Here is a 140,031-nt window from a genome sequence, read left to right as displayed (position 1 = left end):
CTAGGGGAATTTATAGGCGATCCCGGTATACAGTTGGCTGTTCTTCTGCCGTGGAAACGAACCACGAACATTCTTGGTAGCCTCCGCCCCATTGTCGCTCAAAGCTTAATTTTTTCTTTCCGTAATTACCTAAAGTACCCTTCCATCTTACCTTAAAACTCAGCGCGCGCGAACAAAGGCGCCTTTTTGCCCAGTTGGCCTTGGTCAAGGACTCAAACTCTCCTTTTCTTAGGTGATCGTTTCGTTGTCAAAAAGACCGTACAATTGTACGAATGTATAAGGATATGATGGTAATCTCGCCTCTTATGAATCACTTCAAGAAATAAAGATAAGATCAAGGCGTTCTAAAAAAGTATCCGATACGTATCTGACCTTTTATTTGTTTTCGTCTTTTTCCTTTTTTTTTATTTTAGTAAAATGAAATCTCCCTTCCTGATTTCCTTCTTTCTCGCAGCAATTTAAATGCCATAAACAAATCATACAGATACAGTCTGGAAACAATAGAGAGGGCTCCCTAATTGGGTTTTCCTTTTCTGGCACTCAAAGCTAGCTCAGACTCAGACGTGTTTCTCTGGACTCTGCACTCTGCAGGACTCATAGAATCTCTATTTTATACTTCTTGTCGACTTCTCAGAACTTACAGCACTCAGAAGCCAAAAGAGTAAAGACCCTTCTCCACACCTGTATGTCGGTGGAATGGGCTCGACCCCTGCAGGTGCTTACAATTACTGCATCGTTCTTGATATTCTTGGTCTACTCTTTTTCTGGGGAAGTGTACATTGTTTTTGGTTTAGATCTCAGAAGATGATGATTGAGGAGCTCATGCCATCAGAATATGCAGGGGAGAAGGATATGCGGTCAGACCAGGAAGTTGGGAACTTAAAAATAATTTGTTAATTAAGCATGGTAGTAGCTGGAACACACCAAGAAATGATAACAGCAACAGAATCGATCGACCTCTTCTTTTATTTAATGATGGAACTTCTGAACTTGCTGAGAGACCAGGTGTTTTATGCCTTTGTTGCCTGTACCTGTTGTATCCCCAACACTCAACAGTCCATGAGGGTTAATTTAATGGTGATGGCGCCATGACATGACATGACATTAGGGTTCCAACTACATCCATCAAGTCATCTCAACATATGTAAGAACCTAAAGCGGGTTGCATGGGCTTACACCCATCTATCTGATTGGGATCATCAGATCAATTAACACACACTTTTGCAGCTCCTTTGAAGTTTGAATTCCATCCGACCAGGTAGCTTGCTTTATCTTCCCTGTTTTACTCGTCTTTCACATATTTGAAATAGTGGTTGTTAGTTTGTTGCTTTGCACAATTTGACTAGAGAAGGGAAGGAGACCCTAGTTTATGACCAAGCCACCTTGTTTCAACGATTCAAACTTCAAAGTTCAAACTTCAAACTACTTGTCTTGAACCTAATGTATTGTCTCGCTAAAGAATACCAAAAGAATTAATTAAAAAATAATTTTGTTTGGTATCTTTGATTTCATTTTGGTAGAGTTGGTACAAGTTCAGCAGTTTGGAGATACCTTGGCAAGACCAGATTTTGTAACTGGTAATGTTTTCTCCATTTACTGGAATGGTCAAAAAATCATTGCATGTGCAATAGACACAGAAAAAAGTAGAAATCATTGTATCTGGGTCGGTGCAACTTTTTTAAAGTTGAAAAAGAAAACTGGATACTCATTCATTCTTAGTCAACATTAATCGCATTGCTTCAATTGGATCACCTGAGAAATGAAGGAAGAAGGATGAAGCAGTAGACCACGTAACACGAGGGGTGAGAGACTCCCATATTTAGCCATTCTAGATGCGCACGCGTTGATCGAAAAGTGTAGCTAACCTCTTGCATTATCAGATCAGCTACTAACCATCGTAGCCTCCAAGGTGGGATTGAAGATAACCCCGACGAGAGATGTATGGAAATCGTTGCCTCCAAGGTCGCTCAGTGCCGTGACATGCGCAATGATCTGCCCCAAATAAATTTGTCACGCATCACAATGCCTATACGTGACTGAGTTGGCCCGAGTTAGCATTTTACACTGCTTTTGCCTCGGGCCTTCCGGCTTGGTCCATTCTAATTTTGACTGAATTCTAAACTGAGTCCAACCAAGTTAGACCCTTATTTGGCAATCACTTTTGACTAGTTAATTGGCATTAGGATCAGAAACACATAGACAAGGAATTATTGTAATGCAAAATCCAGAAATATAGATTCGAATACCACTTAAAACTAAAAAAACAAACAGAAATAAAGAAAGTAAACAGAGATAATACAATTGTGAAGAGTGTAGAATTGTGCACAATACCTCACTAAACCCCAAATCGCTCGACTTCCATCTCAAGTTAAAAATGTCAAAAAAAGGAAAAGCTCCAAACTACATAATTGTTAGTATTCAGAGTATTCAGGTTGAATTTATAAGCTGAAAACGAACCAGGTCCATATTGCCGGCCCAAATCATGTACTTCTATCACACATCACTATAAAATTTTACTTTTACATTTTTCTCGACTTAATCCAAAGTGGGTCATGAAATATATCACAGTAGTAAATTCAAGCAATGTTTTTAAAATCAGACTGGACAAGGAACTTTTTGGGTCCAGTTCCCGAGTTGGTCTAACCATTCAATCCGAATGGATGACCTGTTTTAACAAAAAATAAAAAAATAAATGGATCAAAAACAATTGTTCGGGTCGACAATTCAATGGTTCGATTGTCCGAAACAACAATTCGTGACCAAATCAATAGTTTTTGGTAAAAAAAAAAAATGGTTTGTGATAAAACGAAAGGTGACCAGTTTTTGGTTTTTCTTATCCAATCATCCCGTTTTGAAAACACTGGATTCAAGGCACAAATATAATAATTATAGTATAGAAGCTGTTAGGGGGAAGAGAAAATAATTTGGGTTTGAGCTCCTAAAAAATATATATAGCTCCATTAACCATTTGGGGAAGGATTGTTGTTGCTTTCTTATCTTAGCCAGCTTTTCTCTTCAGTTTATCAGAAGACTGAATGAGTGGCTTGATTTGTTTATTGGGCAGTTTCGTGGAACGCGATACGCCTATACCATCTAAGTACTTTTGCTTTCCAACACAGTCTACCCTGAAGATCATTATGGGAATAAATCGGCCAGACTAGCGAAAAGTATTTTTTTTTTAATTATATGAGCCAATATTTTATATATTTCATGGGAGGCTGAGCCAATTGTTACCTTATTGTGGAAGAAAATGCCCAAGCCAAATTTTACATCTGATTGAGATACCCAAAAGAATGAATGGGCTGGCTATTGAGCCCTCCCTTTTCATTTTTTATCTATCCAAGTTTTTTATTATTTATTTAAAAGCTGGATGTTGGGTTGGATGATATCCTGTTGGCCTTTAAAATAATTGAGCCCAGTTTTGTGTCGAGTTGGGATTAGCCAGTCCAAGCATTTAATAGGTTGATGGGTCATGTTATGTAAAAGGCACAAGTATCATCACCCAGGGTACACCATAACCTTTCTTCTTCTTCTATATATTTATATTTGTAAAAGAAAATGATTGAAAGAGAGGTTGTATTTTCAAATCTGTTGTTGGATCTATTCGATTCATCTTCACAAACTCCTCTTACTTTCTAACACGTTGATGGAGGGGACCTTCCAGCCAACATGCACTAAGGAGGTAGGAAGGTCATAGGATGTGAATCCATTTTCATTTTTTTATGAAATTATAATGAGACAAGTAATTAATGGGGGAAGGAAGCTTATGGCCTACCCTGAAAAAGAAAAAAAATGTGGCCCACATTTTGACTGTAAATGGACCATATTTGGTCCATAGAAACACAGAGAATATGCATGCTCCAGCCCATTAGTTCTAGGCCGGAAGTAAGCCTGTTGGCTGTTGCTGCTTAGAGTAATCCCATTAAAATTCCTAGTTTTATTTCTTTCCTTCTTAAAAATAACAAATCATAAAATTTGGCAACTAAAGCAATAGCGGATGAAAACATTTCCAAGCAGTATAAATAAAACTATTGATCTTACAAATAAAGAAAGTAAAAATAAAGCAAAAATAGAAAAGCCAAAGCGCATCCCTCTTTTTCTTATCCTTGCTTATTTCATTATTCATAGGTTAAGTTAAATAATTAGTAGAAAGAATAAGAAGCTATGGAAGATGGACCATCATCGTGTTAGTGACAACCACTTGATTAAAAGTTCTGCTTTCCGGGTTTGGTGTTATAATTTTACTAGCGACTGAGCCCCTGCTACGCAGGGGGCTAACATAGAAGCAAGACACGTAAAGTGTACAAAATCAATAAGATAGAAACATAGAATTTAATATCATAGAAAGTAAATGCCATGGTGATTGATAGGGTGTGTTAATAGTGATTTATATACTCAAATAATGCGATTTCCGCATTCAAATTGTTCAATACGTTACTTAATATCGATATCTACTTTAAAAGTTGGCTCTAGACAATCCAACCAAACTAAATACCCCATGAAGACTCAGCTCAATTTTCGTGGCTTAAACCTACCAATTCCTAGCGAAATTTATGTTATTATAGTTGAAAATCATGAATACTTTCTACATTAATTTCATTAGAATATCGCAAGCATATATCCCTCCACACCACACCCCATTTGCCCAAGTGCACTATGATAATTCCATCCGTTGCATTGAAATGGGGTGTGATGTGGAGAGATATATGCTTATACCTTATATAGTCGGTGCAAATGAACTTGAAAAAGAGAAAGAAGTGGAGAAGATGCACAGTTAGGAGAAGGCAAGAGTATAGGAAAGGTCGATGAAGCCGACAGCTGGAGAAGAAACCCAACCAACGGAGAACAATATCCGACGACGAAAGACAGAGCGAGGTACACAGAGAGACAGGTGAGAAGAGAGAGAAAACGTCGATGAAGCCGACCAGCAAAGAGAGACGGAGAGAGCTAGAGAGACAAGTGAGAAGAGCGACGGAGAGAGACAGACAGAGAAGCCTGCGAAGGCGAACAACTGAGGGGATAGAAAGAAGTGAGAAGAGCGACGGCGATGAAGATGGTTTTCTTCGCTGCGATGATAGCGATGCTCAATGTCATCCACACCGCACAATAGCGATTCTCACGAACGGTCAGCGTTCGAACACTTGACACGGTCGGCACACCGCAGCGAGCAATCCTATTGCGCGTTCGAACACATCACACATTCGGGGTTGTTCCCATGTGGGGAATGGGGATACCGCGATGGCATTACCGTAATACTTCGAACACTTCACACGTTCGGGGGCTTTCCTACGTGGGATACCTTTTCTCGCAAGCAGGAGCGACGAAAAGATGCCGTTTTGGAGCCTCTGAGCGATGGTCGTATAGGCATTTTGTTGTTAGTATATAAGATATTTAGGCGTTTGCTTTGTGTTCTGCCCTTTATACAAAAAATTTTCGCTGTTTGGAAAAAACAGCCCAGACTGTTTGGATGCTTCGTGCGCATGACACATAACCACGGCCAATGGGTGCGGGGTGAAAGAATATTTTTAACCCAATATTCTTTTAGCCAAAAGTACAACTCAATAGGTAAGATGTCATGCAGACCCAAACAGCAGGTTATGTTTGGTTTGAAGGAAAATATAGGAAAAAATAGGAAAAAGTAAGAAAACCTTTACAAACTTTGTATAATTTTTTTTGTCTTTCCCTTTTTTTCCCTACTTTTTCCTTCTAACCAAGCACAACTCCAAAGTTTTCCCCCTTTATATGCAGGCATGCATATATTATTAGCAAGGATGTGTGTGTTGGATTCAGGAGTGGTCATGGCGGGGTAGAGGCGTAGGGCTTGGCTCCTTTCTATAAGATTCCCCTTTATATAAAGGTTGTAGCCCAAGCCAAATCAGACTAGAAATGATTACCCCTAATTTTTTTTCTTCTTTTCTTTTTTTAATGAGCAACACCGCTAGTTGAAATATCAGTATAAAAGAAATGTAATTAAAAATGACCGAGCCAATTAAGAGGTCATTCAGTTAGTACGGTAAATTCATTTAGGGGCATTCTTTTTTCGGATTTTAAGAGGGGGAAAGTTGGTCAATGGGATTTTGGTTCCCATTGACCAAGAATCCTATGTTCTTTTTTCATATTTATGTGGGGACTAGGGAAAGATTATTTTCTAGGGTACCACTTAACCCGGTAAGTGATACCCATCTCCTAGGTGGGTAAATAATTTTCATACCTATGGGGAAAGTTGCCAACACTTGAATGGGACAAAAATGTCATTTTTAATAATGAATTATTATAGCTAAAATAGTCATTGCCTCGTTTACATGAGAAATAAAAGAACATGGGTAAATGTACTTACCCGGATAAGTGCTTCCTAGGAAAAACTTACCCAGATAATTATATTTACCCGGGTAAGTAACTTACTGAAAAGCGAATGGGGACTTAAGGATAAGTGGACTGCAATCCACATCAGAAATTTGAATTGCAGCCCCCTCCTAGTCTATTAGTAGCCCCCCCCCCCCCCCCAATAAACCACATCCTGCCAATAAAATTCAATCCACCCCTAGAAATCTTAGCTCCACCCTAGGGGGTGGAATGAACTATAAAAACCCATTGATAATAAAGATGTGGATTCAATTCCTACAACCACCAACTTTGAAAAGAGAGGGCTATTAATGTGGTGTTGTGCTATATGACCCCACTGGGGATTTGGGCATATAACCAAGATGCCTATTAACAACCTTTAGACCTGTAAACAGAGTGAATTCGAATCAAATCAAGCCATGTTCAAATTTGATTCCGAATACATCATAAGTGATTTGAATTCGATTCGAAATCCGTCAAATATTCTAAAATCCCAACTGGATTCGATTTCATTTAAAGTGTTGAATATTCGATTTAACCGATTTTGCATAGAAAACTATAAATCTAAAAACCAAAGAGGAGAAACAACTATCACATGTTAACAATACAAAAAAAAATAAAAATAAAAACTCAAAAAATAAAAGCATCACTTGTTAATAATGCAAAAAAAAAAAAACCCTCACAAAATCTAAGACAATAATGAAATTAGACAAAAAAAAACATAATCCAGAAGAAAGAAGAAACGGGAGATAGAAAAGGAGAGAAAGAACAAAGGAAGAGCAAGAAATCTTGGATAATAACCCCAATTGACAAAAATTGAAGTTTAATGTTTAGAAGCCATTTTGTCTTTCGTCTTTGATAGAAGTTGGTTCTCTTTACTTTCTCTTAAACATTTTCATCCTGAGTGCCAAAAGGCAAAGTGTTGCAGAAAAAAAAAAAAAAAAAACTTTTAATTGAGTGTGAGAGCTGAAGAGACGGAGAGGGAGGAGAAAGAGGGGAGAAGAAGTTGAAAGGCTTTTAGTATCTCGGTAAATGAAAAAGTTTTTGAAAAACTTTTGGTATCTCGGTAAATGAATCATATTTGTCTTTTGTAATAAGAAATACAAATGACACTTTGGGTTGTGTGTATAAAAGGTGTACTATAACAGTCAAATTAAAATATATTATATATCTATTATCGAATCGAATCAGTATGTATTCGAATTCAATCTGATTAAATAATTGATACCAAAATTATATTCGAATTCAACCATTTATTCCATTCGAATTTGATTTGTTTAAATAGAATCTTGAATTCGAATTTGATTTGTTTAAATAGAATCTTGAATTCGAATTCAAATTTCCAGATACCGTTTATAGGCCTAACAACCTTAGTGTGGTGCTGCGCTATATGGCCCTATGGGGGATTTTCCTTCATCGCACCTTAGATGATGACCAAAAAATTAACCTATTCATTCAAGATGTTCTCTTGACATAAATCTTATCCAATATCTATATGAAACAGTTTGATTCTTTTTGTGATTAGCAATCTAAGAAGAAGAAAAAGAAAGAATCTCTTATGAGAAATTGATAAGATGGACGACGCTTACCTTTTGTTCAACGGACTCGGATCAATGATCGCATAATATAAATTGTAAATATAAAGTTCGTTGTAACTTGTAAGGGAGTCTAGCTAGCCAGGTACATGTCTTACGTTAAGAGGATCAGTAGCCATCATTGATCTGATACCATCAAAGCAGTTGTCTGCACGCAGTAGTGAGTTCGAACTTCGAACTGAATATCTCTAATCCGGAGCCTTTCTTCAACTTCAGTGCAACATTCCACCGTTGAGATGAATATGGTGAATTGAAAATGCATACTGTGATGATTGTTTTCAAGCCGAATTTTGCTTAGCCAACCATTTTTAGAGCGAACCATTCAATATTGGAAGGTTCTCCATTCTGGGCTGCATAATGCCAAATTGGACATATTACCTACAAAGCACCACTTGTTTCTGCCATGTAATGTAGACGAATGATTTGGCTAATCCAGCAAAGCATTCGTCAAGTCACAGTTGCCAAGATTTTTTTTATTAAAACAATCCCCTGATGGTTTAAACAGGTGGCAAAAGGTTATTTGCTGGAATTTGTCCCATGAATAAAGGATGACCAATTGGAGAATAGAGAAAATCGTTTAGGGTCCAGCAATGCTATGTAAGCTTCTGAGTTCTGATCAATTCCAAATGATTAAACGATGCATTACTCATGAGTACTAGAGAATACTCTTGGCAAAGTATTCGGCATGAGCTCACCAATCTTTTAAGAGAAGACTACTAGAAGCTTTCTGTGTGACATATAGATTGGTTTTCTTTTTTCTTGATGTATTGCATATATTCATTTTAGAGATGGGTGAGATGGTGAGGCTGTGTGTTTTTTATTTCAGTTTTGGTGCAAGCCAAAGTAACGTATTCCCCTGTATTAAGATTCTTCCCTTTTGATAATGGTTAATAAAATTTAAAATGATTGATTGCCCCTTCACATAAAAACAAACTTGGGAGTTTAATATATATATATATATATATTATATAATATAAGTACGTATAAAGATGTTTCTAATGTAAGGGATTGTGAGGACAGTGTCAAAACCGTTTTATGAAAACCAAATCCGAAATCAATCTGCCTACACTCAAGAATCGACTTTCTCCGGTTAACTGGGCATGTATGCAGTGGAGCAGCAAAATTCACTTGACGTTGCCTTGGCCATCAAGAATCAGATCCACGTAGACTACAATTCTATATATTAGCTCAATATTCCATGGTTTGGTTGATTCCATATATAATACATTATTCGGATGTTATTCGTGCTAAGTCTAGTCCCCATCAATGGCCATGATAACACAAGGCTTTAAATAAATTAACACTGAAGACCCCTGGCCCCAACCAATTAACGTACCTCTCTACTTGAAGGGCCAAATTAAGTTGTGGCAAATCTTAGCACTGACCAGATACATAGGCCTGTGGTGTGTAAAAGTTCATAAGAGGCTTTCTTTCATCAAGGCCATGTTTGATTTGAAGGAAAAGATAGAGAAAGGAAATAAATATGTTCCATATATAATACCAGGTTTGTAAAAGTTTCTTTAATTTTCTTTTCCTTTTCCTAATTTTTCCTTCAAGCCGAACACAACCTAATTGTACTCGATCGAAGTAAATAAATATGATTTGATTAAAGTGAAGTGGACAAATATGTATTAGTTTTAGTAAAGATGTTGGTCTAAATGTTGCCATTACGTTGTTCACATCATATTACCTTTTCTTTTCTTATATATCAGTTTTTCTTTCCACTACTGGATGCATGCATATTGAGCCAAAGGCGTTTGGACTTTGGATATTGCAACTTGCAAGAATAAATACTGCAGACCGCAAAGCAAGGCACTTAGTAAGCTATTTCCTGGTCATTATGCTGCTACTTTTGTTTTCATTTTTCAGCTAATGAAAAGCTTGTGTCAAGTGGCTCATATTGGCCTCTAATCAAATAAACTTGAAATGGCGTTTTAGGTTTTTCTTTTATGAAATCAGACAAAATATTCGACATGTTGAATTTAGTTAATTTTATAAACAATCAGGTGTGCGTTGAATGTGTCTCTTCTCTATTACATATAAACAATAAATCAGAATGTCATAACTTTTTTTTTTCCGAATGTCAGAACTATAAATGAGAATTCTTGCTTTTAGCAGTAAAAAAATGTGACCTAGGTTATGAAATAATAACAAAATCAAATATAAGAGCCTGCAACTAGGGGTGTAAATTGGAACAGATTTGGTCCGATCTGATGCGGCCCAATATGAGTCCAGACCATGCATTTTGGGCAGTCCAATCTGTTAAAACTGGTTTTAATTTAGATTTGTTCCAACCTAAATCATGTCCATTAACACCTGTATTCTTATCTTCTATCAATGAACTGGATACTGGTTCAATTCAACCTAATCCAATATAAATCCATTATGAATGGATTAGGTCCAATTCAATCAAAAAAAAAAAAAAGAAAGAAAATGCTTTGGGCAATTAAATTTGAACATGTCCAATTCAATATATCTTATTGGTTGGTCCAATCTATCCAAATTGATTTGGATTTGGATGGGTCCAACCCAAAACCAGTCCATTGACATTCCTACGTACCTGCAATGACAACAACAATAAAAGAGCCACTTGAACTGGAAATTAAGGCATATTTTGGTTTGAATTGAACCGGCTTTCTACTACGTAAATTAGATAACTACATGCACCTGATAAGGCTAAATGCATAAGTAATATGTATCACCTGACTCAGGCTTTGGTACTTCTTTTACTAGACAAACTTGTGGGATAGGAGATGAAGAGGGTGAATGGATCCCAAGGAAATAAGTGTTTGTTCAAATACATACTTATCCAATAAGTTCTTGTTTTTAAGTATTTATTAGTATTTGGGAAGTGTTTTCTCAAATCTCTTATATTTATTTTAATTACTTATTTGTGTTGCAATATTTGCTGAATTATTTATCCCATAAGTACTTATTTTTGTGAAATAACAATTATAACCCTAACTTAATATAGGCATATATTTGATATTTATGAATATTATATTGATACACGATAGAGAGAAAACAATAGACTTCGCCACCTAGGTTCCACAATAATTGCTACCGTTGCAAGTTAATGTTCAATTGAGAGAAAACGAATGGGTTCTATTGGCTTTTTGAAGATGGGGCAGTCCCTAGAAAATAAAGAAAATATTAAGGATAGTCTTGTCTAAAAAAACGAAATTAAAAAAAAAAAACCTAACTTTGACATATTTTTTAAGTGTTTATTTTTAAAATAAACACTCATTCTAAGCTTATTTATCAAACACGAATAAATACTTTTTTCCACTTATTGTATAATCCCAACATTTAAAATAAATACTTATTTAAGTGTTTCCAAATAGGGTTGCATCCACTGACTTTACCAATTGCATTAAACATAGAGCTAGAAAATTTCTTTTTATCGCCTCTAATTCTACTGTTTGCATAACCTTTTTTGGTAAAGCTAAAGTTTGATTAAAAATCCCCCCTCCAATGATCCAACAATATTTTGGACTCGTAGGGATATGCTACCCCCGACTTGTGTAGCATATTTCGATTTCCATAAAACAAATTGATTAAAAGAATATTTAATTAATTACTAAGAAATTGTTTGCCAATACTGTTTTTCTAAAACGAAAACAATCAACACATCAACAAAAATATATTGTTTTTAGTTTTGTTAACACCCCTAACTTTTGCAGCTTTTCCCAAGTATTCCAACTATTAATAAAGACAACTGAGTCCATATTAAAAACGTTTCGGGAATAATATACGTTATTTTTGTGAAAGCATAAGCGCTTCACATAAAAATGCAGTATTTTACTAGGATACTTTATTTTCATTAATGCATTAGTTATAAATCTCAAAGATTAGAATATGTCTCACTACATCACGATTTTAAATGGAAGCATCTCTTCTCTTTTTAATTATCCATTTTATACAAAAAGATTCAATCTTAGAATTATAGAAAAAGATGTTAAAGTAGTTGTCTCGATTAATTTTATTCTTTCTCATAAAAATATATTTGAGAGTTTCCTATTTTGGTCAAGCAAGGAAGCTTGATGGGTTATCCCACTTAATTTGGGCACGAGGGAGAAGTCGTGTAGCCAATCTAGGCGATATCAAGATCAACCATATCTATCGATTCCACCACCCTACTTCAGCCATATATATCTAGTGTCTTGCCCAGTCAATAACATACTTCGAATTTTCAAAATTTTAAGGTTAGAGATATCAATAAATAAATGTTTATTTAAGCATGTGGAAGAAGTGATCTGAGACCAAATTTATTCAATGACCAATTGAATGTAGTGCGAGGAGAGGAACATGGAGAAATCTTTTTTGGGGCCCTAACCAATTTCCACGTGAAAATTTCCTTAGGTTATTTAACTAATAATTAAGCTCAACTTGAAAATGTGATCATCTCCCAAAGAATGACTTCATCTATAAAACAATTGATTAATCTTTTCAAAATCATGGGTATGGCTTATGAGTATTCAATTCAGAGAGAGAGAGAGAGAAATGGGGGTGGGTTAAATGATATAAAAAAATACTACGTTAGTTCGTAGATCATTTTTCTAAAGTTCAAACTTCAAAGCATTGATACGTCTGTATTGAATATTGTATTTTGAATCTGCTGATGCGCACAAATCCAACATATATCTATAATATAAAGAGGAACAAGAGAAGGCAAGAGGGCTCTCACGAGGTTGTTCACACGATTACCTCTATTCTCTCCCTTCTCACATGTGTGTTTTATTATTTTGTTTAAATTATAAAAGTAACCCTTTATGTTAATATTGTCATGTGTAGAGCTATTAAATTCATTTTCATTATTCTCCATTTACAAAGAAATTTATAACTGACAAAACACACTATCGACATTCTCTCTTCAGGTGCAGACCTTCCCTGAATATTACATTATACTATTCTAGAATGTAGGCATCTTAATTCTAGCTTTGTGTCAACCAGATTTATTCATACATCTTGATCTTGTAATCGCTTAGCCCATGGGCTAGCAAATCATGTTGTCAAAAACAATCATGCTATGATTTCATCAAGTCTAAATTTCTGGATGAGATATAACCTGTTGTTTTGAAATAATATTTTTTTGCCTATGGCTTCAAAAAAAAAAAAAGACAAATGGAGACAATAATAATAGTCATTTATCATGCATGTTATTAATGTGCTTTCCTAGAGAGATTTTATTCCCCTTACTTAAACTATTTTCTTATACCCAATATTCCCTCTATTTTCTTCTCCTGCCCTCATCCTTTTCTTTAAATCCAAATTGATAAACCCCTATATTTCACTTTCTATTTAAATCATTCCTTAATGGCTGCCTACACACACACCATTGTAAATGAACCATTACAAGTTGACATGTTTAGCTCTCTTAAGGTTGTGTTTGGTTTGAAGGAAAAAGTAGGAAAAGGAAGGAAAATGTAGGGAAACCTTTACAACCAAACATAACCTAAATGTGTAGACTTTCTCAAATGAATACATTCTAGGGCTTTTTTTCAAAGCCAGGCTAATTTTTGTGAGCATTTAATTTAATTTATTTGTAAATTATTGATTAACCTCACAAGCGCTTCTCTCCAATTTCTCAATTATGTGCTCTATACACTAGGGGTTTAATTTTCAACTTTTCATGATAGAATATTCTTACATTTTTTCTAACCTAATTTTTGTACAGTTTACATATTCTCAACTTTTTCTCAGTAGTGTTTAAATCTCACTAATCCTCTTTCAGCCTTACGAGGAATGGTTGGTACAAGTATATTAAAGTTTAAACACTTTCTTAAATCTGGGTAATGGCTGCCTAAATCCTCTAATGACGATTTAACAACCTCCTCACCCTCCACTGCCGATTTAACTGCCAACAATGAGACCTAGCCTGTCACTTTATTACGGTTGATATTCACAATATTTTCTTACTTTTAAATTTTACCCCACATCCTCAAACCCTCTTACTCTATTGGGCTGAATAGTTTTATTCTTAATACTTTAATTATTTATTATCATATGTATTTTGATTTCACCCAAGTCAAGTATTATCAATTTCTACATGCTCCGGTGCATTGTACGGGTTTTTAGCTAGTATAATATATTAAAGGAATGGGGTTAAATTTTTAAGACACGTGGCATCCTAAATTTTTAATAATTAAATTGCTTAAATTGAAATATTAATACACAGACACGTGGCACATCTGCCTCCCACAGAATGTGCCCCAAAAACATCCCACATGCACATCTCACCGTGCATTGAGAACATTTCCTATACTTTCATCGGGAGATGTTCCCAATACGCAACTGCGATGATGTGATATAGGATGTTTTTGGGGTGCATTCTGTGGGGGGCAGATGTGACTTCCTTGGAACAGGTGTTGCACATTCTATTATTTCAAGAAAAGGGAAAATCTATGATGCTATAGATTTTTTACCAATCAAAACTTATTCATGAATTTTGATAAATAATACCTTATTTGCTACTGCATTTATGATTCCAGTTTATTGGTCAGTTGTGTTTCATATATCATATCTTTTCCATATCATAGTAGACCCTTCAAAAAATAGAATCTAGGAAGTTGGTAGTTTGACTCCTAAACATTTTCAAAGAAAAGTTTTATAGCTTTAACGACTATTTGTCCATATTCAATTAAATTCAAATGGTGGGACCCATTGAAGAATACCACAAACCCACTTTTAATGGTAAAGGTGGAGGGTTAAATCTATTCTTTTTTGTTTTTTTTTTTTTTGGTAGAAGGGTTAACTCTAAGCTATCTCTGGTTAACTAAACTTTCTTGAAAATTAACAATTTTAAATACGTGACTCTCAAAAATCAGTTACCGACTCTGAACCAGTTTTACTCAAATATAAACCCATTCTTATCTCTTTCCTCCTCCCTTCAATGAAGAATATTTTCTTTCTAAAACCCAGGTAAGCTATTGTTCTTTGTTATGTTTCTTCAATTCTATTAAAAATAATCTCTTTCTAATATTACGTTTATGGGTTCTCTTTATAAAAATTTAGCTTAAGTTTTTAATATAAATAATTTAAAAGAAATAAAATAGTTCATATTAATGGTCATGCCTAGTAATAAGAGATAGGTGGAAAGCCCATGTTCAGTCATTAATACCCTTCTAGGCTATCTCTGGTTTAAATCCTAAAACCTGGAAAATAAATATAACTATGAGTTTTGGCCCTTTGAATCACATGATATGCAATTTTTGTGTGTCACACATATTAATACTTTGAACCTTGGTTTTATCCATTGATATATTATTTCTTTTTTTTTTTTTTTCATTACAGTGAAAAACAATAGATGAATTACACCTAACGCTCTGCTAATTGCGGTACATATCTAAATCAAATACAAATTTTGCATCCAGATTAGTTTTACATCCATTCGAATTTAATTATAACTTACACTCTTATATGAAATCTCATTGATAGTGCAAATTTTACATTTCAAAAGCTGATATAAATGTAATTTATATCTCATTTGTACTTATTGGAAGTGTTTATTTTTACTTAGATTTTTTTATGGACAGTTCAACCAAAACAATAGGTGAAAATATATAGCCAAAATTATTATACTTTGATTAGGTATATTTTTGATGAATTCAAAAGAAAATAAAGAGATTTTTGGACTGCAATCCCTCTCAGAAATTAAATTTGCAACGCCTTCTTAATCTACTAGTAGCCTCCCCGCTTATAAACCACATTCTACCCATGAATTTGATATCAATTCACAGACAAGATTCAGTCCACCCCTAATCTAGCAGTAGCTCCACCTAGGGGTGGATCGAACGGTAAAAACCCCAAGAATAAATGCCTGAAGGTGTCAATAACTAATTAGTTGCTGGTAAGGTCCCTCACTTGTTATAGCAGCCAAAGACTTTGAGATATAAATCCATGCCACCTTAATTGTAGTTTGGGGTTTGGTGGAGGATTCTCCCAGGTTACTTGTGTAGCTAGTATACATTTGCCTGCAAGAAAAGGGGGATACGTATTCCTGTTGTTATATACATCGCTTAACTTTTCATTATGACTATTTATCGCCTGTTGCATATGTTAATAGAAGTTTAGGAAAACTGTTTTTCTGATGATCAAGAAATAAACATTTGTTTCAGTCTTCTTTTTAACAAGAGATAAGAAGAGGACCAACTTGTAACATGTATGACGTTAAAAGGATCAAATGATATAACCTGCTAGAAAATGTCAAAGAGTGTCATTTCCTGGTGCTAACAGTCTTGTCAGTTGTCTCTATCAAAATTTACGATTTGGTTCGTAATTTTAAGTGGAGTCAAAATTGACTATTTGAATAGAATGGATTATTTTCTAAAAGAGGGAGAGGATTGGCCAAACAGATCCTAATTTGTGTATATCAAGCTGAAACAATGGGGTTTTTTGGTTTGTATTTGATCATTTAGTGGTGCATGTATAAATATATATTTGCATAATGCATGCATACATATATACATACACATACATACATGCACTTACATGTACTTGTATATCAATTTTTGGTCTAGGCTGCCTAACCAACCCAAACCCAGCCCAATCGTGAACCCAACCCAATAATGCACCAATTTTTAGTGCAAGGCTGTGCTCAGGTTGGATAGTTTGGGCTTGACCTCAGGCTCAGGCCTTGGGTTGAGCTAAAATCCAGCCCAATCCGTTCAACTTGCACCCTAATCTCACCATTTTAGGGGTTTTTTTTTTCAATATGACTTGTTTTTTTTGTTGTCAGTTCCTAAAATTAAAAAATAATAAAAAAAAAAAAACTGTTGGTTTGAAAACAAACCGATTCTTAAAACGAAAAACACAGAAAAACATGTACATGTGTGCTTTTGTAAGCCTAAAACCAAAAATATGCTCTTAAGAAGGTGTTTGACAACATGGTTTCAATTTCCATATAAGCGAACTGGTATAAAGATCATTATCATCTAATTATTTAATATCATGTTTCATAAATCATATCATTTCTATACTATAAAACTTATTTTTATTTTAAAAACCATTACTCTCATGGTTCCAAAGACATGTATTATTTACAACTTGTTTTTTATCTTTTTTTTTTTTACTGATGTGATCACTTCAAATACAAATGAAAGCAAAAACATTAATGTTGGAAAATATCCCTCAAGCAATCTAGTGCCTTTTTGGTCCCCAAACTTTAAAATGTGACAATTCAGCACTTAAACTTTCAAAACATGATAATCCAATACCTACTGTTAATTAGGTGTTAATAAGCCGTTAAGTGACATTTGAAAAATACACAAGTGCTCTTCGAGTGTCATCTAATTTTCTTTATCAATCATTCAAACATTGACAAAAAAATTAATAGCCTCAAATCCTTGCCTCTTCTATTCAAGAAAGTTGGGGTCACTAGAATGTCCATTCAAACGTGACTCCAACTTTCTTGAATGTTGGAAAAGACAAGGATTTGGGAATGTTAATATTTTTTTTCAACGTTTAGATGGTTGATAAAGAAAATTAAATAACACTTGAAAGGCAACTGTGTCTTTTTCAAATACAACTTAACGATTGGTTAACAACTAATTAATGACAGATACTGGATTGTCACATTTTGAAAGTTTGGATATTGAATTGTTGCATTTTAAAGTTCGGGGACCAATGTGACACTAGGCCCAAAGTACAAGGTACTAATTGGGATTTTCCCAAACATTTATAAAATGCATGGACAGTGAACATGAAATTGAGACTTTGGAATAAAGAAAATTACTGCCTTAAATTTGAATTTTGGGAACTTTTCTCTGTTTTGATATATATGTATAACTTTGAAAACCAGTTTGACTGGTTGAACCACATCAAACTCGAATCAGACCTCGATCCAGTTCAAAGAAAAGTGTTCTGGGTTCAGGCGGTTCTGACTTGTGATGCTGATGCAGATACTGAATTACCTGCTAAAATGGGGAAAACTAGGAACCAGTTACCTTTCCGGCCGGTTCAATTTCTGTACTGTTTTTTAAAACTTTGTCTGTAACCTACAATTCTCGACTGATGTCAATTGATGAGTAGGGGTGTCAATTGGACCGCATTTGGTCCAATTTGATCAACGTCTAATCCAATTCAATGAATACTTCGGACCATTTGGATCAACCCAATTCAATGTTTGGACTGACTGATATGTTCAAATTATTTATAATTTAAATTGGTTCCAACATAACCCCGGTTCATTGACACCTGTATTCTTGTCTACTTTCAATGTATAAGATATTGGTTCAATCTAACCCAATCCAATATAAATATTTCATGAATGGACCAGGTCTAATCCAATATAATAAACATTTTGGACCATTAAGCCTAGATTGGTCCAATTCAATATATATTATTGGCCTGTCGAACCTGTCTGATTTTAATTCGGAGAGATCATCCAACCAAAACGGCCTATTGACACCCCTATTGGTGAATTACCTTTCTTTTATGCATTTACCGAATCACCTTATATTTTTTACACTGAACCCATTTGACCTTGAAAAAAGACACTCAAACTGATTCATTCAATCACAGACCAAATTAAGTAAACGACTAAAAGACCAAAGTTATGTGAGAAGATTGTAGAACCAATGATGACTCTACGCCAGTTTTAAAATACATGAGCCCTATAATCATTCAACCTGTGTGGGCTTCACATTATACTTGTTACTTAGGAGTATGTTCAAACATTCACCGAAGTTTCCCTTAACTTAGTCCACAAGTTTGAGTATGTTCAAACATTGACCCAAGTTTTCCTTAACTCGGTTCACAAGTTTTAGGCCCAAGAGTGCTTTGGGCCTAGTGCGGATCTGCTAGTCACACGGACCTCACAATATGTTTATGGCTGCACATTAAGGTTTAGAAGAGTTCACATATGCGCCTATAAGGAGGCACCCCACAACACATGCCCGTTATGTATTGAAAACATCTCGATGATAGTACCATGATGAGGGCGGATTTGATCCTCCAATGATATTGTAACACATGGCACCTCGGAACAAATAGGTGATGCCCAGAATCATTTTGGCAACAACTTGCCTTAGCCAAGTTGATGGTGTCACACCTAGTGGCCCAGGCGCGACCTGATGGCCTGGCCCTGGTGCAAATTGGCAACCTAGTACAGGCACGACCTGGCGCCCTGGCATAGGTCAGGCACCGACCTGGCAGCCTGGCCCAAGCGCAACCTGGTGACCTAGCACATGCACCGACTTGGTGACTTGCAATACGTGTTCGCCGATGAATTTGACATGCATATCCAAACACTTCCACGATCCTTGGAAGTTGGCCCATGTGCCGAATGATCTGGAGGGTGGTCTACGTGCATAGCAGTTACCTCTATGAATCTTGGACCAGTTAGACATGACCTCCCGGAGAGCTCAGGGGTGGTACATGAGCGAGGCCTATATAAAGGCACTAACCCCAATGACAAGAAGCAGGCAAATAAGCAAGTTCTAGCTCTCAGACTGTGATTTTTAGCTCGCAGTCTACTATGAGAGTATTGACTTAAGCATCAAAGTGACCTCGCCGAGTTAGCCACCCTGGGTCCTCTGACATTTGGTTCCTTGCAGGTCTCTAAAGAGTAGCGAAGCTCATCAATTCAGCTCGCCACCTGGTCAGCCCAACACTTCACAGGCAGTTCGGCACCTAGGCAGCTCTACTTCGGTCTCAGAGTCATCGGCCACTTGGAAGCAGACCAAATGACGGGGTACTTAGGCAGAAAATCGATACATTACCAAAAATTGATTCATGATACCGGGATCGATTTAGGAACATATATCCCTTACTTACATGTTATGTGGCTTTAAGGTCTAAGTGAGGGGAGAATATCCCAATTCCACCGGGCCGGGCTAAGGTGAAGCCTCCTATCCCAGGTGCTAAATCAGCTCGGCCCGGGCCATGATGAAGTTGTAGGCTTGTATAACGTAAACGGCGACAATTGATGGTTTTATAAACCACAGAGGTCAGAGGACTTGATTAGTGATTCGTTTCGGTTGAAGTATCTTTAGTAGGCGTACTGCGATTTGAAGCTTTCAAATCTCCCTCTCCTGCAGCAATCATGCTCTCTGGAGACATTCCTCCGAACCAAACCATTTACCTCAAGAACCTCAATGAGAAAGTCAAGAAAGAAGGTAAGGTTTAGAAAACCCTCTTTCTACTTGCTTCTTCTTATGGGAGATATTATGTTCAGAATTAGGTTTTACAGGGGGACCTTTCAGATATGAATTTCTATCTGGGCGCTCTTATACTACATGCAGCTTCATAAATGGCTTTTGTTCTACACTTCTACTCGCATTTGGTCTCGGTTTCTTAGAGACATATTTCTCTTCGTGTGCGCTGCACAGTTTTATAACATGGCTTTTTGTTTTTACCCAATTTCGTATCAGTTTCTTAGATTTACTCAAAGAAGCTCCTTTAACTTCCTATTGGTTCTCTCTCATATTCTTTTCATATTTCGTGCGTTTATTTTTAGTTATGAATGAAATATGGATGATTCGAGGCAGCAAAACAATCTGGTTGGGATCGACAACATAACATTTATTTTTTCGAACTTCGTAAAAGATTTAAGCGATATATTGAACGGTTTATACTTGATATCGCTATTAAAAACTTGCAACATCCTTTAGTGACGTGCTAATTATGCATTTACTTTCACATTTGATTTATTTAAGTTTGGCTAGTACGTTTCTGGAACAGGAGTAGTAAGTCCTTGAGAGATCAATTGAATTATTGAAACTATTAGTAACTTATCCAGGAAAATAGCTCCTTTTGTTAAAGATTTTGAGTTTAACTTCTTTTTTAAAGCTTAAAAGCTCGCTCTGCATGATAAACCTGTAAGTGGATTATTATTTTAGTGGGTATTTTCACACACTCTAGGTTTTCTAGGTGAATTTCTTGGTTGCTTTTGATTGTTCATTTAGTGTCTAGGTTCTGAATCATTCGTGCTGGATTTCAAGTATGTTACAGAGCAAAATGGTTAAAAGGACTAGACCTCAGATGCGTTTGGGATCTTGAGAGTGCAATGTTTTAAATTCACCCTATTGTTTCAAATTATGTCGGCTTTCTTGGATATAGGCATAGAAGGGAGATTTTGAAGCCCTCTTAAAAAGACTAAATTGTATCCAACTAGATCCAGAATGACTTTTATACAAGTATTGATGAGTACTTTTTTTGAAGAAGATACAACACGACTTTGTGTTTGGGGTATTCAGGCTTGTTACTCCAAACTTGATGATGGGCTTCCCTTTGTTTATTTTTGGAACCAAGAGATTTCTTTTTACGTTTTTTTTTTGGGATTGGAAACAAGGACAGAATGATGTGGTGCACAAAGTAACTAATACTTATAACCATGTCGCTTACTTGAATGTCAATCCTAAGCAGAAGGAAGGTTTTCTTAAATTCATCACTTGTGTCGCTTGTTTGCCTTTATTTTGACATTATTAGAAAGGTCTTGAATTGCTTATCCAAGCAAATTATAAAATACGAAATATGCATGGTACTGACAGAAATTGATATTTTGGGGTTATTTGCCTTTTTTCAGATTAATCCTATTATTGTAAACTTTATTTCTTAGGAATTAACCATGGATGCAGCTTACTTTTAGAAATTGGAGTAAAGTTGCAAAAGATAAAAAAGCCTATTTTTATATTTTCTTTTGTTCTTATTATTTGTGTTTATTTAGTTCATCTATAGAGTATAGATATCATATGGAGTATCTAGGTATTTTTACATTAGGGTAATAAATGTATATAACGTCCATTGATTGATATGTAAAAGGTCTCTTCTGTTTTCAGTGTTCATTGTTCACACATTCTGAAAGTGCTGATTCCTTTGGAATTCTATATTTTAATTCCTAAATCCTATTATATCTGAAATAGTGGTTCAGACTAATCCAGCACTGTAGAAATAGAAATACAATGTTAGGTTAAGAGAAGTAAGAAGAAGGAGAGAAAGAGAAGTCAGTTAGTGCAAAAGAAGTCAACTGTCTAGCCCAGCTGATCCATATTTATTCAATTTTAAAAGTATATACAAAGGCTATAGTGCCCCTATTTAAGTATGGGAGACACCTCTTAAAATAGGATAGAAAAGACGATACACTTCATAAAATAAGAAAGGTAAATGACTGAAACATCCTCCATAAGTCAGCTATAACAATATCCTTTAGGTTTAGGGGTTAACTAAGAAGCATAGGCTATCTATATTCTATAATTTTTTTTTATTTTATTTTGCTCTTGGTACCTTGGATTACTATCATAGTTCATCCTTTTCCTTTTACGTGCATTATAATCTCTTTTTTTTTTAAGTGATTCGTAAACCTTAAAAGGATCTAAAGATGCATGGTGAAGAGGTTTTAATTCAAGGGCTGGAAGCCTTGAACATTAACAGCAACAGAATAGATAAATAAATATAGAAAATAGGGATTTTGGCCAGGGCTATTCTGGTATTTTAGGAAAGTGTGAAAGTTCATTACCCAATATTGGTATGGGGTCTTGGGAAGGGTGGACTAGATATGGACATGACCTTTGGCATTTTTTGCACAAAGTGGCTTCTCTCAAACTTGAACCCACATTCTTGAACTAGTTAGCTTGAGGTTTTACCATTAAACCAAGCAATGGATCCTTTTAGGGGATTGTATAAATAAAGTTTAATAGAAGTTCCATTTCTTATCCAGGTTGGCCAGGTCTTACAGGGGGAGTTCTCAAGTCATGATGGAAATATCATTTGGGATTTTAGTGGCCCCATTTGTAGCAGATTGAAAACATCCATGATTTGATTTGCCTAAATATTTCCTAATTTTTCCAATTTTACATGGCATATTTCCATATCCATGGTTTTTTTTTTCTTTTGTTAGGAAACGGTAACTTTAATTAAATTAGAAAAAGGAAACATACAATGTCAACCACTCACTGCATGAGTGTTGACCCCATATTTACCCCAAGATTTATAATACAGCCAAAAGAGATTTTCCCTTTGAGTCCCCTGCTTTGCGAAAGTATCAGCCACACTATTGGCTGACCTCGTCCAAATGAAGATTTCTCCGGCTTCCCTTGCTAAGCAAAAAATCTCCTTGTCCAAATAAAGAATTTCCGTATCCATGGGAATCAACATGAAATATTATTGGAATATGTCTTGATGTATTCTACAGTGTGTCAAAGTCTTTTATATTATTCTCAACAAGTTTTACTTTGCAAGTGGTACTAATTTAGAGTTTCAATTTACATGTACAAGAGATATCATCCAAATAATTTGTTTTAATGTATTTTTTTTCTCTTGAGTCTGTTATTTTTTTGAGTATATCATTATGGATTACTTTTACCTTCTTATTTTTTGTTCATAAAATATTTTTAGTTATATAATTTAGTAAAATAAGCCAGTGTTTTAATATTTTAAATATTTTCATATTTAAAAAATATATATTTTTTGTATTAAATAAAGCACAATGAAATAATATCTACAACTAAAATATCAATATGTACTATTATAATAATATTTTAAACCCTTAAAATTTATCTAAATGGCGGAAGTGGTCATTGTGAAATGGTTTAATCACTCTAAAAGCATTTTAGTACTTTGTAATGATGTGATTATTTAAAAGAGTATGGCCTTTTATAATTGAATGTTATAAAATATTAACAAATGTTTTCGTGGATTAAAATTTCCAATGTTATAAAAGTTTCTACGACAAATCTACATGACATTTTTTATATTTTCAACATTTTTCTTATTCTTAAGTGGTTGACATTCCAGTAAAACCAGCATTTTAAATTTTGTTAAAGACCCTTTATATATGTTGAGCTTGGGTATGACAAGATGTGGCCCCCTATCTTGATGATGCTCCAATATTTATTTATTTATTTTTTATGTTTTATATAATGCGCCCTCCCTAAGAAAAAATGAAGAATCCTAGCTCCACTCCTGCCCATTGTAGACACTGGTTCAACTAAAGCAGAAGTAATGGCCCCTCCAAGGGTGGGCCTGGTGGCTTGCATCGTTTAGATTAGAGATTGTGAATCCCCTTGTTGCCGGTGGAGGAGCCTAGTTCAATGCCATTTCATGGTCCAAAACTGCTGATAGAGGCCCTTGAAGACTAGTCTACTATCTAAATGAAATCAATGCAATTTTGCAGTGTCCAAAGTTCTGTTCAGATGGATTCCTAGAGAGGTTGATTCTATTGCAAATAGATTACAAGAATTGGTGTCAGAAGGATCTTTGTTTTGTTATAGTGCACGCTGTTTTAAAAACTGATCTGGAAACAGAACTACTTTTCATCCAGGTGGTGGGTCAGTGGTTCAGCCATCCAGGTCAAATGGTTCAACTATGATGTAATAAATTAAATAATAAAATATAAAAATAGATAAATTACAGAAAACTTAAGAACATCTGCAGAAAAATTGGGCATGCCTCTAATATTCTATATTCATCATATTAAACACATGGCTAGAAGAAAATGAATTTTGATGGGAGCTGTTTGGGTAACCCAGGTCCCTCAAGTATTGGGAGAGTCATTAGGGATGAAGAGGGAAACATAATTGCTTTATACTCTGGCCCTGTGGAGCAGGGTGATGTGGCAAGATCAGAGTTTTTGGCTGCAGTTTTTGGGGTTGAGAAGGCAAAAGAACTGGGTATTAGTAGGCTGATTATTGAGGTAGATTCTAAAACTGGTTAAGTGGCTGGTTAACAGGGAGGGGGTGGCATGGCACTTGAGAAATGAATTCAGAAAATTCAAAAGGCTGTCACAGGACATGTTAATCCGAGTGAAAATGATCAGGAGGACTGCTAATAGCTTGGCAGATAGCTTAGCCAAGCAAGGGGTACATAGAACAATGTTTTGGGCTGAAATGTAGTACTGATTTGGGACAGCTTCTATAGCTGGTTCTTTTCACAACTTCTTGTTGTAATCATGTTTCTCTCATAATTAATGAAATTTTTTATGTGTTGCTTATCAGAAAAAAGAAGACCCCACCTTTGTGGAGAAAAGCAAGTCTTGGTGGCAGGAGGCTTGAAGAAAGGTGTTGGCTTCTTGAGAAGGCTAAAGAGACTAAAAGAGATGTCATAATGCTATTTCACACACCCAATCGTATGTATCCATGCTTTACACATGCCTATGCATCTATACATGTGACCTGCAGGCCAGGCCAAACGGTTTGGAGGTTCAATTGGAGGGGTCATCAGGTTATTGACCAAGTCAACAGTTTTTTTGCAAGTAAGCAGTTTGGGGGGTGAAACGGACTTGGAAATCTGTCTGGGTTATGGGTTGGCTGGTTCAACTGGTCAGTTTTGACTGTGGGTTGAAAACATTGATGGTGATAATCTTAGTACCAAATAATGGAATGGGATCTGAATCTGGAATAAGAGTAAGAACAGGAGTGCTAAATTATTGAAGTCCTCAATATCTGAAGCACATTAGGAGCACATATGCATGTCTCTACACATCATTTTTCAGAGTCTCAAAGATGTTGATAAGAGTTGTTGGTGTTTTTGATGGTAAAAGAAATGAAAATTTTATTGAATGTAAAACTGAAGAAGTAAAATAGATGGAAGAGGTGATGGGGTAGCACCCCAATCCTAGATCTTACAGAATATGACCAAAACAGTTAAAAAAATACATTTCATTGCAAGTGAGATACTGAGATTCTAATACCATTTGGGTTGAGGGTCTTTCACCCTCTTTGAAGGTGACTTCTGTTATTGCCAATACTAATAACGGGAGTGAGGTACCATTGGTTAGTTTCTCATGTTTGGAGATGGTGGGGTTGTTTTAGCTCCAAAAATCTTGAGGCTTTGCAGGTTAGAAGTGAAGGTTTTATAGATTTGAATGTGGATGTTGGAACTAAAATCCCTATTAGTTTTAACTTCTAAGGAGGTGTCTGGTTGCTCAGGTGGAGGCAATAGAGCTGATGCTAAGGGGGTTGATGATTATGTGTTGATGATAGATGGAAAGGAAGTGGAAGTGGAAGTGGATGTTGAGGAAGTGAAGAAGATCTAAGCAGAAGTTGTAGTGGCAAGGGAGGGTCAGTTAGATTTTAATCCTTATGAAATGGATTTGCTCAGGGTAGCTGTGAAAGGGACAGAGAGGTTGAATTTCTTGAAAAAGTGTGTAGAGGGAGGATAACTCAGAAGCAGATGGTGGTTCAACCAAAAAGGAAAATAGGAGAGAAGTTTCAATTGGACAGCTAGGAGTAGACTTGGGGCATGTAAAAGGGATATTTCAGGGTAATGGAGTTAATTATATTAGCAGCAAGATATTAAAAGTGAAGGGTAATGGCTTGGTGATGAGGGAGAATAATGTTAGCCTGGATAAATGATAGAAGGGATCTAAAGTAGTAAGCTGGTACAAGTCTCTGAACTTTTCCAGGCTAAGGGATGGGTCCATGCAAGAAGTTTAAAAAGGAAGGTCAAGTCTAATGTACAAAAATCAGGTTGTAACTGTGAATGGAAGTTTTTTTTTTTGGTATTGGCAAAACAAGGAGTGGGAAGGGAACAAATGTTTTGGGCTGTATTGTAATCCTCTTTTCTTTTTTCTCTCTCGGGAAAGTTAAGTCTCTTTACCTCTTCCCGGATTATTGTTATTTTATTGTCCATTAATAAATTGAATTCTGTTATTGATAAAAAATGGAAGTTTTTTGGTTGAAAATTTGTTTAACTAAGAGAGGAAGTTTTGGACTAATAGAGAGGTGGTGGATAAAATAGACATATGTTCGTGAAGAGCATGTCGAGAAAGTTTAGGCAAGGGTGTTTTTAATCTATTCTCTTCTCTTTGTATTTGGGCATCCAAGTAGGGGCCTCCTTGTAATTTCTTGCTTTAAAATATAAAGTGCCTTTTGAGGTTGTGAACAGTAATAGAAACACACCACTTGACACACTCTCTCTCTCTCTCTCTCTCTCATACAAATCCTATGTTTACAACACTAGTTTCACAACTTGGTATTAGAGCGGGTAAAGGCACTTGGGAATGCTTTTCTTGCTGATTCTGTTCCACGAGATGAACTGCTGACATCAAATCGCCGCTGGATGACGTCATCAATCCGTAAAGGTGTCGACGACAGTACATGAATTCTGCATGGATTGATTCACCCTAATTTTAGAAGATTTTTGGTATGACTCTTGCCTTTATTTGAAGCTTCTATGATTTTTAGTGGCCTTTTCAAGTATAAAATCACAGAAATTCCAGATATGATGTTGGGCTTGATACACTTCGTTTAATCAGTTTTTTTGCCACAAAACCTAGACCATTCAGGTCGTTTTTCATCATGGGAGCAACGGGAAGTGGTCCCGTGATTTTTTGAGCCTTGGACACTTTTTGGGAGATTTTCTTTTCCCTCTATTTTGGCGCTTGCCTAGTTTTTTGGCATTTTTTTGTCTCTTAACCGTGTGGTGACCTAGTTTCTTGGGTCCTTAGTTGTGGTTAAGTATTGGGGGTCCCTTTTGGTTGATGCAATAATGTTTTGATAGAATATGGAATCATCTAAGGATGTATAGATGGTTTCTGGTGTGCTCCCGGGAAGTGCAAACATTTCCAGTGGTATGATAACTACTATTAAACTTGATGTAACCAACTTTTTAGAGTGGTCCCAATCTGCTAAACTTACCATCACTGAGAGAGGTAGATTGAGATTCATCACAGGAAAGGTGGTTAAGCCAAACTTGGAAGATTCGAAATATGCAAAGTGGGAACATGATAACTCCCTTGTAACGTCATGGTGATTTGCTCAATGCAACCTCATATTGCCCGGAACAAGATGTTTCTTTCAACGGCCAAAGATACTTGGGATAGAGTTGTTGCCACCTATTCCCAAGTTAACAATACTGCTAGAGTGTACCGGCTTCAGAGGGAAGCTTGTAGTATGCGTCAAGGGGAGAGATCTGTTGCTATGTATTTCTCTTCTCTACAGTCTCTCTAGGTAGAAATGGATCACTTGAAGGCTCTTGTATGGAAGGACCCTAAAGATGGTGAGCAACATCGAAAGTACAAAGAGGAGAATATAGTCTTTTATTTCTTGGCTGGCTTGAATCTAGAGTTTGATTTTACCAAGCAACATATTCTTAGTGCCGACATTATCACTCTTGCCTCCACAAAGGCTCTTGTATGAAAGGACTTTGAAGATGGTGAGCAATGTCGAAAGTACATAGAGGAGAATAGAGTATTTGATTTTTTGGCTGGCTTGAACCTAGAGTTTGATTTTACTAGGCAACATATTCTTAGCGTAGGCATTGTCACTCTTGCCTCAGTGTACTTCTTTGTATAAGGGGAAGAGAGTAGATGGACACTCATGATGCAACCTCCTGTGATTGATCACTCTCCCTTTATGTCATCTCGATCTAAGCAAAATACTAGTATGTACCCTGTTATTGGGAAGGTTGAGGATGTAGTTTGTGATTTTTGCAAGAAGTCAAGACATACTAAGGATAGGTGTTGGAAGCTCAATCCTCACTTAAAACCGGGAAGATGGGAAATGCTCACTTGGCTACAGTTGGTAATGAGGCTCCACCTTTTCTTGACTCCTCTGATGTAATGGACAAATTCAGGAATATATTGTTGTAGTTGGAAAAGGGTGGTACATCATTCTCATTGGTTTTGGACCTAGTAATCTATCTAGTTCATATGCCAAGATAGGTATTGCACTTGCTTGTTCCACATCTTTTAGTCCATGGATTGTAGACTTCGGGGCCAATGCCCATATGAATGGTATGCTTTCACATTTTACCTCATATAAGTTAATCCTAGGGAAGGGCAATGTTACTGTTGCTGATGGATCTTAGACCCCTATTTCGGGTCAGGGTGAAGTCAAACTTACTCATAACCTTTCTCTTGAATTTGTTCTTCATGTGCCCCAGTTACATAAAAGTTTGTTGTCCGTTAATAACCTTTTTTCCTACCCATTGTGTTTTTTAGGGCCTGAGCACGGGGATGATTGGAAGTGGGTATGAAGTTGGAGTATACTTCTTTGATGGATCTTCAGAGCATGGATTATCGAGCCAGACTGAGTCTTGTTCAAATGAGAAAATGAGTCTTTTGAAATTATGGCATTGTTGTCTTGGTCATACGTCTTTCAATTTTGTAAAACTTTTTTCCCAAATTTATTTGACTCAATGTCAAAGTTGGACTTTGAATGTGAAGTTTGTCATCTATCAAAACAATGTAAACCACATATTTTGCGAGTCGTAAAGAAGTAATGTTACTTTTCATTTGATCCATATTGATGTTTGGGGCTCATATGCTATCCCTTGCATGAGTGGGTATAAATACTTCATATTCTTTATTGATGATTACAGCCGGTATACATGGCTCTACTTGATGAAAAGTCAAGATGAAGTTCCTATGATGGTTTAAAACTTCATGAATATGGTAGAGACAGTTTGAGAAAAGAGTTAAGATAATAAGATTTGACAATGCCAATGAATACTTTGAACATCATTTGCATAGATTTCTTGAAGATCGGGGCATTATTCACCAAAGTTCATGTAGTCATACTCGCAACAAAATGGGGTAGTCGAAAGGAAGAATAGGCATGTGGTTGAAATTGCTCGAGGTTTATTTTTCTAGACTCATGTTCCCACCTATTTCTGGGGTGATGTTATTGAGACAACTATGTAACTCATCAACATACTTCCTTGAAAGACCTTTAATCTTTAGTCTTTAGTCTTTAGTCTTTAGTCTCCTCATCAACTTCTCTTTCCTGATGAATCTCCTTTTAACCTCCCCCTCAAAATCTTTGGTTGTGTTTGTTTTGTTCATGATATAAGTCTTCCTGACGTAAGTTTGATCCCAAGTCAGTTAAATTTATCTTCCTCGGTTATTCTCCTATCCAGAAAGATTATAGATGCTTTGATACTCTCTCTAGAAAGAGATGTGCCTCTAAGGATGTTACCTTTTTGGAGTCATTTTTCTTTTTTCTAACCATCATGTCCTTTTCTTTAGGGGGGAATGGAAGTGAAGATTGGACTCCCTTCTGCCTTGCTGTCCCTGTCTCTTCCGTTCCTCCTCCTCCCTCTTTTCCTTGTAATGATGGTATTCCTCCACCTCCTCCTCCTCCTATTCCTGTGTATCGACCTTGGCCTTGGCATCAGTTTTTCATCAGGCACAGTAAGAGGGTGACTCTTAAAGCATAATGCCCATCACAATCTGATATCCCAAACTCAAGTAATCTTGAACTTCCTAATAATTCTATTACCGATCCTGATCTTGATCTTCTTATTGTCATTCGAAAAGGGAAAATGACATGTAGCAAGTATCCTACTACTAACTATGTGTCTTATGATGCTCTGTCACCTTCCTATTGTAACTATATTTCCGCCATCTCTTTGTTTCCATCCCTCGTAGTGTTACAGAGGCGATGCAGTCCCCTCACTGGAAGGAAGCTATGAACCAAGAGATGGAGGCCCTAATGAAGAATTAGACTTGGGAGGTTGTTCCTTGTCCTAAGAATAAGATTCTTATTGGGTGTAAGTGGGTCTACACCATTAAGCACAAGGCAGATGGCTCAATTGAGAGTTTCAAAGCTTGGCTTGTTGCTAAAGGATACACACAAACTTATGGCATTGATTATTTGGAAACCTTTGTTCCAGTTGCTAAAATGAACTCTATTCGTGTGATCATGTCTTTTGTTGCCCATTACCCTTGACCTTTATATCAAATGGATGTGAAGAATGCATTCCTTAATGGGGACTTACAAGAGGAAGTGTATATGGACTTACCACCTGGGGTAAGTTTTTCTAATAGTGAAGGAAAAGTTTGCCATTGAAGAAGTCCTTGTATAGGCTCAAGTAATCTCCTAGAGCCTAGTTTGACAAGTTCAAAAATACTATTATAAAAATTGGGTTTTCTCAATCTCAGGCATATCACACCTTATTCATTAGAAGAGTTGATGGAAGAGTAACAATGTTGATAGTATCTGTTAATGACATTTGATGACATTGTTGTGATAGGCGACGATATCCCAAGTATCTCCCAGTTAAAGTCCTTCCTTGCTTCCGAATTTGAGATTAAGGACCTTGGTGATCTCCGATATTTTCTTGGCATTGAAGTTGCAATATCTAAGAAGAGATTTTTTTTGTCACAAGGAAATACGTACTTGACTTGCTTCATGAAGTTGGGAAATTAGGGTGTAAACCTGTAGAAACTCCAATTGATCCCAACCACAAGTCGAGTACTACTGAAAGAGAAGCTCTCATATGTAGGTAGTTAATAGAATTTTATCCTATCTAAAAGAATGCCTTGGTAAAGGGATGTTGTATTCCAATCACAACTATCTAAAGATTGAGGCTTACACAGGTGTTGATTGGGCAGGGTCCATTGATAATAGATTGTGCATTAGTTGGAGGTAATGTGGTTTCATGGAGAAGTAAGAAACAATTTGTGGTTGTTCGTTCTAGTGCTGAGGCTGAATACAGGGCAATGGCTCATGGAGTGCTTGAACTACTCTGGTTGAAGATCTTATTGATTGAGATGGGCATCTAAGCCGATATCCCAATGATTAAGCAGCCATAAACATTGCCCACAATCTTGTTCAGCATGATCATACAAAGCATATTGGGGTGGACAAACACTTCATTAGAGAAAAAAATTGCTAGTGGAGAGATTTTCCTTCCTTTTGTAAGGTCGAAAGACCAACTAGCTGATTGCCTCATTAAAGGTGTTCACCACCCAAAGTTTGCTAAGAACCTTGCCAAGTTGGGCATGATTGACATATATGCTCAGCTTGAGGGGAAGTGTTGAGAAAGTTTAGGCAATGGTGTTTTTAATCTTTTCCTCTTCTCTTTGTAGTTTGTACTCTTTGTATTTGGGTGCCCAAGTAGGGGCCTCCTTGTAATTTCTTGCTTTAAAATATAAAGTGCCTTTTGAGGGTGTGAATAGTAACAGAAACACACCATTTGACACATTCTTTTCTTCTTCTTCTTCTTCTTCTTCCTCTTTCTTTCTTTCTTTCTTTCTCATACAGACCCTAGATTTACAACACTAGTTTCACAACTGTGCATATTAGCTTGAAATTGAATATGGGCATATAAACATTGTTGCATGTTCTGAGGGGTGTCATGGTCCCAGAACATGCAAGTTGAGGGCAAGTTTTTCAGAACAATAGCTTCAAAATAGAATCTTTGTGTGGTAAGCAATTGAATATTCTAGAAAATTATTTAGAATTGAGGGGGAGATGAATCAGGTCAAGAAATTTTGGATGGTTCCTGCCCATTGGACAACATGATTCAAATGGATAAAAAATGAGATTGAGAAGGTGATAGTCAGAATGGTTTAAGTGGGAAGGAGTTTGGCTATATTCTTCTTGGAGGGAAGAATGTGAAGGGAGAACAGTTTTAAAGTTAGAAGAATGAGAGGATGAAAGATTCAGAATCTGCATAGGTGGATTGATATGCAAAGTGGACAGGGATACTTGTAAAACAAATGATGGTATGTTTTTTTATGATCAGCAAAAATTTATATTGTTGTATTAATAGTGAGTAAGTACAAAATGTCTTCACACATAGGCTGATTTACAAAGAAGCACAGTACAAATGCTGTCTTACAGTCCCTTGTTTTGCTAGGGGGTCAGCTAGCCCATTTGCACTCCTAATCCGTTTGAATTCAGCATTTAGGTCCTTTGCTACCCTTTCCACTTCCCTGAAAACATGTTTGAGGGTCCATGGGATTTGTCTATTACATCTTGCCCATGAGATAGTGACTTTTGAGTCCTCTTCCACCTCCACTTGTCTGAAGCCCAATTGTTTTGCAAGCCTGAGCCCCTGTAGGTAGTGCCAATAGTTCAGCCTTCACCGGATTTGCAGTACCAATTGGCCCTGAATAATGCCAGTATCCTACTCTCCTAGTTTCTAATTGCACCACCTATTCCTGCCAACCCTGGGTTGCCCAATGAGCTCCCCAAAGTTCAGTTTTACTTTAGCACCTACTGGGGGTTTCCATTCCATTCTTATCTTTTCTTTTCCTTGGAGGAATTTGCTACTTCCCTCCAGATACATATAATGTCAGACACTAAGAAGTTGTGGAAACTGTCAATGGTTTTTACCCAAAAAGCTACCTTCACTTTAATACTATCTAGAACCTCCTTCAAAGACCTGTTCTTTGCAGAAAAAATTCTGTTATTCTTCTCTCCCACACTGTCCAAACAACTGCTGCCCTAATGGCTCTCCACAATTTTGTTTCCTCTCTTCTTTGGTTGCCTCAAGAAAGTTGGGTTGAAGGTATCCACCACCTCTTGTGGTGGTCCCACCTGCAACCAAAAAGAGAATAGAAAAAACTCTCAAATATGATGTACAAAGGAGCAGGAGATTATGGAGGTGTAGAGAGATGCTTATGATGTTTAGGATGTTGTAGTGTTCCTTCTGGACTGGAAAAAGCTTATGTTGTACATTCCTTATAGAGGAGAAGGCTATGTTCATTTTGCACAGTTTTTCTTGTTCTGGTGATTGTATTGTAAATGCGGGGGTTGATCATTGATTTTTTGGAGGGGTGGGGGTCGAAGCTTTATTTAGTAGGGTTTGGGAGGACTTGCCACTGTGGAGTTCAGAATGTATGAGTGTTTTTTAGGGTGGTGATTGCTAATTCAGTATACAAATCTTCTTGGTGATTTCTCATTGCTGTTCTGTATCTCTTTTTTCATTTTTATATATTTCATGTTTACTATAACAAATTATGTATCCATGCGAAGGTATTATTATTAATAATCTGCGTGGTCTTTCCTTCTGGAGATCCTTCAAGGAATTATGTCTTGGCTATTTTTTTTTTATTTATTTTATACCAAAGCAAGCATATATACTATCATTTTGCAGTTCCTTTTTTGTGTTTATTTTATTAAATTCCATAATATTTTTTTTTGTTTTTTTTGGTGTACTGAATCAATTTCAATATGAACCATAGTACAAGAGAGAATCTGCATGCATAAGAAAAGGTGAAAATAAAATAACTATGCTGTTATTCGAATTTTCTTACCTTTCAATTGTAATTCTACATATTCATATTTGCAGTTATGTTTAACTACTGTAATTATTAACATACACTTGCTATTATAAATTATATTATGCAATCTTCTGATGCCTTCTCTGTATACATTCTTCTTTGGCAGAATTGAAGAGGTCTCTCTATGCTTTATTCTCACAGTATGGAAGGATTTTGGATGTTGTTGCCTTGAAAACTTCCAAGCTTCGAGGCCAAGCATGGGTTGCATTTAGTGAAGTTACAGCTGCTAGTAATGCAGTGCGCCAAATGCAGAACTTTCCATTCTATGATAAACCTATGGTAGGTCTCATTAATTTATTAAAGTGGGTCTTTGTTATATGATTTCTATATGAATTTTAGATTTTTAGCTTCTGTGGGTTTTGTGGGGTATGGCTTGATAATGAATGTTGGTTTCTAAAGTAGGTAGTTGGTGGTTTTAATAATATCAGCCAATGTTCATACTGTCCCTTGATATTAGGTCCATTTCCAGTCTACTCATTCCAAGACCTTGAATAGCCAGGACTGGTATTTGGTGATGGCCTTTTTCTTGGAAGATATTTGCTTTACCTATTATCAAGAGAGAAATTTCTCAGTGGTATAGTTGTAACTTGGGTTGTAAGGGTATTTTTCTTATTTGTAATGTTAAAGATAAATAGTAACATGAATCATGATACCCTCATTTCCTCTTCTGATTTACACAACTGTGTTCTTCTCTTTCCTCCCTACTTGTTTTTTGATAAACAAATAGATTTTATTGACCAGAGATTAAAGCAGTTACAAGCTCCCCTTGGGGGGCACAAGATGCAGCCACACCCTTGAGCCCAAAAAACTGAAAGTCGAACTGAAAAAATTAAGTATTACAACTCAGCCACAAACAGTAATTCCCTAACAGCCTCTTGTTTAGCCATCAGCCATGGGCAGACTTTCTCACCCATTGTATTCTGATTGTCATATCCCTTGTTAGCCACTTGATGTTCCTTAATAACTCCCTGTATTTCCAAATAGCAGAGTCTGGATCTGTAACCACCCTACCACCACCTTAGAATTTCCTTCAATACATTATCTGTTGACACCTAGTTGGCTTGCAATCTGAATTCCTTGTACTGCAGCTAGTAGTTCAGCTCTAGTAGAGTCTCCTGATCTCACTGGGCCTGAGAAAAGAGATAATAAGTTGCCAGCCTCATTCCTCAAAACCCCACCCACAGGCCACACCTAGGTGCCCTGGATTTCCTTGACTGCTTCCATCAAAGTTCAATTTTATGAACCCATACACAGGTGAAGACCAATTTGAGATACTCTAGTGCTTCTAGTGGAGCTATTAGCCACTTCCAACCAGTTTCTCTATAGATCATCAAATATATAAGAGTGGAATGAGATAAGGGTTCTCAACCAATGTATTGCACTATTGCTCTTGTTAAAATGCACTCCTTTAGTTCTGAGAGACTTCTTTCTTTCTCATGGAAGATTCTGCTGCTCCTTTATTACCAAATTGTCCAAAGGTTGGCTGCTATAATACTCTTCCACATAATTTTTGCCCTCTTTGTGTGCTAAACAAATAGAGTCAGATCGAAAAATGAGCTTCTGTTGGTAGGTTCCACCTGCACCCAACAAAGAGAAAATCCTACTCCAAATAGCTGTAACCAAAGGACAATATAGAAACAAGTGAGTGCAAGTCTCCTCACTAGCTTTGCATAAAAAGCACCAGTTAGGTGACAAATACAAGAAAGGTCTTCTCTTTTGCAGGTTGTCCAAAGTGTTAAATCTTTCCACGAAACACTTGCCAACAAAAAAATAGAAATTTTGGGTGGCACCGGCTTAAACCAAAGTTCCTTAACTGGTAACACCCTAGAAATAGGGTGAGAACAAAGGGCCTTGAAAAAGGAAGCATAAGAAAAGGTACCTTTTGGGCTGGGTGACCAAAGCCTTATATCGGGCTTGGAAGGGTCCAGACAAACACTATCAAGAAGAAGCAAAAGTTCAGAAGCACAAGAGCTCATCACCCTCAACCCCTTCCTGAAGCCGAAATCCCAAGTCAAGTACAAAGGAAAAATAGGTGAGGAGAGTAAGTTGGAAACAACCTCTTTCCTAATCAAAGAAATGGAGTGAAGAGATGAGAAGAGATCCTCTAGAGACTGATTACCTACCCAAATGTCCTCCCAAAAGAGTACAAACGTCATACCTGACAAAGTTGAGAAAAAGAGGAAGGATACTGTGAATAGCTTTCCATGGTGTTGCCATAGTAGCCTGACGAGAGACGCCAGCATCCCAGCCATTTTCCAAGAATCCGTGAATACTCGCAATTACCTCATGCCACAACCTGTCTCTTTCTAAAGGCCATCTCCATAACCACTTCACCAACAACAAGAGTTCCTACTCTGTAAATTCTCTAAACCTAAACATCCTTCTTCCTTACTCTAACACACTATTTCCCAGGTGACTAGATGGTCCTTTTTTTCCTGGTTCCCACAGAAAATCCCTCATATTTCCAATAAAAAAAGTTTCTCTAGCTTCTTGGCCTCTCTAGAGGGAATTCCTTCCCCTAGTTCTCCTTCTCTTTCTTTTCCAATCCAAGATTTGAAGCTAAACATAACTCTTATTTAGTATTTGAGTAAAGGTATTTGTGTAGTCAATGCCATACATTTGTTTCTCTCCATTGGTTACATATCTTGTTCTTGCCTTGTCAACTGATTTTTCTACTTCGTGCTTCATAATGAACACCAACTTGCATCCAACATTTCTTTGCCTCTTGGAAGATTTTTTTTCTCTAAGTAACCGCCAAGTACTCATTATCACTATGTCAAAAATGTACAGTGTGCAGCAAGTAGCTATATACTAATATTGTATGTGTTGTGACTGATCAGTAATAATTATAAAAAATATTGTAATAAAAAATGGGAGTAAGGGACATCCCTGAAATCTGCCACTGTTGCCAGTCCCGAATAGGTTTTCCTAGTCATATGTCAAATGAGTTCCTCTTGTTGGAAATAGGCCTGTAAATGGTACTCGAAAATCTGAATTCAAATACAAGATTTGACATAATCTAGTCAAATTCAGATTGTTCGATTTGGATATTGATCGAATTCAAATATAGTTTTCTGACCAATTATTTAATCAGATAAAATTCAGATATGGCCTGATTTGATCGAATATATATATACAGGGGTAAAAGCATAAAACACTAAACTCTAAATGATTCCTCCTCCCCTCCCAAATTCGTTAGACCCCATTTTGATTTTCGAATCTACTTCAGTCTCTTGACTCTTCCCTACCTTTCTCTGTCTGAATGGACCCTGATCCTATTGCCTAACCGCCCACTGGCCACCAGCCCACCACTGCTGCTTGCTATCCCCTACTTGTCGCACCTATTGCTGTTGATCAATTGCCTGTCTCAGTCTGTTGTCAGCCATCATTGTCGCTACCATCTCCTTGCTTGAGAAGACCACTGCGTACTCATGCTGCTTGCCGCATTGTTATCCATACCCACTGGGCACTGGAGGTTATCTCATTCACCACAGACCACAGCGGTGGCCAAACTTGCTATTGCCATGATTTTACAGGTATTAGCATATTTTCATCTTCTTTTTAGTTTGCAGTTTCTTATGAAGATGGGGAAATCACTAAACCAGGAATAAATTATGCATAATCTAATTGAATTGGACATTAAGCTAAATTGAAATTGAAATTGAATTCTTGATATCTGTCGTATATTGAGTCGAATTTGAATATCAGTAATTTTAATCTAATTTAAATTCAAATGTTGATTCTATTTGAATTTGATCTGTTTAAAGGCCTAGTTGGGAAGAATTGTCCTAAAAAACCTGAGCATTTCTTTCCTTCCAAATTGTTCAAAAGATGACTGTGGAGCAGATTCTTCAAAGGACTTTTCCTTTTTGTTAAGGCCCTTTAAATACTAGCTAAAAAGGAACCTTTTTACTAGGGCCTTGTGGAAGGTTTATTAGATTCCAAGTGTTATTTTTTTTCCAAGGCACTTGTTTCCTCCAGCAAAGCAGCTGTATACTCAGGTTTTGAAAGAGACTTAGTAACATTGCAGGGAATTGACACAGTGGAAATAGATGAAATGAAGGCACAATATGAGGAAGATAATGAATTATAAGAGACAAAGAGATAAAGGATGTAAAATACATTGCCTAATTCCTTTTCTTTGAGTAGTGAAGGAATGGTGGGGTGAGGACGAGAGGCGGGGTAAGATGGAAAGGGATCAATTTTCATAAGAAATTAAAAAGGTTGAGAGCCAAAATAAAAGAGTGGAATAGAGATCATTTTGGTAGAATTGCGGAGCAAAAATTGTGCCTAATCTCTAGAATAGAGAACTTGGATGTAAAGGAATCCCAAAATGGGCTGACCGAGGAGGACAGAGTGTTAAGGAGACAATTGAAAAAGGATTTGGAAGAGGTGTTATTGAGGGAAGAAATCAGTTGGAGACAAAAATCTAGACACAAGTGGATTACGGAAGGCAATGGGAATACTAGATTCTTCCATGATTTGGCAAATGGGAGACAAAGAAAGAATCTTGTGACCAAGCTAGAGATAGGAGAGGAGGTGATTACCAACCAGGATGACATAGCCAGAAAATTTGTGAACCACTTCAAATCGATTTATAGAAGACCTTTGAGTGAGAGAGCAGTTGTGGAAGGGGTGGATTGGCCAAGAATTGATGGCGGAGTGGCAAGGTGGCTGGAAAGGGATTTCGAGGAAGAAGCGATTAAGAAAGCTGTCTTTCTAATGGATAGATCCAAGGCTCCAGGTTTAGATGGCTTTACAATGGGTTTTTATCAAGACTATTGGGAGGTGTTGAAAGAGGATTTAGTTGAAGTCTTTAAGGAATTTGCAGACAATCACACTATAAGCCCTGTAATTAATGCCACCTTTTTGGCCTTGATACCTAAGAAGAATGATGCCAACCACCCAAAAGATAATAGGCCTGTTAGTCTGGTGACAAGCATCTATAAAATTCTAGCTAAAGTGCTCTCGTTGAGGATCAAAACAGTCCTCTCTTCTATCATTAGTGAAACCTAGGGGGCTTTCATTCAAGGCGACAAATAACAGATCAAATCTTAATTGCGAATGAGTGTGTGGAGGAAATGAAAAGGTCTAGTAAGAGAGGTTTCATTTGGTGGACTGGAAGTTTCTATTAGAGGTTATGCAAAACTGTGGAATTGGGGACAAATGGTGTAGTTGGATTTTTGGGTGTATCAGTACTTGCCACTACTCTATTCTGGTAAATGGTATGGTGAGGGACTTTTTTCCAGCTTGTAGGGGTGTCAGGCAAGGGGATCCACTTTCACCCTTCCTTTTTACCTTAGTAGCTGATGTGATTAGTAGGATCATTACTAAGGCTGACAGTGAAGATGCCAATAGGGGTTGGAGAATAGGGAGACACCAAGTCCCCATCACCCACCTTCAGTTTGCATATGACCTAATGATCTTTTGTGAATGAGGTTTTAGCGAAAAGGTAGCAAACCTAAAGGAGCTAATCAAAGGATTTGAAATTATTTCTAATTTTGTATAGATTTGGAAAAGAGCTGCATAGCGGGTATAAATTTGGAGGTAGGGGAGGTCGAGGCTATTGTGGAGTGTCTTGAGTGTTCCACGTCTGCTTGGCCTATGTCAGATTTAGGGCTTCCTTTAGGGGCAAATCCTAGGGAGATTAGATTTTGGACCCCAATGATAGAAAAGTTTGAGAAGAGAGAGGAATTATATCTCTTTACGTGGGAGAATTACCCTAATAAGAGCTACCTTGGCTAACTTACCTACCTATTTTTTGTCTGTTTTTAGGATACCAGTTAGGGAAGCTAGGAAACTGGAGAAGTTGATGAGAGATTTCTTATGGGAGCCAGAACAAGAAAAAAATGATCACTTGGTTAATTGGGAAATTGTGTGTAGAAGTAAAGAAGATGGGGGTTTGGGACTTGGGAGGGTAACTAGAAAAAATCGAGCTCTGTTAGGGAAATGGTTGTGGTGATGGCCAATGGAAAGAGAGAGATTGTGGCATGAGGTGGTGGGAAGCATTGATGGGAGGTCAGAGAATGGATGGGATGATGGTGTATCAAGGCAAGCTAACCTAGCAGCACCTTGGAAGGCTATTCACAACACCCTTCCTCAATTCCTCAATTTTATCAGGTATGAAGTTTGTTCTGGCAACTCTGTCCATTTTCGGGAGGATATTTGGGTAGGAGACACACCTTTAAAGGATTTGTTCCCTTCGCCATTTTCTGTTTCTTTGTACAGAAAAGAGGTGGTCTCAAAATTTGTCTCACTTTTGGGAACACCCGTAGATCCTACTTGAGATTTTGGGTTTCGTAGAGGACTTAGGGATGATGAAATTGAATCTCTTTCTGTTTTGCTTGGTTGTCTTAATCAGGTTTGTTTGGATCCCTCCAAGCCAGATAAGAGGGTTTGGACTCCTAGACCCAATGGAACCTTCACTTTTGCTTCTTTCTTCAAGTCCATCTCTCAACCTTCTACTCACCAACCCTTTCCGTCAAAAGAAATTTGGTGTAGGCCAGTTCCCCCAAAAATTATGGCGTTTTGTTGGGAAGTATTCCATGGGAAAGTAAACACTCTGGATAACCTACAAAAGAGAAGACATTTCCTCTGTATTTCTCTTAATTGGTGTATCCTTTATAGAGCTCACGGTGAGGATTGTTACCACCTATTAATATCTTGTCCATTTTTTGCAGACCTTTGGGCTTGGCTACTTTCGTTGTTTGGGGGTAGTTGGAGTTTACCAACAGAAGTTCACATGCTCTTCAACCATTCTACCTTTTATTGGCCTACAACAATAGGGAGAATTATGTGGAGATGTGCTCGTGCTGCCTTGATTTGGACTCTTTGGGAAGAAAGGAATATTAGAAATTTTCAAGAAAAGGAAAGGAGCAGTCAGGATTTGAAAGACTGTGTGTTAAATAGGGCAATACCTTGGCTGAAGACCTTGGAAATCTTTCATCAATTCTCCTTTAATGACCTTTGGAGAAATTGGTCAGCAGTTCATCCCTAAAGGACAAATCAATTACAACCTGGTCTCCTCCATCCGAAGGCTCATTAAAGTTGAACTTTGATGGAAGTAGCATGGGTAATCTAGGATTATCCGGAATGGGGGGTGCTTTGAGAAATGAGAAGGGAGAGATTTTGTTGCTCTACTCAGGTCCCTTGGGAATTGGGGACTCCATCAGGGTAGAACTTTTAGCTGCTGTACAAGGGGTGCAATTTGCAAACCAGCTGGGGGTACAACACCTAATAATAGAGGGGGATTCTAAAGTGGTGGTGGGTTGGTTGAAAAATCCTGAAGAGGCTATGTGGCGTTACAAGAATGAAATGAAGAAATTTAGTTGGTTGACAAGGAATATGTTGGTCACTGTACAGTGGGTGGGGAGATCAGCAAATACTTTGTCAGATGTGTTAGCTAAGCAAGGGGTAAATAGGGAAGAATTATTTTGGGCTCAGTTGTGATTCTTGCTTTTCTTTCCTAGTTTACTTGTAAGATTCAAGGAAGGGCTGCAGCTCGCGCCTCTCGCTAGGATGTTGTATGAACTCACTCTAAATTTGCTTCTGAATTAATAAATTTATTATCATTCACCAAAAAAAAAAAAAAGAAACAACAGAGAGAGGTAGATTAATAGAAGATTACATACTTGAGCTTTGGATTAGGGGAATCTAATTTTTCTTGCGGAGGTTCAGTAGAGGTCTAAACATCTTTGCTCATCTTAGCCTATTGAGAATAAACTTAAATATCTTTCATAACACCAAGAATAGGGACACTTAGATGAGAAGAGACTTTGGTACTGGAAGAGGTAGTGGAAGCCTCTCTTCCCATGAACCCTCCTTATGAAGAGAACTAGGAATAGGAGATAGATATGGAGTAGACTCAAAAAAAGTAATATTCATAGTAATAAAGCATTTCCCAGATACGGGATCAATACAGTATTACCTTAATGCTCCAAAATATTCCACATATCTCCTTTAGAGGAATAGAAAAAGGGCTCTTACAGTCTAACCAGGAAGCAAAAGATCAAATGGACAATGAAAATTCAGGACTTGGGATGGCGCCCAATTTATAAGAAAAGTTGCAGTAAGCACTTCTTCAGTTCAAAATTTATGAGGAACATCCACGGTAAAAAACAGCCCTCTTGTTTATATCAATAGGTAAGAGAATCAAAGAGGTCCAAGATTTGGCTGTCATAATTGAAAAATAATGTTCTGATAATTAATCCATCCTTTTGGATGGACTGATGGAGTTAAGAGATGCTATGAGAGGGGTCAGTTGCAAGTGTCTCTAAGTGAGATCAGATGACATTGGCAATCAGAAGGTTGGTTCCTCAATTGGTTCTGAAGAGGAAGATGCTGGTGGGGTAGTTGGCGGTTTTGTGTAAGCAAGTCCAAAGACTGAAATTTCCGTTGGTAGGTTGGGGGTCAATTTCGACTAAAGGGGTTTATATGCCTTAGTACATCAAATCATAAAAAAATATGCTACTTCTCAAGAGGGAAAACTCTGTACCAAACTATAGAGTTTCTTTGACAGATTATAGTTTAACATCAATTCCTGGCCCTGGTACACCCCAATCTAGAGTTTTTTTTGTTACCCTCAGTATAGCTATACAATCAATCAGACCATTTGCTAATCTTGGAATCCACCTCAACGAGTGGTTCAGATTAGATGCTATGGCTATTGCTTCTCTTATCAGATGCCTAAATATCCAGGGCCCTTTTGCGTTTGCAAAAACAATAAGACTGCCACATGACAATAACCTTCTTACACAGTTTAAAAAATTTACACTAAAAATCAAAATATCTGACATGATATTGGCACCCCTGTACATGTGTCTGTGTGGGAACATGTCACCACACAGAATCTGAGTGAATGGCTGTGGATGGCTCAATGGAGCCTTTATGATATGAATCTGGTAGAAAATAATCCAGTTGAGGTCATCTTGATGCAACATATGCCCACAGATGGTGGAGTTTCACTAGGCATCGGGAGTTCATTCTTGATTAAGGCATCTCAATGAGAATTTCAGGATGTACAAGAAATGTGTTTTCTGAAGTTCTTGTAGGCAGACTTGGAATTTACTTAAGCCATAGGAATATTACTCTACTTGGGAAGTGGCTATGGTGCCTGCTGTTGGAAAGGGGAATATTGTGGCATAGAGTTATTGTGAGTATCCATGGTGCCGGTGCCGTGGGCAATGGTTGGGATGCCAAGGCAGCTTTTCATTCTGCAAATTTTCCCTGGAAATCTATCCACCAAGTGCTTTATCCTTTGCTAAGATTTATAAGGTATGATGTGGGCTGTAGGGACAATGCACTTTTTGAAGACTTTGGTTGGGAACTGCTATCCTTAAGGATTACTTCCCTTTGCTTTACACTCTGTCTAATTACAGGAAGGAACTCATTTCTAAATTTTGGTCTACTTTCAAGTCGGGGTCAAATTAGAACTATGGGTTTAAAAGAGGCCTTGGAGAAAATGAATGACTCTCTCTAGTTGACCTATTAGACAAACTAGGTAATGTTTTCTTGGATGGTCAATTTGTTGATACTGGTAACCTAACCTCTTCCACAAACCTTTTCTCTTGTGCTTCTTTTTTTTTTTTTCAGCTCTTCAATCTAAACAAACAGTTTGGGGGGAGAAAATTTTGGAGTAGACCTGTTCCACCTAAAATCCAAGCCTTCTGCTGGGAAGTGGCTCTTGGGAAGATTAATACCGATGGTGTGCTTCAGAGAAGGCATCTTTCTCATAGAGGGAGACTCAAAGCTGATCATTTCTTGGGCTGAGGTTAGCTAAGCAGTTGGGATTTTAGCAGTTAGTAGTGGGGGGAGACTCAAAACTTGTCATTCTTGGCTAAGCAGCAATGGTCCAAGAGCTTGGAGTTATAGGCACTAAGGGAGATTGTTACAATTGCGAAAGAAGTGGGACTTTTAGATGGGTTAGAAGAATGACAAATGGAATGACAGATTGTTTGGCAAAGCGAAGGGTTAATTGGGAATAACTTTTTTGCGTTGAATTGTTATTGGAATAAAATTGTAAAATCAAAAGGGGTGGCTGGGGATTTCCCTAGCTCTTTTATACTCCATCACATTTTGATTAATGAATGAAATTTCAGTTGCTAATGAAAGCAAATTCATTTCTCAAGACTTGTGTCTTGCCAAATTTAATTAAGTTTTTAACATGTGCAGATATTTTTTATTATAATTTGTCAAAACATACTGAATTACATATTCTAAAAGTGTTAATGCTAGAGAGTACATCTAAAAGTATCCATGCGGTATTTGGTATCATAACGAATAAACCAGTCCATGTAATTGAGGTTGTTCTCATCTGAAGAGTGGGCTATTTGGTCAGGGTTCATTTGACATTGTAATCAAGTACGATTAACACTCAGACAGTCGGCCTATTATCAGAAAGATCTTTGAAAGATAAAGAGGTGATGTTGTCCAGATTTAAAGTATTAAATGATTCAGGTGATGTTTCTTCCCCCTTTTATTGGAGGTGGTCAGGCCTGTTTGGTCCCCACCCCCTAGAGGTTTTATTAGACTCAATTTTGATGGTAGTAGTGAAGGCAATTTGGTCCTGTCTGGCATTGAAGGAGTGTTTAGGAATGAGGAGGGAAATGTCATTGCATTCTATTCAGGTCCAATTGGAACTGGGGACTCTTTAAGGGCCAAAACCATGGCTGTTATGGAAGGGATTCAAAAGGCTAAGGAGCTGAATATCAGGAAGTTGTTAATTAAAGGTGATTCGAAGCTTGTAATAAGCTGGCTCTGAAAAGAAGAGGAGGCTGGATGGTGGTGCTTTATATATGAGAAGAGGAAAGCCATCAAGTTGTTACAAGGGATAGATGTGACTTGCAGTTGGTCAGAAGAGATGCAAATGTCTTTGCTGAAACACTTGCTAAACAAGAGGTAGGAAGAAATAGTTTATTTTGGGCTGTGTTGTAACCATATTTTATGTTGGGGAGGGCTAAGAGAGTTTATCCCTTCCCTCTTCTTTCTTTTTTTATTGTACTAAATTTCTTCATAATTAATGAAATTGATTCTGTTATTGATAAAAAAATGATTCAGGTGATGTTAACTTATTGGAATTTTAAGATGATAATCCTATACAGGAAAACAGAGGAAGAAGAGTCCATAATAATGTTATTAGTGGTCATATATGAAGATGATTTGAAGAATATTGACAATGAAGGATCAGGGGAAGATAGCGAAGGAGATTTACAACATCAAAAGGAAGATGATGAGTTTTTATTTGACAGAGTTAGGCAGACAAAGAAGAAGATAGATTTGGAGAAGGCAATTGACAGAAAGTTTAGGTTAGTAAGAAATTGCTCTTGTTCTTCTTAGGTGGTGAAGAGTTTGCTAGAATGGTTCTTTTAGAGAGGGGATAAAGGGAGATGTGATTTTGGTAGCTGATAAAATGTACTTGGTTTATGGTGATCTGATAGGCCTAAGGCAGATGTGTTTTTGGTGTTTTAGGCATCTGAGAAGTGTTTCTTTGTTTGCATGGGGGAGGGATGCAAGTTATTAGTTTGATGGGAGATGGATTGAACAAAAAGTTGATGCGTGTAATTTGTACATGGATAATTGGGAGGTATTTTAGGTTTTGGGACTACAGTTGCTGAGTATTTATGATTGGGGAAGGGGTATGTAGTATGTACATTGGGGAATTTCCAAGGCACAGACTACCCACTAACATATGAAAAAATAGAGACTGCCTCTAAGGTCTACTACCTTACTATCACAATCAAGAACTTCCAAGGTATCCTAATATATATTGACGTTTCACATGGTCACAGTACTAAGGTCTACTACCTTACTATCACAATCAAGAATTTCCAAGGTATCCTAATATATATTGACGTTTCACATGGTCACAATACTTTCTTGTGACCTTCCGATAAAACCCTAACATGCTATCAATCCAAAGGAAAAACAATATCATCTAGTGAGTGCATGCTTAAGTGTTTTGATTTTGATGAGTACACGTGGTCACAACACTTTCTTGTGACCCTCCAATAAGCCACAAACATGCTAATAATCAAATTTAAAGCCAAATCACCTTGTGAGTGCATGGCTAGGTGATTGGGTTTCAATTAGTATAAAATATACATGGTCACAACACCTTTTTGCAACCTTCCAATCAGTGATTTAAAAGGCACGCCTAGGCACACAGGTGAGGCGAATTTTAGGGTAGGCGCCTTGCCCAGGTCCTAGGTGCAGCCCATTCAAAAGGCGCACGCCTGGTGCGCCTTGCGCCTTAGCCCAGGCGTGCGCCTTTTGAAAAATTGTCGCTTTTTCCTTTTTTTTGAGTCTAGCCGCTGGGCCGGGGGCTTCGCCCCTAGACCCCCGTGCCACGCCCCTCGAGGCCAGTCCAAACAAGTTCATGTTAGGGTCTTAAATTCTTAGTTTTGACACAAAAAATAATAATTTTATAGTTTCCGCTCACTCATCGAAGCTTCAAGAATCCCCTATTTGGTAATGTTGTCCATTCATTCATCCTAATAAAATATCTTCTTAAAAGCAATTAAAACTATAAAATTATTATTTTTTGTGTGAAAAATAAGAATTTAAGACCTTAACATGGACTTGTTTGGGCTTGCCTCGAGGGGCGTGGCACAAAGGCAACTCGTAGTATTAGGAATGTAATATGTTACATTAGCTACTTGATGCAATTGATATAAAAAAGAGATTGTGGGTTTTATATGCTTGAAAATGTTTTATATGTTTGATTTCATTTTTAAATTCTCAATTGAATATGCTTTACATATTATATTTATGTATTTTAATTTTAGATAAATAGGTTTTTTAAATCATTTATTTTAAAACTTAAGTTTATATTTTTATTAATATTATGTTTTATAATTTTTTGATTTTTTTGCATTTTTTTTGAATTTTTTGAATTTGTTTAAATTTTTAGCTTTTTTTTTTAATTGTGTGCCTTGCCTAAAAACGGCGAACGCCTTGCGCCTCAGGCGCAAAATGGCCCTTGTGCCTTGCACTTTTAAAACACTTCTTCTAATAAAACATAGACATTTTATCAATCAAATGAAAAGCAAAATTATCAGTGAGTGCTTGTTTGTTGTTGCCATCCCAAGTGATACATGAACTTCCCACTATCATATGATAGAGTGGAGACTGCCTCCAGGATCTAGTACCTTACTAGGAGCATTAAGAAATATGAAGGTAGCCATTTTGCGGATGGGGAGACTGGTTTTCACCTACTGGTGTCTTGCCATTTTGCGAGGTCAATTTGGGAATGGGCTTTGTCCCTATTTGGATGTAGTTGGAATACTCCATCAGACTTGCAAGGCCTTTTCTCCCCTTCTCTTTTTAGGTGGCGGATAAAAAGGAGAAGGACAATGTGGAAAGGACTAACAGCAGCAGTATGTTGGACACTTTGGGAAGAAAGAAACTCCAGGATATTCTCAGAAGCTCAGAGAGGAGCAGTAGATCTAAGGGCTATCATTCATATTAGGGCGGTACAGTGGCTGAAATCTTTGGAGCTTTTCACAGATTACACTGTGGATGACATGTTGAGGAAGTGGGGTGAAATTGCAAATTGCACACAGACTAAGTCAGTAATGAGTGTGGCTTGGACCCCTCCACTTAGTGGACTCGTGAAAATAAACTTCGATGGGTGTAGCAGGGGAAATCCGGGACAATTGGGGATTGGGGGTGTTTTTAGGGATGAAAATGGGGTAATTTCTGCTATGTTCTCAGGCCCAATTGGAGTGGGTGACTCCCTTAGAGCTGAGATCTTTGCAGTTATGGAAAGAGTACAAAAAGCTAAGGAGTTGAACATCAGGAAACTCTTAATTGAAGGGGATTCAGAGGTGGTGATAGGGTGACTGATTAAAGATCACAATGACTTATGGAAGTACAATAATGAGAGGAGGAAATTCAAGTGGCTGGTGAGGGAGATGGAAGTTAAGATACTTTGGGTTAAAAGATCGGCTAATTTCTTAGCTGACGGTTTAGCTAAACAAGGGGCAGAAAGGGATTCACTTTTTTGGGCTAAGCTGTAACTATAGTGTGTTTTCTTTCTTTTTTTCTTTTCTTGATGTTCTTTGTTGCTCTTGGAAGAAAAGCGTGTTTGTCTTCCTATTGTAAATCTTCTTTTGATGAGTTAATGAAAGTGTTATTGATAAAAAAAAAAGGTAGCCTAACATGTGGAGCGATGATTTCACATATTCATAACACTTTCTTATGGCCTCTAATAAAACCTAGACATGATACAAGCCAAAGGATAAACTTGATCATCCAGTGAGATGATTTCACATATTCTTGTCGCCTCTAATAAAACCTAGGAGATTTGGTTTCATGAGTTCACATGGCCACAATTATTTCTTGTGACCATCCAATAAAACACAAACATGCTTCTATCAATCAAATGAAAAACCAAATAACCTAGTGAAGGAATGTTTTCTATTGCTACACAAATGATACAAGAACAACCCACTATTATATAAAATAGTGACTACCTCTAGGATATACCATGTAACTATAACAATCAGATAATACCAAGGTAGCTTAGCATGTAGAGTGATGCCTAGGCAATAAGGTGCTCATACTAGGGGGTCACCCCACTTAATCACCAAGATATTTTTTACACGGTGCTCTAGAATATTCTTAACTTTCTGAGGTTATAATAATAAAGTACACATTATTAAACCAAGTTATTGAGTTTGAGTTAAAATATTAGTTTCTTTTTATTACTTTTCTTATTTGTTAGGGTCCAATCAAGATGTATACTGTTTTGAACCCTCGAAGACTTAAAAATCTGAACTAATATAAGCATGGAAGAACTCAAAATTTTGTCCAATGAACATATATTGATTTTCCTAGGACAAAAATAGAGGCTCAACCCTTCTATGTCTGAAATTTATTTTCTTCCATTTTTTACATGAATACGTTGATTTTCTATGTTTAAAATGAAGTTTATACATTTTTTATGAATACTATAGACAACTAATAGTGAAAGATGGTTGTTGCTTTCCATGGAATCCAGGGTATTATACCAGGATTCATGTTTTTAAAAAAAAAAAAAAATCCCATTGCCACCTTGCCTCAGCACCTTGTAAACTATGCTTGTACCTCGGTATGAATACCTCTTTAAATGTACTGCATTTTTTTACTTCTATTCCATGGTGTTCGGTGAGTATTCATTACTGTGTCTTTATGTTTGAAATCACTGTTGATGGTAACATGGTTTACTTGGTTCAGCGGATACAATATGCAAAAACAAAATCTGATTGTGTAGCAAAAGCAGATGGAACCTACATTCCAAGAGAGAAGAAAAAGAAGCAAGAAGAGAAAGGTAACCGTGTTTCTATGAAAATTTTTGTTTGTGTCTAGTAGACATCATCATTCATTAAAAAGTAGGTCAGGAAGTAGACACTACATTGGTATCAATAAATGGATTCCAATGGAGACAAGGAAAACCATTCTAATGGTTAACCGAAATTGTAGTACTTTTTAAATGTTTCCAGTACTTCCTACCATGGCTGCTTGGTAATAGAATGCAGTTAAAATATCAGTCTGATATGTTGAATACAAAGCTGCCAAAAGTTCCTATTCAAAGCAACTAGGGGAAGTTCTTGGATGAACTAATTGTTTTAACCTCCATTTTTTAATGCTTGGTCTGGAACTCTTTGAGTTTCTGTAGTTGGGTATATGGGGCCCAGAATAGCTTCTTTGCTGATTGCCTTTGCAATTGTAAGACATTGTCATAAAAACTTGGAAAGAAACCTATTTCATATTTGCATTATTGGATCCAAATCCTAACAAATCTAAAATTTCATTTTTTTTAATATGGGTAAAAACGGTTAATAATGGTACCAGTATTGATGTCTTTTGGTTGAAGGGTGACAAGACAGGGGCATGGAGATTCAGATATGTTTTTAGAGAGATAAAGTTCCTAGTGTCTGAAATGAATTGCTCAATTACTTGAGCACCCAGATCTGCAAATGGCTGATGGACTAGCCAAGATGGGGGTTGATAGGAATGACCTGTACTGGGGGCTGGTTAATCCATTGTAAACTGAACAATATAGCTATATTATATTTGATGGATAGGCTAGCCTATGAAGGGCTCTTACGATTGAATATTCTCTTTTCATTAATTAAATATTTTTTCAGTTGCTGATAAAAAAAAAGAAGAGAAAACCGTCTTTTGGATACCATTTGTTTGACTTTGAACTGAATGTCATTGCAGCCGAAAGAAAACGGAAAGCTGAGGCTCCAAATTCTGCAGCAGCAGCTGCTAATGGTAGAGCTGACCATAGTAATGGGGGGCCTGCTGTAAGTTTACTTCCATCCTGTAGTTTTATTCTTGAATTACACTAATGTTAATATTTCAGTTACCACGTCTGCTTCTCAATCAGCTAAAACCAGGGATTGCAATGACTTAGGGTTTGCTTTGGTCATATCTGATTTTGACCTGTTGAACCAAGCCAACCCTAACCCACTCTGCTGGGGTGAGTCAGGGATGGATGGGAAATCAGGTTTTTCATTTTTTTCATGGTGAGAAAAAATTATCAGAAGGAAGTGTTTGTTTGGAAAATAGGGCTATTGAGTGTTGAGCAGTAAGATTAGTGATTTTAGAACTAGTTTGTATATTTATGTTGGCAGCTGCACCAGTTCATGAATATGGTCTAGTTTGAGAGGTAGATCTGGACAATGTGGCTGTCTGGGGGGGGGACTTGGGACTTGGAAGTGCCACACCACAGTGGCCATTTTCTCTCCCAGTTGAAGGAGATTCCTGAAATACCATAAGATTGGGACAATGTGGCTGTCTGGGTGGGGGGGGGGACTTGGGACTTGTGCATCCTGTAGTCTATTGTATGCCTTGTGATTAGGGATTTGATTTTTTTTTTCTGGCAGGCAAGTAACTCCAGGGGCAAGGTTGGAAAAAGGACACGAGTCATATATGAATGGGTCCTTGTTGTGATAGATTACATGAGTTGTTTGGATAATTTGTCTTTTTTTTTTATGAGCAATCAAAAAAAATTATTAGAAGTATAATTCTTTATGCATATATGTTCAAAATGACGAGTTAAAAAACACTTAGAGTAACTGCACATTGGACCTATTATAGACAAAAAATCCCGAGATCTAGGGACCCTTTTAACTAATTGAGAACTGGAGTCAAATCCATTAAGGGGGCGTTCTTTTTTCGGATTTTGGTTCCCATTGACCAAGAATCCCATGTTCTTTTTTTCAGATTTATGTGGGGACCAAGGAAAGTTTATTTTCCTGGGTATCACTGACTTGGAAGTGCCACACCACAGTGGCCATTTTCTCTCCCAGTTGAAGGAGATTCCTGAAATACCATAAGATTGGGACAATGTGGTTGTCTGGGTGGGGGGGGGGACTTGGGACTTGTGCATCCTGTAGTCTATTGTATGCCTTGTGATTAGGGATTTGATTTTTTTTTTTCTGGCAGGCAAGTAACTCCAGGGGCAAGGTTGGAAAAAGGACACGAGTCATATATGAATGGGTCCTTGTTGTGATAGATTACATGAGTTGTTTGGATATTTGTCTTTTTTTTTTATGAGCAATCAAAAAAAATTATTAGAAGTATAATTCTTTATGCATATATGTTCAAAATGACGAGTTAAAAAACACTTAGAGTAACTGCACATTGGACCTATTATAGACAAAAAATCCCGAGATCTAGGGACCCTTTTAACTAATTGAGAACTGGAGTCAAATCCATTAAGGGGGCGTTCTTTTTTCGGATTTTGGTTCCCATTGACCAAGAATCCCATGTTCTTTTTTTCAGATTTATGTGGGGACCAAGGAAAGTTTATTTTCCTGGGTATCACTGACTTGGAAGTGCCACACCACAGTGGCCATTTTCTCTCCCAGTTGAAGGAGATTCCTGAAATACCATAAGATTGGGACAATGTGGTTGTCTGGGTGGGGGGGGGGGACTTGGGACTTGTGCATCCTGTAGTCTATTGTATGCCTTGTGATTAGGGATTTGATTTTTTTTTTTCTGGCAGGCAAGTAACTCCAGGGGCAAGGTTGGAAAAAGGACACGAGTCATATTGAATGGGTCCTTGTTGTGATAGATTACATGAGTTGTTTGGATATTTGTCTTTTTTTTTTATGAGCAATCAAAAAAAATTATTAGAAGTATAATTCTTTATGCATATATGTTCAAAATGACGAGTTAAAAAACACTTAGAGTAACTGCACATTGGACCTATTATAGACAAAAAATCCCGAGATCTAGGGACCCTTTTAACTAATTGAGAACTGGAGTCAAATCCATTAAGGGGGCGTTCTTTTTTCGGATTTTGGTTCCCATTGACCAAGAATCCCATGTTCTTTTTTTCAGATTTATGTGGGGACCAAGGAAAGTTTATTTTCCTGGGTATCACTTACCCTGGTAAGTGATACTAAGTGATACCCATCTCCTAGGTGGGAATAGGGGGAAAGTTGCCAACACTTTAATGTGACAAAAATGCCCTTTTTAATAATGGATTTTTTTGGCCAAAATGGCCATTGCCTTATTTACATGAGAAATAAAAGAACATGGGTAAATGCACTTACCTGGATAAGTGTTTCCCAGGAAAAACTTACCCAGGTAACTGCATTTACCTGGGCAAATAACTTACCGAAAAGCGAACGGGGCCTAAAAGTCACTAACATCTGCATAAAGATGCATCAAGGGTCTTTCAAAATCGAAACTGAGGGCCAAGAGAGTTGCTATCTTGATTGAATGGAGACAAGACTAGGACATCTGAAACAAGGGAGCAAGAGAATTCCCAGAGGAAGGACTTGGCAGACTAAAAGAGAAACAAGCAGATTGATGACTACGACAATTTGCACATGGCACAAAAATTTGGATCTGCATCCCTCTTTTATTAAGATCGTTAATAATGCACACCTTGTCAAGAAATACCAACTACATGAAAAGCCTGAAGCTAAAGGACACACTTCCTCCAGATATAATCACAATGAACTGATGTTACCATCCCTATAGGAGTGCTGTATAGAAGATCTAGCAGAAACTGGAAAGCTTTCTAGAAGATTCCTCCTTCCGGTTAACTTTCATTTCTTGAATCTGGAATACTGAACACATCCCCAGTTTTTGGGAAAATGAGAATGCATGTTTTGATCTCCCTATTCAAGAGAGGCCTACACAAGTTTGAATGCCAAAACACTATATTGCCCTGCAAGAAGTAAAATTTTGAAATGTTCCTTCTCACTTGTATTAAGATCCTATAGAGCCTAGCCTTGGACATGATGCACTGATTGTAATAGCATGCGATGGGCTCTTGGTTTTCTTGTCTCTGCTGTTATCATGTAAATCATCCCTTTTTTAATCTTCTCTTTTCTTTTAGTATAATCTATGCATTCCAACCTTGGTATTGAGAAAGTACTTTAAACTAAAGCTAAGAGGGCAGATAATCAGACCAATATGGGTTTGGTAAACTGTACCAACACGCTATCATGAATGATCTAAACATGAGAGCTAAACATGACTCCCATCATGTCTACCCCATATTGGACCTATTCCAGTAAGAACATGGTGTACTAGATTGCCCCATTATCCTGTGCAAATGCTGCTATCTCTAATTAATACAATTCATTGCTGAGAGTACGAAAAATGGTCATGAGGTTGAACATATGCCATGTACACTAAGATGTATCAGCAAACCATCTTTTACTCAGCTGCCAGATGATAACTAATATAATATTTATGCTGATAGTCAAGGAACCAAAATTCCAATGGAACATTGTAGTGAACTTTCCTGTTTATTTGCTTGCTTTTTATGACTCTTTAGGGCCTTTTCTTCTGTCATGCAGGCTCCCTTCCAGCAAGGAAAACCTGGTGCACAGGAGGCAGCTGCAGCTCCTAACAATATACTCTTCATTCAGAATTTACCACATGAGACCACTAGTATGATGCTGCAAATGCTCTTCCAACAGTATCCAGGATTCAGGGAAGTCCGGATGATAGAAGCAAAGCCAGGCATTGCCTTTGTGGAGTTTGGAGATGAAGTGCAGTCATCAATTGCCATGCAAGCCCTTCAAGGGTTCAAGATTACTCCCCAAAACCCCATGATCATCACTTATGCAAAAAAATAAGACCAATCTTTTCATGGTATGTGTTTTCTACTTCATCTTTTGTAATTTCACTAAGACGTGAGAGCTAAGGGAGCATTACATTACCATAATCATATGTATTTTTTTTTAAGATAGTTAAACTGTTTAAAATGCTTTTCCTTGCACCAATAAAAAAAAAGTTTTTGCTTGCATTCAGATCCAAATAGAGAGACGGGTCATTTTTTAACAGAGACAGCTTGACAAGTCACGCATTGACATTAGTGAAATACTCAATTCAAGGAAATACATGCCCAAAAGAAATCTTGGTGCTGACCAACTAGTTCAAGCATGTGACTTGAACTTGGTTGAGTAGATATTATAAGAATAGAACTCGTGCTTTTCAAATTCTTGCTATTTTCAAATAAATAATATAGCAATGAAAGAAAATGAAATGGTAAATAAACTTGACATCAGTGTGATAATGAAAGAATACATTATATATTCCATGTAATGAAACCATTGTAGTTTGTTTTTTCATAGAGTATTTATCATGAAGAGTTAAAAGAGATTGTTAATAAACATGAGATAACTTTTGTGTGTGTGTGTTTATCTTCAAAAAATGAGGTAACTTGGGGTTTTGACTTTTGGGGAATGAATTCATTTGAATCTTTGTGATGCCATTCACATATTTTGGATGATTAACATACTAAAATGTTACAAGGGACCATAAATGAAATGATTTCATCAAATGTTATTTCCAAATATCTGTTAAGAAAATTAGATTTCAAATTATTGAAATATTGATATGTTTAGCAATCACATGAAAGTTAGAAAAACTGTTCTTTTGGGGTATATAGTGCAAGTATAATTTTGGCAGTATCTTTATGAAAACAAATTATAAAGAAATAAGCAGTAAGCACTACTTTTTGTTTCAATTTTTAATGCAATATTGTCAGTAGTTAGTAGGTGATTATATGAACGTTTGAGGACAGTAATTCAAATCGACCTAGGGAGTCGTAGGTACAAAGCCATTTGAATGATAGATTTGCATCAGATATTTATCTAACGCTCAACTTTATTTGATTGGGTAGTGGGAAAATGAAATTTTAGTTGCTCGTGTGAATGCGGCCACTTTGGTAAAGCATTTTGATGGGTTTCTTTTTTGGGTAGTACAATGAATGAGTTCTCTAGATCATTGATGGATCCGTCAGTTCTATCTTCGCATGAAAATCATTTAGGATATAAAGTATTTTTTAGTTTTGTTTTTTCTTAAAAAAATAAAGAAATATTCAATTTTGACAAATTATTGCTAGATCAATGAGTTTAATAAGAAATATTCATTCATAGATCCATATTCATTTGTTTTTTTCTTAAAAAAATAAAGAAATATTCATTTTTTGGGAGAAATCTATAGATCTAACAAGTTGACTGCCAGTGTAATTGGATATATATTGGTCCAAACTCCAAACCGTCAAGGCAGCGTATAAAATTTGTCAAAAAGTTTAGATGAATATTGGATAGCAAAAGCATTTTGTTGACACCAATATTTTTGTAATTTTTAGCAGTCGTCTTCAGCATCATTGTACTATTCTACCTACACCTCATGCCTATGCCTTGAAATACCAATATGATACCTCTTTGGGCGTATTGTATTTGTATCGATGTTCTGTATATAAACGGTATTGACAAAATAAGAAAAAAAAATTGTAGAGAAACGGAACTCGGGAACTGCAAGCTGCGATGCATGGGGTGTGCTTTGCCAGGAGATCATCTGTTCCATGGCAGTTCAGAGGGATTCACCAATTTAGTGGCCCCACTATTGGTAGTGGCCATATATATATATAGTAAATGTGTATGTGCGTTTCATGTGGCAGTATCTCTAAGACAACTATTTATAATTCATGAGCAGTTTTTCAAGTGAGAGTAACATATATATCCTCTTTATACCCATTGTATGCTGTCCAATGAAAATTCCAGAGAGAGAGAGAGGTAGGTTGTATGGTGTGCACGAAACAGGGATTCACCATATGACCGGTCCTCCACCTGATGGGCATGTTTTGAAAGAGAAGGGTTGTATGAAGGAACATTATCCATTTATTTGATTGGCCTGGCCTCACTAAAGAATAAGGTGAGGCCTGGGGGGAAATCTTTCATTTGTACAATATTATCCAATCAATCTGTCGATTGTGACTAGATAGTCTTCAACGTTCTTTTGGGTGTCAACACAACAGTGCAAGGAGAATGGCCCAAGCGAATACAAAGTGGGGTTCGGAGAACTTGTATCATGTTATTTGTAAGAAGGTGGTGGAAGTTGGAGTTTTGGGGCCTTTGGGCTCCTCTTGGTGTGCCCAGTAGCATGTTATGTCTTAGATCAGTCCTTTTATCTTTTGGATTTGACAAATGTTTTGGTTGGGTGGGCGTGGACCCGGTGCCACATGGCATGCTAGTATGGGCCTCAATCCTCATGTTTTCTCTACCATTTTCAGATCAGTGATTGAGCATTGGTGCGCAGCTGGGTGGCTCCCCCTGGCCTGCATCTAATGTCTCCTTCCCCTTGTCAACTTAGGAAGGAATAAGCACACAAGTAGAGGAGACGGTGCACCCAAAAGGGCCCACGATCGTCAGGGCCAGCACTGGGTATGGATGAAGGTAATTGCTATTATTTGCCAACCTCGCTTTATTTCTTATGGAATCATGACAAAAACAAGAAGTACAGGGAAAGAGAAAAAGGTAAAAGACCATTCGATGTTCATGTCTCAGTCAATTTAATGGCCGTCATCGTCGCTAAGAAAGCTTATTTGGGGAAATGCGTTGCATTCATTTATTGTGGGGATCGTCAGTGGTTTGGTTGCTGGGGTCCCCAGCTGTTTGTAAGAATGTTTGATTAGGCTTACTTGCCTTCCCTGCAAGGGCACGTTTCTTGGTGCGGTTTAATAATTCAAGTGCTTTCCATTCCATCCCATAATAAGAAACAAACTAGAAGGCTTTACGGCAGAGATTTTATTTCATTAAATTCTTATCCCCATCTCTTCCTCTGTTCTTCAAAGGTAATTAGGTTTTGGAGCCAATAATTGCAATTTTCGTTTTCCCGTATGTGAAGTGATGAACTGATTGGAAGGTGTTATTAATGATTTCCTTTCCTTTCCTTTCCTTTTTATTCCTCATGAATCATATTCATTATCACAACCATGTGTGAGCTCTTCTATCTGATCACGAAATGGTGATATCGCGGGTCTTCACATGACTACATGAGATATATTTATATAAACTTTTAGTGTTGGGAGTGTGGGACCAATTGTCAAAATTCAACAATTATGTAACTACCAACTAATGTAAGGTTGGAAACTAACCAACCATCAATCGACCTATACTCCCATTCAATGAAGAATCAAATGACAAAGGAATAGTATCACGGAAAAGAGATGTCAGCTCCAAAAGGATTCTAGGACTCTCTCTCTCTAATTGAATTGGCTCAAACTTAGAAGATCGATAATATCCCTTTTGTGCCAAAAATCAACATGATCATATTAACTTTTGTGATAAGACCATACTAGCTTTGAAACATCTTATCTTTCTTTTCCTTTAATCTTTGCTTCTGTTTTTATTTTTCCTTTCTTCTAACCTTAAACGAACCCTTTCTTTTTTCACAGCCCAAATGACAACAGTAAAAGTGATATGGAATCATTTGATTTTGCGTATGTGTTATTGGTTGGATTGTTGGATACCTACCAAAAATTCAATTTGGTTTGACCCCAGTACACTACGTTCGCTTGGATTGGATTGGACCTCTCTTCCCATTTTTAACTAAACTACAAATTGTTGTATTTTGCTTCAGAATTTCTTCCACTCAGTAATTTCATGTTACGTATTGTTACATAAAAGGGGGTATTTGCAAAGACAAATGTCTCAGTTTGGTAAGAATCCAAACATAAATACAAAGTTTAGAAATATCATATGCAAGGTAAGGTTTTGCATTGAACATATTTATATATTTAAAGAGAATATAAATACAAATATGTAGAATACAAAACCTTGTATTTTATATGTATTATTTTGTATATATATATTTGTATGTATGTGTGTATGTATTTGTACTTTTTTCAAACGAAGATTTAAACTCAACCTAAAAGAATGTAAATATAAATATGTTCAGCACAAAAACCTGTATATTATTTATAAGCCTTGTATTTGCATTCTTCCTTATTACCTAAAAAATCTTCCCATTGAGATTATTGGAACTTAAATCGTTTTACACTTATGACTATTATATACCATCAAGCTTCCACGGTTTTGAATTTGCATGGATAGCCTACGGTGTATTTGAAAACATCTCCCCAATGACAAATACGATTTAACTTAATAAGATGGGAGTGGGATAATTATCACCAAATGTCTTATAATATATACATGATCTACGTGTATATATATAACACAACCCAGGAATCTCCTCCCCCAGTTTATGGGTCCCGAGACCAGGAATAAGAGACACAGACCACCGGACATTCCAACTTGGCACATGTGCAATCTCAGTACGGAGTCAATCGTTGCAGTTATAAATCTATCAACCCCACAACACAGCAGTCACTGCTCTGCCTTTAATTAACTAAAACCTAAGTACACTGCTTTAGTTCATTAGCCTCGTGATGCCCAGGCCCCAGTCTAGCGAGTAGACACCAGAGACCAGATGGATTATGGTGGATCCTGGTCCATCAAAATCTTCAGTTTTAGATGTAGTTTGATCGCACAATAACAACGTTTTTAGAGTGCGTCCAGACCCTCATCTATCATTTTATAATAGAACTGGAAGCAAGGTAGAGAGACATTTAGTGGGTGGGCCCGTGGATTAGACACCGTGTTTCCTCCACTACACACAGCTCAACTTTAGATTTTTCTTTCTTTTCCGATCAGAAAAAAAAATTATATAATAAAATGAAAAGAAAAAGTTTAGATCTTGTTTTCCTATTTTGTTGCCGTAATTATTGCTTAATTTGGATTTTCGCTAAAGTCTCTTACAGAAGAAGCTCACTAGAGCCTAGGAAAGAAAAAAGAAGGGAAGGGAAAATTACAAGGGAACAATTGCATCATCTAACGCGGCAGTATGCTTGTTCTAGAGGTCGGAGAAGGAGGATTCTGGATTCACGGTTCACCAATCAACAACGCAATTATCAATTTGTTGCTGAGTTAAATTTTTATTATTGAATAAGAAAATAAACTCTCACTACCGCTACCTGTCAGACCAGACTGCCACTGTATATTCATTCAAATTCCCGGAACCGACTAAAAATATTCTCCCCCTCCTCTCTCTCTTCCTAATGAAAATTTGTTGGGGGCTTTTAATGGCGGAAATGTAACGGTGAAATTAGAGTGGAGACTCAGTTTCAGAAACTAGGGTTTGTGATACTTGGACGAAATGCCCATTACAAGGTACCAGATAAGAAACGAGTACAGCTTAGCCGATCCGGAGCTGTACAGAGCTGCCGATAAAGATGATCCCGAAGCGCTGCTTGAAGGCGTCGCCATGGCCGGACTCGTCGGCGTCTTGCGTCAGCTTGGAGACCTCGCCGAGTAAGTCAATCTCTCCTCAACTCCGTGCGACTTTCCTTTTTTTTTGTTGTTGTTGCTCTTCCTCTTTCACCCTTGAAGTGGTTATATTTAAGACTATCGAAAGCTTTTTTGTTTGAATTTGGGGGCTGTTTCTTATGTATTTCTTTTTTTCAGTTTGAGTGATCGAAATGCCTGCCGAAATTAAATACTTTTTGGAATCTTACATTCGTTGACTTGACTTGGTTCCAAATCTTAGATCTGTGAGAATTCGAACCATAGGTAGATGGTCAATTTGTCTTCATTTTCTGCCGTTATCTATCTATAGTTTGCATTTTGGTTTGTGGAAGAATCTAAGAAGCTTAGGGTTCCACTTGGCACTTCTATTCAAAGTTCGTGGTGTAATCCTTAATACTTGGACAATTGAGATGCATTATCAATTTGATCGGCTTCTCTTTTGGTTTAATAACAATTTGAATCTGGATTGTTTGTGAAATGCATGTTCTTGTAAGCTTAGACTACCCTTTACGTAGAACCCAACGAATTGGATGATTTCTATCTTTAAACTGTCTTCTACCAGGGATTGGGACCTTTTGGTCTAGTTGATAGGTTCTCTTGGATTATGGATTCGCACTAGTTTGTACCTTTCTGTTTAAGTCTATGCTGCAATGACTAGTCTCACTGATGATGGATGCCAAATAGAGAATTCTGTAGGTCCTTTAATTTCTATATTCTAACCATTTCAGGTAAATTTGGATGGGTCTCTGGAGAATATCGATTGGTAGGTTCTGGGCTCTGGATGAGTGTCACCTACATGGTAGATGCAGAGAGGAAGGTTTCTTCCAAGATTTTACTGACAAAATATTTTTACTCTGCAATTAGATATAACATTTCAAAAATTCCTTCTAATCTTATGGAATGACTTCAAATTCACAGACCTATTGATGTACTGTATTGATATGGTAGGAAAATCTTATTGAATGCTGTTCATCTTTAGATATTAATATTTTTTTCTATAGGTATGGAAAATTCATTAAAATAAAAAGGAGAGTACATGATTAAGTAATAAGAAATCACCAAGATAAGAAGTAAAATAAAAACTCATTAGCCCCTTGCCATCAAAATCAGCACTTGAAGAAAGCACTAAAATCATCTGCTAATATTTCTTCACAAAAGAAATCTTCTCTGATTTTCCATCTTCCCACTTCTATCCATAGTTTTCAAGGCGCCAAGGCGAAGCTAGGCGACTGGGGGGCGCCTAGGCAATGAATTTTTTTATGTTAAAAAATAGATCCTAGGGTAGTTCCCTAGGTACCATAACCATATTTCTTTAATAATTATTCATGGTTTTCATAAGAAAAGTATAAATTTCATATTAAAGTATAGAAAATCAACATATTCATGAGAAGAAAAGGAAGAAGGAAAATAAAATTCAAAAAATATAGGGGCTGAACCCTTATTTTTGTTATAGGAAAAGAAGAAAATAAAAAGTATTGATAGTAGTAGTAGTAGTAGAAAAGAAGAAGATTTTTAGTTCTTCCTTACTTATTGGTTCAGGTTTTTAAGTCTTTGAGGGTTCAATACAGCATTTAGCAATGTTTGTGTTGATTAAACCCTAATAAATAAGAAAATAATAAAATGAAATTAGTATATAAACACACAAAATGATTATTTTAGTTTAATAATGTCTATTTTATAATTATAATCTCAAAAAAGAATGAATAAAAACGTATTTTATAGTAGGAAGTAGAAAACTGTTAGGCGATTGGGCGAGGCGAGCCTCAAAGGGCACCTTGTCGCCTAGGCGTCGCCTTGACAACTATTCTTCTATCTAATAAATCTCATCCTTTTTGATTGCCATCCTTTCTCCGATTAAATTAGAAATCATTCTCTAGCAGCAACCTGCAACTACGCCTCTTGAGACTAACTCTAAACCCCTGAACTTAATAATACTTACACCCGACACAAACAACTTTAATTGAAGAATTTTTACCCTTCTCTCTCTTCTAAATCCATAAAAGCCTTACTTGCAAATTCTTTACCACCTAAAACTAAAAAGAACAGCCTCAACTTTTTGCCAATTACTATGTCTTTTCCCAACCGCCACTTCTATGTCCATTTTTCACCATAAAATGTTACTAATATTATTAGGAACAATAATAAAATACCAAGTACAGTATAATAATATAAATTTACCAATATAACCATCTATTCTTAAAAGCAATGACTTAATTTGGTTACGAAGGCATATATAAAACTGCTTATACAATGTAATAGGTCCAAGCAACCAAGAAACTTGAGCTGGGTCTTACATCTGTCAATAAATCTAATATTTTAATTAGTTCTATGTAGAAACACAATGCTTATTTTATACATATAAAACCACTCTCCCTATTTATTTTTATTCTCATTGGTTTTTCATGTAGAAACATAAACAGAAGATGATATTCATGGTGCTCAATCCCAACCATATGGGATTGGCTACATGAACCCTGTTCCTCATTCCACTCTCTTCAGTGCCATATTCACTGTTAGCTTATGGGTCTTCAAATCATTTCTTACTATTTCATGGACTGACAACAGAGGAGATGCACTAGAGCTGCTATAATTTGGAGTTTGCATGAAAAGAGAAGCATTAGGGTGTTTATTCACAAGATATAGGAATCCAACATCATAGATGACCATGTGAATGTTAGAGTAGTCAATAGGGTCTAATATTAGAGGAACTTACAGGAGTGTCAGTGGATACAATCATTAGAGGGTGACTATGCGTAGCTAGTTTTTCTTCCACAGATGCCCCTCCCCTTGTAAGTAGGAGCAATGTAATGGTAAACATTGATGGCTGTTCTTGTATGATTGGTAACCTAGTCTCTTCACATGTGGAGGGTCCATAAAGAGGAAACTGTGATGAGCTCATCCTGACTTTTTCAGGGCCAATAGGAGAAAAAAATTCCATATGGGCAGAGTTGCTTTCTACTTTCAAGATCCAAAGCTTGACTTTGATTTGGCCTTAGATCCTATGTCTGCAGTGGTGAAAGAATCACAATTAATGGTTGGATCCATTCTTTCACCAAAAGATATCCCTCAGATTTCTAGGCATGTCATTACAGAAGTTGAGTTGTAGGCATTCGTAATACCTGGATACCTGTGCAAGGGTGTCTGCCGTGTACTGTCTGATGCTTCAATTTTTAGTGTAAATTTCATATATGATGCCATATGCATCTGTATCCTTGCTATACCCAGGTAACAAGGTAGGCATCCAAAGTGAAGAGTTTGTTCCGGTGGAACTCAAGATCAGCCAACTCTTGCTATACCCTGTGGTTTGAAGGTAGATGATGTTCCTAACCCTTTGCTTCCCACATCATAAATTCTCTTTATTCTGCTGCTGGTAATAAACAGTGTTTATTATGATTAAAACCCAAAAACCAAAAAAAAAGCCATATGAATATGACAAATAACCAAACAAGTGCTTACAATACATATTTTAGTAATTATCTGAGATTTATTTTGTTTCCCCTTTATTTGGGCATACTCTCTAATAGAATATTAAATTACTAATTTTTATCATACATCAGGAATTTGATAGGTACTTCGTTAACATATTATCATACCACTTACCGACTTCACCCAAAATAGCACGAAGCAGTCTAGCACTTTTCTATTGCACTCCCCTCTTCACAGGAAACACGGGAAACAATTGATACTTTGTAATTTCCATAGATTGATAAACAGAAATAGTTCTTGTATACTTTGTATTGATCCTTTGAGTTTACGGATAGATATCCATTTGTTCTGAAGGATGCATGTTGATATTTAAAACTATAATAACTCGATTAGATTCTCTCTTTTTATGCTATAGGTTTGCCGCAGAGATATTCCATGACTTACACGAAGAAGTATTGGCTACTGCTGCTAGAGGCCATGGGCTGATGGTTCGTGTTCAACAGCTTGAGGCAGAAGTTCCATCAATTGAGAAAGCATTTCTTTCCCGAACTAGTCATTCACAATTCATCTACAATAGAGGTTATAATAGTCACTTAAGCTTCTTTTCCTTGAATTGAGTATTTGAGATACTGTTTTATTGTCTTTGGAAAAAGAACTACATGAAAGGTGCCAGCTTGCCCAATGGATAGTGCCTAGAGGACAAACTTAAAACCTTTCATCGCCTACTTATCCTTTAACCAGCCCACCTGCACAACCCTACCCCCAAATAAATAGTTTTAACATATCTCTATTACCACAAAGATGCATATGTAAAATTCAACTAATATTTGCATTTTTTTAATTATTTTTGGACTACACAACCGGGGGGGGGGGTAGCCCATCCCCCAACCCAGGTGCAGGCGGGATTTGATCCCAAGTCTCTGCTACAACCAGCAGGAGACCTTACCAACCAGCTAGTTGGCACCTTGCTCAACTAATATTTACATTCAATATACCTTATTCTTACACATTCTTTTGGTTTTCTAGGTTCATTATGTCTTGAGAGCTGAGGTCTCAAGTGTATATACCACATTGAACACAAATTTGTGTCTGAGTCATGCAACATAATACATGAACACTAAGGCACATACATACCATAATTTTCAAGGCACCAAGGCGAGGCTAGGCAACAGGAGGGTGCCTTGCTGCCTAGTCTCTCCTAGGCGATGGATTCTAAGTAAAACATATATCCTAGGGTACTTCCCTAGGTTCCATAACCATATTTCCTTAATAATTATCCATAATTTTCATAGGAAAAAGTATAAACTTCATGTTAAAGTATAGAAAATCAACATATTCACGAGAAGAAAAAGAAGAAGGAAAAGAAAATCCAAAAAAAATAGGGGCTGAACCCTATTGTTGTTATAGGAAAAGAAGAAAAGAAAAGGTGCTGATTAGACAAAACTTTAAGTTCTTACTTACTTATTGGTTCAGGTTTTGAAGTCTTTGAGGGTTCAATATAGCATTTAGCAATGTTCGTGTTGATTAAAACCTAACAAATAAGAAAACAATAAAAAGAAATTAGTATATAATCACACAAAATGGATATTTTAGTTTAATAATGTCTATTTTATAATTATAATCTAAAAAATTAAGAATATAAAAATATTTTATAACACAATGTTATAAAATACATGTGCACAGATATGTAATCTAGACCATGCAACAGGGATGAGGAAATAAAACATATGCTCATTTGACTTTCCCTTTAATCCAGTAGACCCAAATGCACATTTATGGAAAGCATTACAGTGGTGTAAGTAGAACTTTCCCTCTGTTTACTAATATTGTTCACCAGATAATCATACATTTATTGATTAAATGCAACCACACCAACCAAAAGTCCTGGGATCCTTACTGTTACATTATTGAGATATTTAGCTCTCAAAAAAATATTTAGCCCTCAAAGGATGCTTGATAAATTTAATAATGCGGAGCTGTATGGTTTTCTTCACAAACAAATAAATAGAACAAAAGGTCATAATGTATGCAAATGCTGAATAGCTCATTCAGTGATTCAGATGGGTCTGTTGGTCTGCAATTGCTGTGGTCGATTATCTTGCTAAATCAGGAGTCAATTATTTGGGGAGACAAACTGGGCCAGGGGCTCTATTTGTAAATTCTATGAGAAATATTTTGTTTCCCCTGTTTTCTACTTTGATGCTTTGAATCTTCATCTTTCTCTCTACCCATTTCTTGGGTAGTTTCTTTGGTTGTTTGAATGAAATGCTGTTATTTGTCCCCCCCCCCCCCAAAAAAAAAAAAAAAAAAAAAAAAAATTGAACCCTTGGACTAGTTGATAAAAAAAGTCTTGGTTATGTTCCTTACAGAAGTCTTTACTGCATGTGCACTTAATTTTCTTGCAGGTGTTGATTGGCATCCTAATCTTCGAATGGACCAAAATCTGGTTAGTAGGGGAGATTTACCTCGATTTGTAATGGACTCCTACGAAGAATGCCGGGGTCCACCTCGGTTATTCTTGCTGGACAAGTAAGATTATTTGACTAGTGTTTCTCTCAAGGGTTATGCTATATCTTCTTTGTAAATTTTATTACGATTATCTATCATTCTACAGGTTCGATATTGCTGGTGCTGGAGCATGTTTAAAGCGATTCTCTGATCCATCATTCTTCAAAGCAGAATTAACCTCTTCTGAGTCCCAAAAAGCAGAAATTCAAAGGGATAAGAGAGCTCGAAAGGTCAAGGTACATTGAAAGGAATAGCATTACATAAGGAATAGTTAGGAGATTGGTTTTTTTTAGCATGAGAGATCTAGTTTGTACTTGATAAATGGTGGTGGATCCTAAGCATGTGCATTTATGAGTTTCATGTTTACAATTCATGATACAATTTGTATCCTCACCTTATTCTCCTAAAAGGCTAACATAACCAGGTATATGATTATTTGTTTTTTCCTTAGGAATGAACTTAAATGTATAATTTGAGAATAGGCTCCTCCTACAGTTTACAGAAAACTTGTCTTATGATACTGTCATTTAATAAGGGCTTTGCATTTGCTTTTAACTGCTAATGGTGTGGTACAAGAGTACAGGGGCAACAAGATGTGCATGCCCACATGTTCATGTGCATGCGGTTTTGTTAATATCATTGATTGCTCATTGCTTAATTATTGTTGTTTATATTGCTACTATGATAGAATTATCTAAATCATATATTATTATTGTTATTATATTATGTTTTCTATTATTATTTATTGATCTCATTTAAATAATTCATTTTGTTATATTTTTCCAATGAAAATATTCTTATTTGGCAGGTCTTTACCATCTAGATTTGCTGAGCAGTAAAAAAACCTATATGCCAATGTTAATCTGTATTTGTTTTGCCTCTAATTCCTTACCCATGTAATATTTACCACAAAATTGCCCAAGAAAAATGTTCTAAAAGGGTTTCTAAAAATGCTCTCTGGCATTGGAAATTGGCAATCTACCGTCTTATAGTGCACTTTGTACATATATCTTTTCATATTTTCTCATAAAATGCTTTGGCAGTTACTGTTTAAAAAATAAAGAAAGATATTGTTTCTTATTATTTTTGAGAAAAAAGGTAAGGTAATATTGTATTACCAGTATGCTGCAAAATCAGATTACAGCGTGAGACATGTATGCAATATGTGCAGCCAGAAACTATACATCAAGTCTCAATGGAATTATATAAATCTTCAACAAAAACTTCCAAGGACTAAAGGCTAAATTTGAAAGCCAGGAATTTCTGACAACTTATCTGGCTAGCCATAAAAGGTTGCCGTGATAAAAATCTGATTATGTGGGATTCTGCTGAAAAGATCTTGGGCTGATAACCAGGAATATATAAATGTCATTGCCTGCTGAATCAAACTATCTTTATCCCCACTCTTTTCTTCAAAGATCCTCCTATTTCTTTCCTTAAACACCACCCAACAAACTGATTGGGGAATTGTATTCCACAAATAATTTCCTTTCTGATTTAACCCTGGCAACTTCCAGGACTGCAATAGCTCCCACAAACTCCTCAGATGACACCAGCTAACATTCAACAGCCCACAAAAATTATTAAATAAGCAACTGGTTACTTTGCAATGTACAAGAAGATGATCAATTGATTCTTCTTCCTGTCCACACATAACACAAACCAGAGAATCCAGCAACAACCCCCTCCTCTCAACTGAATCTTCAAAAGGCAAATTACCTTTTACAGCTGACCACATGAAGACGGTGATCTTAGACGGGGTGTGTGAAAGGGAAACCCCGAGAGAGGGAAGGAGCTGAGATATCATAAAGTGATATTATTTCTTATTGTTGATAGTAACATTTGAAATTTTCTTAAAAAAAAATTACTGATTTCTTCCCTCAATGACAGAAAAGAGGATCACGCTGGAGGAATGGAGAGACCCCAGAGGCTCTCCCAGTACCCCACACCAAGTAGGACCTCTGTTTCTTTTTTAGTCAAAGTATTAGATTAAAATTGGTAAGTTTTGAAATGTAAATTGGTGATTAATGGCATTGTATTGGTGCAGATTGCATCAATTACTTTTGGAGGAGCGTAGACAGACTGAAAAAAATGCTCCTGGACATCGTGCAAAGTTGAAGAAGAGGCAGTCAAACCAATTTCCTCTTGGTTCAACAACCGGGAAAAGTTACATGGAGAAATTTGTGGAGATGCATTCACCTGAGCGCAAAATTGTCTGTGAAAGTTCTTTAACTTACACTAACCTGCAGATGGTATCAAAAGAGACTAGTGAGTTGGTTCCTGAAATACATGAAATTGGTACTGCAGATCCTCCTTACAAATTATTGCAAGGAAAGAGAAGCTTGGTTATGTCTCATATTAAACAAGAAAAAGAGCTAGAACCATCCATGAAGGAGTTGCATGAGGATGCTGTTGAGAGAGGAATCTTGAAGCTGCCTGAATCAATTCCCTACACTGAGATAGAGAAAATTCCGTACACCTTTTATAAACCTCAAGATCAAAAGGAATCATCAGAGAATGAAAAAGAACCTGTGGTTGGTATGGAAAGAAAATTAGAAGCCATTGGTGATGGATATCGATCTGATGACATTCTGTACACCTTTTATAAACCTCAAGATCATAAGGAATCATCAGAGAATGAAAAGGAACATGTGGTTGATATGGGAGGAAAATTAGAAGCGAATGGTGATGGATATCGATCTGATGACATCACCAGTGAGGTGGATAATTATATGGATGCCCTTGCTACCATGGAATCAGAAATGGAAACTGATACTGAGAGTAAAACTAAGAAGGAGAGAGGCATTTTCAGCATTGAAAGGCAGGGAATAGATTCTGATACTAATGAGGAACAACTAGAGCTCCAAAATCAGTTTCTGGACTCCCATTCTGTTGGAGAATCCAGTTCTTCAGATAATGGGAAAACTTCATTCAGAAAGGGAAGATCAAGCTTTTCCAATTTAGATACTTTAAGCACTTCTGCTAACAATGCTCCATCAGATGGCGATGTGGCAGCCAAAGTGTATCCATCTATTGGTACCTGCCTGGGTGAACGTGCAGATGTGTCTTCCAAAATGTTCTCTGTTGATGGGGATAGTTTAGCAATTGAATCCTCAGAAAATGTGATCCGCAATGGTTCTTGCAATGAAGTATCTGAGGTCCCAAGTTACAAATCTGCGTTCAGTCAAAGATCTAGTTCCTCTGTCACAGATCAGTCCCAATTAAGCATCAATTTGGGTGGACTTCATTTGCAGCTGCCAGAATTGGATGAGATCTCCTATGACTGTCTAAAAGCTGGTACTAAGGGCTCATCTATTGATACATTCCTGGCTGGACTTGCAGATGTATCTTCTAAAAAGCATGGGAATGATTTAGAAATTAAATCCTCAGAAAACATCATCCTTAATGGTTCTTGCAATGAATTATCGGATGTCCCAAGTTGCAAACCTGAGTTCGGTCAAGCATCTAGTTCCTCTGTCACAGATTCAGCTTCTATTTCATCCCATTTAAGCATCAATTTGACTGAGCTTCATTTGCAGGGACCAGAATCAGACGAGATCTCCTCCGATTGTCTGAAAGCTGGTACCAAGGGTTCATCTTCAACTATTGAAGATGACAGGAAAAATTCAATTATGGATTTATCTTGTCCAACAAATGTCTCAGATCTCTCTTCCGAGGTGAGAGATGGTTTTCTTCATTTGGGGTCTGCCAAAGGCGAGCCTGTGGAGGAACTTGATGGTGTGAAAAATGATTTTCTCCATTCAGTGTCTGACAAAAACCAACTTATGGAAGAATTGGATGGTGGGGCCCTTGGTAGATCTCCGGCTGCTTCACTGAATCCGTCTTACATTTCCAACCTGGCTCCTGAAAGGGAAGACAATGGCACTTCTTTTGAAGAAGTGCATCCTACAGGGTATCCTGAAGATGGTTCCACTGAGAACCGTGATTCACAAAATTCTGTTATTTTGCCTACAGAAGAACAGGTCCACGACTTGGTAGGACATGACTTGGAAGCTAATATAGATACTGTACAACCTGAATATTTACCTTGTACCACCTGTGATGATCTAGAAGACGTTAATCCTGAAAGTAAGGTTGTGAAAACAGATACTGTTGTTCTGTTAACAGGAAAAAACTCAAGATATTGTGAAGACTGTTCTGCTAGAAGCTCAGATTCACCACATGCAGTTTTGCCTACAGAAGAACATTTTGAAGGCTTGTCGGGAGGAGATGTAGAAGCTTCTGCATGTTCAGCACCACTTGAGCATGCTTGTACTACACTTGAACATTTACCTGCTTCTATTGCTGCAGGTTCTGTGGAAATTGCAGAGTCTGATGTGGATAGAGTTACCTTGTCAACAGCAGTGAACTCAGAATACTTGAAACCAGAATTGTATATTCCGAGTGATGCAGAGTCTGATATTCCAAGAATTGGTCATTTTGTTGAAGATGATGTTCTAGAAAGGAAAATTAAGGTTCCACCACTGGAATTGGTTCAGGAAGCTGATGGCAAAGACCATTCTGAAGTGAAAATGAATTCCAACAATCTTGAAGAACAGCCTAGTACATGTGATATCATGTTGAAAGATGAAGGTAGACTTGATGTTCCAGGAAGTACAGATTGGGTTCCATCAGTTGAATCAGATCAGGAAAAATATGACAATGAGCATTCTTATGTGAAAACATCTTCCAACAATCCGGAATTACTATCCGATGCATCTGATATTAGGATAAAAGATGAACCAAGAAGTGGTATGGTCCATTTGAGTCCCTGTGATTCAATGGGAATCTCTGCTCTTTGTCTTGGAATTCCATCCATATGTGAGGTGCCTGGTTCTCCAAAGCCAGCATTGAATGAAACTCATTTAGATGATTTAACAACTGAAACATTTCATGCGGAAACTGATGGTTATGATGATGCTGATAAAGATGATGCAGTAAGTGAAGCTGTTCATGCAGGCATTAATGATTACGATGATGATGATGTGCACCCAAATCTGATAGGTTCTCCTTCCAGTAACCAGATAAAGTTGCAAGAAGAATATATTTGCAATGGGAATTCAGAACAATCCGAATTGGAAGTAACTGAGGCCTGTGGTACAAAACATAATTTAGAACCAGATGATCAAAAGGAAGTGAATCAACTAGAAATTATCACTGAGGATTTGAAGTTTGAACACTGTAGAATGGAGTTTCATGATACTTACAGTTCTGAATTAACTGCCAGTGCTCATGATTCATTGAAGTCGAATAATCTTTCTTCCACTTCGGAATCACTTGATGTTCATGATCATGCACTGCTGGTTGAACATGCCACAAGCAATTTGTATCTCAATGATGGCCTCTGTGCTCCCACACCTTCCAACAAAACCAATCAAGAATGTGAACCAAAACCAACCAACCAGAGACTTTCTGAAAGTGCAGAAGATGTTATCCCTTCATCTACTAGTTTGCTTCCAGAGGGGGGAATTCCTTCAGAACAAGTATTGGAATTACAAGTTGATAAACCCAGTGTAGACTCTTCGCATGATGGAGAGAATTCCAGATCATCTTATCTTCAGTGTGAACAAACACAATCTCCAAATCATATTGATTACAATGGCTGCTTTACTGTTCCATCTGAGTCCTCTTCTGTGGACTCTTTCAATCAATATACTGAGCCGGTACTCTCACCGCAACCTACTACTCAAAATTTTAATGTGTCTAAGCCAGCATTGGACCCATTGGATTCAATACTTCCTAGCTTTGGCATGTTTGTTGAAGCAACCCATCAAAAATTGTTGCAACAACATCCAAGTGGACCAGCAATGGATCTTCCAGTTCCAGATCCGAATGCACTACAATCCAAGTTGGAGATGCCACCATTACCACCTCTTCCTCCTATACAGTGGAGGATGGGTAAATATCGAAATAGCCCCCTAACTTTGGAGGGAGCAATGACACAATCTAGTTTCAACCCATTCTTGACACCTATAGCAGCCACATCTGAAGAGCCGGCTAATGAGGGTTTCCCAACACTTAGGGAGGGGTTCACACTGCCTTCCAACCCTTTCTTATCATCTCCAGTGAATGAAGATGAGAAACCTCAACATGGTGATGAAATGTCTGGAGGAGAAATAGTACAGTCTAGTCTGAATCCATTTTCATCACAACTAGTGACTGTAGATGATGAAAATAGTAAACATGGTTTCCAAACCTTTGAACAGAAAATGTCAAATCTTAACCCATTCTTACCATTACCATCCCCAGATGATGAGAAGCCACAACATAATCTTGCTTTAGGGGGAGAACTTGGGCAGCCTAGTTTGAACCCATTCACCTCACCATCACCTATCGAAGATGTGAATTCTGGACATGCTTGTATCTCTTTACAGGGGGAACCAACGGAGCCCCTGAAGCTGCTGGTAGCAAAACAAAATATGGAAGATGAGATGCCCCAACAAAGTTCTCTGTCTCCAGGGAGAGCATCACAGCATCTAGATTCATCTGTACTGCCAGTGACCATACCAGATGAGGAGCCTCAGCATGGTTCATTTAGTTTGGAGGGAGAAATGACATGGCCAGTGAGCACATCCACACAGCTCCCGAAAGTAGGGGATGGGAAGGTAAATGGAAAACTAATGGAGCCCCTGAACTTATCAGCAGCAAAACCAAATATAGAAGATGAGATGCTTCAACAAAATTCCCCGTCTCCAGGGAGAGGAGCATCACAAAATCTGGATTCATCTGTACTGCCAATGGCTTCAGATGTGGAGAAGCTCCATAATGGTTCATTTACTTCAGAGGGAGAGATGATGTGGCCAATGAGCACATCTGCACAACTCCCTAATTTAGAAGATTGGAGGATAAATGGAAAGCCTTGGAGACAAGCTCGGCCTAGAAACCCTCTCATTGAAGCTGTTGCCTCTCATGACAAAAGCATGGTAATAATGGTTATAGATGGTGTATCCTTTCTGAGTCCTATCCACATGACATTGAAACTTAAACTTCTGTTGGTTTTGCAGTTAAGAAAGGTGACAGAACGGGTTCGGCCTCTGATTGAACCAAAGAAGGATGAAAGAGATTCATTACTAGAACAGATAAGGACTAAGGTTGGATGTTTGTAACCGTTTCTTTTTCTTTTGCATTTTTCACCGATTTCATGTTTGTCTTCTATGAAACTGTCTTCAGCTTTTATCATGAGAATGCTATTTTGTTTCAGTCATTTAACCTAAAGCCTGCAATCACAACAAAACCCAGCATTCAGGGTCCCAAAACCAATTTGAACGTTGCTGCCATTTTGGAGAAAGCAAATGCAATTCGCCAGGTTGGTTTCTGTTTAGTGGATGTTAGCCCCTTCAAATTTCTTCTGTTGTTTTCACTTTTAAGATTGTAGATGGTGTTGAGACCATTGTTGGTTGACACAGGCATTAGCCGGGAGTGATGAAGATGATGATGATTGGAGTGATTCTTGAAAACCATTCGTTTTCTGGGAACATTGAAACTGCCATGGTACTTACCCATAGGCCATCATCAAGCTCTCCCTCCGAATTAGAGGATGGAAGGGACCAGGTGTATCCATGTGTAATATAATTTTTTTTTTCTCGTCTTTGAAAATGTATTCAATAGTTGAGGTTGTATTTTACCCACAAAAAGATCTGTGGGATCAAATGATGTATTCGTATGAACTCCGAGTCTCAGCGTGTAAGCGCTATTTCAACGTCCATACATAGTACATAGCTATCCAAAGCTTGTTAATTGTTATCAGTGGCATTCTTTTGCATCCAAGCATTGGAGTCGGACTCTCTCTTTGGCGTTTTGTTTATGGTTTATACAAATATACCAATATACCACCATTATTAACCAGACATGTTGCGTTAGCTGAAACCTGAAGCTGCGCGTTCTTGCCCTAGTTATTCTTATTTTTCTTGTTTGGATATTTTTGATGTTTCTTTTGGTTTAGGCGTATTCTCTATTCTTGACATCCCAGGCTGCTGTGCTTGGTTCAAACGAAGGATCAAAATTTCGTTACATATCGGTCCATATTGGCTGATATGTATTGTATCGGAGCCTTTCTGATATGCCTTTACAGGGAGTGTTTCGGGTTGGCAAATGGTTTAGAGGGTAGACCGGCCTTAAAATGGCCCTTTTGAACCAGTTTTGAAAAAAAATAAAAAAACACTTAAAAATAGTACCAATACACGCCAATATGCCGGTGTATCACCCTGAATCGATATTTTGAACCTTGGTTCAAATTGGTTTTGATGAAATGTATTTGAACAGAAAAAAGATGATAGTCCTCGTTGGATAGAATGCTTTTAAGTGCATTATTATTCTGTAAATGTTACCCTCTGGGCCATGGTTTTTGAACCTTAGTTGACCTGGATGGTTGGATGGTTGGACCGTTTGGTTCAGAAACCGGTCAGGCAACTGGTTTTGTTTTACCCCTGAACCTTCTTTTTTTTTTGTCCAAAAACCGCTGACTTGGTAAATGATCCACTGATCCGGGCAGTGGAGCTGTTGATCTAGACAATGGTTTTTGGTTTTTGTTTTTTTTTAATTGCAACTGACTGATTATTTGGACCAGACAATTGAACTGCTGAATTGGAAACTGGTGGCCAATGGGTTTTAAAACATTGCTCTGGACTTGGAGTACTGTTTGTATGATTTATCAGGCAATGCTAACCTTTGAGAGAAGCTATTTATCTATTTTCTCTATTTTTTGCATTTTTTATCTTTTTTTTTATTTTAAAATATATAAAACAGTAATAATTGCTTATCTTGATTAGATTAATAAAGTTACACACTATTAGAAAGCTGTGTTTTCCAATGCCTCTTATTTTAATGCATGTTATTATTACATTTAAAAGAGGGAGAGAGAGAGAGAGAGAGAGAGAGAGAGAGAGAGAGAGAGAGAGAGAGAGAGGAAATAGTAATAGTATAAATCAAGGTTTTTAAAATTGAACCGGACAATGAATCGGCCAGAGGTCCGGTTTCCGGGTCAAATGGTCCAACTATTTGAACCAAACGGATAACCCGTTTTGATAACAAAATAAAAAAATGGCCAAAATTGTTGGACTGTTCAGACAGTTTGACTGTCTAGGTCAGCGGTTTGCTGATCAAATCAACAGTTTTTGGCAAAATAACGGTTTTGGGGCAAAACGGAATTGGTCACCTAACCGGCTCCCGATTTTTCCGGTCTGGTCCAGTTTTGAAAACCATGATATAAATCAAATAATATAAATAGATTGAGGTTAAACAATCAAAAAATTATTAATTTAAAAATACACTAAACTTTCACTACAAAAATAAATATTAACAAAACTTAGTAAATGTTAAAAATGTGTTTCAATTCCACTTAAAAATCCAACTTAATAAACAATAATAAAAATAAGAAATTTAAATAGATAACTTAATTGATAGTTTTAATACTACTATTAAATAACTTATGAGTTGAGACTTTAATAAACACTAATAAAAATATTAATTGATAGTTTTAAAATACCAACAATTAATTAAAAATCCGAAAAAGTTTGAAAAACCTAAACATAATTAAAATACTAAAAATAATTAAAAATATAAAAAATTAACAATATTTTATATTAATAAGGATATTTACTAAAAATAATAAAAAAGTACAATTAATAGTACTTTGTTATTAAAAATACCAAAAATTATTAAAAAAATACCCAAACCAGAAATTATTGAAAAATAGTAAATCAACATGAAATAAAAATAACTTTGAATGCTTTTAATTAATTAATGACAAATTGTGATTATTAATTTAATATTAATTAATAGTAGTATAAGGATAAAAACCCAACTACACTTCGGACAAACCTACAACCTCCCAACCCCAATGATAGCAGGATTTGATAGAGGAAATCCTATTTGGTTCCCAAGACTGTGTTCACACCTTTCTCACAGTCCTCGCAGCCTTTCTGAGAATTGGAGATATTACCTTGCTAATTTACAAACTAAGTCCAGATCTGCTCTCTTCACACCGACCTCACAGGCACATTTCATCATGTATGGGAACAACATCTCTCATGCTTATTATTATTCATGGAAGGGAAATTGTCAAAAACTCATCATGAGTTTTCAGCATTTCTCTTAAACTCACCACAACTTTTTAAAATGTCTAAAACTCACTATATCACTAACTTGACATTAAAGATACTAACATCTCCTAATATATTACCATTTTAACCTTCATAGAAGAAAAATATAAAATATATACATATATTTAATACTTAGACATGAAAAAAGGAAAAACTTCAAAAAATATTTTCAAATATAAAATACATAAAAACATAGAAATTGGAAAAAATATAAAAGATTATAAAAATTGCACACAAAATAAACGATTCTTTTCAAATTATAGAAACTATAGAAATTGAAAAACAAAATTAGAAAATAAAAATTATAGAAAAAACACTAAAAGTTATAGAAAAACATAGAAATCACAAATAAATAAAAAAGTACAGGAAATTTTATAGATTGTAGATAATAGAAAATGTAAAAAAAATTAAAATTATAAAAAATATTAGAAATTATAACAAAACACTATAACGTAAAAAGAAAAGAAAAGTGAAAAGTGAAAAGACCATTTTCCTCTAACTCACCATTCAAGGGTGATTTGGTTATAAAAATTGTTATTTATGCTTATATAGACACCTGTTAAGAAACATCAACAGTATAGTGGAAGGTGAGTTTTGGAAAATAAAAGTTTATTGAGTTGGTGAGATTTAAACATTTTGAAAAGTGGTGATGAATTTAAGAGAAATGCTCAAAATTCTTGGTGAATTTTAGACAATTTCATTTCATGAAAATGCTTCCGGATGTGTATGTGAGATGAGTGTAAGGTGCGCTTTGGGAGGAGCAGGTCGTAAACTGTCATTCGCCTAGTAAGAAGGAAAGCTCAGTATAGTAGATGGTTCCTTCTTTCTCGTATGATCCATCTTTCTCGTATGATCCATCTTTCTCGTATTCATTTTTGAAATATTTGGCGGGAGAAGGGTATGACCTTCCTCACCAATCCAACTACATCATCATTTTCGAAGGCTTTAGAGATCAAAAGACGCCTGCTCCAAGGATGCAACAACTTCAAAGAGCTCAAGCATGTCCATGCTCGGCTTCTTCGATTCGGCCTCGATCAGGACAATTATCTTGTCAACATGATCTTGAAATCGTGCTTAGAATCTGGAGAGACGGAGCACGCCCGACTCGTTTTCTCTCAAACCAGAGAACCAAATATCTTCTTGTGGAATACAATGATCCGTGGCTTCGTATCCAATGATTGTCTTTACGACGCAATCAAATTTTACGGCCTTATGCGAAGAGAAGGCTTGTTCCCCAATAATTTCACTTTCCCTTTTGTTCTCAAGGCGTGTGCCAGGCTCTCCGGTCTTGAATTGGGGATCAAGATCCACACACACGTACTGAAAGCGGGATTTGACTACGATGTGTATGTCAAGACTAGCTTAGTATGTTTGTATGCGAAATGTGGGTGCGTGGGAAATGCCCATAAAGTATTTGATGAGATGCCAGACAAAAATGTTGTTTCTTGGACTGCAATCATTAGTGGGTATATAGATTTTGGAAATTTTGGGGAAGCAGTTGTAATGTTTCAGAAGCTTTTGGAGATGGGACTTAAGCCGGATAGCTTTACCCTTGTTAGGGTCCTGTCTGCATGTTCTCAACTAGGGGATATAAAAAATGGAGAATGGATACACAGATACATAAGAGAGATGGGGATGGATCGTAATGTCTTTGTGGCTACGTCTTTGGTGGATATGTATACAAAGTGTGGAAGCATGGAGAAAGCCCGCAGTGTCTTTGATGGAATGCATGAGAAAGATACGGTTTCTTGGAGTGCCATGATTGCAGGGTATGCAATGAATGGAGTCCCTAAAGAGGCTGTGGAGCTTTTCTTCCAGATGCAGAGAGAAAATGTAAAACCTGATTGTTTTACCATGGTTGGGATTCTTTCTGCTTGTGCACAATTAGGAGCTTTCGAATTAGGGGACTGGGTGAGTGGTTTGATTGGTAAAAATGAGTATCTCAATAATTTTGTCCTAGGTACTGCATTGATTGACATGTATGCAAAATGTGGGAGAATGAGTAGGGCATGGTGGATCTTTGAAGAAATGAAGGAAAGAGATGTAGTGGTTTGGAATGCAATTATCTCTGGGCTCTCCATGAATGGGCATGTGAAAGCTGCATTCGGGCTTTTTGGTCAGATGGAAAAATTGGGAATTCAACCCGATGGGAACACTTTCATTGGTCTTCTTTGTGGTTGCACTCATGCTGGTCTAGTTGAAGACGGTCGCCAATATTTTGTTAGCATGAGTCGCATCTACTCCTTAACTCCTAGGATTGAGCATTATGGATGTATTGTTGACCTTCTTGGTCGTGCCGGGTTTTTAGATGAGGCTCACCAATTGATTAAAGACATGCCAGTTCAGGCCAATGCTGTTGTTTGGGGGGCCTTGTTGGGTGGATGCAGGATACATCGGGACACACAGTTGGCTGAACATGTATTAAAACGCCTCATCGAGTTAGAACCATGTAATTCAGGAAACTACGTCCTTTTATCAAATATCTATTCCACAAGTGGTAGGTGGAATGATGCGGCAAACCTCAGGTTTCTGATGAATGAGAAGGGTATTCAAAAGACACCAGGATGTAGTTGGATTGAGATCAGTGGGGTTGTTCATGAGTTTCGTGTAGGAGACCGATCCCATGCCTTGTCAGAGAAGATATATTTGAAGCTTGATGAATTAGCTAAGAAATTGAAGGAAGTGGGCTACATGCCTACCACTGAGTTTGTGTTATTTGATATAGAAGAAGAGGAGAAGGAGCACTCCCTTGGCTGTCACAGTGAGAAATTGGCTATTGGATTTGGTTTGATCAGTACAGAGTCAAGAGATGTGATTCGAGTTGTGAAAAATCTCCGAGTCTGTGGTGATTGTCATACGGCCATAAAACTAATATCTAAGATAACAGATCGAGAGATAATTGTTAGAGATAATAATCGATTCCATTATTTCCAAAAAGGATCATGCTCATGTAGAGACTATTGGTGAATCTATACTAGTAAAAGTATGAAACCATCAGGTTCTCTCTCTCTCTCTCTATAATTTTACTATTTGCATTTTTCTTTGGGGAGGGGGGGGGTCCTTATGAATTATGATACATAGACTTTTTCTTTCCAATTCTACACTGTTAGCTTTTGGATATTTTAAGTAAATCAAATGATTAATAGGGATATAATGGTCTATACAAGCCATTCTTTTTAATTTCATATTGATGTAACCGTTTCTGGTCACGTACCAATGTTTTGTGATGTAAAAAGTTTTTGGCTAAATACCTCGTTATTTGACCTGGTGGTGACGTGCCTTGGTGATGAGCTACTTGGTGGTGAACTGCCTAGTGGCGAACTGCCTGGTGGTGAGCTCCCTAGTGGCGAACAGCCTGGTGGTGAGCTCCCTGGTGGCGAACTGCCTGGCGGAGAGTTACTTGGTGGCGAACTCCCTACTAGGCGGCCTGTGGCTTAGAGAATGGTGGAACTCCCTGGTGCAGTGCAACCTAACTGCCCTCTGCATGAAGTGATCTTCTTTCCTTTGTAGGCAATGAGAGCTGAGGGACCTGCGAGAACTCAATCTTTTCCTCCTCTTTGTAGGCGGCGGGAGCCGAGGGACCTGCGAGAATTGAATCAGAGGACCCAGGGGTATTTTCTCGGTGGGGGCTCTCTGACGCTTAAGTTAGCACTCTGATTGTAGAGAGCTTTGAAGATAATATTGGAGAAACGAGAGAGCTAGAGAGCAGGGATTACCTCCACATTTTTTCCATCCCCTTCCCCGGAGTCTTCGCGGGTTAGGTGGGTGAAAAGCCTCCAAACGGTAAGACTCGTCACATCCCGTCAAAACCAGGGTACGGTGGTGAACTCCTCGAGGTCATCAGGCTGGCGCTTGTGTCAGGCGGCCAGGTTGGCGTCTGGGCCTGGTTGTCAGGGCGGCACCTGCGTCAGTCGGCGGGTCGGTATCTGGGCCAGGTTGTCAGGTTGACACCTGTGTCAGTTGGCGGGTCAGTGTCTGGGCCAGGTCGTCAGGTCGGTGCCCGTGTCAGTCGGCGGGTCGATGTCTAGGCCAGGTCGTCAGGCAGGAGATCTTCCTGCGATACATCAAACTACTCCTGTACCGAGCTGCCCTACAAGTGGCGAGCTGCTTAGTGGCGAGCTGCCTAGTGGCGGGCTGCCTATGCAATGCCAAGTTGTCTAAGTTGCCAGGCTGAGGGTGAATTGCCTATGGCGAGTTGCCTGTGGCAAGCTGTTATGGTGGGCTGCCTGTGGTGAACTGCCTATGGCAAGCTGCCTGTCTATGGCAAGTTGCTTATGGCGAGCTGCTTATGGTGAGCTGCCTATGGCAAGCTGCCTATGGCGAGCTGCCTGTGGCAAGCTGCTTATGGCGAGATGCCTATGGCAAGTTGCTTATGGCGAGCTGCCTATGGCGAGTTGCCTGTGGCAAGCTGCTTATGGCGAGCTGCCTGTGGCGAGCTATCAAGAGGCCACACTTAGTTGGCATGAGGTGCCATGTGTTACAATTCCACTGGAGGGCCAAATCTGCCCTCATCACATATATTTAACCTGTTCAATTTTGTAGACTTTTTATGACTAAAATAGCTCTATAGTCCTGCAGTCTGATTTTTTTTTATTCTAATGATCTGCAGTCTGGTTTTCTTATATTTCAGGGCATTCTTCTTTTAATAGTAAACAAAAAGAAAAGGATTTATAGTGAAACTAGAATAAGGATCCTGAGAAACACATAAAAACTTATCTACTGTAATCCTTCAGGAATTCAAATTACTAGTTTTAGTGGAACCCTACCTAAAGATTCAGTTTGAAATCTATTCTACCTACAAGAAGCCGAGGAAGAACTAGAAGGAACTAGGAAGACAATGAAGAACAATCCCAAGAAGTCGTGATTTTCTGTTGGGACTTCAGGTCAGTTTTTCCTTTATTTTTCTTTTAAAAATAGAAGAACAATAATTACTAGAAATGTTCTGATTATTTTGTGATGTCCCCAAGATTTATCTTTAGAATTTGTTTGTTTGTCTCTATTACACTCTTCTGTTAATTCTTGCGGTAATTACTAGATCTAGAGAGTGTTGGCCCCTGAGGATATTATAAGTGAAGTATATCAACTGTTCTTGTATGGCTCATGACACTTTATGAGTACTGGCCCCAACTCTCTCTCTCTCTCTCTCATGTAGTGCACACTCACTCTTCACATGCCTAGAATCTCTCTCTTAAGTGCATTTAGAATATATCAATTTCTACGTTGTTTTCTATGTCTACCTATCAGACTAGGAAAGATGTTACACTACACTGAACTTCTCAAGACCATTAAATGTTCACATCTTAGGGTTCTTAGGGTATACTCTACCTTCACAATTGATAAGGTGGTTGAAGTGACAAAGTTGAAGGCAATTATGGAATGCCATTTTGAACTGTTTATTATGGCACAATATGCGTTTGTTTAAGCACATGACATGTCTGTTCAACACTAAGATACCATTTCTTTAACTATATTTTTATGAATAGCTCTATCCTAACAACTACATGCATGCATGCAAGTTAAATCAATTATATTTGAAGGCAAGCCCTGAAGGAAATCTTGGACTATCAGGTATTGTGGTTGAAGTGACAAGGTTGAAGGCAATTATGGAATGCCATTTTGAACTGTTTATTATGGCACAATATGCGTTCGTTTAAGCACACGATATGTCTGTTCAACACTAAGATACCATTTCTTTTAACTATATTTTTATGAATAGCTCTATCCTAACAACTACACGCATGCATGCAAGTTAAATCAATTATATTTGAAGGCAAGCTCTAAAGGAAGTCTTGGACTATCAGGTATTAGAAGTATTTTATAAAATTCTAATGGGATCATACTTTGGGTGGCCTTTTGGCAATGTAGATTTTCCAAAAGCTCAAGTTTTTGCCCTTCTTTTGCAGTCCCAAATCACTAAACAGGCAAATGTTTCATCTCTTGTCATGATAAAATTCACAGCCTTTGCAGATGGGAAGTAATTGGGCAAAATTGTTGTGCAAATGTATTGGAGTGTTTTGATTTGATGGGTGTAAAAGAATTTGAATTTTTTGTGGTTTGGTTTTCTGAGGGTGGGGTGGTTAGGTGGCAGGTCTGGGAATTTAGGGGTTGAACATTAATCCTATTTGTTTTTAGTTCAGTTATGCTATGGTCAGGTTTGGGGTTTTATATGATTAGGCTTTTGAATTATGGTATTTGGAGGGTGAAAGGCGAGGATGGGTTTGTTGTTCTGTTCTTTGTAATTCTCTCTTCTCTTGCTTAATAAATTTTCTTTTTTATTTACTACCCAAACAATAAAATAAAATTCACAGTGTTTTCATTTCTTTTCCCCCACCCCTACCCTTGAACTGTACTCCTAAAATGTTATTGGCATCGTGAAAGTCATTAAGCCTTTAGATGAAGTTCTCTGAAGTGCCTATACCTTAGAACCAGTTGTATTTCTGGTAAACATTCTTATTACAAAATTTTACATGATATCGATTCCTTTTGGTGGTAACTCAGTAAAGTAGTGAGGAGTTTTTCCATTCTTAGTCTAACATGTCGTGTCAATACTGGATTCAAACATGTAAGGGAGCGATTGAGGTGATGTTTGGTACCATTGCTGATTCCTCTAATGAGATTTTTCATAAGTCACTAATTTATGAGATCATTGATTTCTTAGAAACCAGAGAAATTGTTCGTTTGGTATTTGTTAAGTCTTTAAGTTTGTTGGACTAGGAGCAGGTTATTAAGATACTTCCAAACACAACTTAAAAAAATAATAATAAAAAAGAAAAATGGTTTTCTTATAAGCCCAGTTAGTCCTATTGGTGGGCTGAAACATTTTAGTAAAAAAAGAGGTTTGCAGTCTAGTTTAATGAATAACAGACTCCAAGTTAATTGGACTTGTTTGTAATGCAATAAACATTTAATGGGCCTATAGTAGAATCTATTTAATTGAACAACATGCCCTAAAAAAATAAATTTATATTAATTGATTTCTTATGAAGTATCCCACTTATTTATAAGGGGATGCCACTTGTTCTATTCTAACAAGAGGGTTATTTTCTCTCCTTTAACCACTTGAAGTGGGGGGGGGGGGCACATGTCACTTTAGGGGAGAGAGTTATTTTCCCTCCTCTAACCACTTTAGGGGGGGGGGGGGACACATATCACCCTAGGGGAGAGAGTTATTTTCCCTCCTTTAACCACTAAGTGGGGGGACACACGTCATCCTAGGAAGAGAGTTTTCTTCTCCCTCCTTAACCCATTTTAAGTGGGGGGAAATTTGTCATCTTAGGAAGGAAAGAATTTTCTTTTCCCTCCTTAACCCATTTTAAATGGGGTGACACTTGGCACTCTAAGAAGAAAGGAGTGGGGAGTTATTTAACTACCTAAACCCCTTTCCTACAAGGAGAATGGGGCTAATGTCATTTTGTTGATTAATACTAAATTATCTATAAGATTTCTAGCGCTAAGAAACAAGTGGGAAGAGAAAAGAGAAGAATATTGATGTGGAGAGCATAAAAAAAGGGAAGAGGAATGTAGGGAATTTTGTTTTCTTCCTACACCCCTTCAATATGATACTCCTTGTGCTTCCCACATGAGATGGAAGACCATGTTCTTTTTATTCCTCTCACTCATTTTTTCTTTATTTTTTTCTTTTCTTCCTTGTTTCATATTGAAATACATGTAAGGAGATAACCATCTATAGCCTTGTCTATGCAATTTGGATAATTATGGTTCCTTATTTCATTTTGACCCTAAAAATCAATACTTTATGTGAGGGAGACAACTATCTACAGCCTTGTTCATGAAACTTGGTTGATTATGCTTCCTCACAGTATGATAATGCACATAACTACAATTTAAAAACCATTTGTAGCTTTATTGATGAAATATGACTATTTATGAGATCTTATTTACTTGTTATGTATAAAAAGTTGTTTATTTATTTGCTGGTTTTCTCTCAAACAAAGAGGGTATATATACTAGAAATTTCAAAGAAAAATTCTATAGAAAAATGATACTTAGTTTAGTCTATTCATTTGTACTTTTGAATCAGAATCAAAATGTTTACTCTACCCCTAGGGGAGATGTAATTAAGGGAATATCTATGTAATTTCTTGAATGAGACTTACCCAAATAACAAAAGAAACCCAGTTATTAGTCTAATTGGGTGAATTATGTTATGTGAGAAATTATACTAAAATTTTTCCACTAACAGTATAGTTGATGCCATGTCAACCAATTTCTGAGAAATTGACAAAGTTTGTTTTATAGTGATTACCACTAGTGATTTTTATTTTATGGGTACTATCTCCCTTATCCACATCAGATGCCACGCCATCCAAGAAATTGGAATCGACCTGATTTTAATAATCATTTTTTTAGTGATTTTCTTATTTCTCAAAAAGCAACCAACCAAAATTCAAAAATCGCTAATGTGGTTTTGATATGGCATTGATTTCTAAGAAATTAGCAATAGTACCAAACATCACCTTAGCTTTTTTTTTTTTTTTTTTTCAAAAGCATGCTTTCACAATTTTCCTATGTTTAATAGGTTTAGCTTTAAAATTCCAAATGCATTAGGAAGAACAAAACCAAGTAGAAGGGGAAGACCAAAGAAAATGTTGTTTGAAGTGGTAAAAATGTTTTAAGGACATGTAATTTGATAGAAAAACGGCTATAACACTATTTATTTATCTATATTGAAACAAGTAAAATAAGCATAAATACAGGTATCATGTTTAAGTAATTTGTTATCTCTCTCTCTCTAATTCAAACTAGTATTGCCACTTTTCCAGACTATGGTGAAAGACAAAACCACTTTGGCCAATGGGTCATATGGTTCAACTGTTCAACTCATTTAAAGAAAATGTCAAAAAGAGAGAAAATAAGAAAAATAACGAACAACTCCACATTATCTTTTAAAGTTATATTATCTATACTATTATTAAAATTGTGAATGAGAGTGAAAATTTTTGTTTGACTAAAATGCCCCAAATATTTTAATTTAGCCTCTCTCATAGTGAGGACAAAAATGTAATTTTAATAACCTGTTTTTCCTCGTTCAAATCCTCTTCATTAAGTCTTATATATTTAAGGTATGTAATAACTCACAATAACATTCATTGAATTCTATTCTTGACTAGAATATTCCTATTCTTGAATTTGGTCTTTCTAATTATGAGGGCATAAAATGTAACTTGAATTACTACATTTCTCCTCATTCAAATCCCTTTCATTAAGTCTTATATTTAGGGCATTAACTCCCATTTTTATTATCTCTTTTATTAATTGACCATATTAAAAAATATGTACCAAGAATAATTGTTTTATTGATGATAAAAATAAAATACAAATTTAAAATCAACCCAAAATAGAGTTGTTTTCCTATTTGATAACAAGTCAACAATTCAACATTTTAGGTTAAATGTGTAAATCCTTGAATTTACACGGACCCTAGACAAAGACCCAGCCGTTAAAGTTAGATAACATAATGCATTAAATTACTAAAATACTCATCAGAACTTTCTGTATTTTCTTTTTATTGCCCTTTTCTCTTAAAAATCCCTTTTCTTCCTTGTGTTATACTACGCCTTTAGCTATCTACGAGTAACCTTTGGTATGGATATGATCATGCATAGTGAAACTCTTACGTTGCATTTTCTCATCTTTTCAATTTCTTTTACTTCAAAGGCTCAAAGCCATGGCCAACTCAGAGCTGATAGCTCCCAACGCCACCTTCTTCTTGGAAAAAGAAATGTTTTAATGGTGAAGAGATGAGATGGGTCAACTAAAATACTCCATTTTTGTCTCAAGTCTCGACCTCGATTTCTTGATCCTATATAACCAGTAGTGGCCTCTACAAGGTCCTCGACTAATCTCTATTTGAAACTATAAGCGAAGACATCCTTTTCCCTTTGGACATCGATCTTAACTTCAACTTCACCAGCTACACTTCCAATACCTACCTCCACGGACCGCACCTTCACCTCTTCTAGCACTTGCAACAGTCTTAGCGTCAGCTCTAATGCTCTTGACTTTCTTCCTCCATTGGAGTAGGACGGCTGCATTGGAAATCCGATCCCCAATGGGTGGCAATAGGAATGGTAATGGGTAGGGTACTCGTGCAAATTGCCTTACCCATTTCCGAACCAACCTATCTATCCCTGATTCCAAACCAACCTATTTATCCCTGATTTCAAACCCGTCTAACTTTTCTTCTTAATTTTCGAAACCCATCCCAATTCGTCCCACCCATTAAATCCATTGACCAAATGTTTTCTATTAAAATAAAGTTTCTTAATGCTTATAGTGTGACTTGAACCGGGATCAATTAATGATAGTGCCAAATCTCTTAACACTACTTTAAGCCACTAAGTCATATCGCCTTTTGTGTTATTTAATGAAATAAAATAGATTTTATTAACTTTTGTGTTCATTAAAACAATCAATACAAGTATATGATTAACAATTTCAACTAAAAATTAAAAGATATAATATTTAAAATTAACATTTTATAACTAAACAAAATAAACAATCTATCAAATCCAAATTTACATCAAATGATAATTTTAATCCCAAGAAATTTATACAAATAAAATATTAATAATAGAATAATTATCTTAGTACTTAAAATTTATAAATCTATGCATGATATATAATATAATAGGTTCATATTTATGCATCCCAAGTATCATGTATCAAATACCCTAAAGTCAAAACCCAAACCCATCCCAGATCATATAGGGTTTTGATAAACGGGTTCTATTAGGGTTGGAATGGGTCAGATACCCGAAAATTCCTACAAAATTTCCATCTTTAGGCGTCAATCAAAACCGCCACTAAACTCTCCTCCAACGAGTCCTTGCACCTCAGCCAACTCAAGCTCGTTCAACCACCCTTTCCTATCAACGCTCTACATTTATGCCCATCTAGAGAAGTCACATTACTCTTGTCTATTAATCGATTATTGCCTCGGTGGTGACCTCCATTCGCGCTCTTCCACAAGCAACTGAGACACTGCTTTCGGGTCGACTCGGTTCGGTTTTTTTGCGATGGAGGTGTTGGTGGCTTTGGAATTACTACACGTGCTTGGGGTGGTGTACTGGGATCTATTGATCAAGGCCGATGTCCATATAATGTTGTCAAACTTTGACTTGTGTTTTAGAGTCGATGTGCTTCCTGCCCCGACAAACGCCACTTTCATCCATGGTGGAGTCAACCAAAAAATAGCCTACCAAATTTGGAATGGTTTCCCGATGACATAAAATGACAAAGGTGGCAAAGTTGGTGGCGGAGTCGAAGACGGTGTTCTCGAAATCTTGCATTGGCACGCACGAGTATCTTGTGTTGAGTTGTTTAGTGGCAACAAACATGGTAATTAGACCTGTTCATGGGCCGGGCTGCGTCAGGTTTGGGCCAGGTTTCATTTATCATTAAGGAAAATATGCTAGGCTCGAGCCCGAGTCCGGTCCGACTAATGGACCTATAATTTGAGCTTGAGCCCGACCTTGATAAAAAGCCCAAAGCCCGACCTAATAAAAAAAAACAATTTTCCCTATTTAAATTAGAATAAAAAATTCAGATAGTTTTTTTTCCTATTTAAATGAACAATGGGCCTACAAGATGGTTTTTTTCCCTTTCTTTTATATTTTAAAACACAGTTTTACATTCTTAAATCAAAAAAAATTATTCAAATGGACATAATCACATTACTCACTTTAAGTCTAATATTAGGTTGGGCCGGACTATTTTGACAAAACCCGAACCCAGCTCGAATTTATTGCGGGCTGTGCTTTTTGGCCCAAATTTAAGTCTACGATCTGCAGACCTATAACCATATTCAAACTCGTCCAAGGGTCGGACTGGGCCGGACTGGCCCATGAACATATCTAATGGTAACAGAGTGAATCGGTGGGAATTTGGGCCGGTGATCTAATTGATCTCCAGGAATACATCATGGACGGTGGCCAAGATTTATATGCAAGGGTGGCAGCTCCAGATGCTTTAGCACGGTGGAGAAGTAAGAAGGAAAAATTGTCCATAAAATTATTATAAGGGCAATTTAGGGATTATAAAATTTGGTATCTGTGAAAATGAAATATTTTTTGAATATACAGGAGGGAACATTGACGGACGGGGTCTTTGACTAATGGGCAAAGTATGGGGGTAGTTATCACAAAATAAGAAAAAAAAAGTACCGGGGGTCTTTGTCACAAACCGCATAGTATGGGGGGCCGTGTAATTTACCCTAAAAATTAAAAAGAACGAAAATAAATAAAAGTAAAGAAATTAAAAAATTATATAACGAAAATAAATAAAAGTAAAGAAATTAAAAAATTATATATAAAAGATATTTAGATACATCTCTAATATCATATACTTATTATATTAAAATAAGTTTGATAAATAAAAATAAAATTATATTATTTACTATTATCCATTTAGAGAGTAGTCATGTATCAGTATTGCCTTCAAAGCCTTTAGGCTTTATCCTTTTAGAGAGTAGTAGTCATGTATCAGTATTGCCTTCAAAGAGTGCTCGGCTGTATTTGAGTAGTTGTGTTATGTCGTGCACATCACTTGAGCCCTTTGATTGGATCATCCACCGATCAAAAATGCCAATTGGGTGATCGTAAATTCGTAACACAGGTGGGGATTTGTCTTTGTTTTCTTCAAGGATGAAAATATCTTTCTCAATCCAATCCGATTAGGAAATATCGGATTTATGAATGCCTTGCAAGTTGCAGCAAACGCTTATCAGAACATTGTCCCATTTGGCCAGTTGCAAATCCTAACTCTTCGGTGTGATCGGACATTCTTAAATCTTTAGTCCTGATTTCCGAGGAGAAATGTTCATGGCTGGACTGTGAAAGTGTGGATTTCAGATATAGCTCTCGGACATTTAAGCCCATACAGAATTACAGATCAGCCTCACCCTCACGTTCTCATCTAATCCGTCTGATTCTATGTCGACTTGATGATCGGGAAAATGCGGGATATGCGGTACAGATGCATGGCATGAGGACACAATAACAAATCTGACGGCTATGATTATGTTATCACTGATCAGATATAAATCTTCCTCAAAAAAGTCACACCACGAGATGGTCCCAGTGCTAATTTTCAATCCAACGACCAAGATATCCTTTCGGGTGTTGGAACCAAGGAACCTTCGTCCTCCGCAACGCGCTCTGGAAATCTGCATTCCAGTTCGACGCGTATGTATGGTTTATTTCTGGGTTTCTCGCTCGTCTCTCTCGTTGGTAAGATGGGTTTAAGCTTCACTCCTTGAGAACCCTACAACTCTGTTCTCGAAGGTTTCAAGATTTAGACAGGCCTGGGCTATCGACCTTGCCAAATGATTATCACTTTCAGTTATTCTTTATGAAAGTTGTTTTTCTTCTCATCCTATTTATATATAAAAGGTAAAATAAAAGCCTTGTGTTTTATGGGAAAATCACTTCCTTCTACGACCAGGCTACAAGAATTCGCTAAAGTTACATCAGAGAAGTTTAAGGGCCCGAAACACACGAAATCCATACAGAAAAGCAGTACATTTTCGCCGGAAATAGCAAAATCAGGCTGTGGCGGCGGAGCATCTAAGCATTTGAAGTTGACAATGGAGAACCCAGAGAGACAGACCCGTGTGCCGTTGTCGGAGGTGGTCTCTGATTGCGTTAAGCGGTGGTTTCAGGACACGCTCAAGGAGGCCAAGGCCGGTGATAGCGCCATGCAAATCCTGGTGGGTCAGATGTATTACAGCGGTTATGGAGTTCCCAGAGATGCCCAGAAGGTGAGCTCTTGGTCTTTTCGTGCTTTTCTGTTTGTTCCCTTGTTTTTTATCCACTTTTCACGGTTGTGTTTTTGTTGATAGGGAAGTACTGTTCAAGATAGTTAGGGTTCTTTTAGTTTCTAATCCTTCTCTTTGTTTCTCTTTTTGTTTCTACGGCAGAGTTCATGAAGAAATTCGACTGTTTCTTTTTCGGATTATAATCAGTTTCTTTTTAAAAACTTGATTTTATGTTGGAATTGTAGGGAAGAGCTTGGATTACAAGAGCTTCCAAGAGCCGATCTTCTGCATGGAAGGTTAGCGATAAACATCCAGGTGACTCTCTAGCTTTATGTATGTGTGTGAGAGAGAGATTGACTGTGTTTATCTTACAAATCTTTATTTGGTTCTCCTTAGGTTATAATGCAAGTGATTCAGATTCAGAAGAGGAAGTGAAAGGTGGTGCAAAATAAAGATTATTTGGGCTTTGAGGATGAAAGCAAAAGTTTAAAAGTGAGTTGACATTTTTCTATAATTCCTCATCTTTCTGGACTAGGTCATTAGCATGTTTGTGGTTGCATCTGTTTCATTTATGGAGAGAATCCAGCTGGTTCCATCTTTTTCTTTTCAATAAATATTTATGTTCTTTAACTGGTGACTCGAAAAAATAAATATTTATGTTCTTATTCTGATGCAATTGCTCAACATCAACACTGTAAAGGATAATCATGTGCAGCATTAATTATATAAGTTTTTGGTGAAACACAGTCTAATTTCTGTTTATGAAAGTGACATTAAAAGCTTCAAGCTAATTTCTATTCAAGTTAACATCTTGCACCTACCACTGCTAGTCTATGTTTTGTAATGTTCTGTAATGAAATTCAGTAGCTGTTATGAATCTTGTTGGCTATTGATATTACTATCCTTACTTCCCAAATCCCTACAAGTCATTTCTATTAACGAGTCTCCTTGATCACATTATTGATGGTCAAGCATAATATAAACTCAAGAGAACTTTTTATTTTCTATGTAGAGGAGAGCAAGATTTGAATTATAAATGTTTCTTCAACTGGCAGTAATCAAGACAACTTTTGTGACTTCCTAGTCCTTTTTTCTGCAGTGCTTTACAAATTGATTAGTGCCTACCAGCTCTTGTAACTCTTTATAGTGTTTTATGTTCAATGGATTTTACATTAAACATTGGCATGATCACATTCTAAACTACAGCCAATTATTTAGAATTGCCCATAAGGGTATTTAGCACTGGCTTCTTGTTTTGAACAGATATCTGCCACTGTTTTCCATCTCTGCCTTCTTGTTTCCAAATGTTCGCCTATTCCCTCTCTTTCTAGAATAGAATCTTCAACCTCTTTTTTTTTATGAATAGAATCTTCAACCACTTGCTTCTTGCTTGTCTCCAAATGTTCGCCTATTCCCTCTCTTTCTAGAATAGAATCTTCAACCACTTTTTTTTATGAATAGAATCTTCAACCACTTGCTTCTTGCTTGTCTCCAAATGTTCGCCTATTCCCTCTCTTTCTAGAATGGAATCTTCAACCACCTTTTTTTTTTGATGAATAGAATCTTCAACCACTTGCTGCCTCTGGTTTTGGGCCAGAGAGCAAATATCTCATTGAGCTGACTTGGGCTGATCTCTGACTCTTAAATATCCTGCAAAACATCTCTAAAGTGAAGTCCTCAAAGCTACATCTACAAAACATGCCCCTCCTCCCTACACATGGTAGACCTCTTAGCAAGATGCCATCCCCTGCTCTTTATGTTTTCAAGTATCATTATGTTGCCCATTATTGTGCTTTGGATATAATTGCCACAATGGTCATGAATGCAATTAGAATATGTATTAAAAATCCATCCATATGATGCAACCAAACAAAAAATAAAGACATGGATATGCTAGCAAGCTTTTCTTAACTTCTGAACCTTGACCAGCATCAAAAGAAAATGTTACTAAATTTAGTAAGAGATGACAACACTATGGATTAATATTAGAGATTTCTAATGTAATAGCTATTGGACATTTTTGTATGCCCTTAGCTTCAATCAAAATGATGTACTTTATGAGTTTATTGTAAATGAATAAAAGTGCATATTTGATTCATGTTCCCTTGGTATGTTTCTGTGTAATACTCTTAAATTGGACACTTAATGAGACTCGTGTTAGTTTAGAATGTTCACAGCTAGTGGGTCTGTCTGAGGAAACTTATCCCGATAAGGCTGACACTGTTGTGCCACCAAGTCGGTTGGGGTAGCCTGTCTCAACTGCTAGGGTGAAACCCTAGGCACATATAGTATAGGATAAATTGAATTTTTGAACTGGATCAGATTTCCAGTACTGCCCTGGACCTTGGAGATTAACGGGCAAAACTGAAAAGTTACACCCGACCCTTAGACTCGATTATGATACTACACTGGGTGTCGGATTGGGCTGTCTTTGATGTACTAATCAGTGAGATCCTTAGCGGGGGTCAAAACCTGGGTATGTTGGGACAGTCTGAGAATTCATCTGAGTGGGTGATCATAGTGATGGGATCAGCTCCTTTGTTGGACAAAGGTAATGATCGGGGATGTACTCTCACTGATGGAAACCAAGACTACCGACAGTCGATTTCAATCGTTGAGATTTGTTTTGCAAAGTATATTTTATATGAGATATAAAAGTATATATACATTATGGTTTCTCAAATGTTTGCAAAAGGTTTTAATTTTCGGGATCCATGTAAGTAAAAAGTGCAACACTGTTCCTTGTAGCCGAGGGAGAGGTCTTCTCTTGTCGGGCAGTGTATGATCATTATGGGTTGAGAGGTTAAGTGTATGACCATTGAGGATAATACCTGATGGGCTAATCTTGCATCTGCCCACAGTCCCTGCGTGTTACAAGGTGGCTTGGCCCAGGGACCACTTAAGGTAAGTATTGGGCCCATAGAGCCCATTTGATGGGTTTCAGGGGGTGCACTGTCCATAACAGTGTATTCGGCCAGGCCTTGTAACAAAGGCTGGGCCGAACTCATGTGGCTGATGTGTAGATCAATGCTTGGGTCCCACGCCATACAAGGAAGTCCAACTGGGCAGCAGTTATGAAGGTTAAGTGAGCACATAAGCTTAATGGGCCTAAAACCCATTTCGAACTGGACTTATTTAATAAGTTAAATATGGGCGAATTCTGAGATGGATCAGTAGATAGGATATGGTCTTAACCCTATACACTCAGAGAGTCTATATCTGAATATGATTCAGATCTAGAAACCTCCTAATGAGATTAGGAGAAGGCCGATCTAATCTACAGATATGATAAGGGTTTATCCTTATCACCTAAAGAGAGGTCTGATCCAAATATGATTTGGATAAGTAGTTCCTAATTGGATTAGGAGCTGATCCTTTGGGTTTACAAAAGAAAGGAGGGGGTGGCAGCCTTTAGAAGCATCATATAATCAGATCCTCTAGTGCTGAAATCATAGAAGAAAGATTTCTGCAACCCCTGCAAAGATCTTTCTTGCCGCCTCCTTCCTGCAGTCGTCAGACATCCAATTCGATCTCCAGTTGTGGGAGAAGTCAAGATTCGATCTTGACATCAGTTCTTTGAGAAAGAATTGATAGGAAGCTGTGCTCACGTGCCATCCTGCTGTTGCGAATGACAGAATTCTTGGAAAAGAATACTGTTGATTCTGCTCCATCCTGCACTGCGCCATCTTCAGTGGGAGCAGTCTTTGGATTCTTCCTTGGGCGTGAATACCTTCGTTGTGAGATACTTTTTCTCTGTATTAGGTGTAATCTTCTTCTACTCCTTTTGATTCAGATCTGGTTTAGTTTATGGTTCAAGATTGATCATTGAAAATATGATTTTCTAAATAGGGAATGTGATTTCTAGTTGAAAGGGAGAGAAAAATTTTTGAAATTCGCCCCTTTATTCCGCAAGATTTGGGCGTCTATATAATGGATCTCTCATCCCTTCAATAGCAACTCAATGGTGAGTTAGTCGGTCAATCCAAATCCTAGGCTGGCACCTTCAAGTGATTCACTAAATGTGCTGTTTGATGGTAGATATGGGAAGTAAACAGCTAAGACCCAACTGTCTTTAAAAATAATATCCTTGGGAAGAAATTCATTACTAATTTTGGTGGCTTAGTTGGTAAGTTCTCTGGCTGGTTGCAGCATAGATTTGGGACCAAATCTTGTTGCCACCGGGAGGGGGGGGGGTAGCCAGGTTGTATGGGACTACGGGGAATGGACTACCCCCATGTGTAGCCCCTTGCTACTACTGTTTAGATGGGAAGAAAATCATTTGTCGTTGAAAATAGGGATGCTTGAGATTTTTTTTTCTTTTAATTTTTTGGTTAGTTATTTTGTTGCTTTCAAAAATATAAGATAACAATGTTGAGTGCCATGCACCACAACTTGGTCTTGGCTAAACTTATCCCTTACATGTTTCTTACAGAGGTATAGTTCCCCAAAACATTTTCTCTCTGATTGCCCCAGATTTTGTCAGCCCATCAAAAAGGTAGCTGTCTGATCTAGGAATCCATCTATATTGGGCTCCAATCTCCAATGACAGATTAAATTAGTTATCTCCCTCATCATATGTCTATATTTCCATGAATCCATTCTGTTTTTGGCCCATGATGCAATTGCCTTTTAATCTTCTTCGATTTGTCACCAGAAATGTACTTTCTAGTGAATGAAAATCAGGAATCCCACTAGGCCAGGACTGAAGATCTTTTTTTTTTCCCTTTATTTTTTGATTGATAACTGAAATTTCTTTATTAATTGGTGTGAAAGAATGTGTGATTTAGACAATAGAAATATCAAGCATCCCAATGTTGTGGGATTGCCGTGCTATCTATCTATCTATCTGATCCCTCATTATAATTGTGTTTGTTGACTCGTTGTTTAGCCAAAACATCTGCCATACAATTACATGAATTCTAAATCCAAGTGAATCTAGCTTCTAAATTTCTAGATAGATGTCTGACTTCTCTCAGAATATGTCTATATTGCGAAGGCCCCCGGCTATTGCTTTTTAGTAACCCTATTATAACCTCGGAGTCCCCCTCTATTTGTAGCTGGTTATGGTTGAGGTATCACCCTATTCTTAGACCTTGGAATACAGCCAGTAATTCTTCTCTTATTGAGTTCCCATACCCTATAGGTTCAGTATAATGCAGCAATTGTTCCATCATGGTGTCTAAATACATGCACCAGCTAGGTCTCCTCTTTTGTATAACCTCGCAAGTGTTAATCTTTCGATGGAAAATCCCCCAACAGGGCACTGGTCTTGGGTGGTGTTGGCCTACACCAAATAGTTTTCATGGAGAAAGGCCTATTGGGAAGGGTAGAAGATGAATGGGCAGAAAAGGTGGATGCATAAGTAAATGGCCAGAAGTTCACAATAGCTCAACTCTTTGGCTATCCAACAAACATCAAGATGCAATAACAAATCCAGAGCCACAGGATGTGGGTTCTCAGAAATTGGCCAACAGGCTCAGAGAAATTTGAGAAATTTCTACTCGTCTTTTTTGTTCTTTCAGATGGGTTTCTAGGGAGCTGAATGTTGTAGCTGATTCCTTAGAAAAATCAGGGGTAGATAGGGCTTCATTGTATAGTGATAATACTTTGCCGTTGTAATTTCCCCGCCTTTTTTGATTTTTAATGGAAGTTGCCTCTTCTCAATAAAATGAAAAACAAAATGGCAAATTCCAATTGCAACTTCCAAAGCCACTTGCCAATGAGAGAAAAGTTTCTCTTTGCCAAACAAACTAAAACTAATCCCCCTCAAGCAAATAGTCTTCCAGTTTAAGAGGCTGTTCCTTTTATAATCCCTTTGGTCCCAAATAAACTCCATAGTTTGGACTTTGAAAACAAAAAAGAAAATACACGACCAGTAAATTTGATAGTTTGGACTCGATCAAAGTGATAATTCCACCCAAAGATCACTTACATCTGTAGAGAGAAAATATGTTTCACTGTACATGACATTATTACGGTATGAGGAACAGTGACAGTGACATCAGCTCTTTATGGGAAAAGAAAAAATCATTAAAATAAAATAGAGAGCTGCTTGTAAGACATGACTGGAAGAGAAAAAACAAAAGGTTATAACTTAAAATCACACCCACCCTAATGAAAACTCCTCAGCCTCCTAACCAATCCAGCACCCAAAGAACAAAATTAGAAAAATATCACCAAAACCAGCCTTCCTCCATTAAATCATTCCGGGCCTTACCCTGACCTCTTTTAAATGCTTACACCGCTACCCTTCAAATTCTCATGGTTCACTCAATTCCAAGATCTGCACCTCTCATCCATACAAAAAACTGGATTTCCAATCCCAATTTGGGAGGGGTATTTTTTTTTATCAATCAATTTGGGAGGGGTATTCAAATTTGTTCTTTTGTTCTAATTTCATAAAAAAACTTCCTTTCATTTTCTTGTCCCCCTAAAAGAAGACTCTCAATCTCTTCTCTGCTTGAACTTTTCTTTCAACTGCTTTCAGAATCTCTCTCTGATCAGTGCCTTCAGAGTCTCTACCTTTTTTACAGCTTTGGACCACTTCATCTATTAATGCATCCTCAATCCCGAGGTACCACCAACAGGACAAAAATAAACTTTGATGCTTGCAGCATTGAGAATCCCAAAGAATCAGATATAGGTAGAGCTTTCTGTGGACACAAGAAATTATATTGGCGTTTTCAGAGCCAATGGGGGCCTGAAATTCTGTAACAGCAGAATAAGCTGCAATTCAAGGTCTGAAATTAGCTAATATAGGGTGGGCTACATGAATCCTGTTTCACCATTCTGCTCTATTCAATGCCATATTCATTTATAATTTGTGGGCACCTAAATCATTTCTTGTTATTTTGACACATGCTCTTTTTAGTCTCTTCTCTCTCCCTAGCCTTCTAGCCCATTCAACTTGTAACATATTATTTCTTCTTATGGGTGCTGTACGTGATCATCTATGCACGTAACTACTACACATTCTTGGTCTACTATCTTTCATTTTATCATCTATTGGAGCTACTCCTAGGTTCCTTAGAATGATTAATGATTTCATTTTTAACCCTATCCTATCCTTCTAGTTTTTTCACTCACCCTCCTTAGCATATGCATTTCTGCCACTCATTTTTTGGACAGGTTGTTTATTGACTGCCCAACACTTGCGTAGCTGGTGTTACAATTACTCTTTACCTTTTTTAATCACTTATTAGTTTGTAGGAGATGATCCTGCCTTTTTTATGGTGTTATTTTTCATTGCATTTTATGTTTGTTTTCATTGATGGTTTGGTCTTATTGGGACCAGAATTTGATCAATCAAATATTATAAAACATCTATAGTTCAGGATTTGATCAATCAAATATTATAAAACATCTATAGTTCAGGATTTGATCAATCAAATATTATAAAACCTTGGTATTTATTACCATCCAGAATAGGACCATGACGGACTTTCAGTCTATATATAGCACCATAATATTTGATTTGGGCGGAAGATCAGAAATTCAGAATTAGAAATTAGAAAAGCAAGGATATAGGCTTCTGTGAGTAGGAAACAAAAAATATCTATTCTAGTTCCATTATCAATTATCCATGAGAGCTTGTAGATGTGATTGCATGAATGTGCATTGTCATTAACATTTCATGATGCATTGGGATTAGTCATGTTTCTCATGCAGTGCGTACTCAAAGATAAGACATTTTTTTAAGAGAAAATCTAGCATGTGCAAAGTGGCATTGACTACTGAGTATTTTTTTTTTTGTATGGATAGTATATGGCTTATTGAATATGACAGTGAGTTTACTAGTTAAGAACACGGACTAAAATGGATTCAATATTTCTGGCACATCTTTCTTGTATGGATATTATATGATTCATTAAGGCTATGTTTGGTTTGAAGGAAAAGGTAGGGAAAGGTTCCCTACTTTTTCCTTCAAACCAAACACAGCCTAAAGAAATAGAGGCAGGTAAGCCATTACCTAATGTTGGTCCCGGCTATCCAGAGGGGTGAAGTGGTGAACTGGATACTGATCTCACCTTAACTCTTATATGGATACTTTTGTTTTCATGCTTGTTGGCCTGGGATTTTACCATTTACATCAAGCAATGGCCCCTTACGGTCATCACACTAAAAGAAGCCACTAGAATCTGGAGACGTTTTCTTTCCTGAAAATTGTAATTTCTCCAGCTACAGGGTATTCATAGTTTCATACTTTATTTAATAGAGTTAATATACAATGTGAAGTCTGAAATTTTATATCGATTCATTATTCAGACTGACGGTTGGTTATGTCCTCATATATGTTGAATTCAAACATCTACTGTAGAGCGTTATTACAGTTGGGGTACCCTAGGAAGTGGAAGAAATGTGCTTGCTCTGAAACTGAAGAGAATTTGGACATGCGAACGGAAAAACTTTAGGGAGAATGACGATTCAGCCCAGGATAAGGGGAAAAGGTTTTCCTTATTGGGTCAATAACGGAGTACTGCAATTATATGATTGCAATAATGTTTTCTTGGCAAGTAAAAAACTAACGTGTTTATCAGGTGCTTTCCATGCCCTAATTTTGTGCTGGTTATCTTTTTGCAGGCTTACGAGTTAGAGCTGTGCCAAATCACCATTTTCAATAATTTCCTTTGGCTTTTCCCCCCGTTTCCAGATATTCCATCTGTTAAAAGACGAGCACATTGTTTGCAAGTGTGTAATCAATCATACCTTTCTTTGATGATTTAGAATTCTGATCCTTCAAATTCTATCCTTGTTTTGCATTGTTTGTTAAACAATAACCATTCTTTTGAGTTTTTGATCCATCTAACTAAAATTGCAACGATTGGTGAACAAATTCCCTTAATGAGGGGTCAGTTAGATGGTTTACTGGTCTCTGAAACGAGGGCAATGGATATTTTACTAGTCGGCGAGGGGTCAATTATGAAGGTAATCTTTGCCAAGATATATATTGGATATTATTGTAAGCTTGTAATTACAAGCTATAACCAATTTTTCATTCGAGGGTCTAATTCAAAATAGATAGATACACACAACATGATTATGTTAATGAAAATTTTGAATAATAAAAGACCACCCAAAAAATGAAGCTTAAATAAATCAAAGGATAGAAAAAGGTCTTGAACATAGACAATAGATAAGATGCAAATCGAAAAGGGTTGGGTTGGGCCACGGGCCACCTATTCTTTGCTTGCAGTTGCAGGAAAGGCCGAAGGGGACATCATCTTTCTTTCGGAGCTATCTGCCCTCGCGTCTGACTTTTCTCCATTCCCAAGGCATTTCAGGGTTCCTTGCCGCCCACAATCCAATCCGAGCAGCTCGAGCCTCCATCTCCCACTGGTACCCAACATTAATTTAGAGGCAGAAATTTTTATAGTTAGATTGAAGGTAGTACCGAAATACATGAGAGCTTCATTAATGGGCAATCTTCCTATTCCTACCAATGCTAATTCTGGACGTTTGTCATAAGCCACGTAGTGCCATGTACACCCCCTTTTGAGTAATGATTCCTGTAGGTGTAGTGGTTGTAGGGGCAGGAAGAACAACAACCAAGTGAGAGGTGAGTTGACTAAGAATGACACTCCACTGTAACTCCATTTTGGAATGATGAGACCAACAAACACTCAACTCACTCAGCCTTACCTGTACGAAGAGACCATCGCAGTAGATATCCCCCACACATCTGCCGTAGCGGTCCTGGTTGTAAACATAGATTGTCAAGCGCTTCCCCTGTACCAACTTAACCAGCTCTTCCTTTGCCTCCTTTCCAAAGGGCATCTGACTCTCTGGTGCGTCTACGCCTCTGCTTTCTTCAAAATTCATGTTAACAGTTGATCTCTATGCTCATTATTAATTTAAAACCTTGTCAATGACATTCAGAAATATGCTTACCTTAGTCTAATCCTATACTTTCGGGCAAGAACCTCCTCATTGTTGGGACCGCTCAAAATGCTGCCAAGTAATGGATTGAAGAAGAATAGTTGAAATTCAGAACAAACAAAACAACAACAATCGTGTATGGTTTACGGTTTACCAACCGATACCCAGCATCAACAATGCTCTTGTGGAGTGCGTCTGCCTTTGCATAATTCTTGGCTGCACGCGCCTTTGATCTTTGAGCCACTGCCGATTGCACATCTTTGGGAACGGTAGTGGATTCCCTGGGGTCCGTGGTATCCACATAAACTGTTACCGTATCCCCATCGGCAACAGCTTTCGCGTCCACCTAGGGTTCAGTTGTATTATTTCCAGTGTCTAATTGGAGTAAGGAAAAAAAAACGAGTGAGACAATTCTGGGAGGAGTTGGGGAAGGAGAAACATGGCCTCACTGGAAGTGTCTGCAGTTGGAATTGGACCCCTTCGGGCCATGATGTCGGGGGCAGTGTAGGGGTTTCGACCAGAGTGTGTGGAAGAGGGAGACCATAGAAGGCCAATAAACCCTGCAAACGCAAAGCAAGCCCCTCCTCGTCAGAAAAGCCCTAAGATGCGTGAAATCCTAAACTACATCTCTCCTCTCTATCTTTTCTTACATAGAAAAACAAGTTCAATGCAGTTAATGAAATGCTCTTTTCCCTTCTCATCCTCCTCCTCTCCCTAGCACCTATGTACCTCAACATCTGCCTTTTGGTGTCTCTTCAAGGTGAGAATGACGAGCCTTGCTGCTTCTTCAGGTGTTCTTGGAGGTGGCTTTGCTTCATTCCATGCCGCTAAAAGTTTCGTGTACCTACATTCATACATGATCCCACCCAATCAACCAAGGGTTTAAACGAAAAGCAGAACAATTGTAGCTAATTCGGAAATCTTAGTTCAACTAGAGTGATAAAGGTGTTGTGTTAATACCAGTTAGCCTGTGCTTTCTTCGAGGAGACCACATATCGACTGAGTCCTTCCGGAACCTTGAATCAAGAAAAGAACTAGAGAAATGTTTATGAGCTGCTGATATTAGAGTTATACATTCTGAGAGCAAGCCCCCCTCCACTCTTCTTAAAAAAAAAGATTAAAATAAACAACTCAACAGCCTCGATGAGCTATGATTATATATTTTATATGTTTCATATTTGAAAAGCTAACTCGATCCTTTACCAAAGATGAAAAAGAGAAGAGAAAAACTAACTAGATCAGAAGGCAGATCACTTAATAGAAATGACAATTAAGCTTAAACTCAATGATAATTGATGATTGATTGCCGACCTGAGATGTGCTCTGGAAGTTGAGGAGATCCTGACAAAGAGCCGAAATTCCGACGGTGGCGGTGGTGACGCCATGGGGACCAAGTGATTCAGATTCCTGGGTTGTGGGCTTACAGCACTGGCCACACAGAAACCTTAGAACGTTCCCCATTCCCTACTCCCAAGCACGCTCATACACAACGGCCCAGCGAAAAGGAAAGAAGAAGACTCGATCGAAATTCGAAAATAATTGAAATGTGGAGAAAGGAAAGAAGCTTTTGAATGAAAGAGGAAAGGAGAGGAAATGGAATGGGGAAGACGGGGAGTCGCCCTCCCTGCCTCCAATTCAGATACGGGTTTTTTGGCATCTTAGTTTATTAATTTTTTTTTTCATTTCCACTCAAAAGATAAACCGACACTTGTGCTGATTCTATTTGCGTAAATCACATTTAATGTCAGGTAACATTGTTCATTTCCTGAGGAAGGAAATATCTAGCGTCTAAAAGGATTAGTGATTTAAAAAAAATAAAAAGAAAAAAAAAAACTCTTATTTTTCTTTTTTTATTTTTTCTGGTCAATGGATTGTGGGCTTCTAGTTTCTGATGGAAGAAAGGTGTGATGGTTGCTTGATTTATTGGATTGATGAATGAAACAGTGGTTTCATTGATTATTCAAATCTACGACTACTAGAAGCTGGTAAGCCCGGTACGCCCGAAGCCCAAAGATGCTTCTGGTGCAAGAAATTTACTGCAATTCCAATTACCAGATGAAATTCAGTCGTAGCTGCGTCGTCCTTTAGTCTAGAACGCGTTTCTCCGGTTCCTGAAAATATGAGGATACAGTAGTGGTGATAGAGACTCAAAATATCGAATCAGAAGCCAAACTATCAATCAGATGGCAGTCTTGCGGACAACGCATTTTACCGATAAAACAATAAGATAGTTCATGATCGGTAAGCACGAGATTCAATGGAATTCTGCTACAGATAAGATCGTCCAACGGGCAGTGAGCTGTGAAACCCAGTATTGACCAAACTCGTTACTTATACTTACTGCCTTACTGGTTTTGTAGCCCATTGCAATCTGTTTACAACAGATGCAGCAGATCCCGATTTTTTGTACTACGAAAAGTATCTTCACAAGAGCAAAGTATTGACGAAGATTTGACCTGACCTCTCGGCCATGCAACACGTGGAAGCAACCGAGAGTGACTTGGCAGAAACGCCAGTTCGGCATGGCATCGGGCACATAACCCGAGCTCCGAACTAAAGAGCCGAGTTCCCTTGAAGGAACCTACAACCCGAACTCTGATCTAAAGAGTCCCGAGCTCTTCCTTCGAGGTCCTGAACCTTACAAAGAGCACCAAAGGTCGAAAACCCGAACTACCCACCTAGGGGCAGTTCGGGCCATACTCCTATCTGAACTCGAGGCTTCACATTAAAAGACCACTTCGGCTCCAAATCGCCTAACTGAGCAATCGTATCTGACGCCCAGGAGACCGTACACGGAGGCAGCGTACCTAACCAATCAGAGGACTAACACATGACAGGCGCCATCCAATGGCCACTTGCCACCGCCATCCCAGACGGATAGAGGCGGCCCTGGCAACTGGCAGTGGAGGTTATGACACCCGAACTGGCAGTTGACAGAAGGAAGTGACCTGATCTGGTAGAGGCAATGATGCCCGAACTGGCAGAGGCATGGAAGTGAGTACATTGGGTGATTATAAAAGGCCCCCATCTCACAAAGAAAAGGGTATGTGATTCTTGTGTTTTCTGGTCTTAGAATTCCTCATTTCCCTTGCCTTCTGAAAGAGCACTAACTTGAGCTTCGGAGTGTTCTAATCGGGTTTTTCCCCGGAAGTCTCCATTTTCTTTCTTGTTTCAAGCACCTCCGATCTCGTCAAAAGCGAGGTAACCGGCAGCTAGGACCGACTGGATTGCGCATCATCAATTGGCACCGTTTGTGGGAAGACTTCAAAAAGCCTCCCCTAACCTTTAACTCTCTCTCTCTCTCTCTCTCTCTCTCTCTCTCTCTCTCTCAAAGAAACCTTAGCTCCCATGGCTTCTCCCAGCAACAACAGGCACAACCTGAATACTATAGGGGAACACTCCCAGCCCACCATTGTGTGCATAGGACAGTTCATCGTCTCCCTATCGACGGACGGAATCCCTAGCCTCAACGCACCAAACATGGCGCTTGTGAATGTTCCCCTTCCTCTCCCTGTCAAGACAACCTTTGCCGAACCAACTGATGTCTCTCTGGCGACTAGTCAAAACCAGTTTGATGACTTGATGCAGTGCATGTGGGCAATGCAAGCCCAAATGCAACAGTTCCAGCAGCATCAGCTCCACCAGCACCAAGTACTGCACCACATCTCTCAGTATCACTATCAACATCAGTTCCCCCAACTGCCTCTGAACCAACCACAACTTCCACCTCGGCACCCCGCTCCGAAGCCGGTCAAGCCCTCCCCTCAGGGCAGATGCCTCCATCGAGGAGAAGCCTCCCAACTTCAGACCCCTCCAAGAGCCAGGCCTCATCCTCGGGCAGAAGGGAAAGACCAATCACCCCCGCCTTGCAGCTCACCGGTAGATCGGGAACCTCCTTGCCAGCCAAGTTAGCACCTCGACACTCCAAGTTTGAGCTCCCGCTCATAGAGAACCGGTTCGGCGTCCTAACGGCGGACTACCAACATTCCAGGCCCGTCGAGCTTGGCAACATCGAGGCCAGCAGCGCCAATATCAGGCCCTCTAAGCAGCAACGAAGACGTTGACGAAGTCGCCGAGCTACCACCCACATCTTGCCCGAACTCCGAGGTAAAGAAGAGGCAAGCACGGACGAGGTAAAAGCTGCCCCTATTCTTTCAGTCCCTTCCCCCCTCTCATCAGAACTCCTTTCAGTCCTCATGCCTAGAGATTTCAAACTCCCCTCTCTAGACAAGTATGATGGGTTCTTCGACCCCAACGACCACGTCGACGCTTTCCAGTCCCAAATGCACCTAGCAAGGGTCAGTGAATCTTGCATATGTGTGGCCTTCACTACCACCTTCAAGGGGGTAGCCCGCACCTGGTACAGGGACCTGGCCCCCGGGTCAATAAGAAGCTGGACCTAGGTCTTCACCGCGCACTTTGTTACCAGCAAACGGTGCCCCTGAACCGAGGAAAGCATCTTCGGAGTAGTCCAGAGGGAAGGAGAGTCCATCTGGGGCTACATCAAGCGGTTTAATGACGCATGCTTGCAGATATTGTGCCTGGACCCCGCGGTGCAACTCGCGACAGGCAAGAGAGGAGTGACACACAAGGAGTTCAAGTGGCACATGGTAGTTAGCCAGCCCGCGACCGTGGCTGAATTCCTCAAGCTCGCGGACAAATTCATGAGAACAGAGGAGGAGATCAACCAAAGGACCGAAAGAGGGATCGAGAAAAGGAAGAGGGAAGGTGAGCCCTGTTAGACAGTTTTTGTATGCCCTTAGCTTCAATCTGATTTGATGTACTTTTGTTATTTAGTGGAAATAAATAAAGTGCATGTTTGATTCATGTTGTTTGGTTTAATTCTGTGTAAAACCCTAAAACTGGACATTTATAGAGACTCGTGTTAGTTTTAAATGTTCATAGCCGTTGGATAAGTCTGGGGAGATTTATCCTATCAAGGCTGATACTGGTGTGCCACCAAGTGTTGGGATGGCCTGTCTCAGCCACCAGGGTAAGACCCGAGGCACATGCAGTATGGGATTACTTGAATCATTGAACTGGACCAGATTTCCAGTATTGCCCTGGACCTTGGAGATAGATGGGCAAAACTAGAAAGTTACACCTGACCCCTAGACTCGATTATGACACTTCACTAGGTGTTGGATCAGGCTGCCTTTGATATGCCAATCAGTGAGATCCTTAGCGGGGATCAAAACCTAGGTATGTTGGGGCAGTTTGAGAATTCATCTGAGTGGGTGATCATAGTGATAGAATCAACCACTTTGTTGGGCAAAGGGTAATGGTCGGGAATGCACTATCTCTGATGGAAACCAAACTGTCGGCAGTTGATTTCAATCGTTGGAACTTTGTTTTGCAAAATTAATATATTTATATATATATGTACGGTTTCAAATTGTTTGCAAATGGTTTTAATTCCCAGGATCCATGTGAGAGGAGAGTGCGGTACTGTTCCTTGCAGCCGAGGGAGAGGTCCTCTCTTGTTGGGCAGTGCTTGATCATTAAGGGCTGAGAGGTTAAGTGTAAGACCATTGAGGATAATACCTGATGGGCTAATCTTGCACCTACCCACAGTCCCTGGGTTTTTATAAGATGGCTTGGCCCAAGGACCACTTAATGTAAGTGTTGGGCCCATAGGGTCCATATGATGGACTCAAGGGGTTCATTGAGTTTTTCAGTGAATTCGGCTGGGCCTTGTATTAAAGGCTGGGCCGAACCCATGTGGCTGGTGTGTAGATCAATGCTTGGGTCCCACGCCATACAAAGAAGCCCAACTGGGCAGCAGATTGGAAAGTAATTAGACACTGAACACTTAATGGGCCAGAAGCCCATTTCGAGGTGGGCTGATATGATCACCCATCCTTGGGGCGAATCTGAGATTAATGTTAGTAAAAGGATTGGGCCTTTAGCCTTATCCACTCTTGGAGACCAAATTCAAATTAGATTTGAATCTGGTAACCTCTTGATAAGATCAGGAGTAAGCTAACTTTATCTGCAGATAGGATTAAGATTATCCCCTATCCAAATACTGATTTGGATTGGGATAACTCCTAATTAGGAGGATTCTTAATCAAGAAGAAAGGAGGAGAAACCCTAACCAAAAAAAAGGAGAGAAATGCAACAGATTTCGAATAAAAAAAAAAAAAACATCGCAAGAAAGGTTCCTACGAATTGAGATCAGATCTCATACTCCAGAAAAAGAAAGAAGAAGCAGTTCAGCTTTTTCGTTTTTGAAGTTCTCCTCCTGCTGTCACCATCTGTTTTTGCAAGATTAGATCTTTGCAGAAAAAGAAAGTCAAGAAATCTGTTCTTGACATCAGTCTTGCAAGAAAGACTGAAAAAGATTCAGTGTTTAGTACTTCCAGAGGATTCTTGTGAAGGATCCAGTGTGTAGGACGCACTCTGCTGGTTCAGTTTCATCCACAGCTGTGTCATCTTCAGCAGGAACAGATCTTGGAGCATTCTTTGGGCGTGAACACCAATTTTGGGAGATAGTGCTTCTCCGGATCAGGTATATTCCTCCTATTTGTCTTTTGGTACAAATCTGGTTTGATTATGGTTCAAGTAGGATCATTGAATATTGTATTCTAAATTTAGGGAATATGATTCCTAGTTGGGAGAAGGTAGGAAATTTTTGAAATTCGCCCTCCCATTCCGCAACCTTTATGGCGTCCATTAGATGGATCCTACCATTCTTTCAAGCCCTCCAACCCAGATGACAGAAGAAGGAAAGACCCAACTCGGGAGACGTAGCCGAGCCAGCTTGGATGGACTACACACCCTTAAACGTGAAGCGGACAAAGATCTTAATGACGATCAAAGGCGCCCCATATGTGAAGTGTCCACCTCGTCTGAAGAGAAACCCGAACGAGAGGAATATAAACTTGTACTGCAGCTTCCATAGGGACCACGGTCATAGCACTGAGCACTGTAATAATATCCACGACGAGATAGAGGAACTTATTCGTCGCGGATATCTACGAAATTTTGTACAACACAATAATAATAATAGTAATAATCCAAGTCAGTAGGGAGAACAACAAAGACACTCCCGAGTCCAGCAGTCGGCCAGCAGAACCACAGAAGCAGCCCCTGGAGGAAAGATCAGTTCAGGGAACAATCCACGTGATCGTTGGAGGATCGATCGTGGTAGGGTGCACCTCAGCAGCAGCTCGTGCGTCAACCCGGGAGGCCGCCAGAGAAGAACGAAATCCCTCGAAGCGGCCTAGGACTCAAGACCCCATATTCTTCACCGAGGGTGATGCGCATGGGGTCCACTACCCCCACAATGATGCACTAGTCATAAAGATGAAGATCAACGACTTCGAAGTCCAACGGGTACTCATTGACTCCGGCAGTTCGGCAGACATCCTCTTTAAAGCGGCCTTTGACAAGCTCCAGTTCCGAGAGAGTGACTTAAATCCCGCGAACACCCCGCTGGTCAGCTTCAGCGAAGAAGAGGTCAGACCCCTAGGAAAGGTCACAGTACTTATGGAAGTCGGCATGTGGCCTAGCACGGTAAGACTCAATCACGATTTTCTAGTGGTCGCGACCCCCTCCCCCTACAATGCCATAGTAGGTCGGCCGATCACCCACGCTTTAAAAGCTTTGGTGTCCACTTACTATTTGGCCATGAAGTTCCCAATGGACTTCGGCATCGGGGTAGTGTGGGGTGACCAGCTTGAGTCCCACAAGTGTTATGTTGCCGCCCTCAAGGTAAAGGCCAAGATAACCAGCGACCTCAAACTGGGGCGACCTACGAAACAGAAAAAGGAGTGAGTTGCACCAACAGAGGAAACTGTTCCCATTTCTGTCTCGGTAAAGGACCCCACTAGACTACTTCAGGTCGGAGCATCCCTTGAAGAACCCCTGCGATCCGAACTGGTACGCTTCTTACTCAATAACTTAGATATTTTTGCTTGGTCCGTGGCAGAAATGCCTGGCATAGACCCTATGCTCATAACTCACAAGCTCGGTACTGACCCTATAGTCAGACCCGTTAGACAGAAGAAATGCAACTTAGCCCCAGAACGATGGAGGGTGGTCCATGAGGAGGTCGAGAAGCTCCTCGCAGCGGACTTCATAAGGGAAGTTCATTACCCAAGCTGGGTAGCCAACCCAGTTCTGGTAAAAAAGACAAACGGCAAGTGGCGCATGTGCGTCGACTACACCGACCTGAACCGAGATTGCCCAAAAAATTGCTTCCCCCTCCCCAGAATTGACCGCCTAATGGACGCGACCTCGGGACATGAGTTGCTAAGCTTCTTGAATGCCTACTCGGGCTACAACCAAATCAGGATGGACCCGTTTGATGAGGAAAAAACCACCTTCATAACCGAGTTCGGCCTGTACTGCTACAAGGTCATGCCCTTCGGACTGAAAAATGCTGGGGCAACCTTCCAAAGACTCGTGAATAAGCTGTTTCAGCCCTTAATTGGCACGAAGATAGAATGTTATGTAGACGACATGGTCATCAAGACACAGTTTTCGCATGAGTTAATACAAGACTTGTACTCTATCTTCCAAATTCTGCACCAATTTAGCATGAAACTAAACCCAAACAAGTGTGTATTCGGTGTCCCCTCGGGTAAGTTCCTAGGGTACATCATCAACCGGCACGGTATTGAGGCCAACCGAGACAAAATAAAGGCCATCCTAGATATGAGACCACCCCGAAAAGTAAAAGAGGTTCAGATGCTAAATGGCAGGATAGCTGCTCTAAGTCGCTTCATGTCTAAGTCAGCAGACCGTTGCCTGTCCTTCTTCAAGGCAATAAAAGGCAAAGGGTTCGAGTGGAACTTGAATTGCCAGCTCGCATTTGACGAGCTCAAGAAATACCTCGCCAGTATCCCGGTGTTGACCCGGCCCGAAGAGGGTGATGTTTTAGAACTGTACCTTTCGGCAAACGACGAAGTGGTCAGTTCGGTACTAATAAAGGAAGCAGACTGGGTCCAACATCCCATCTACTATGTTAGTAAGATATTGCAGGGAACAAAAACAAGATATCCAGAGATAGAAAAGCTGGCCTATGCGCTGGTCATTGTGGCCCATAAACTCCGCCCGTATTTCCAAGCTCATACCATCACGTCCTCACCGACAAACCCCTGAGGCAAGTATTACTCAGGCCCGAGGTCTCTAGACGATTGACAAAGTAGGCCATTGAACTCAATGAGTACGACCTCTAGTACAAGCCCCAGACCGCCATCAAAGCCCAAGCCTTGGCGGATTTCGTTGCAGAATGCACGTTCTGCTCCGAGGACCTTGGCCCGGTTGAGTACATGGCTCCCAGTTCGGATGAGCTCGGTGCTCCCAGGCCGGCTGAGTCCGAGCCCCGTGAAGTCGCAACCAGTTCGGTATCTCTCCTGGTTAGGCCAAGCGTGAACTGGGATAAGAGCCCTGGATCCTTCACGTGGATGGCTCCTCAAACCAGCAAGGCAGCGGAGCCGGTGTAGTTCTTCGCGGTCCGAGTGGCACGAAACTAGAGTACGCACTGCGCTTTGAGTTCGTGGCATCCAACAATGAGGCGGAATACGAGGCGTTGATAGCAGAGCTACCTCTGGCGCAAGAGGTGAAGGCAAAACACATAGTTATCTGCAACGATTCCCAGCTCGTGGTCAACCAAGTTACAGAGGAATATGAAGCCTGTGAGCCGGCTATGATCGCCTACTTGGCAAAGGTAAGAGAGGCACTACTTAGCTTTCAGTCACACTTCATCAAGCAAATCCCGATGTCAGAGAACACTGAGGCCGACGCCCTGTCCCGGCTAGCCAGCACCAGTGACAACACAATGAGAACTGTGTACATAGAGGAGTTACATTGGCCTAGCATTATCCGGGGGGCAAAGGAGGTCGCTCCTATCACCCAAGCAGAACCGAGCTGGATTGATCCACTCGTGAGCTTCCTGCTACATGGAACCCTCCCCGCGGAACGCAACGCCGCTAGGAGGGTAGACTGTCAGGCAGCCAAGTACGTCACTATAGACGGTTGACTGTACCGAAGATCCTACACGCTCCTCTATCTGCGCTGCTTGCGACCTCCCGAAGCCAAGCTCGTATTCCGCGACATTCATGAAGGCCTATGTGGTGGACACTTGGGGGGCAGGGCTGTCGCTCAGAAGGCACTACAATAGGGGTACTATTAGCCAACAATGAAAGCAGACGCCGTCGGGCTAATCAAGAAGTGCGAGAAGTGATAGAAGCACGCCAATATTCACCATCAGCCTGCCGCCAACTTCAAATACCTCACCAGCCTATGGCCCTTCGCACAATGAGGTATCGACCTACTCGGGCCATTCCCGCCAGCAACAGGAGTAAGTTCCTAATAGTGGCAGTAGACTACCATCACAACTTGAAACGTCCAGAACTTCTTCTGGAAGAACATAGTGTGTCACTTCGGGCTACCTCGGGTGCTGATCTCCGATAACGGAAAGCAGTTCGAAGACATCAAATTCCAAGAGTGGTCCCAAGGCATGGGGATCCGACAAAACTTCACGTCGGTTGCGCACCCACAAGCAAACGGTCAGGCAGAAGTCACAAATAGAACTATCCTTCGCGAACTAAAAGCCAGGCTAGACCGAGCTAAAGGGCTATGGGCAGACGAGCTGCCCAGCATCCTATGGGCATACTAAACTACAGAGAAGACCTCCACTAGAGAAACTCCCTTCAACCTCACCTATGGCACGGAGGCAGTCATCCCAGCCGAAATCGAAATCCCCTCACTTTGGTTGGAAGCATACAGCGACAATACTAATAACGATGAGCTACGTACCAACCTCAACCTACTTGACGAGGTGAGGGACCTCGCATACATCGGAACCGCAGCATACCGGCAAAGGGTAGCTCGGTACTACAATGCCAGAGTTAAGAAATGAAGCTTTTGCGTTGGCGACCTGTTCCTCCACAAAATCATGGTACCTGAGCCCGACGTTGGCAAACTCGGGCCGAACTGGGAAGGACCCTACCGAGTAAAGAGGGTACTCGGGGAAGCATACGAGCTCGAGACGCTGGAGGGTAAACAGATACCTCGGGCATGGAACATCATCAACTTAAGACGATTTTACCTATAAATCATCAAACTAAGCAGGCCCTGAGCCACTACCAGAGCGTAAGGCCCAGAATGCCGAGCTAACAAGGACCTCGGCACTGAAAGGGGCGGAATACCGTGCTAAAGATGACCTCGACACCTCATCAACGAAAGCAATCTGCACAAGTATGGAACCCAAAGTACATAGCCCGGGCGGAGAACAGATCGGGCACATATCCTGTTAACTCGCCTCGGGGCTTGTCTAGCAACTCGGGTACATACTCACTTCGGCAAGAAGAGGATATTTGCACAACTTTTGAACAGAAAAAGTACCTTCATTGCTAAATGTTTGCTTTACAGTGTTGGAAAGGAAAAAAGCAAAAAATAAACAAAAAACACAAGCTCACAAGCCTAGAGGTCAATCTTCCTCGCCTTCAGAAGGGACTTCAACAACACCCGAAGGACCCGCTTCGTCTTCGGAATCCGCATCGTCATCAGCTACAGCAGCCATCTCCTCAATGATGCACGAGGTGGTTATGGCACTGATATCGAGGTGGGTGTACGTATTCCTTATCATCAGGACAAGTGGTGGCCTTGCTTTTTTGGAGAGCGTAGCCCAGCGTCAGCATGCTCCCAATCCCACCGTGGCTCCCTGAGCCCGAAGGCGCAGCCCGAGGGTAGGCATAGTCAGCATAAGGAGCCCCGTCATAGGGAGCCCCTGCCACGTCCTGAGCTAAAGGGGGCACCTTGGGCTCCCCAGGAGGCTCCGTCCTCGGTACATCGGGCTCTACCACCTGGGAAGGATCAGTGCGAACTCGCTTAGCAGCTCGCTTCTTCCGCTTCATGCTAGCAAACAAGTTCGCACCTCGAGTCTTGTCTGCCTCCATAACACCTGCAAAAAGGAGCTCGGCGTCAGAAGACGGGAATAAAAGTAGAAACAAAAGTACCTTTATCTGAGCAAGATAACCTACCCAAACTCAAACCGGTCCGAATGAGTTTATCGTCCGTCAGATAGGCTTCGCATTTGAGCCCTTGCTGGGCCCAGCCTTGGAGGCCCTTCACCGTGTCTTCATCTAATACGACACCGGGGTCAGGAGCGGCCAAACCCTACTTAGTAGGAAACGACCACCCCGTAGCACTTTGAACCATGAAGTAGTCCCGCTTCCATGCCGGGACCTTGTTTGGAAGGTTGTGTAAAAGCTTGAAGCTCGGGCAAGGCGACAAGTAGTACGCCCTCCTACGCCTGGGTAGGGGACCTGCCTATTTTTTGAGCATGAGGATAGCTGAAAAGACTTTCAGGTCTAAAGAAAGGCAGTGCTCGCAGCACAGGGAGATAGTCCCAACAAGGTTACGAACAGAGTTCGGGTGGAGCTGACCTATAGTAATGCCGAAGTGGTCCATGACTTCAACGATAAGAGGATGAAAGGGAAGGCGCAACCCGACAACAAGCTGCTCCTGGAATATCACGATCTCATCTAGACCGTGTTCCCAAGGAAAGTCGCCCGAAGGTACAAAGTAAGTGTACTCCCCATGCAGGTTGTACTAGACAATTAGGGACCAAAGCCTTTCATGCATCATAGTGGAAGGTCCGAACTTATCTGGCACCCGACCTTGGCGGGAGGTGGATGCCAAACTACCCGATGTGACTCGGTATACGGGCTCAAACTCGAGCTCTACCTCGGGCCCCCTCGGACTCACTAAGGCCGTCGGGGGTAGCTGCTTGGTTCATAGAACTAGCGTCTGACCCCCCCCAAAAGGGCTATCCGTGCTACTAAAACTAGACATCGAAAACAAAGAAGACTGAGGACTCACCAGGAAAAGTGACCGAACTACGAACGAGTGACACGAGCTGACAGGCTTGGATGCGAGCTCAAGGAACAAACGCTGAAGGATAAACAGAGGAAAGTGACTGGGGGTCCCCCCCACTATTTAAAGCCACTGTACCCGCGCATCAACAGCCAAGATCGAAACCATCCAACGGCTCCCTGCAAAGTCAGTTGCGCACTCCTCGACGAAAAGACACTTTGGCGCGCATGTTCAAAAATTTGAAATTGTTTGGCGCGCACGTTCAAAAATTTGAAAAGTCATTGGCGCGCTCGAGCCTCACGCAGCCCGGGATTGACCCCTGGTCGAGCAAAGCCAACCTTGGTTGAGCCGAGAATGCAAGCAGGCAGGACCAGAAAAGTTCCTAATCAAGGCCAAAGTGTGCCAAGGCAAATCCACCTGTCATCCCATGAACTCCCCATGTCGGGTCAAGACCCCGAGCACGGGGAGTGGGGGGCAATTGATGGAGGAAGATTTGACCTGACCCCTCAGCCATGAGACACGTGGAAGCAATCGAGAGTGACCTGGCAGAAACACCAGCTCAGCACGGCAGCAAGCCCACAACCTGAGCTCCGAACTAAAGAGCCGAGCTCCCTCGAAGGAACCTACAACCCGAGCTCCGAACTAAAGAGTCCCGAGCTCTCCCTTCGAGGTCCTGAGCCTTACAAAGGGCACCAAAGGTCGAAACCCCGAACTACCCACCTAGGGGCAGTTCGGGCCATACTTCTATCTGAACTCGAGACTTCACATTAAAAGACAACTTCGGCTCCAAATCGCCTAATTGAGCAACCGTATCTGATGCCCAGGAGATCGTACACAGAGGCGGCGTACCCGACCGATCAGAGGATTGACACATGACAGCCGCCATCCAACGGCCACCTGCCACCACCATCCTAGACAGATAGAGGTGGCCCTGGCAACTGGCAGTGGAGGTTATGACACCCGAATTGGCAATTGGTAGTGGAGGTTGACACCCGAACTGGCAGTTGACAGAAGGAAGTGACCCGATCTAGTAGAGGCAATGATGCCCGAACTGGCAGAGGCATGGAAGTGAGCACACAGGGTGATTATAAAAGGCCCCCATCTCACAAAGAAAAGGGTATGTGATTCTTGCGTTTTCTGGTCTTAGAATTCCTCATTTCCCTTACCTTTTGAAAGAGCACTAACTTGAGCTTCGGAGTATTCCAATTGGGTTCCTCCCCGGAAGTCTCTACTTTCTTCCTTGTTTTAGGCACCTCCAATCTCGTGAGAAGCAAGACAATCGACAGCTAAGACCGACTGGATTGCACATCATCACAGCACTCTATACAAATAAGTCTATTTTGATTACTGGATCACGCTCAGTAATTAAGTTAATGACTAGCGAATTTAGAAGAAAGGTCATTGCTCTCTTGGTTCAGGTCTCTTGAGAGGCTATGGTATGTTTCTGATTTACATCTTCTGGCTCTATTGCCCTAAGGCCTTACCTTTTTTGTATGTAAGGTTTTTCTTTTTTCTTTTTTCTTTTTTTTTTTTTATGTGATGTAAATCAAGTACGCGATTTGAAGAATTTACATTGCATTGAGCCCCAATTTTCTGGGCCAGGCCCATTAAAATTTGAACAACTTCCCAACTGAGCCCACCCAAGTTATTGGTGTGGTTAAATTGGCTACTGAGCTAGCACCCTTTGGTCTCATGCTCTTGTAGGGGTGTGTGTGTGAAAGTAAACTCACTTCATTTGTTAAACAGGGTAAAGCTGTTGAGCTTAGGGGGTGCAACTCAGATGGATTGGATGAGTTTGAGGGTTAACCGAAGTACAACCCAATTGGATGGAGACAGGAATTTTTTATAAAGGGGACCAAAACTTATAAATGGGCCATAAGGGGGGGCATGGAGATTTCTGAACCATGGGGGGGGGGGGGGGGGGGGAGACATGCCCTTGGCTCCGCCCTTACGGCCAAAAGACTCAAGACTCATGTTCAATGCTGGTCCAACCCATGGCCAATCCAAGCTTAACTCAAAAGTATAATCACACATATATCTTTTATTAGACTTTGTAGCTCAGCTTAAGAGTAATATTGAATGAAAGTACACACAAATGTCATTAATAAATGTATATATTATATATATATTTACAATTAAAAATGTTTTTATATGTGTTTTCTTATATATTTGTGCATGAGTGTGAGTTCAGGCTGATCATTTTTTAGCCCCAAACATGACTCTAGGTGGAGGGGTTATCGCTTTCAATTTTATTAACAATTATCAAAAAGGTAAAAGAAACAGGAGAGGACATAGCCCGCCTTGCCCCTAACCCCGAGATTGCAAATACTCTCCCTCACACTCTCAACCCATCTCCATAAAAATAGAAAAACAATCATCTAATTCTTGCATTTGGCAGACCAATTCGGTCCTGAATGACCAAGTTTCTTTTCCTCTCTAAGACATCATTAATATGGAAACAGGTGCGTAATGCTCCATTGTCCATACCTAAATCGATGCCTCCATTAGCAAGGGAGTCTGCTAGTTGATTTGCTTCCCTAGAACTGTGAAGAGATCTTAAGCTGAGATTTCAAATCAAAGACATCATGAAGTTGGTACTAGACATTCCGGGGAGCCACACCTTCATGATTCAATAAGTGCAGTAAAGATTTTATTGTCACATTCCAGCATAATATTATGCCAGTTGTGATGTAAGATTAATTCCCAGGCTGATGTCAGAAGAGCTTTACCTGATTGATCGACTGGAAACATGTCTTTCTGGAATCATAGTCGAACCCATACAGTTTTTACTCAATATTGGGTTGGGCTGGACTAACTTTAGACTATGAAACGTCTCAACCTAAGTTCAACCCAAGTTTTCCAACTAAATCCAAATTATGACTCTAAGGCTCAGTTTGAAAAGAGTATATGTACAGTATAAATTCATAGAAAATAATATAAAATACAAGACTTTATACTCTACAAATTTGTATTTATACTCCTTCCAAAATGAGCCTAAAACTCAAATCCAACTATTGCAAAATCTTGGATTGAGCCTGCTCTATTTGCATCTCTAATTTCTTTATTTTTATTTTAATTCCATATTTGGATGACATGAAATGAATTTGATAAATAGTTGCTCTTATAGTAATTGTTTGAAATTTCATATATATCTTTTCTTACATTATTAGAAAAGAGAAAATATATTACACAAACGGGGGGTAACTTCTCTCTTACCAAAAAAGTGAAGTGCTCGAGTTTAGAGGGGAGATGCATTTCAGCCTTTGTTTGTGGACTTCTTCCTTTCCATGAACTTGATAAAGGGAATACTTAACTTTGGTGCCGACAATACAAAACAGAAAGTTATAAATATGGATGCTCAAATGTTAAATGATTATTTGTTCAGCTCAGCCTCGTAATAGCCTAATCGAGATTCTAGTATATTTAAATACTAGAGTGGAATTTTATTATTGGTTTTATAGCCCGTTAAACAGTTAAAGCGTTCAGCTACATCTTACTCGAACAACTAAAACGTTCAGCTAAATTTTATTCCTATTTTTGTGTGGCTATATCAATTTCAATAGCTCACGATAAGAACTAGTAAAAAACAAGAAGAAAAATAAATAAACTTAATTGTAAGTATAAAATAAAAATTAAAAAAAAATCAATTATATTATAGCCGATGAAGGAAGATTTGGCCCGACCTCACAGTTATGCGACACGTGGCAAAAGCAATAGCTCGGCATAAAAGCAAGTCTAAGGCGCGAGCACCAAGGGGAGAAACCAGTGGTCAGAACTCCCTACTAGGGGCCCAAACTCACCCTTGGCCCCAAACTAGAAAGTAATCCGAACTGGCCTGCATGCAACTGTTCGGGACATACTTCGCCAAACTGGCCTGCCTTGTAACAGTTCGGGATACACCTCACCGAACTAGCCTGCCTTGTAACAGCTTGGGATACACATCGCCGAACTGGCCTGCCGTGCAACAGTTCAGGATACACCTCGCCGAACTGACCTACCCTATACATTCCTCCGAACTCAAGATTTCGCCTCACTCACCACTCCACATTGCCTTCAGGGCACCAAAACCAAACAAACCGTACTATGCCTGACACCGAGGAAGTCCGTACCCGAGGGCGGTGCACCTAACAGACTTGGGATCTGATGCTTGACGGCCGCACTCCAAACGGCCACCTACCACCACCTCTTGACACCGCCATCTCCAGTTAGAGTGACGGTTCCGACAAAAGGCAGTGACAGTTCTGCCCCAGCAGGAAGAACGACACCCGAAGTGACAAATGCAAGGGTAATCATACCCGACCTGACAAGGGCTTCGGAGCGAGTGCGCGAAGTGATTATAAAAGGCCCCCTACCCCCAACAATAAGGTATGTGAACTTTGCGCCATCTGGTCTATACTTTGCCTTTGAAAGATTACTAACTTGAGCTTCGGAGTTATCTCACCGGGTTCTCCCCGGAGTTCCCTCATCTTTCCCGTTTCAGGCTCCTTATCACTCCAACTCAGAGGTGAAATCATTGACAGATAAGACCGGCCGAATTACACTTCATCAATAGCTATAGGTTAATCTCTGATGGACATGAAAGGTAAAATATGTATGCACACACCATGACCATTCTCGTGTCGATGAAGACATGATCAACACATACATGGGTTTACAATAAATTCGAATTGACCAAGCTCAAATACCGTACATACATGATCATCGGATTCTCTAATGATGACAAAGTCCGCTATGACGGATGATGAAATTAACCATATTGATTATTGGCTGACCCTCTTAAATTAAAATAATCAATATTCATTACAAAGTTCGAATTGGGGAAGTTAGTTAAACAATCACAGTTCCATGTATTTCTTTTTAACTGCTTCGCTAGTCATGTCGTTGACCGTTGGACAAAACTCAACAAGTTTGAGAGGTCAAAATCAACTCTTTAACATTGACAAACCTTAATTAATTAAATTGATCTTAATTAAGCTCTTAATAGTTGCATACATGCGCATGCATATATAGGATTTACATATAAAAGTTAAGTACCATCTTTATTCCAAAAATTCAAGTCATTGAGTTGTATATCAATTTTAGAACAAGTTTCTTACACTTGTCATCTCTTTCTAATGTGGAACATAACTATTGATACATGGGTCTTAACATATTCCTACGTGCATACGTATAACTTGTCTCTTATAACCGATTCTATAAAACCTTGTGACATCTTTCTCCACTATTATATATTAGGCCATATTCATTTTTTAAGTAGGGCCAAGCAAGTTGGTAGGTTCCACTGAAAAAGAATATACCCATGTTTGTTTTTCTGTATTAGTGGGTCTTGTGGAAAAGAACGATTTCTAAGTGATTCATTTACTAATACTCTCCTTAGATTTTGGATGAATTACTTACCCATGCATGTCAAAAATCGTGAATATATATTGGGGAACAATATTGTCACTTCAATAATATTAGGGAGAGCAATTTGTGATAATATCCTCCTTACCCATGAGATCATACACTTTATGCAACATTCTAAATCAAGAAAAAGTTTCATGGCAATCAAGTTAGACATGAATAAGGCTTATGATAGAGTTGATTAGGTTTTCTTGGAAGAAACCATGAGAAAGTTAAGATTTGGTGAAAAATGGATAGGGTGGGTTATGAAATGTTTCTCTTCGCTGTCTTATGAGATTCTCATAAATGGTTCCCCTTCTAATAGGATCTATCCAAAGAGAGGCCTCAGACAAGGAGACCCGATATCATCCTATCTATTTTTAATCTGCTCTGATGTTTTCTCAACTATCCTCAACAATATGGTGCATAATGAGGTGATGTCTGGCATTAAGATTTGTAGGCAAGTTCCAGTGATTTCCCATTTATTTTTTGCAGATGATAGGTTCATCATCTCATTAGAAAATTTCATTGAAGTTGGCTCCCTCCTACACGCTATTTCAATCTATGAACAAGCATCAGGATAGAAAGTTAACTATAACAAATCAGAGGTACTCTTCAATAAATCCATGCATCCAAGATTAAAAAAAAAAAAAAGGTTTTGTCAAAGGCTCTTCACATTAAAAAAGTAAGCAAGCCCTCTATCTACTTAGGATCTCAACCACTAATTCCTAGAAGAAAATGCCACCCTTTTTTATTTCCTTTCTGAGAAAGTAGCATCCAAAGTCCTTGGGTGGAGAGATTCCCTTCTCTCTTAGGCGGGTAAGCAAGTTCTCCTAAAATCAATAATCACTGCTATACCTGCCTACCGTATGTCTTGCTTCATTCTCCCAAAGAAAATCTACACCAATCTCCAGAAACTTCAAAGAAACTTTTGGTGAGGGAGCTCTTAGGGCAAGAAAAAGTGAAGTTGGGTTGTTTGATCAAATTGTAAGGAGCAAGGGTGATGGTGGAAGCAAGGGTGCTGGTGGAATGGTAGTGAGGGATCCCTATCTTTTCAACTTAGCCCTCCTTGCAAAGCTTGCATGGAAACTGTGTGAAGACTCCCAAAGCCTATGGGCAAGAACTTTAGAAACTAAATACTATCCGAACTGCCATTTCCTACATGCTAGACATAAATCAAGTCAGTCTTGGGATTGGAGGAGTGTCTTGGAGGGTAGAAAGCTTCTCCTCTCGAGAGGGTATTGGAAGGTTAATAATGTAAGCTTAAATCTGAATATTTGGATTGATCCTTGGCTTCCGGGCCTCAACGTCTTTAAACCAATGGGACCAAGTCCTAGAGAGGCCCAAAACTTCTCAATCAGCCACCTGATAGGTCCAGAAGGAAGGTGCTGGAACATGGAAAGAGTTTCGAGTCTTTTTACCGTTGAAATTGCTATTATGATTTGCAATATCAACCTACCCTCTAATATATGGGAAGACAAGTTCTTGTGGGCTCCTACCTAAAGGAAATAATGAAGATTGAATTCTCATGTATTCTATTGATGTAATTAACTCAATATATATACACAGGTGTCGTGTCATGTTACAACAGGTAATAAAGATAAAACAGAGGGACAAGATATACTACAACCAGATAGAGATAGAGTTGGTTTCCAACTCTAGCATATCTGGTAAGGTCTAACAGCCCCCCTCAAGTTGATGGTGGAGGGACAACGTTCAACCTGCTTCGAATAGTAGAGAACTGAGGTCCAGGAAGTGCCTTTGTATATATGTCAACGGGCTGGTCCTTAGTGCTGATGTATTGCACTTGAAGTTCTTTGGCAGCCACATGTTCACGTACAAAATGATAATCAAAGGAGATGTGTTTGGTACGTGCATGAAACACCGGATTGGCTGTCAAGTAGATGGCATCGATGTTATCACACTATAGGTTTGGAGGCTCCGAAAGAGAAAGACAAAGCTCCTTGAAGAGGGACTTGAGCCATAGGAACTCAGAGGTAGCAGTGGCAACCATGGTTCAAAGTATCGATATGCCCCTGTGTATCGGCAAGGGTGTATCGGTACTTAAAAACACACGCTCTATGGTTTCTTTTAGTTTTTTTCAAAATATGACTTTTAAAGATGCTTTTAATGGTTTTTTTATTAAAATAAACCAGGGTCCCGAAACACCTGTAAATAGGTGTATCGAGACCAAAAGATATGAGTAACGGGCGTATCGTAACGATACTTTGAACCTTGGTGGCAACACTTCTATATTCAGATTCTGTACTAGAGCATGAAACAGTGGCTTTCTTCTTAGAGATCCAAGAGATGAGATTGGGACCAATGAAGATACAATATCCACCATGAGAGCGGCAATCATCAAGGCAGCCGACCCAATCGGCATTGGAGAAGGCATGCAACTGGAGAGAGGAAGAACAAGTATGCAAAAGGCCATGTTCAATGGTTCCTTTGAGATATCGTAGGACTCTTTTGAGTGCAGCCATATAATTAATGGTGGATTGGTGTGGGTATTGACATAATTTGTTGACGATAAAAAAAATCTCTGGACGAGTAATCATCAAATACTAGAGAGCACCAACTAGTCTTCTATCATCAAATACTGGAGAGCACCAACCAGTCTTCCATGCCTGATTTTTGAAGCAAATCAACTATGTATTTCCGTTGGGAGAGATGAATGCTGGTGTTGGAGTGAGAAACCTCAATACCCAGAAAATAATTGAGTGTGCCAAGGTCCTTAATAGAAAATTTCGAACCAATGGTGGATATGAGAGAAAGAACATCTTGAGATGAAGCCCTAGTAATAATTATGTTGTCAACATCTTGAATGTTGAATGAAGAGAGAGGATAAAGGGTAAAAAATCGGAGGCAACAAGAAAGTTACGAAGCTTGGAATACTAAGCCTGGGTTGCTTGTTTGAGCCCATAGAGAGCTTTGTGGAGGCGATAGATATGCTTAGACTTCTCAGAATCAATGAAGTCAGGGGGTTGAGACATGTATACAACCTCTTGGAGATCCCCATGTACGAAAGCAGTATTTACATCAAGTTGTTGTAAAATCCAATCATTGGAAAGGGCAAGGTCTAGAACCACCCGAAGAGTTACTGGCTTAATAATAGGGCTGAAAGTGTCTATGTAGTTGAGACCTTCACGTTGTGTGTAGCCCTTGGCTACCAACCTGGCTTTGAAGCGGTCAACGGTACAATCAGGGTTATGTTTTACCCAAAATACCCACTTACATCCGACGACATTTGCATCAGTGGGTAAGGGGCAGAGTGTCCAGGTGTTATTAGCATGTAGCGAAGTTATCTCGTCCTGCATAGCAGCATGCCACTGAGGTAGGAGTAAGGCTTAATGGACAGATTTGGGTTCTGTTGTGTTGACAGGTAAGGGGTATTTGGTTGATAGATATAGCTTGGGTTTGCGAGTGCCATCCATCATACATGTCACCATGGCATGGGTGCGACGAGGTGCTGGTGGGCAAGGAGGTTCAAGGATGGGCAAGGTAAATCAATGGTGGAGCACAAGGATGCATTAGATGGGTTAGATGGGGGTGGGGCAGAAGGATCATGCGGTGACGACTGTGGAGAGGGGAGAGTAGTAGAGGAATGAGAAGGGGGAGATGGTCTTGATGTAATCGGGGGAGGGCCTACGGAAGTACCATGAGGAGGTGATGAGGGTATGCTGGGAGGGGTCTGAATAGCAAAAGGGAATTGGGATTCATTGAAAACATGCCGAGAGATAAACATTTTACCTGATGGTACGTGATAGCATTTATAGACTTTGTGACAATTCGAATATCCCTTGAAAACTCAAGACAAACTTCTATAATCCAATTTATGATCACCATAAGGTCGAGTGTAAGAAAACACTCACACCCAAAGATCCGCAGAGAAAGATAATCTGGGTCATTGCCAAAAAGACGGGTCCATGGAGTTCTATAGTTAAGAACCTTCGTAGGCAATCTATTGATGAGAAATACTGTAGTTTAAAATGCCTCAGTCCAAAAATATGGTGGTATAGATGCATTTGCCATCAAGGTTAATCCGAATTCAATAATATGACGATGTTTCCTCTCAGCGGACCCATTCTGTTGTGGAGTGTGTGGGCATGAGAGTCGATGAATAATACCATGTTGATAAAAAAAAAGAATCTAGTTTCTTATATTCGGAGCCACCATCAGTTTGCAATATTTTTAATTTGTGATTCAGTGGATTCTCAACTTGTGTCATGAAAGAGATAAATATAGAGGGAACTTCACTTTTATGAGTAAGAGGAAAAATACAAGTGAACTAGCTAAAAGAATCAATAAAACTCACATAGTAATGATAACAAGAATGGGAACTAACAGGGGCTGGTCCCCCTAAATCGGAATAAACTAGTTCAAGAGGTGCAGTAGCCTTATGAGAACTAGTTCAAGTGGGCAGGTAGTACAAAAGGACAACTGTTTATTAGACTCCACATAAAGCTTATTCTTTTGCACTATGTGCTTCATTGTGTTGGGAGCAGGATGACCCAACCTTTGATGCCAGATGTCAAGATCAACCCGTTCACCAATATATGCTTGAGGAATGCTATTAACTAGAGGAGCCGATTCATCATGAGAAAGCTTATAAAGGCCACGATCAAAAGTTCCTTGGAGTAGTGTTTTCTTTGACTTCTGATCCTTAATAAGAACAATAGAAGGATGAAATTCAAAGAATACGTCATTATCATTAGTAAAACGAGCAACAGAGAGAAGGTTCTTAGTGACATCGGGCACATGTAAAGTTTCATTAAGCAGTAAAGATTTCTCATGAGTGGGAATTGAAGAAGTGCCAACGTGTCAAATAAGCAAACCTGAGTCATTACCAATTCGTAGTTGATCTGGACCAGTGTAATCAGAATGTATCTTCAAATTGCTCAGATCATTGGTTACATGATGTGTTGCCCTAGAATGTGGATACCAACACAAGTCTGCACATGGAGAAGACTGAGATGAAGATTTAGTGAGGTGTGCTAAAGGCTTCTTTGGAGAATATTTGATGGAGGCATCAAATCAGGTTCTACATGTTAAGGCAAAATGATTAGGTAACTTGCAGATCTAACATGGACTTCCTTTGTATCTTCTGTTTGGTTGGGGGGAAGTCCTTTCTCTCTCTCTCTTCCTTTGTTTGAAGAATAATCTGAATGTTGAGGAGTTTTGTTGCATCCCTTGGTCACCGTGCTTGCAGAGATGTCAAGTGTGCTTAATTTTCTGGCACGTTGCAACTTGATTTCATGTTGGAGAAGAAGACTTTGAAGATTATCATAAGTTACCCCTTCAGGTCTAGTGAGTACAACAACGGTGAAACTTTCATAATCAAAAGGTAGGCCCTCAATTGTTTGATATACCAAATTGGATTTAGACAATGATTCTCCTACAGAAGATAGAGCATCGGCTATGTTTTTTATTTTGAGGAGATAATCTCCTATGGAGAGACCTCTCTTTTTCAAATCATTAAGTTCAAATTGTAATTGCATAATCTTGGCCTTGGACTTTGGAGAGTAAACTAATTCAAGGAGAGACCATACCTATCGCGGGGTTGTGCAGCCTATTACATGAAAGAGTACATGCTCAGTTAAGGAAGAGAGAAGCTGGTCCTGAACCATCCATGGTTTATAGGTTGGATTCTCAATTCGAGCAAAGTGTGAAGTTGAGGGAAGAAATTGCTGTGGACACAGGCAGGAGCCATCCACATAGCCGAGAAGTTCATGCCCATAGAGTACAGGCCAGATCTGAGATCGCCACAGTAAATAGCTTTGTTGATCTAATTTCACAAAGACAAGTTGAGTGACATTTGAGCAGAGATTGATAGGTCCACTGGAAGTGTTGGTGATGGAACTTTCTATGGAGTTTTCCATGAGTGGGGCTAGCTTTGATACCATGAAGGAAATAATGAAGATTGAATTCTTGTGTATTCTATTATTGTAGTTAACTCAATATATATACACAGGTGTTGTGCCATGTTACAACAGGTAACAAGGATAAAAACAGAGGGATAAGATATACACTACAACCAGGTAGAGATAGAGTTGGTTTCCAACTCTAGCGTATCTGATAAGGTCTAACACTTCCCCTTCGGGCATTTTTTCTGTCAAATCAATTGGAAGCTCCCTGTTGAACCAAAAATTAAAAACTTTGTTTGGAGGTGTTGCATCAATGGTCTTCCTGTGAGAGAGAACATAGAGAAAAGGAAAGTTATGATTTCAACTGATTGCTTGAGATGTGGAGCCTCTAAAGAATCCACTTTGCATGCCTTAGTTCTCTGTAGTAAGGCTAGGTGTATTTGGTTTGGTTCGGGTTGGGGCCTAAAAGCTTACTCAGTGGAGCTTAACGAAGAGTTTAGTAGATGACTTGTAAAGTCTATAATCCAAAGTGGAATGTTAAACTCTAAAGTTGCAGCTTAGATGGCTATTTGTCCATGGATGATTTGGAAGGATAGGAATGCCTTTAATTTTGATGGTATTGATACAAATCCTACTGTGGTTATTAATAATGTGAACATGTTGATAGTAGAGAAATCTTAGCTATTGCCTCTGGTATTGGAAAGCATTTCTAGCTCAAGGGAGGTAGCTGATTCCCGTTCTTTTTGGCTACCGCCAAATTCAGGTGCTTTGAAGATCAACGTAGATGGTGGTTTTTTGGCTCCAGATAGATCATCCTATGGCTTTCTTGCTCGTGACAAGGACAGGGTTGTGTGGTGGGCTGGTGAGGTCAAAGTAAAGCATCCTCAGCGGTGATTAGGAATGGCAACAGGGTGGGGCAGGGACGGGGAGCCACTCCCCATCCCCACTAATGGGGACAAGGTTATCCCCATCCTCGTCCCCATGGGGATTCCCATCCCCATAGAGATCTCTACTCCCTGTGATTTTTTATAATGTTAACCATTTTGTTTTTGTTTTTATTTTATTTAAAAATAAAAATAAAATAATTAAAATTTACAATCCTATTAGAAAAATATTCAAACATATTCAACCATATTTTTAAAAATATTAATATATAGGCATATATGGACATATATACATATATGTTAATGGGGATCCCATGGGGGTGGGGATTGGGGTTGAATGCTCTCCCCATCCCCATCCCCATCCCATCCCTACTAACAGGGATGAAAATTTCCCCATTCCCATCCTTGTGGGAGAAAATAATTCCTATCCCTATCTCATTCGGGGCGGATCCCCATGGGAATAGGAAAGATAAAAAAACATTACCATCCGTAGTAGAACTGGCTGAAGCTCTAACCCTCCTAACGGGATGAAAATTACTGTCTCGGTGCAAAATCAACAGATTGCCACCAAGATATTGTTTTTGTTATCAAGGCCCTCTGTTCTGGCAGGTTGGTCAAGTTTGTTTGGATACCTCGAGAAGCAAATGTTGCAGCTCACAACCTTGCGAAGGTTGGTTTTAAATCTTCTTTTCTTTTTGTCGGCTATCTCCCTCTTGGTTTCAGGGAGCTGTCTGCTCTTTTTTTCTTGTTGTCTTGTTTGTTTTCTGTTGTCCTTGTTATTGAAGTGTTTTTTTTTTTATAAAAAAAATAATAATACCACTTTTATTTGAAAATTTTAAAAAGAAAACATCGATAAATACACTTATCCGAAAAAAAGTATTTTTCCAATAAACAATTACATTTACCTAGTTAAATGATTAATCGGAAAACAAATGAAGACTGATAAGGAGGTGGTGAGTGGTGACAGAGAAAATTGCATGTGAGATGTGGTTATTACCATGATTAAATTATTGGTTGCATTACAGGGTTTGAACTCTGAACAAGTAATATAATACCATGCGGCTAAAGATGTACCGTAAACTCGTAAGACGCGACAAAAGAGGGACATGCATGTGCGTTACGCCAACCGTTACAATCCTCATACTTTTTCTCTCTTTTATTTTGGTAAGTAAAGATCTATTTCTTTCATTAATTCATGGCTATCAAGATATGCTTCCACCAAAGAAAAATTATAAGAAAAAAACGATTTTAAAGCATTTGGAATTTGGAAATTAGAGGTTCAGCTGGGGTGGGTGTACTAGGAACAACGGAACTTGGATATTACTTGCGTAAACCGTAAACCAGAAATTTGAATGGGCGTCTCGTGGGCGCGTGATTCGCGAAACCAGCCCACTGTTTACGCTTTTACGGGTGTCAGCGGGGGAACTGGCTGCTGGCTGGGTATTCAAAATAGGGAAAATTCCACTATAATACCCTCACTTTGGGGGTAGGGTTTTATGGGAAAATTTGAGTGGGATGGAATGGAAAAGTATAACTTCTATTGTTTGGTTTTATATATGGAAAAATAATGAGAAAAGCATTGTGACAAGCTACTTTTTCATCGGATTCATGTAAGGTGAAAAAGAGCTTCATAACCACTGTGACGATTAAAGGGAGAGGAAAATGAGGGAATTAGAAACAATGGATGATTGGAGAAACTAGTCAAAACCAGTGAAACGATTGTTGGAGACGGTAGGAAGAATGGAGTATAGTCGTTGTGGGGTGCTCTGTTTCACCAAGACAAAGACGAACAGTAGTTCGCCGACGGAAAGCGAAGATAATGAATAGTGCCACTGGTCACCACTGGAAAGCGAACAATGTCACTAAAGACAATAGTTCGCTGGCGGAAAGCGAAGACGATGAACTGAGAGGTACTAGAGGGTAAATGTTCCTAGTCACCACCGCTAGTATTTCCTGTGTTCGTTGTTGAGAAGACGATGAACAATGCTTTTTCTTTTGGGTGAAAAACAAAAGATGGAAGAAGAAGAAAGAGAAGAAGAGAGGAGAGAGGGAGGAAGGGAGTGGCTAAGAGGGGGTGCCGCCACCACTGCTTTGTTTCTAGGTTTGAATGGGGAAGGGGAGGTAGCAGATCACAGGCACTACTCTCCTTCCTCTGATCGTCTCAATGGTAACAATGGTTTCTCAAAATTTTCCACCAGGGTCGCATGGTTTTGGTGCAACTCTAAATTCACGATTTTGGGATTTGACATCTCACACTTTTCTCATCCCACCCTTCTATTTCCCTCAAAACAAATGAGAGACAAAGGAATATTTTTGTAATATTCTTTTTTTTCTCATCCCCATTCCACAAACCAAACGGAGCCTAAATTTTCAAATAGTGTCAAGTTGGTCCATGTCATTAATCGCCCATCATTTATCTAATCACCTGATAACATGTACAACTTAAATTTTTTTAAAATACTAAAATTACCCTTAAAAAAACATTGTTCATTGTCTTCTGCTTGGTGTTGGCATATTCTTTCTATGTTTTTGTTAACAGAAATGTATTTTGTTGCTCAACGATTAAAGAAAGCAAGACAGTGAAATCGCAAAATTGGACTAAGAGATTCAAATGCAAACAGCTCTACAAATCTTATTTTTGTTTCTAATCGTTCCTTTGGGTGAGGATCTTTACTTCCTGATGGCCTCCAGCAACTTCTTTATCTTTGCATCTAATAACCGCCACAAAGTGATCGTCGTTAATCTTTTTTTTATTATTTTTGATAGAAATTGAGAGGGGCTACACAAGACGGGGGGTAGTACGTCGCCACAAATCAGACATACAAATACAAGTTGAATTCCATGGAATATCACTGAGATTGAGACTTACAATACCTTGTTGGGAAGAAAAGGCGTGATTGACGAGCTAGTCTACCGCTTGATTAGCTTCCGATACATGTGATTGTAGACCAAATCTTCAATTGTTCGATTCTTCAAATCCATGCACTCCTCAATGATGTTCCGTAGATTCTAGGGGGGTCGATGAGCCGCTTATGACAAGAAGTCACGATCAAAGAGTCACCTTCAACGATGATGATGGTCAAAGAACCTAAGTGGTAAGCCTTGTAATCTACTACTTCACTCATGAAATTCCTAGTTATGGCTGCAACTGAGCACATCCCATTGTTTAATCTCAAAATTTATTTTAATAGTACCAATTTTTGGAGTTTGTCACACAACATACTTTCACAACTTATGGGAATCAACTCCATTAGGCTTCATATTAGTTTCATAAGAGTCCATAAAAGACAATAAAGATCTATCAATCACCACTTTATCGTCTTTAATCTAAAATTCTAAATAGCCTTAAATTTCCCAAAATTTAAATAAGTTCTCGGCTTTCTCTCTCTCCTCTTTGTCTCTATTTTCACTCCATTGTCTTCGTCGGAGAAGATGAAGTTGTCATCGCTAGGAAGTGATCGTCGTTGTCTTTGTACCCTTGAAGCACCGCCGCTCAAACCCAAAGAAGCCACCACCTTCGGGCTAGGGTTTCTTTTCCATGACCAAACCCCCAAATCCATCACTACGCAAGAAATTAGACAAAATTGAAGAGTACCCATTAGAACCCAAATGATAAAACCCTCTAGAATCTAAGGAAAAACAATCCAACTTGCATAAAACATCGACAAGATTTAGGGTTCTTGAGCAACAGTTGAAGTAGGGATTGTTTCGTACAGCAGGTCCTATCGGAACTCAACCCATCAATCCATACGAATCCTTGTCTGAAGAAATTAAATATGATTACTTCAGAAGAAAACAAAATAGAAGTAATGCAATAGAAAACGACAAAGGGGAAGAGCAAACAAAGATGAAATGATGTGACTTTATCAAGAGAAAGACACCAGGAGAACGGGAGTTAGGGTGGTAAAGACTCACAGAGAAGGGGAAGGAGATGAGAGACGTTTGGATGAAATCTGACGTTGGAATTGAGCCACAGAGAGAGGATTGGTGTCGAGAAGATTCTTTGGTTGTGCCATGTGCTTTTTCTAAATGAATCCATGGAGAGACAGTGAATGGTGACTGGAGTTTCTTACAAACTCACTTGAATATAGCCAACTGGAAATTGCAGCCTTGGAATGTATGTTTGCGAGTTTGGCAGCATTTTTCCGAAAGACAGTATTACTGCTATCGTCATTGTTAAAGCTAGATTACCTTTAATGGGTGGAGGACTCGGTTATTCTATCCATTCTTCTTACAAAAAAATTAGATGATAGGTGATGGGCATTTTTATCTTTTTATATAATATTTAACGTCCATTAATGGTTTTGGATCAATTTGATATTTTTTGAAAGTTTAGGTAATGCAATGGCATGTTTGAAGATTCGGGTACTAATTTGACATTACCACCAAGTTCAGGGTACTAAATAGGCCCAATTTGACATTGGCACTGGCTAAGGAATTCGGTTTTAGTCCGGGCAAAGCTTGTTCCAACACCCTTTATAGCCTTGTGTTGGGAATATTGCCATAGTTATGTGATTTATTTAATGGGAGATATTTCCAATGCAAGGTTGCAAGGGGCTGCTTGAATGGTGTAAGTGATGGATGATGATTTGATCCGACCCCTTGAGACAATGACACGTGGGCCTGACTCAGCACGAGCAAACGACTTAGCACCAAAGCCTGACTGCGACTAAGTAACGAGCCTGTAGGACAGCTTGCTACGTCATAGCTTGCTGTAGGGGCAGCTCGCTACACCGTAGCTCACTACAAGGGGAACTCGCAACAACACGAGCTCGAGGTCTCCCGAGCTACTGAAAGGGAATACTCCAAGACATGTCTACCCCAGCTCGCAAGATAGGATAACCAGCTCGCTCCAACACTTAGGCAGAAAAACTGCCCCAAAGACAACCTTGAGAAGGGCCACCTCGAAGTACTCCTATGAGCTCGCTACAAAGTAGCTCGTGATAGGATAACTTGCTACAAGGTAGCTTGCGACTAAGCGACGCGATGCTTTCAGGAAGCTTCTATCTGACAAGACCGTACCTGTCAGACTGCGCCATGTCTCTTGATCGACGGTGCAGTCCCTGCCAATTCAACAGACTGCACCCACGTCTCTCGACAGATGGTGGCGTGCCTGTCCTTTCGGGATGTGTCACTCACCCAATTGGGTAGTACCCTGCAACGGTCACCTGCGCAGCCCTGGCAGGTAACGATTGCGACAGAAGCTTAGTGGCGGTTACGTCCGATTTGACAAGAATACCTATATAAGAGCTCCCTAGTTGAAGGGAAGCTCTCTTTCGAACATCAAGGATCCTATCTGAAAACTTACTTGCTCTCGAGCTAATCTTGAGAACTTAGTGATCCAGTGCAACCTACACTCTTAGCCTCTCTACACTCTTTACTTTCTCCCCCAGCGTTCTAACTTAAGTTTTGGAGTATTTCTGCCGAGATAATCCCCTGGGAATCCTTCATCTTCTTCCTCTCAGGTCACCTCGAAGTACTCCTAGGAGCTAGCTACAAAGTAGCTCGTGACAGGATAGCTCGCTACGGTACAGGATAGCTCGCTACAAGGTAGCTCGCGGCTAAGCGATGCGATGCTTTCAGGAAGCTTCTATCTGACAAGACCGTACCTGTCAGACTGCGCCACATCTCCTGATTGATAGTGCAATCCCTGCCAATTCAATAGACTGCACCCACGTCTCTTGACAGATGGTGGCGTGCCTGTCCTTCTGAGACGTGTCACTCACCCGATTGGGTAGTACCCTACAACGGTCACCTGCGCAACCCTGGCAGGTAACGACTGCGATAGAAGTCCAGTGGCGGTTACGTCCGATTTGACAAGAATGCCTATATAAGAGCTCCCTAGTTAAAGGGAAGCTCTCTCTTGAACATCAGGGATCCTATTTGAAAACTTACTTGCTCTCGAGCTAATCTTGAGAACTTAGTGATCCAGCGCGACCTACACTCTTAGCCTCTCTACACTCTTTACTTTCTCCCCTAGCGTTCTAACTTAAGTTTCAGAGTATTCCTGCTGGGCAAATCTCCCAGGAATCCTTCATCTTCTTCCTCTTAGGTCACCTCGAAGTACTCCTAGGAGCTCGCTACAAAGTAGCTCGTGACAGGATAGCTTGCTATGCGACAGGATAGCTCGCTACAAGGTAGCTCGTGGCTAAGCGACGCGATGCTTTCAGGAAGCTTCTATCTGACAAGACTATACCTGTCAGACTGTGCCACATCTCCTGATCGACGATGCAGTCTCTGTCAATTCAACAGACTGCACTCACGTCTCTCGATAGATGGTGGCGTGCCTGTCCTTCCGGGATGTGTTACTCACCTGATTGGGTAGTACCTTGCAGCAGTCACCTGCGCAGCCCTGGTAGGTAACGGCTGCGACAAAGCCCAATGGCGGTTATGCCCGATTCGACAAGAACGCATATATAAGAGCTCCCTAGTTAAAGGGAAGCTCCCTCTCGAACATCAGGGATCCTATCTGAAAATTTACTTGCTCTCAAGCTAATATTGAGAACTTAGTGATCCAGTGCGACCTACACTCTTAGCCTCTTTACACTCTTTACTTTCTCTCCCTGCGTTCTAACTTAATCTTTGGAGTATTCCCACCGGGAAAATCCCCGGGAATCCTTCATCTTCTTCCTCTCAAGTGCCATCCGTTGCTAGTTAGGAACCAGGTAGGAGTGCCTGAATCGTGTCGCATCAGTAAGCATCGTTTCCATGCAAATATATTTATCTAAGACTAGGGAATGATGCCATTGCTACATATTTATCTATATGGATAAATTGTTTTTTGACTACCCAACACTCTATTCCATTCGACATAGCTTGTCTTAGATTGTTTATAGATTTTTACTTCAATAAGTCATCCTCAAGGCTCAAGATATAAAATAAAGCACCCAAACTTTAATTCCGGAGCAAGCTGGTGCATACATTGCCCACTACAGCTCAAAAGGTGTAACTGCTATATAAAATAAAGCATCCCAATGATGAACTGTTGCAACATGATCTATGTCCACCCCATGTTGTTGGAAGAGTGTTGGGATAGTTTTTGTTGAGAGGAGGTCCCAACTCTTGTTCTCCTTCTCTCCTTCAAAACCTAAAAAAAGAATGTTCAAAGTACCGATACAATATACTCACTATTGGAAGTATCGTATTATATTATTGGGCTTTTGATATAATTACTTGAAGGTATTTTTAAGAAATCCACTCTTTTTATTTATTAAATAATATTAAAACATATAAAAATGAAAATTTGAAAAAAAAACTAAGAAAATAAAATGTGTGTAGTAAAAAGAATCAATATATTCCTGCTAATACATTTAGGTGATTCGATATTTTAAACTTTGACCAAAATATAGATACCCTCAGTGGCTAAGTCCCTTCGTAGAGATGGCAATCTCACCGATCCCTGCTGGAGTTCCACCTTGCCCCACCCCGGTCGGGCAGGGCAGGTTTTAGGGAATCCTAGAATTTAGGTGATCGTTGGCTTTGTATTTGTCCTATATATGACAACTAATAAAAAATAAAATAAAATGCCAAATCAAAATGAATGAATGAGATCATGGCTAAAAATGGTTGAGTTGATGTGGGACGAATTTGGAGATCCCCGTTTCCATTCCCTATAAAGATAGGGTTATAGAGTCTGGATTTCCTCTCCACAAAATCTACGGAACAATACCTTACAGCATGTTGCAGCTGCATATAAGGGGGTAGTTCTTCTTTGCTCTCCTTCACGGGAGGAGGAATGCATCATTCTAAATGTTCCTCTTGGTCCAAATCAGGAGTTCAAATCAACTCCCTCCCACAGGACATTCCTACCATGTATTAAAAACATCTCCCCATGATGATATCCTTATTTTTGGTATTATTATCACGAGATATTTTCAATATATGACAGAAATGTACTGTGGGACATTGTGAAGGGCTGATTTGATCTCTCAAATCAATGGACCAGCCATGTCAGGTTACTGATAGTGCACAACATAAAACTAAGGAGGACAAGAACCGTTATTTTAACAAAGCCCTAGGATTCAGAACTAAAAATTTGGATGAAGAGAATTTTAACTATGAAATTGGCACAGTCGTCAAACAATGTTTCTTATAGAAATTCTAACAATCTCTCTTCCAAAAACCCATTACAGATGTCTTTCTTTCCTCTCTCATCTACCTTTTAAAGGGGGCGCATGCCTTTCCCTTCTCAACACCTTTCTTTTATTGACATTGATCTTTTCCTGATTGCAACATCCACATCATGTCTCCTCCTATTAACAAGTTCAATAATCTCTATCTAACCATACATGGAGAAGAGATGATGTTGAGTAAGCAAATTGATGAGGCTTAGGTCTGGCTTCCCATCTCTAATCTTCAAAGTTTGAAGGGGATGGTTGCTCAATCCTAGCACTTCTGCCGATGAAGGATCCTAAATTTTTTTCTCTGTGATGTAGGCACTATTTATCCCTGATTGAGTGTTGTTTTGAATTTCAGAATTTTATGGTTTACTCAAGGGTCATTTACTGAAACACCCCCTGTAGTTTTATGAATTCACTAAAACTTACCCTATAGTTTGTGTTTTACTAAAACATCCTCTATAGTTTGCAATCAATTTACTTAATCAACTTTCTATGAGATGAAAGTAAAAGAACATGATAGTTTCAACCCTAACATCCATTCAAATAAATTTAATAAAAAACTAAAAACAAAAAAGTAAAACATGAACAACCACTCTTTTTTTTTTTTTTTTTTTCTATTTGGTCAATTTTGTTTTCTATACAAAAAAGTGTTAGAGGTAATTTTGGAATAAACAACCATGGGTTCATTCCCTTGAACATTTTCCACTTAGTTTAGGCGACCATGTTACTATTTTCAAATGACAAAACAAACAACACTTAATGAAAGGTCAATTAGGTAAATAGGTTACAAATTATATGGGGTGTTTTAGTAAAATACAAACTATATGGTAGGTTTAAGTAAATCTGTGAAACTATAAGGATGTTCTAATTCTTAACGTTAAGAATGCATAATTTTTACACAAAAAAAAGGAAAAAAATTACAAGTCCAACAACTCATACTACACTACACCAATATGAGGAGAGAGAACAAATAAAGTTGGAACAATCTATTTCTTCCATCAATGGCGGGAGAGACTCCATTTGTTCATCATTTTTTTTTCTTTTTCAGATTATGGATTCTGTTCTCCGAAGACATTGCTCGTTTTTCCCCAAATAACATGCCTATGTTGTGTATTTATGTGATTTTTTTTTCTTGTATGTCATATTCTCTTGAAATCAATTTATAGAGATTTGGAAACTTTTTCTTTATATCGGGCTCTTTTGGCATGTTTTTTTGAGAAGATTTTTTAATAGTTTTGACGGTTAAAAAGACGTATTGAGTTTTTGTAAGAAGATCTGAGCATTCAGAAGCACATTTGACAAATGTACGTCTTTCTGTGCATTCATCACGAGAATAAAACGCAAAAAACATGGAAGAACTTCATTTGGAGCTTCCCGAAATCAGCCCAAAATAGACTTGTCACGTTTTTTTAACATTCCGACTTTAACAACCAGATCTTCTGCCAAAAAAACAAAAATAAATTGAAAATATATAAAAAGACATACCAAACAGGCCCTTCTTTATTACAAAGAGAGATCGGGCAGATCAAAATCTTGGTATTGCCATACGAGATGCACGTATTTCAGGATTTGGGAGACGGGATATGCAAAAACTAGCCTCGCCCCGCTCCTGTTCCTAGACGGCTAGACTCTTGACGAAGGCGGAAATCTTCCCACATCTCCGCTGCAACCGACTTTATTTGATGAAAGATGGGCAGTTATAATGCTCCTCACACAAGGCGCCTCACATTGATTTCATATGCATATCTCAAATGTATTGAAAATATCTCCCGTGAATTGGGATCTGTCTGGGTTAGGTTAGGACTTAGGTAGGTAACTGGGTACCCTGCTTTTAAAGATTCTAACTAGTGATTATGTTTGATTTGCCACCACATGCGCACTGCGCCTCTGACACATACTAACAATGCTCTCCCTCGTCGTCTTTAGCTAACTGCCAAACAAAAAAGGCAGTCAATCCATATATTAATATTTGATATGTCCCATTTGGAATCTTAATCACTATCTATTCCGATGCCGTCTACATTACTTTATAAACCCGGTTTGTTTTCCCTAACCATTTCTTTGAATTTTCTTTTAATTTAGCAATAACAAAATAACAGTTTACTGCCATGTGGCAGATGCTTATTGTCTACTTTTCCACGTGGCGAGAGAATGATGGAAAAAGGCAACGACGAGATCTGATCGTGTATGGCAAGGATCATGTCCAAATAAGTTATACGCTCAGCACCACCAACTTTGCACCTCAAATAACAATTATGGCCTCTCTCTCTCTCCACTCCATACTACACAGTTGTCTTTCGATCAAAAATCGTTACATTTGTTTAGTTTTTTAAGAAAGACTACTTTTTGACTTCTAATTACGTTTATAGATGGGTTCGCATCTGCCCCCACAGACTTGCCCCCAAAAACGTCTCACGAAACTTAGGCGCAACGCGTCTCATAATACACACGCATTAGGATGACTCGTGCGGTCTCTATTTCACGCCGTTTGTATCACGCCCGTTAATTCTTTCTCGCCTAAAAGGGTTTCTTTTCCCCCATTCTGAGTACTCTTTTTCCTATTCTACTGTGAACTGAAACCCTTAGCACCCCCTTTCGTAACCCACCCATCGGAGATAAACTCTTTCGAGTTCTGTCGGTCCACGCCGACGACCATACAAACGGCGAGAAAGAGAGAGAGAGTATTAAGAATCGTTGTTGTAAAATCAATAATAATTTGATAATTTCACAGTAGAAATAATTCAATGTAGATGATTTAATAGATACAAAAGAAATTTAAGAAAAAAATTACAGATGATGAATACGAACAAAATTAATGAACCCAAGTAATTAATTTCTTTTATTTTTTTCCTGGGTCTTACTCTTTATTTTGTAAGTTTGAATTAAACCCTCAATTCCATGAATACGGAGTGGTGGTCGCAGGTCGCCACCTTAATCAGCACGCTTTGAGAACGGCCTCTGCATGTTCCTGCACTACCTTCCATGTCAAGTTCACATGGCGGTCCTCCGTAAGGCTTGAACCAACAGCGAACATGATCAAGTAAACACCCCCAGTCACGACTCCAACAACTTACGGTTGATCTCGTTTGCACGTTCCAACTCCGACGATTGCCTAAGCGTCTCATCCTCATGATCCTTCACCGCCGGCGGTAGCAGCCGGAAGCATACCATCGCGAAATTCCTCAGCCCCACAATCTCAAACCTCTTGTCCATGGTTACCTTCTCTTCGAAGTGCTTAGCCATTTTCACGTGGGTCCTAAGGAAATTTCTTAGGTTGGCCACACCATAGCTCCGGAGCACCATCCAGAGCTTCATGGCTCGGAATCGATGACTGAGGGCTATTTGCCAGTCTTTGTAGTCTATTACTTGCTTTGATTCAGTAGCTCTGTTCCTCAAATACTCAGGACTGGTTGATAGGGCCTTAACAAGGGCGCTAGGGTCCTTGACCCAAAGGCAGCAGCAATCGAGAGTGGTGAAGAACCACTTCTGTGCATTGAAACTGAATGAGTTTGCATCCTCTACCCCATCGATAAAGTGTCTGAACTCAGGACATATGCATGCACTTCTGGCGTATGCTGCGTCGGTGTAAACCCAAACTCCATACTCTTTGGCCACTACGCATAGAAGAGCAATTGGGTCGATGGCTGTCGACGATGTAGTACTGACAGTAGCACAGAGGGATAATGGGATGAGCCCAGCTTGTATATCTGCTTGGATTGCAGGCTGAAGAGACTCGGGGGCCAGCCCGAATGAGGTGGCCTTACTCGTTGCAACGGCACAAAAGTTGTTTGGAAAGATCCCTGTAATCTGGGCAGCTTTCTGGAGTGCATAGTGAGTCTGATCTGATCCATAAACCACCAACTTCCCTATGTTCCCCCTACCAATTCTGTTCAACATCCGATCTCTGGCTGCCGTGAGCGTGCATGGGATGGCTTCACAGGTAGTCCCTTGTAGCACACCACCACCGTTTCCAGAGAAGAGGAAAGACTTGGGGAGTTTAAGCATCTTGCCAAGCCAATCCATGACTATGCACTCCAGCTTTGTGGCCGCTGCCGACGACATTCAGTTGAACCCAACGACATTAAATCCGGTGCTAAGCATTTCGCTGAGAAAACCAGCGACGCTACCGCTGGAAGGGAAGTAAGTGTAGTAGTTAGGGGTAGGGCTGTTCACGGGTTGGGTTGGGTCGGTTTAATGACATTTTTCCAACTGATCTGACCTGGTCGGGTTACCTGAAATTAAAACCAAAATCGATCCTATGTTAAGCAAAACCGATCTGATCGGTTTGAATCGGGTTGGGTCGGTTTCGGCTCTAAGTTGAGGGGCTAAGGGGGATGGACCAAGTTAGAATAAAAGTTATCAAGAAAATAGAAAATCAAACTGTATTAGAAAAATAAAGACCGGAATTTATATATTTTAATAAACCTTCTAATCTAAGTAAAAAAGAGCACATAATTCTAATTGTAATTGGTTGCCTATTTAGTGTAAAAGATCATAGAAACCAAAATCCTTTGATTCTTTTTTTTTTTACTTTTTCAAAAAATTTCTTGTTCACTTGTTTTACAATACTTGCCATTAATATAATTGCTAACTAGAAGACTAGAAATTAAGTTAGGTTGTACATAGGATAGAAACAACTTAATTAAGTAGAAACTATATAGGTTGTAACTAATAAATAAGAACTAACTACTAAGTCGGTTCAGTTTAGATCGATTTCGATTTTCTCACATGAAAACCAAAATCGATTTGAACCATCGGTTTTTGATTTTTTATAATCCAAAATCGATCGGTGCTAAAAAAAATCCGAAACCCAAAACCTAATAAGTCGGTTTGGTTGGATTGGGTCTTCTTATGAACAATCCTAATTAGGGGGGCGCCGAGAAAACCAGCAACGCTTACTTTCCTCCATTACGGAATATTTACCTTCTCGTCGTTTGTATGGCCGTCGGAACTTGAAAGAGTTTATCTCCGATGGGTGGATTACGAAAGGGGGCGCCAAGGGTTTTAGTTCACAGTAAAATAGGATAAAGAATACCCAGAATGGAAAAAGAAACCCTTTGGGCGAAAAGGAATTAATGGATGTCATACAAACGGCGTGAAATAGAGACCGCACGAGTTATTCTAGTGCACGTTGTCGCCTAGATTTCGTGGGACGTTTTTGGGGGCAGATGCGAACCCCGTTTAGATGCGTACAGTTGTCTTTTGATTCCATGCACTGCGCCACATCATCATATTTTTATCATGTTTATCAACGAACGAGTCACCAACACCGAGTTTACTCGGATGGATAGACCTTTGACGTTAGAGTCATGGTTGAGTTGCTCCCAGCCTATCACAGTTCTCCATTTGCTGTAAAGTTAGGGTACTTTACACTTACAGGGAAGATTTTTGCGCATTTATTGTGCGCAGGTCGCCTATGGTTCTTCGACGTGACGAAAAGTTAGCCACGTGGCAAATCAAACTACTTCTATATTGAAGCTCTCCAGCGTCCAATGAAAGATTCGCACGTCATCATTCACAAATCGGTAATTTTGGCTTGGATTTCTAGCAGATAAAGGGCAATCTTTTGTCTTGAATATCAATAAAAACTAATATTTTTATAAAATAATTAAAATAAGATAAACTTTTTAAAAAAATATAAAAAAAGGGCACTGGTTCATCGTCTTCTTTTTCTTTTTTCTCTCAGAAAAATATTTTACAATAATAAGCGATCGAAAAACCTTTTTACAATAAAAGACAGTAAAAGAACTTCAAAATACTTCTCGACTGGACGAACAGAAATTGTTGCAGAACGGAGGACAAACGATGTGGATGTGTTCTCCTGAAATTCGAGGTGGAATATTTACTCATTTAGTGCAGATGTTAAGAGGCCAACAGGAGTCCAGCTTTGGTCAGGGCAAAACCCCTTCCAACAGTTTTTATAACATTACATTGAGAATATTTCCAAATTTATGTGATTTATTTCATTGGAAATATTTTCGATGTAAAGATTATAAGGGGCTGCTCAAACGGTGCGAGCACCAATTTGCCATGACAGAAGTCGAATTCGGCCAACAGTGCCGATCTGCTGTGTTGTTTAGTTGGGCGACGGGTGACTCTTTCACCGGAGAGACGCTCTCATTTTCCAAGTTTATTTTTCCCGCTTTACAAGTTACAACAAGACGTTCCACACTGTGGGACGCCCTCTTGTGAGGCGCAGATGTGAACTCCTACCTAAAATTCTAAAAAGTAGAAACGACCCTCAACCGCAATGATAAAGGTATTATCATATTTCCAATTTCGGTTATTTTCTGTTCCTATATATGCTAGTTTTCTACATCAAGGATGCTTTTCCCTTTTGATAAAGACAGGACAATATGATGAATAGGCAACAATTTTTAATGTCTTATTGGTTTATTTATATTTAGGATAAAATATAAAAACCTCTTTGAAGTTTCTGATAATCATAAAAATGCTTCTTTAATTTAATTTTAACAAATATCTCCCCTGATTTTTTGAAAAGTCAATAGAAACCTCCCTTCCGTCATTAATCTAGATGGAAAATGTATAAAATCACAAAATTACTACTGACTAATTGTTAGGGTTTCCTTGAAAATGTATTAAAAAATCTAAAAATGCTCTCATATGATTAACATCACTCTAACGATTTTATGAATATTTTTTTTAGAGCAAAAGACTAGAGTTTGAACCCTAACACTACTAAACACTTGCATGGCACCATCATTCAAAATATTCCATTCACCCAAGAATATTTCCCATTTTCTAAAAACCATTCTTCACCAACCACAGTTTTTTATCGGCAATTATTCTTCACCAGCAGCTGTTCTTCATTGTCTACATATCTACATATCTACTTCCCCCCTCGAGCAATTTCTCACCAACGTTTTTTTTTTTTTTTTTCCCGTTTCTCTTGCTATGAGGATTGCATTTAACAAATAGATGTGGGTATTCTCACCAATACCGCATGGAAACATAACCAAGGCTCTCAAGGACAAGAAATCAATTCTTCTGTGATGTAATTTGTTAACGTTTTCTTTTGAAGGTATTACTAACATCATTGGTGACTTGTAAGTTGAGCAACCAGCAGCCAAGTGATAAGAAATTGGAGAGCAAACAAAGTTATGCTTCATCGAATCCAAAAACATAGAAATAATAAAAGCACAAATTCATTGAAGCCCACAAAAAAACCAAATCAAGGTTCAATAAATGACATTTTGTATGATCCAAAATGAGAAAAGAGATGCATTCAAAAGTGTTCATAAATACATAAAACCCAAAAGCAAAATAGGGGGAAAAGTTGAATAGTGTAACAATTAGTTTTATTTCTGATATGCAATCAAACTCAAGAATTCATCATTTGGCATTTCCACTAGAAAACCAACATCATAAATTACTCGGCCTTTTAAGTTGATTAACACACTTCTCAGCCAACCTTCTAGTGAAGAACAATCACCTACAACAAACAGTTCACCTTCTAATCTATAGCTAAAGTTCAAATTTTATCTGTGCTTTCCTGTGCATAAACCAGAAACGTTGCCTCGCTTCTCTACCAGGCAATCGCCGATGGTCAAATGTTGTTTCCCTTCCTGATTGGAGCAAGTTTCAGGACTGAAAGAGTCAACGGCGGTTTCTACCTTTTCTTGAGTCGATGAAATTTTAAGAATAGGAGATTGAAAGAGGTGAAAATGATAAATATTCTTCCAGGGTTCTTCTGTTCGTGTGTCGATGGAGTTAAAATGGGAGATTAGGTAGAATGGGTACGAAAGGG

At 38.8% G+C, this 140,031-nt stretch overlaps 5 protein-coding genes and 1 pseudogene across 8 annotated transcripts; 4 read left to right on the top strand and 2 right to left on the bottom strand.

Annotated features, from left to right (window-relative positions):
- The first annotated feature begins 19,678 nt into the window (after positions 1 to 19,678).
- On the top strand, positions 19,679 to 54,148 carry LOC148868622 (U2 small nuclear ribonucleoprotein B''-like). The gene is made up of 5 exons (XM_088971889.1): positions 19,679 to 20,053; positions 33,995 to 34,167; positions 49,102 to 49,195; positions 50,092 to 50,177; positions 53,697 to 54,148. Exons 1-5 carry the CDS (start codon positions 19,981 to 19,983, stop codon positions 53,976 to 53,978), a joined length of 708 nt encoding a protein of 235 aa, XP_088828015.1. The 5' UTR covers positions 19,679 to 19,980; the 3' UTR covers positions 53,979 to 54,148.
- Positions 54,149 to 58,908: 4,760 nt separating this feature from the next.
- LOC148868621 (uncharacterized) lies at positions 58,909 to 73,196 on the top strand. Of its 3 annotated transcripts, none has more exons than XM_088973619.1 (10): positions 59,366 to 59,501; positions 60,224 to 60,258; positions 63,337 to 63,500; positions 65,327 to 65,450; positions 65,536 to 65,665; positions 67,320 to 67,381; positions 67,477 to 72,352; positions 72,434 to 72,520; positions 72,631 to 72,735; positions 72,836 to 73,196. In XM_088973619.1, the coding sequence occupies exons 3-10, from the start codon at positions 63,407 to 63,409 to the stop codon at positions 72,881 to 72,883; spliced, it is 5,526 nt and encodes a 1,841-aa protein (XP_088829745.1). In that variant the 5' UTR covers positions 59,366 to 59,501; positions 60,224 to 60,258; positions 63,337 to 63,406; the 3' UTR covers positions 72,884 to 73,196. The 3 variants fall into 3 exon arrangements, with proteins under 3 accessions (XP_088829743.1, XP_088829745.1, XP_088829744.1); XM_088973618.1 differs by having other exon boundaries at positions 60,224 to 60,312; XM_088973617.1 differs by lacking the exon at positions 60,224 to 60,258 and having other exon boundaries at positions 58,909 to 59,501.
- Positions 73,197 to 76,122: 2,926 nt separating this feature from the next.
- LOC148868620 (Pentatricopeptide repeat (PPR) superfamily protein) lies at positions 76,123 to 78,535 on the top strand. The gene has a single exon (XM_088968619.1). The coding sequence runs from the start codon at positions 76,430 to 76,432 to the stop codon at positions 78,494 to 78,496; it is 2,067 nt and encodes a 688-aa protein (XP_088824745.1). The 5' UTR covers positions 76,123 to 76,429; the 3' UTR covers positions 78,497 to 78,535.
- Positions 78,536 to 88,040: 9,505 nt separating this feature from the next.
- LOC148868619 (uncharacterized) lies at positions 88,041 to 98,050 on the top strand. Its single transcript, XM_088973616.1, has 4 exons — positions 88,041 to 89,309; positions 89,552 to 89,621; positions 89,703 to 89,798; positions 97,887 to 98,050. The coding sequence occupies exons 1-3, from the start codon at positions 88,965 to 88,967 to the stop codon at positions 89,756 to 89,758; spliced, it is 471 nt and encodes a 156-aa protein (XP_088829742.1). The 5' UTR covers positions 88,041 to 88,964; the 3' UTR covers positions 89,759 to 89,798; positions 97,887 to 98,050.
- Positions 98,051 to 98,256: 206 nt separating this feature from the next.
- On the bottom strand, positions 98,257 to 101,468 carry ATCAN2 (Ca(2+)-dependent nuclease family protein). 2 transcript variants are annotated; one of them, XM_088973614.1, is made up of 9 exons: positions 100,494 to 101,468; positions 100,143 to 100,198; positions 99,912 to 100,026; positions 99,632 to 99,742; positions 99,341 to 99,528; positions 99,195 to 99,254; positions 98,946 to 99,105; positions 98,744 to 98,812; positions 98,257 to 98,639 (listed from the first exon to the last, which is right to left on the bottom strand). In XM_088973614.1, the coding sequence occupies exons 1-9, from the start codon at positions 100,641 to 100,643 to the stop codon at positions 98,541 to 98,543; spliced, it is 1,008 nt and encodes a 335-aa protein (XP_088829740.1). In that variant the 5' UTR covers positions 100,644 to 101,468; the 3' UTR covers positions 98,257 to 98,540. The 2 variants fall into 2 exon arrangements, with proteins under 2 accessions (XP_088829740.1, XP_088829741.1); XM_088973615.1 differs by having other exon boundaries at positions 99,347 to 99,528; positions 100,494 to 101,015.
- Positions 101,469 to 134,963: 33,495 nt separating this feature from the next.
- On the bottom strand, positions 134,964 to 136,325 carry LOC148868617 (tyrosine/DOPA decarboxylase 5-like; annotated as a pseudogene).
- Between the last annotated feature and the right edge of the window lie 3,706 nt (positions 136,326 to 140,031).

Source organism: Nelumbo lutea, chromosome 2, assembly GCF_056320005.1.
Source record: "Nelumbo lutea isolate HS-2025 chromosome 2, American lotus-T2T, whole genome shotgun sequence".
Lineage (NCBI taxonomy): Eukaryota > Viridiplantae > Streptophyta > Magnoliopsida > Proteales > Nelumbonaceae > Nelumbo > Nelumbo lutea.
This window is presented reverse-complemented; position numbering and strand designations above follow the sequence as displayed.

What these genes read in the sequence shown, in the direction of transcription:
- LOC148868622 (XM_088971889.1), top strand. Translation starts at nt 19,981, where the DNA reads ATGCTCTCTGGAGACATTCCTCCGAACCAAACCATTTACCTCAAGAAC. An exon ending in CATTCTATGATAAACCTATG is followed by an intron (nt 34,168 to 49,101) that starts GTAGGTCTCATT and finishes TACTTGGTTCAG; the next exon opens with CGGATACAATATGCAAAAAC. An exon ending in ATAGTAATGGGGGGCCTGCT is followed by an intron (nt 50,178 to 53,696) that starts GTAAGTTTACTT and finishes TCTGTCATGCAG; the next exon opens with GCTCCCTTCCAGCAAGGAAA.
- LOC148868621 (XM_088973617.1), top strand. Translation starts at nt 59,347, where the DNA reads ATGCCCATTACAAGGTACCAGATAAGAAACGAGTACAGCTTAGCCGAT. An exon ending in CAGCTTGGAGACCTCGCCGA is followed by an intron (nt 59,502 to 63,336) that starts GTAAGTCAATCT and finishes TTTATGCTATAG; the next exon opens with GTTTGCCGCAGAGATATTCC. An exon ending in CTCCCAGTACCCCACACCAA is followed by an intron (nt 67,382 to 67,476) that starts GTAGGACCTCTG and finishes GTATTGGTGCAG; the next exon opens with ATTGCATCAATTACTTTTGG.
- LOC148868620 (XM_088968619.1), top strand. Translation starts at nt 76,430, where the DNA reads ATGACCTTCCTCACCAATCCAACTACATCATCATTTTCGAAGGCTTTA.
- LOC148868619 (XM_088973616.1), top strand. Translation starts at nt 88,965, where the DNA reads ATGGGAAAATCACTTCCTTCTACGACCAGGCTACAAGAATTCGCTAAA. An exon ending in TTCCCAGAGATGCCCAGAAG is followed by an intron (nt 89,310 to 89,551) that starts GTGAGCTCTTGG and finishes TTGGAATTGTAG; the next exon opens with GGAAGAGCTTGGATTACAAG. An exon ending in GGTTAGCGATAAACATCCAG is followed by an intron (nt 89,622 to 89,702) that starts GTGACTCTCTAG and finishes GGTTCTCCTTAG; the next exon opens with GTTATAATGCAAGTGATTCA.
- ATCAN2 (XM_088973614.1), bottom strand. Translation starts at nt 100,643, where the DNA reads ATGGGGAACGTTCTAAGGTTTCTGTGTGGCCAGTGCTGTAAGCCCACA. An exon ending in AAGAAAGCACAGGCTAACTG is followed by an intron (nt 100,027 to 100,142) that starts GTATTAACACAA and finishes GTATGAATGTAG; the next exon opens with GTACACGAAACTTTTAGCGG. An exon ending in TCCAACTGCAGACACTTCCA is followed by an intron (nt 99,529 to 99,631) that starts GTGAGGCCATGT and finishes ACTGAACCCTAG; the next exon opens with GTGGACGCGAAAGCTGTTGC.